This window comes from Choloepus didactylus, chromosome 1, assembly GCF_015220235.1.
Source record: "Choloepus didactylus isolate mChoDid1 chromosome 1, mChoDid1.pri, whole genome shotgun sequence".
Taxonomy (NCBI): Eukaryota; Metazoa; Chordata; class Mammalia; order Pilosa; family Megalonychidae; genus Choloepus; species Choloepus didactylus.
In genome coordinates this window covers 244,653,389-244,797,567 of record NC_051307.1, presented here as the reverse complement: position 1 = coordinate 244,797,567, position 144,179 = coordinate 244,653,389, and the positions used below count along the sequence as shown (strand labels likewise).

The 144,179-nt window shown below is 49.1% G+C and overlaps 1 protein-coding gene across 5 annotated transcripts; it reads right to left on the bottom strand.

Annotated features, from left to right (window-relative positions):
* Positions 1 to 42,964: 42,964 nt before the first annotated feature.
* Positions 42,965 to 132,326, bottom strand: WNT7A (Wnt family member 7A). Of its 5 annotated transcripts, none has more exons than XR_005211604.1 (5): positions 113,487 to 113,803; positions 108,448 to 108,674; positions 85,568 to 85,839; positions 43,872 to 45,289; positions 42,965 to 43,667 (listed from the first exon to the last, which is right to left on the bottom strand). XR_005211604.1 is itself a non-coding variant. In XM_037802712.1 (5 exons), the coding sequence occupies exons 3-5, from the start codon at positions 108,542 to 108,544 to the stop codon at positions 44,810 to 44,812; spliced, it is 849 nt and encodes a 282-aa protein (XP_037658640.1). In that variant the 5' UTR covers positions 108,545 to 108,674; positions 127,738 to 127,847; positions 131,698 to 132,326; the 3' UTR covers positions 42,965 to 44,809. The 5 variants fall into 5 exon arrangements, 2 of the variants coding, with proteins under 2 accessions (XP_037658640.1, XP_037658621.1); XR_005211606.1 differs by having other exon boundaries at positions 44,315 to 45,289; XM_037802712.1 differs by lacking the exon at positions 113,487 to 113,803 and adding exons at positions 127,738 to 127,847; positions 131,698 to 132,326 and having other exon boundaries at positions 42,965 to 45,289.
* Between the last annotated feature and the right edge of the window lie 11,853 nt (positions 132,327 to 144,179).

The following is a 144,179-nucleotide window of genomic DNA, read 5'->3' as shown; positions in this document are numbered from 1 at the left end:
TGAGGGAGGAATCTTGCAGAAAGCAGCTGAGGGACTGAATTAGAAATAACCCAGACTTTGGGGTCAGGCGTATGTGGGGCCTCAGCTTGCTGATCTGTAAAATGGGTGGGGATGGCGAAGGATGCCTTCAAGGGCATGGAGGTGATTAAAGGAGATTGTCACTCACTGAGCACACTACAGGGGCTCGGTCTGTCCCAGTTGGCCAGGATACGCCAGACCCATTTCCCTGGACAATGGGGCCGACCGTTTCTCTCTCCTGTTTGCAGGAAGTAAATGGGAGGGCGGGCGCTGGGTTGGCTGTGGACACCTCAGCGCTGCCGTGCCCTCTCCTGCCCAAGACTGGGAACCACGTTTCCCAGAATCCCCTTCTACATACCATCCCTGTTGCAGCCTGACAATGACATGAGCTCATGCAAGATTTGCAAGGTGGAGGCGAAGTTGAAAGCTCCCTTCTCTAGGGAGGTGGAGACGGTCAGACATGTGACCGATGTGGAGGCTTTGTCACTGGGGGTGGGTTCCTCTGGTGGCTGCTTTGTCCGACGTGATAGCTTTGCAGTCCTCTCCATGGTCTCCCACTCTGCCCTTCTCCAAAAGACCTGGCTTTTACCGCTGCACTTTTCCACCATGTCAGAGCTGGCATAAGTGTTTAGTTTCTGAAATTCTCCACTCCCCACACCCCCTGCACGCTTTCATTCCTTTAGCTGTTTCCACAGCTGTGTAATCGTCAGGCACTATATCACACTATTTACTCCTGCAATGCTTGTAGTGGTTTTGCTTTCCTGACCGAATCCAGACTGATACAGGTTTTGGTATCAAAAGTGTTTCCAGTGGGAACAAAATGACCTTGAGGGTAGTTTTCTATTATCATCAGATTTAGGGGGCTTAATGACCTCATTGACAGTGATACATAGTCCATAATATGCAGTGGAAGAATTGCTACTTAAATTATCACCTGTAATCACCCAAAGTCAGGTACCTAGAGAAGGCAAGGCTTTGGGTGCAGTAGGGATTATAGTAAAAATAAAGAGTATAGGGACTGTGGCATTGGTTGGTTGCTCCTGACTGTGCAGGAGAGCTTGGGGGAGGGTGAGGAAGTGATGAGCTCAGGGCTTTAAATTCCCAGCCCAAGGATCTGGTAAAGGAAAAAGGAAGAATCTCCTATTCTGTAGCTACAGGGTTGAGATCCATGAAAACCCAGCACAGAGTTTGATCTTGTAAATGGATAAAACGCAGTGCAAATTTAAATTAACAGCCCCAGAGGACTTCTTTCATTAAAGTTAGGGTGTTGATCAGGAAAGGGTGGGACCCTGAAATTTGGAGTGGGAAGCTTGCGCAGATTCTAATAAAACTGAAGACCTTGAACCCCTAAATTCTGCCAAGTCCTTCTGTGCTTGGAAGCCTCTTTTTTCCCGAGGAAACCTGAAACCTCTTCTCAAGTAATCATCTTGCAGGGACACGGTGGTCTTCCTCAGAAGCCCCCATCACTACCACCCGCCACCTCTCATTGCTTCTACAGCCCTGAACAGACTCAATTCTTAGCAAGCTCCAGTGTGGGGGGCGGGGGTGGCAAGTACAGAGTCTAGCCTTGTAGAAGATACCATCTACACCAAAAGAATTGCAAGATTTTGACATTGTATGTTGACAGAAACCAGTGGACTGTATATAGGAATGGATACCTAAGGAGGTCAGACCAGGGTGGAAAGAGTGTAATTCTGTATCATGCCACTTTTATTGACAAGGACGCAATGTCAGATATCCGGATTTGATGGGATGGGTTGAGTAGCTGGACGTGGCACTATCAATTTGCTTTGTCGATTGACTGAAACTTGCATTCCAAGGTGGACAATGTGGAGTAGAGCTGAGAGGCTGGGGCTTCCTTGATATAATGTGGAGGAAGAAATCTACAGCTCTAGGGAGGTAGGTATGCTGGAGTGGATTTTACGTGATGAGCTGTGCAACCACCCCCAAGTCAGTTTCCCTGGAAAGATTTGGAGGACATGCCCCAGTGGCTCTGAGAAACACATGGGTGAGGGGACCGCTGGTGTCCTTGAAAAGTTCTCTAAGACCAAGCATGCAGCTAAGCAGAGCTGAGGGAAAAGGGTGATTGGGAATGGGTAGAGGAAGAAGAGATTTATGAACGCAATTAAGACCACATGAACATTGCAGAAATGAAGACTATAGAATTTATGTGTATTTTTTCTTGCTTTCATATGAGTATACTTGTTTGTGTGATGTTAATCCATTATTTTTCTTACCCATCGCCTCTCATTTCCATACTATCAAAATATAAGGTAAAACTATGGACTATAGTTGACAGTAGTATCTTGATATTATTTCATCAACAGTAACAAATGTACTACACCAATACTAGGGATCAATACTAGTGGGGGATACAGGGTATGGGATGTTTTGGGTTTTCTTTTTTCTTTTTTGTTTTTTTTTGGAGGAGTAATGAAAATGTTCTCAAATTACTTGTGGTGACAAATGCACAACTATGTGATGATACTGTGAGCCATTGATTGTATACTTTGGATGGATTGGATGGTGTGTGAAGATATCTCAGTAAAATTGCATTAAAAATATATAAGATATGCTAACAGTAGTGAACCTGCATCTCGGCATTTGTTACAGACATCAAAGTGGGTATGTGGCTCAGAAGAGATGAAGTGACATGTGAGACTTCATGTCTCATTGTGGGGAGAGGGTTAGCATGTCTTCAGTTGGTTGAGAGAGAGCTGCATCAGGTTAGCTACAAGCACTATGCTTTTGTTTGTTTGTTTATTTATTTACTGTTACAATATATGTGTGTTGGTGCATGGGGGTCACCTTTTTTTTAAATTTTTAAAATACAATCTTATTGAGATGTATTTACATACCCTACAGTCATCCACAGTGTACAATCTACTATTCCGAGTACTATCATATAGTTGTGCATTCATCACCAGAATCAACTTCTGAACATCAACAGTAACAAAATAAAATAAAAATAAAAGTAAATAAAAAACAACACCTGAAACATTTCATACCCCCATACCCCCTATTTTTCATTTAGTTTTTGTCCCCATTTTCTACTCATCTGTCCATACTCTGGTCAAAGGGAGTGTGGGCCAAAAGGTTTTCACAATCACATAGTCACACCATGGAAGCTACATAGTTATGCAATAGTCTTCAAGAATCAAGGCTACTGGGTTGCAGCTTGACAGTTTCAAGTATTTCCTTCTAGCTATTCCAATACAGTAAAAACTAAAAGGGGATAACTATATAGCGCATAAGAATACCCTCCAGAATGACCTCTTGACTCCATTTGAAATCTCTCAGCCACTGAAACTTTGTTTTGTTTCATTTCACTTCCCCCTTTCAGTCAAGAAGATTTTCTCAGTCCCACAGTGCCATGTCCAGGCTCTCCCTGGGAGTCGCATCCCATGTTGCCAGGGAGATTTACACCCCCAGGAGTCATATCCCACGTAGGGGGAGGACAGTGAATTCACCTGCTGCATGGGTTCTGTGGGGGAGACTCAGGCACAATTATCAGCAGGCTCAGCCTCTCCTTTGCAGTAACAGGCTTCATAAGGGCAAGCACCAAGATCAAGGGCTCATCCCACCAAACTGTCAGTTCTCAATGCTTAAGCACGATATTTTCATGCTGTTTATTCAGACATTAAATGTGGTTCAAAAGAGACTGTATGAACACCATACAGGAATGCCACCTTGACAAAGGATGGACCGTGCTGGGTTGTGTGTTGTCAGTTTGGCCCCATACCAAGGCTGGGAACCGTGTTTCCCAGAATCCCTTCCTCAATTGGTTCCAGGTCAGAGTTTTCCAATGAGAGGTATTCATGTGAGATTGAGAGGCAGAATGGAGCGTGGCTCAGGTGTGTTGGGATCAGAAACAGTGGACTCTCCATGAGCTCCCGCTTTGTGGTCCCATTTTGGAAAGTCAGACCCACACAGCTTTTCCTGTAAGAGAATGCTGCAAGGAGAAGGGTATTGCTCTGTGGGTGGGGGATCCCAACTTGGGGAGCTGATAAAATGGCAGAGTCCAGGGCTTCACCCCAAAGCTGTTAAATCAGCCAAGATTTCTTGGTGCCAAGAAATCTGCATTTTTAACAAGTCATGACCCTGCCGGCGATTGTGAAGGTAAGGAAGCCTGAGGGAGAACTTGTACCTCATCTCCTGACTGGCAGAGTCTGTGGTTGTCAGGTTCTGAATATAATGAATTGAAGAAAGACTCTAACCATCTAAGAATTTGGATGGTTCTGAAGATTCTTTAAAAATAAAATCAAATAACCCCCAAACTCAACATTCTGCAGTTGCAAAGCTCCCAGCAATGTTATCAAAATGGCAGACTCAGAGCCCTGGGGATCAAGTTGATTTTAGGTGGCACTAGGAAAAAAAATATTTTCTATTTTAAGAGTTATGGCACAGCAAACCATTAACATTTTGTGGCTATTTTTTTTTTTCAACACATATTTTATTGTGAAAGTTAACATATATACAGGCTTTTCTTTCTTATGGTTAGATTAAATCAAACAGGAGGCTAAACAAGGAGTCAATTTAAATAAAAATATAAGTAACAGTAGAGGTGGACAGTGGTAATGACATATAACACTGAAAAAAGACACTGAGAAGGGCACAATATCACTTCTGTGGCATTCTTGCCTAAAACACATACCCTCATTTTAATCATGAGAAAACATCAGACAAATCCCAATTGGAGGCCCATCTACAGAATAGCTGACCAGTATTCTTCCAAAACATCAAACAACACAGCAGACAAAACAAGACTTGAGGACCCATTCCAAATTGATGGAGACCAAGGAGACATGACAACTACATGTAATATGGGATTCTGGATTAGATTCTGGGCCAGAAAAAAGGACATTCTTGGAAGAATTTGCCAAATCAAGCCTGTCTATTGGTTAATGATAATTTATCCATGTTAATTTCCTGATTTCACTAATTGCTCTGTGGTTATGCAAGATGTTAGCATTAGCTGAAGCTGAGTGAAGGCTACTCAGGAAATCTTTATATTATATATGTAAATCTAAAATGATTCCAGAATAGAAAGTTAAGAAAGAAAATATATGGTATCTGAATAAGGAAAAAAAAATAGGTCGATGGGGAGAGGGCTGAAGTATTGTAGGAGGTATGGGGGGGTCTGCTTTAAAGCAGCTGAGCATTCTAGAGTTCGAAAATTCTTTAAAAATTGAAATACTCTTGAAAGAATGAAAAGACAAGATATTTTCTCCCACAGACCAGGAAAGGATATTTGCAAAACACATATTTGATAAAGGACTGGTATCCAAAACTCAACAATAAGAAAACAAGCAGCCCAATTTAAAAATGGACAAAAGATCTGAACAACTTCTTGTCCAAAGAAGACATACACATGGTAAATAAGCATATGAGAAGGTGCTCAACAGCATATGTCATTAGGAATTGCAAATTAAAACAATTGCAAATTAAAACACTGCCTGCCTATTAGAATGGCTGAAATCCAAAATTGACAGCACCAAATGCTGGCAAGGATGTAGAGCAACGGGAACTCCCATTTGTTGCTGGTGGGAATGCAACATGGTCCAGCCATGTTTGAAGACAGCTTGGCAGTTTCTTACTAGGCGAAATGCAAGCCCTTCATATCATCCAGCAATCGCTTTCCTAGGATTTACCCAAATGAGTTGAAAACTTATGTCCACACAGAAACCTGCACATGAATGTTTATAGCAGCTTTATTCGTAATTGCCAAACCTTGGAAGCAACCAAGATGTCCATGAGCTATCCAGCCATGAAAAGCCATGAAGGAAACTTAGATGCGTATTGCTTAGCGGAAGGACCCAGCCTGAAAAGGCTTCATACTATATGATTCCCACTATATGACATTTTGGAAAAGGTAAAACTCTAGAGACAGTGAAGAGATCAGTGGTTGCCAGGGGCAGGGAGGATGGGGTGGAGAAGGATGGATAGGTGTGGCAAAGGGCCTTTTTAGGATTGTGAAACTATTCTGTAGGGTACTTGATGGTGGATACATGACATTATGCATTTATCAAAACCCATACAACTATGCAACACAGAGAGGGATCCTTTAGCTAATAACAATGTATCAATATTGGTTCATCATTATTTATAACAAATGCACCACACAAGATGGTAATCATAGGGGAAACTGTAGGGGCAGGAGAGGGAGTATATGGGAACACTGTATTTCCTTTGCAATTTTTCTGTAAGCCTAAAATTGCTCTAAAAAAACGGTCTGTTAAAAAATTGAAATACTTGGAAGTTCTAAGCATTCCAACCATTTTCATTCTCCCCTCTCCCAAATCAGAACATTCCAGAGTTCTCAACATCTTAAGCAGCCCAAAGGATGTAACTGTTCTGAAGTACGCTAAATGTCAGATATGCTCCCATGCTAAAATATTTTAATGAGGCAATGATTTTCAAACTTGAGGATGCACAGCAGTCACTGGGGAAGGGGCTTTTTTCAAATGCAGATTCCTGAACTCTGCCCCAAGGGCTTCAGTTTTCTTGGGCCTGGGATAGGGCCCTGGAATCTGCATTGTGAACACCCCATCAGTGATTCCGCACCCCAGGAGGCTCCTTGAACCCCTGCTCTAGGGGTCCCAAGTTACCCTCCAGTTCAGCCCAGTAACAGGGACCAGCCAGATGGGGTAGGGGTCGCGTGGGGTGCAGAACATAGAGCATTCTCTGGTGGGTGCTGGACAGCAGCCTGGCAGACTTCCCACCTGTCCTAGGCTTGAGCCCAGCTGCCCCCCAGGGGATGTGGATGTGGGTTGAGAACTTTGGGGACTCTGGAGTTTGGGGCTTCTTTTATCCTTCCCTCACCACCACCCCCTCCCCCTCTGCCAGCCCTGCCCCTCTGCCCTGCAGGAAGCCTGGCTACTCTGGGGCTACTCTGGGGCTGGAGCATGTGGGGGAGGCAGCTTTCTGGGCCCGCCCTGGGGTGTAGTGTCTCTCTAGGATGAAGAAGAAATGCGGCCCGGGGCCCTGGAAGGAGCCAGGGAGAGAGCGCAAGATATTTATGCAGCGCGGCGGCCCAGGCGTGCAGCAACAGGTTGTGGTGGAGACACAAAACGCCATTCACTGTCTCCCAGGGCAGTGACGACTCTCAGGGGAATCCCTTGGCACGGCCGGGGCTGGGGAGAAGCCAGTTCCCAGGAGACAGCTCCGTGCCCATGTGGCATGACAAGTTGGGGTGGGACTTCATCTACCCACACATGCAAACCCACACCCACGATCCTGAAACCTGGGCCCCCACCCTGAATTACTTACTGTTCAGGGCACTGTTCTCAACACCTATCTTGTACTTAGTCATTGAATCCTCACAATAACCTATGCAGTGGGTGTTGTTAGAGATGAGGAAACTGAGGCCCAGTGAAGCCAGGATTCAAACCCGTGCAGTTGTGCTCTGAAATCCATAAGACTAGCTAACTTGCTGGGCTGCTTGCATCTCGCCTTCACAAACTCGGATCACTTGGAGCAGCCCTGTGCTAGAATCTGCTCCCCAGCACCCCATGCTTGCAACTACTGCTCTCCCTGCCCCTGCATGTCACACCCTAGGTGACCCATTCAATCTATACATAGCTCTGACAGTGAGGATGTTCTTTTTTACAGGGAGTTAGTCTCATGGTTCTGACTAGTCTCATGGTTCTGACTGCTACTGTGTTGGGGTCTCCAGCCCATCTCCTCCCCTCTTCTGAGTACAGCCTAGGATGCCCCTGCTTCTCCCCCAGGGTAGGACTCAATTCCTTACAGGAGGAGTCTGCCTTGTATAGAACAGAATTGAACAATCACCTCCCTTATGCTGGGTATAGATCTTGCTTAATATAACCAGAACTGGACACTTCCTCCTTTCTTCTGTGGCTATCCCACTACTGATTCTATTTAGTTCTCAAGTAGGCCTTCAAGTGCATTTCACTTGGCTTAAATATGACTTCCAAGCCTTGAGAACGTTTTGCAGCTTTTCATCCCCATCATACTCAAGGGCATTAGGAGAGCATCTTTTGGGAGTCCTGGCTCTAGCATGCACCCCACAGAAATAACCAACACCTATACCACATTCACGTGTTCACCACTTAACGCAAAGCTGCGTGCTCCACCTGTGTCTCATGAATACCTCACAACAGCCACATAGGGAAACCGAGGCTCCGAGACATGCAGGGATGCCCCTAGGGTACAGGGCCAGAGGGGAGCAGTGCTAATGGCAATGCTAAATCACACTTGGTGACTGTTTGCCGTGTGACAGGTGTTGGGTTGAGTAGACAAGGAAACTGGGGTCCAGGTCTTGGTTAATGTACCCAGATGGTTTAACCTGCCCCAGGCCCACTACCTAAGTTGCACAATCATCATGTGGCAGGTGGCTTGGGGTCCACATTCTTCACCCCTAAGCTGCCCTGCCTCCTGAGGTTGCGAGGCACAAGTTTTGGCTCCAACAGTGACCCTGACAGGTCGGTCCCCTCTCTGAAGTTCACTTCCCTCACCTGTGATGTGGCAATGATAGTACTTCATTGAGGCAAAGCTCAATGTCCACATACCCCCCGGCTGACCTCCCGGCCAAGAGTGAGCAGTCAGGGAGTGAGAGTTTGAAACAAAAGAAAAAGAAAAATTTGAAAAGCCTTTTTGCATTCCCAGAGTTAAACAATCTCTTGGGTTCCCTCCAGTTTGTTTGTTCATTCATTCATTCAACAAATATTTTTCAAGGGCCTGCCAGTCTCAGCATGGCCTGTAGGGCCCCTGTGATCTGGTCCCCGTGCCCTCTCTGACCTTGTCCCCTTCACACACCCCTTGATCATTGAACTCTGGGTACACACCTGCTTCGCTGCCCCTTGGCCTTGCCTGACACCCTCCTGCCCCAGGACATTTGCACTGGCAGTTCCCTCTCCTTGAACACTCTTCTCCTGATCTCCCCTTGGCTCAGTGTCTCATTGCCAAAGACCTCTGGCCACCACGTCTAAAATTTTAACACCCTCTCCCATGCAACATATCCTATCCTCTTCCCGGCTTCAATAATTCTCCTTAACCTTTATCATGTTCTAACACTAAATATATGACTCATGTTGTCCTTATTACTATTTGACTGTCAGCTCCATGAAGGCAGGGATTTTTGTCTGAGATATAGCAGAGTGCCTGGTGCATCATGGGTTCTCAATCCATACTTACAGAATGAACGCATGCTAAGTGCTTGCAGGAGATAAGTGGGAGGGCAATGTTTGATCATGTATCTAGGGCAGACCCCCCATGCTGGTGACTGTCAACCCTGAGAAGTGGCTGTCTCAAAGCTCCTGCAGCCTCCAGGTCCTGGAAGTCACAGAGCCTCTGGCTGAAATCAGCTCAGGGCCTCAGGGGGGCTGCAGCGGGCCTTGGGCCTCTGGCTGGCAAGAGAAGGGCATCAGAATTGGGGGAGGGGCAGAACTCACAAATTCGACATTAATACCTTGTGCCCCAGTTCATAAAAACATCTCATTACAGGGTGCCGGTGTTTAATTGTAGTTTCGATAATGACCTGCAACTGCAAACAAATTATAGGGTAATCAACTCAAACATGCTTATAGCTGCTATAAATGCCATTTAATCTAACATGGAGCTCCCCAGCCAAGGTTTCTGGGTGCTTGGGAGATTGCACAGGGCAGGGGAAGGCCTCCGTTTGGCTTTTAATGCCAAGCCGAAGTGAATAGCATGGAGCTGGGTGGCAGATACCTGCAAAAAATTTTTATCTTCCCCTACCTGTGCCCATGAAGTGTGGCCGCCTCCTAGGTCTCCTAGTGTGAAACTTCAGCAAGAGGGTCTTAGGTCAGACCCAAACTGATCTTGGAAGGTTTGGAACGTGGACGCGAAAGGCCTGTCTCCTGGGGTTGGCTTGGGGCAGGGTGAGAGGCCCAGAGACAGGGCTGTGGGTGAGCTAGCTTCCTCTGTTCCTTGCGAGGAAGGACCAAATGGAGGTTAGAAGCCAGTGGCCCCTGATGTGTTTTATTTTTGTTTTTATTTTTGGCCCACACAGTGTTCTGGAAGAATGAATCTGGAAGCCTTAGCCAGGGCACATGCTCTCTTGTTAGCCACACTCCCCACCGCTCCCTGTTGCATCCCCCTACAGCCTGCTTTGTCTTTCACTCTCACCTTTCTGCCTGCACTCTGTTGGCATTTGGTTGCTGCACCTTTCCTGAAGCAGTGCCGTGTAGTACCATGTAGGAGAGGAGTGTGGTTTCCTAATGGTTGATGTCCCCACTCTGTTCCTTGTGAACTGAGTGGTCTTGGACAAGGAAAGGGATGTCTCCTCTTCTTGTGTGCCGTGTCAAGATTGCACACATATATAAAATGTCCGGCTTGCAGGATTCAGCTAGAACATTCTTCAGCTGCAAGAGCTGGCACACTGCAGTGGCTGGGAGTGTGGGCTCCGGTGCCAGACTGCCCAGATAGACAACCCAGCCCGGCACCCAGGAGCTTCCAGAACTTGCATAGGCTTCTTCGCCTCTCAAAGTCCTGGTTTCTTAAGCTGTAACATGGAAATAAACAGACTTGCCAACCTCAGAAGTTTATCTAATGAGATGATGAATATGAAGAGTTTAGAAAAGAGCCCAGCACATAATAAGCACTCAATAAATGCTAGCTGTTAGCCAGTGAATACTTGTCATGTGCTGGGGAACTGGGGAAAGAGTAGTGAGTGAGAAAGACAGAGTCCCTTCTTACACACATAGACACGTATGAATGTACACCCATGCACACCATACTCTTTCTCCTCAAACACTCCCCCTCGTTGATCTGTCTGGCAAACTCTGACTCATCCTACAAAACCTGGCTGGTTTTTTCCCCTCTGTTCAGTCTCTTCTGCTCATCTCCCTCCTCTGGGGCAATATCCATTTGGTGCTGGCTGCCCTCCTTAGGCAGGCCATTGCTTGTCCCATTCTCCTAGTGGGGTGTTTTGGAGGCTGCATTCTAAGCATGTGCCAGTCAGTTCAGTGTCAGCTGAATTGATCCTATTGAATTAGCAAGCAAGGAGGACCCTCAGAGGACTTCTATGCCAGGGTAGATGCTTTTTAATTAACTTTTTAAAACTTAACTTTTTAAAAAGAAATACATGTTCATACAGAGAAAAACAAAACAAAACAGTGGAGAAGTACATAGTGTCAAAAGTAAAATTTTCCTTTCCAACCTCTGGAAGTTTCTAGAGGTGACCCATGTAAATAATTTCTTGTATTGCATTGCAAACATTTTCTAGGCTTCCACACACAGAATACATTTCCCTACAGATGGATGGCTCTAAACACACTCTTTAGCATCTTTCTCTTTTCATATGCTAATATTTCTTGGACATGCTTCCATTCTAAATTTCACAGCCCTCCCCCATCCGTTTTAGTGACTGCATGGTGTTCCAGTGTGTGGAGGGCTCCTGACTTATTTAGTTGGCTCCCTATTTATGGACATTGGGTTGTTTCTGATTTTTGCTAGTCCAGGGCTTGCTACATGGACACCTTTGTACATCCACCTTAGCACAGGTAGACAGCAGATGGTGAAGTATTTGACGGCAGTGATGTCCCCTGACGGACAGGGCCAGTTCCCTATTGCTGGCCATTTCCCTTGTTTTCAATCCTTTGGCACTTCGCATGTATTTAAGATGCCCTGCGCTCATTCTAAACTGTGCTAGAAACAGCCTCATCTCTGCATTCTCCCCTCCAGAGTTTTGGTGGGAAACGCCCTTGGAGAAAGTGGACATCCAGGGACATCTCTGTCACCCCTTGTCCTGCCCCCTACCCGAGTGACTCTGCTTTGTCCCGTTGACAGGGAGTTCCTCAGCTATAGAACTGGATCGGAAGGCATTCGTGTAGTCACAAACCTCCTCCCCCCACCCCATTTTGGAGCCAGGGAAACTGAGGCCCAGGGAGGGGCACTGCAGGCCCGTGGGGTGTCTGGGAAGTGCAGGTGTGTGCGTGAGGCCCTGCCTAGGTGGGGTGGGGCAGCGGCCGCGACCCCCTCCACTGGGGCGCCCCCTCCCCCCACCCCATGGCCTTCAGCCCCGTCCCTCGGCCTAATCCCGTTTTCTGCCCAGCTGAACAGTAGAGAAGACTTAATTCTCATCCCATTTTAATGCAAAGGAGGTGGCCGGGCCGGGCTTGCTCTGAGCGTGGTGACAGTGGCCGTGAATGGGGACCCCAGTAACGGGGACAAAAATGTGACAGGGCCCTCCATCACAGCATTGTAGGGAAACTGGGACATTATGGTTGCTCCTGGAACCCTCTCGGGCCAGGGCCGGGGGGGGCCTCCTGCCCGGCATGCTAACCAGAAAGAGGCCAGGCCAGCCTGGGGCCGTCTGTCCTTGGCCCGGTCAGTAATTCTATTGTGTGGGGCGGTGGAACCTGAGCAATTCGAAGGGTTCACAGCCGCCTCCCCCCCCCACCTCCCGTCCGTCTGGGAGGCAGGGAGAGGGGCTCTCAGACCCCCACTGCCATGCTGTCTGCTGTGTGACCCCAGGACAAGCACTACCCTCTCTGGGCCTCAGCTGGCAATAATAGCACTGCCAACGGTGACAAAAAGCACATCACGGTGAATGTTTCTGCAAGTGTGTGCTAGGGACATGTGTCCTCTCCGTGAATTCTCACGACAACCCCGGGGGGGGATGCCACTCTGTCCATCTTACAGACACAGCCGCCAAAACCCTAGTGACCAAGGCAGCGACAGGACAGATGTAGTGTTGGAGGTGGGCTGCTGGGCTGTGGAAGGAAAACACTGCAGCAGGGCTGTTTCCCACCGAAAGAGAAGGTGAGCCACCTGAGCCATTTCACACCTCCTGGGAGCCACGTTTACAGAGGTCAAAAGAAACAGGTGGAATTAGTTTTAAGCATGTACTTTATGTAACTCACCCTCTCCCAAATCAGACGGTTTTGGTAGAGAAGCAATATTTTGAACTATCACCCGTGGGCTATTTTACACTCCCTTTTTCATACCAGGTCTTTGCAGTCCAGTGTGTGCTGCACATTCAGTGCATCTCAGTTTGGACTCAATGCTTTTCAAGCGCTCAGTAGCCAAGTGACAGCTGGTGGCTATTGTGCCAAACGGCAGGGCTCTGAAGGGCAGTGGTATTCTGTCCCCCGGAAAGCTGAGGATGGGGGGCAGCTGGGGTGGTGGCGGGTGAGGGGTGAACTAGATGCATAGCTTCTAAGCCAGGGAGGGGTCCCAAAGAGTGGTTCCCTAAAATGAACCCATTTGGCAGACGAGAATACAAAGGCGTGGAGGGACTGGAATAGCTAAGCCAACGGTGACAAAAAGCACATCATGGTGAATGTTTCTGCAAGTGTGTGCTGGGAGCACCTACATTAGCTTCCCTAATGTAGAAGTTTAGTTAGGGGAGCTGACCCCCCCCCCCCCTGCTCCCACCCACCCACACACACTTTCCTCAGTGGTTTCTGAGGCTCCTTTACTTACAAAACAAAATCCCCCTGGGTGATAGCCAGGGAGAGGCAGCTGGGAAAAGCCTGGGGTCAAGTCTCTGGAGAGCCATACAATTTGCAAGTTTTGAAGGGCAAGTTTTGGGGGTTGGATGTGGCCCCTTTCTCTCCCCACCCCCAACACTGTCCTCATCAGACCCCATCGATCGGAGGAGGCTCCCATCCTTGGAACCACAGGCTGTCTTGCTCTGCCAACCCCGGCTCCTCTCCATTTGCAACTGGACAGCTTCCAGGGCCGGAGTTGGGACAGTAGTAATGGACCACAGAGTGAGTTATGGGGCCAGGAGAGGCTATCTCAGAGCTAATGGGGGGCCTGTCCTCATCCCCCACCCACCTACCCCATCTTTGGCCTCATCAAGCCTCCCTCCAGCTCCCCCCACCTCCCAGAGGGAAGGGGCTTGTCCAAAGTCACATCCACAATAAGGGGACTCTATAGACACCTGGGCCCCTCACCTGGTCCTCAGGTGCCTGGGAGACTCCCAGAAGTCAAAGCTGCCCTTCCTGCCTGCTCTGGTGCTGCAGGGTACAGCTCCGAGGCTCCCACCTTCTCTCTCTCTAGCCCTGGGTCGGGTCTGAATGCTTTAGGGTGCTGGCCCCATTGCTTGCCACCTTTATGTGCTGTGCTCTCTTCTCACTGAGTCTCAGTTTCCTCCTCTGTAAAATGGGCAGAATGACTCCTGTGCCTGGCCGGGGGGCGACGGGGACGGGCCTCTCAGTACACGCTTGACCTTGACGTCCAGGAGCCCAGAACTGGGGCCCTGAAAAGTCCTGGACTAGCTGAGAGCAGGACAGTGACACCCCCAGGGGTTTCAGGAGCCCAGAACCTGGAGTCGTCCTGACCACAGAAGCTGCGTGGGCTCTGCTGGCCCCTGAGGGGAGGAGACACTGACCCAGCCAGGGTCTGGGAGAAAGGCCCCTGGGCACTGCATACTGATCCAGGGTCCCAGAGAGGCACTGCAGGCTGTGCCCCAGCCAGGTGAACCATGAGTGCAAACTCTTGGGGCCACTGGCTTCCTCCTAAAGGCATCTTGGGGAAGGGGGTATGTGACTGCTGCCCAGAGAGCTGAAGAGACTGGCCTGGGGCCACAGCACTGGTGAGTCGCCCCAGTGGGATATGACCACAGTCTGCTGTCTCCAAAGCTTGCCATCTTCAACTTCACCCCACTGGAGTCAGAGATGGAGCCACAATTTGCCAGCGACGAGGCGGCGGGATGGGCAGTGAGGATGTGGTAGTTGCACATTCGTTCCTGGAGCATTTATTGAGCACCTACTGTGTATCAGGCCCCAAGCCAGGTGGTGGTGTCGCGCAAGCAAAGCAGCTCCAGTCCCTGTCCCAAGGAGCCCCCGGCCCAGTTGGGGAGACACCCCCCCTATACACACTAAACAGGTTTGATAAACAAACAACCGCATCTTGAAAATATGCAGCTGTGATAAAGGAAATGAAACCAACACAGTGGTGGAAAATCACAGAACTTGAGTGGGGATGATGGGGACATGGGACCTGCTTGGATTTGGTGCTGAAGGAGGAGTCTCTAGAATGGGATTTACATGGAGACTGGGCAGGAGCACCGGGGCAGCCCCACAGCATGGGGGGAGGGCAGCCCTGGTCTGCAGGAGGAAGAGGTTTGCAGGGGTGTCAGGGTCCGGGGAGGGGAGGGGGCAGGAGGTGACCCTGGAGACTTAGTGGGACAGAATCACCAGAGCCTGAGGCCAAAGGGAGGTGTTTGGGATTTTCTTCTGAACGGGAAGGGGGCTTGGATGGTTCTAAGCCGGGTCACGACATCCCTGCTTGCTCCCGTGGAGAATGTTTGTTGGAAAGGAAGCTGGGAAGCTGGGAGACTTTTTAGGAGGCTCCTGCAACCTCCTGGACAAGAGGCGAAGGTGGCTGAGTCCTGGGTGGGGGCAGTGGGGGAGAGGGGAGAAGGAGATGGATTCCAGATCTATTTAGGAGGGTCAAATGCCAGGCTCCACAACTGGACATGGGAGGTGAAGGAAAAAGATGGGTCAGGGACGATGAGGGTTATAGTCTGAGCGGGAAGATCTGGGAGGAGTCAGGAGTTCCGCATTGAACTTGGCACATGGGAGATGCTAGCCAGAACCTCAGCTGGACAAAACGGGCAGGCAGCGGGATGCCTGGGTCTCACTCATCCCAGCGATGACGTCCCCTGGACACAACTATGGATGGATTGGGGACATAGGCCTGTGGCCAGGCTCTGCAGCCTGTCAACCCTTCGAAGCCAAGAGATAAAGGAAGACCCAGCAAAGGAAAGTGAGAAGGAGTGGCCAGTGAGATAGAAGGAAACCGAGGGACAGTGAGTATTTTGAGATGGAGGGAGCTTTCTGTTCAGCTAAATGGAGTAGAGCAAAATGTCAGATCCCACTTTGGGAACCCCCAAAACAGCCACATCAACTCCGAGAAGGGGAGCAGATGACAGAAACATGATTTAGGCGTTTTAGCAACCTATTCAGGGAGAGCCTCCAGTGTAAGGGCAGAAAAGCCAACTTGAACTCAGGTCCCGTTAATCAAGGTCTACACCTAGAATAAAGGAGGGGATGTTTGTGGCTTTCTGCTGCTCAGACTCTCCCTGGTTCCTGGGGCTGGTTGAGAGGAGCCGACCAGGATGGGGAGGAAGAGTCTGGAGATGCTATTCAGTAACGGGGGTCAGGGGACACAGCGGCTCGTCCAGAGGATGTGGTTGCTGAACAGAGGCTCCATGCTGCTGCAAGGCCAGGAGGAGGATATGGGGCTGCGGGCACAGAGGACAGAGCTGGGCTCCAGTGGATGAAGCACAGAGGCAGGCTCCAGTTTGGGGAGAGGGAGAGCTTCCTCCCAGGCAGACGCTGCAGGAATAGGGCAGGCTGGCAAATGAGGGAGCTCCCTGTTCAAGGAGCTGCGTAAGCTGCCTCTATGGAGGGTCTGATGCAGAGGGTCTCAAGGTCAGATGGGGGCTGGGCTCTGGGATCCGCAGGGCCCCTCTTGCTCAGAGATGTGGCCTCCAACTGGGAACAATGTTGTTCCCAGGGAGTAGTAGGAACCACCGCTGATTACAAATTGCTCTGTGATTTTCCCCCATTACCATGGCAAAAGCAGGCCCAGCATCTTAAACAGCAGCAGGATGCAGCTGGGTCTTTTAAAGCCATAGATGATGATTTCCCTACAGGGTTCGCCACCTCCTTTCTCCACTCGGTGGCCCTCTCTTTCCTCCTTGACCCTGTTCACTCATTCGCTCATTTATTCTCACCCACTCCGTACTAAGCATGAGGGATCACACTCGTTTCCTACTCACCTAAATACTGCACCTGCTCTTTGTGACTCATGCCAAGTCTTCTTGCTCATGACTTCTCTGGACCTCAGTTTCCCCATCTGTAGAACAAGAAGGACATGGGCCTGAGGGACCCTATCCATCCCATATGTCCAAATCTAGCTCATCCTTGTGTACCGAGTGCCAATATTTCCTCCTTCAGGAAGTCTATTTGGATTTTTCCAGCTTGAGGTGAACTCTCTTTCATTCATTCATGCATGCGTTCATTCATTAACCTGTGCCATCCGATATGGCTGGTGGCATGTGTTGAAATAATATTTAGGATATATTGCGTTAAATAACATTGTGAAAATTAATCCCATCTGTTTCTTTGTAGCAAATTTTAAATTACCTGTGTGGCTTGGATTCTCTTTCTTTTGGAACCTGCATTAAGCTAACATTTGTGAGTGCAGAGTAGCAATGATACACCAGCTATTGGTAACACAGTTTTTGCCATGACCCATTGCATCCTGGCAAAACCATCAAGGCACATTCTGCCGTTATTCCTAGTTGACAGGTGAGGAAACAGAGGCTCAGAGAAGGTGAGTGACTTGCCCAAGGGCACACAGCTGTATCAAGATTCTGGAAAGTAAAGCAGATGGACATGATGGTTTAAAGCTGCATCTTTAGCAAAGGACACCAGGAGATTTGAAGACACTCCCAGGTTGGTAGCCATGAGCAAGCTGCTGCCCAGGTGTCTGAACTGCCAGGTCATATGCTCAGAGGGGGCCATTATCAATCCTATACTCCCTCGACCATATCACCCCGAAACTCTGCTGCAACTCACTTCGTATCCAGGTTCCAGGTGTAAGTTCTTACTATGCATCCAGTGCCTGCTGGCTATTTTGTCCACAGGTCACATCACAAAATGCCATAACTGGGCATCACACTGGGACAGTTTCATTGCAGCCTTTTAGGACACCCCAATCTGTGAGCATGCTTGGGCCGAAGTCTCTGAGGCCACAGGTCCCCAGGAGGGTGAAGTGCGGCCACCGCCCACCCCAGGATGGAACTGCTACCCAAACCTAGTCTAGATGGCTCCAAAGAGCTTGCTCTTAAACATGCTGGTCATTGCCTACCATGGCAGCTATTTTTCATTTATGCTGCCCCCCTTCACTCTCTCCCCTTCTCTGCCCTGCTTTGCCCCTAGGAGGCTGACCTCTAGCAAATGCATTATTCAGGCTCCCTTCCCTCCCTGCTTCTGATTGGGTTTGGTCAATGGGAGATACCTGCAGATCAAAAGGCAGGGGGAGAAGAGTGGGGGGCCCTGACCCTCCTGTCTCCCTCCTTCCTGGGTTGCCAGGCGGGAGGCCCCTCCCATAGCTCCAGCTCTTGCTGAGTTCTAGTGACCACTCCTTCCTCTTGTCCCTTTTGAGACCTAGGGGTGTGTGCTGGTTTGTATATATTATGTCCCCCAGAAAAAGCCATATTCTTTAATGCAATCTTATGGGGCAGACATATTAGTGTTGATTAGGTTGGAACCTTCTGATTGAGTGTTTCCATGGAGATGTGACCCACCAACTGTGAGTGACACCTTCGATTAGGGTGTGACCTCTTGATTGAATATTTCTGTGTAAATGTTGCCCTGCCAATTCAGGTTGCGTCTTGATTAGTTCACTGGAGTCCTATAAAAAGAGCTCACAAACAGAGGGACCTCCGAGCGACTGAGAGTGACATTTTGAAGATCAGCTGCAGCTAAGAGAGGACAAAATGCCCCAAGAGCAACATTTTGGAGAACGCCATTTTGAAACACTACCTAAAAGCAAGCAGATGCCAGCCACGTGCCTTCCGAGCTGAGAGGTTTTCCGGACGTCAATGGCCATCCTTCAGTGAAGGCACCTGATTGTTAATGCCTTACCTTGGACACTTTATGGCCTTAAGACTGTAAGTTTCTAACCAAATAAACCCCCTTTATAACAGCCAATCCATTTCTGGTATTTTGCTTAATGGCAGCCTTAGCAAACCGGAACAGTGTGGTCATAGCTCTCCATTGTAGCTAGCCCTGGGGTGCTACAGCAGCCCCCTCCAGCCTCCAGCTCCCTTCACCCTGCCCAACAGCTGTAACTTGTGCTTTCGTCAAACACTCTTCCATCACCCCACTGAGTGCTTCTGCCCAGGCCTGGATTTACCCAACCTCTCACCATCCCTGGCGCTACGACTCAGTCGGGGCACCATTTCTCACTCCCGTGGAAGTCCAGCCTTGGCTTCCTGATCCCCATCTCCTTGGCCCCTGCCCCTACTCCTTTTTATCTGATTTGCAGCACTCCCTACCTCCTATTACAGTTCCTGGGCCCCAGGGGTCTTGGCTCCCTTGCTAGATTCTGAGTGACTGCAGGGGTGGGCCCAGTGTTTGATGAGTGAATAAAAGACCCACCCGTGGGGTCCTTGACTAGGGTCAAGAGCTTCCAAGAGACTATGCGGCTAGACCCAGTTCTTCTCTCATCTCCTTTACCCATGACCTGGCACTCAGTTGTCCCAATGCATTTGTGTTCAATGACTGACTAAATGAAGTAAGGCATGATATCCACAAAGTCTGGAAACAAAGATGGGTACATACATGTGCATGTGTGTGTATAATATGTATATGCACATGTATATATATACATACACTCCCATATAAAAATATATTTAATGTTCAAGGACATCTTCAATTTGTAAAAATATGAAAGTGCCCAAGCTCTCTGGATTCAAATACCAGCTTGGCCATACCACAATCACATGGCCTTGGGCAAAATTATTTAGCCTCTCAGTCTCCTCCCCTATAAAATGGGGAAAGTGGCTATTATATATAATAATATTAATGATAATAGTTATAATATAATTATATAAAAGTATAATTAATGATGCAATTAATATATATATGATAATATCTATCAATGAGGTCTTGTGAAGCTCAAACATGTTAACATTTGGAAATACTAGCACACAGTAAAGCTTGTTAAATAAGCGGTTGGGACTTTGCAAGAATTCAGTCAGTGCTGTGATCTAGTGATCACAAAATCCCCACTTGTGCCAATTAGAAATTAAATTCAGTCATGAACTGTGCCAGCTCCTACCAGGCAGTAACAGCTAACTGTTAAATATTTGGGATGATTCTGCAGCAGGTCATTAGACCATTGATAGGTTGAAATTAGCGACAGTGGCAGCATTTACACCACAGAAATGGGCAGACGTTGCCAATTGGGCTTATTTTTTCCCCTCCCCAAAAGCCTGTGAGCCATTCATCATACCTGGAAGTTACCTGCATACTCACCTCCATTCTCCACACGGAGTGTCATTTTCCCACATTCGTGTAGCCGTCTCCTTGTGTTGGCAGTTGGACATGGCCAAGCAGTCCCGGAGAGTGATTCTCATGTCTTTGCGGCCAAGGAAGTCCATGGGTGGGCGCCCCTCTCCGTGCACTGCCCCCCCACCCCGTGGCCTCCCACTGTGGCCTCTCGGATGGGCCATCTCATCGTGCCTGCCGTGGACACGCCGGGGGGACGTCAGCTGGGAAGCAGCCCCCCAGGGCCCTTCCGGGGGCCGCTGCACCCCTTCACCTGTCCAGCCGTGTAACCGGAGCTGCAGGCAGTGGCTCTGTGTCCTGGTGGCCAAATCACACAGGTATCGGCTGACCGCCTGTGTCCCGTTTTCCTTCACACAAGGGGCAGCTAACAATGGCCGACAGTCCTCACAGGGGGCCCAGGTCCCCCCCAGGGAGAGGCCCCGGCCTGCTATCGGGCCACACGATCTCGCCCCTTAAAAGGCTTGCCCTCCCTGCTGACATCTCGCACAAACGGGGCCTTCACTGGCTGCCAGCGACCATCCGCCGCCCTGGGAGTGCGGGCCGGAGCCCTGGGCCCCCGTGCCAGCCTGGCCTCCCTCCCTGTGAACCTGCCTCTCGATACACCTCACCATTCTTCTCCCCTTGGCCTGGATTACACACCCGTGAAAGCCCTTTGTTCCTTGGCCTTGGGCGAAACCGGGCCTGGCACCACCAGGGGCTGCCCACCCTCTGCTAATGTAACCCTCTGCCGGGGACCAGCCCCTCGGGCCCCAACACGCTCTCGGGGGGCCCCAGCTCCAGGACCGGGAATCGGGTTGGGGTGAGGGGCCAGGGGAGTGGGGGGCTGCTCTTGCCCCAGATCACCCTGATTTTGTCTCTCTCTTGCCCCAAGATGCCAGGCTCCTTCCTCTGCTCTAGAAGTTTCTCTGCAGCAGCCCGTGGGAGCCTGGGTTTGTCATCCAGCGCTGCTCCTGCTTTCTGGGTGAGTTGAGGAAGCCCCTGCCTGCCCCTTGCTGAACCTTCCTGTTCAATGTGAGATAATGGCACCTCCCTCTCGGAGCCGATGCGCCCTCCGCCCGCTCTGGGCCCTCGGTAGGTCCCGGCCCTGGTGGCAGCAGAGCTGACGGAGCTGGGACAAGGGCGGGACTGCCACGGACATCACAGACAGGACTGGGGTCGGCTCCAAAAACTGGGGTCAAAACCTTTGCAGATACCCCTGTGGGACAAGAGGGAGGGCAGGCTAAAGAGGCCCAGGTTCAAGGTGGGATTTGGGGTTCTGGAGAGAGAATTCAGCCTAGGCTGGAGCCTGACCCTGAAATAGAGTTCACACCTGGCCGAGGCCCAAGTCCAGATGGAATTTTGTGCTGCTCTGTCCAATACAGTAGCCCCTAGCCACATGGGGCTTTATAAATTTAAATTTAAAATAAAATAATGAAATACAATAAAAAATAATATTACACAATCAAATAGTAAAATAAAATAAAAATATTACACAATAAAATAATAAAATAAAATTAAAAATATTACACAATAAAATAATAAAATAAGATATAAAATAACTAATAATGTAATATAGTATATAATATAAATAAAATATGAAATTAATAAAATATAATAAAATAATAACTGATAATAATTATATAAACTAACATAATAAAAATAAAAATAAAATAATGTAAAATAATACAACATAAAATAATATTAAAATTAAATAAGAATTAAATGAAATAAGAAATGATATCAAATAATAAATTAAAATAATAAAATACTTAGTTCCTCAATCACACTAGCCCATTTCAAGGGCTCAGTAGCCACGTGTGGCCAGTGGCTACCGTCTCAGATAGCACAGCTACAGAATGTTCCCATCGTTGTAGAAAGTTCTCTTGGCCAGCACTGCTCTAGAGCCTGGGGAGTGAACTGGTTCAACACTCATTCGTTGACACCCACGGTGTGCCAGACGCAGGCTGCACCAGCCAGTGAACCTAGCAGTCACGGAGCCCCTGTGCTCCACTGCTTTTTTCTTCCAAAAGCAGTTACTGAGCCTGTGCTGTGTGCTGGTGCTATAGGAAGGGGGTTTACAAAGATGATCTCTTGCCCTCAGCAAGCTTGCAGGCAAGCCGTTGAGTTAAGATCTGGATGCAGATCACAATGTTACAAACCTGGGTGTGATAAGTCTCCTGAGAAGTGTGCGGGCATGGTGCTGGGGGGCCTGGTGGAGGAGAGGTTGCCCCCACCCCAAAAGCAAGGGACACCTCTATTTCTCCATCAGGAAATGGGTAGGCTGAGCTAAGAATGAATTCCAAGCTCTTCAAGTTCTGAGTTAAACACCTGTGATTCCCAATGCCAGGGTTTCGAGTGGGCCCATGACCCAAACTTCTGCTTACATACTTCCAGGAATGAGGAGATCATTACCTGTTTCAGCAAGATGTAGTGTAGCCTAGCTGTGGTAGGCAGAATAACGCCTGCTGCCAAATATGTCCACGTACTAATTCCTGAAACATATGAATGTTACTCCACCTGGTGAAAGGAACTTTGCAGATGTGATGAAGTTAAAGATCTTGACATGGGAGATTATCCAGTGGAGATTACCCAGTGGGCACAATGTGACCACAACAGTCATCGTAAGAGGGATGCAGTTGTCAGAGCCGGAGGAGAAGGTGATGTGCTGGAGGAAGGGGCCACAAGCCAAGGAATACAGGTTGCCAATACAGGGCTGAAAGAAGCAAGGAAGCAAATTTTCACCTCAAAGTCTCTGGAAGGAACCAGCCCTGCTGACACCTGATGTTTGGACTTCTACCTCCAGAACCATAAGAGAGTAAATCTGCATTGTTGTTTTACGCCACTAGGTTAGTGGTCATTTCTTACGTCAGCAAGAGGAAACTAATATACCATTAATACTGGTTAAAATCTTGGCACTGGACTGAACTAGGGGTGAATCCCAACTACTGCATTTTCTAACTGGACCATCTTGGGCATGTGGTTCCTTTTCCCTGTGCCTCGGTTGACCTTATCTGGAAAATGGAGCTCACAATGATACCCTATGATAGGTTATTGAGAGACTGGAGAGAAAGAACGCAAGCAGATTATTCAATTGCTCAGAAAATGATCACTACTTGGCTTCAACATTATTATCTCTTGAAAAGGGGCAGTATATGGTTTATTGAAAGTATAGTGCCAGGAGCCAGACTACTCCTGCCTCTATGATCACTCACTCTCTGTGCCTCAGTTTCTTTATCTGTAAAATTAGGGTACTAATAGGGGATGTTATGAAGATCAAACGAAATAATCTGCACACAGCTCTGAGAATAGTGCCTGGCACCTGGCAAGCATTTAGTAAACACTAATTGTTGCTGGTATGATTTTATTCTCAGAATCCACATGCCTTTCCCCCTTGACTTTAAGCCTGTGGGTCAGAGCTGGGCACGCAGCCAGGGATACTGCACGGCCGTGCCCTGCACAGGGGACGGGCAGGCTGGGGGTGCAGGCTGGGGCTGGGGCTGGCCTGTCCCGGCCCAGCCCTCTGCATCTCCACTCTTCTCTCCCTCCGCTCCCCTTCAAGCTGTCCAAACACAGGCCGGGCGTCCAAGGAGGGCTCCCAAGTAACAGCCCTGGGAAAGGTTGGCCGTCCGCAGCGTGGGGCAGGAGGAAGTGGCCCTTGTTTGCTTTCCCGCAGCCCCGGGAGCTTCCTTCCTTCGGCATGTTTGCTTTGCTTTCTAGCAGCTGCCTGCTGCGGAGGGCTGGCTGCCTGGTGGACGCAAGCCCTGGAGCCCTGGACGCTTCCAGGCCCGGAGAAGCATCCATCCTAGAACAATGGCTCAGTTCTGAGGCTTGGAGCTTAGAATCTATGGTAAGGCTAATCGCTGTTGAGACTAAGGGAAAAACACCCAAAGTCAGCATTGGCACCGGGCAGTGTTCTCCGTGCTCCGTGTGCATCAGTTCATTGAACCCTCCCAAAGACACCATGTGCTCATTCTATTCTATCCCCATTTTACAACCTAGGAAACTGAGGCATGGAGCTGGCAGGTAACACACTCAAAGTCGCATCCAACTAGTAAAGACTTGGATTTGATCCCCAGCAGCCTAATGCCAAAGCCTAATATCTGTCTGGCCTCCCTGGAGCTTTTAACATAGACTCAAAGGCTCAGAATCATAAGATCAGAGCATTTTAAAACAGAATCTTAGAATCTGATTCTCGACATTCTCAACAGTGTCTCAGGATCTTGTAATAAAATCATAGCTCCTTAGATTCTTGGGCTCATTATATCTCATTGTCAGAAGAGAACTTAAATGTTCTACACCCCGTCCTTCTGCTCAGTGCATTCTGTGATGCATTTCCTTGCATACCTCCGGTGGTGGGACTCTCACCACCTCCCCCAGCCTGCTCAACCCACCAGCTCCAATGGTGAGAATTGTTTTGGTACCTTTGGGTCCAGCTCTACAGCCCCCTCCTGTTTCCCACTCTGCTCAGCTGATCTCATCTCTCTCCTTACTTGCCTGCATAAATTAGCACCCCAGCCTCTGAACATCTGGTGACAAAGAGGGGCACTGATTCTAAAAAGCCGTGTGTTTCTTTTGTGGATTTCACAGGCCCCTTCCCAGGGTGGGGGTGGGGTGGGAGGGGAGGTGGGGATGGGGGAAGTTTCATTCTCAAGTCAGTTGTTTAGCTCAGGGTTGCTCTGGTTCTCTGAGGGAGGAACTTGGGAGCATAGCTGTCAAGGAACCTCATGCAGATCTCAGCCGGGATCAGCCCCCGAAAGGTTTGTACAAAAATAAAATCTCCTGGTGGGAACAACTGAAAGGTCACCCAGGGCGTCCGAGCACTTGATGGAGGAAGGGCTCTTGCAGCCTCCTGTTGGGTGGTTGTCTACAGGCCCTTGCATGCCTCCAGCAAAGGAAAGCTCACTACCTCCCAAAGCTCACCGTGGTTTTTCCAGGCTCATCGTACCTTCCTCTCAGGCTCTCACAACCTCTTTTGGGCAGAGTGTCAAAGGGGGGGCGCTCTTTTGATGGCACTTCTGGTGCTTTCCATCCAAAATTTAAAACTCACCACTATTTGACCCATAAATCCCACTTCTGGACACAATCTGACAGCAGTACTCAGACTTAGGCAGAAAGAAAGCTCTAATAACAGTGTGATGCCTTTGAGAAGCAGGATTTTGGAAGAGATAGGGATATTTTCAACTTCTATTTTATTGACTTCTATATGTTTTTAAAATCAAGGAGCATATATTAAAAAACGTAAAGAAAAGTGATGCCCTTCCTGGCAGTGAGGCAGTTCAGGGCGGGCATGAGAAGGAAGGAGGGCCTCCGATGGTCCTGTCCATTGCTTCATTACCTGAGACTCTGGGTCACTCACTTGCCTTCTTTGATTTCCACCTCTGGCTAAAGGAGATGGAAGGGCCCGAACCCTACTGTTTTAGCTAGTAATTCTAGATGCTCTATTAGCTAAACATATTGGTGACTTGACATAATGGAGGTTTGTTTGTTTGTTTGTTTGTTTGTTTGTTTTTGCATTTCAGCAGTCTGGAATGGGTGTTCAATAGGAGGAATTCTGTAGGGTGAGGAGGGATCCAGGCTCCTGCCATCTTGTGGCTCCCTTCTCTTCCATGGGGTGTGGAGGGACCCAGGCTCCTGTCACCTTGTGACTCCTCTCTCTTCTGTGGGATGAGGAGGGATCCAGGCTCCTGCCATGTTGTGGCTCTTCTCTATTCCATGGGGTGAGGAGGGACCCAGGCTCCTGTCACTTTGTGGCTCTTCTCTCTTCCATTGGATGAAGAGGGACCCTGGCTCCTGCTGTCTTATGGCTTCCCTCTCTTCCATGGGGTGAGGAGGGACCCAGGCTCCTGTCACCTTGTGACTCCTCTCTCTTCTGTGGGATGAGGAGGGATCCAGGCTCCTGCCATGTTGTGGCTCTTCTCTCTTCCAAGGGGTAAGGAAGGACCCAGGCTCCTGCCACCTTGTGGCTCCTCTCTCTTCCACAGGTGGTTTCAACGTGCCTGCGGAGGGGAAACAGAGGTGGGGAAGGCCCACCTGCTTCTCTCCTCATAGGTCTGGAAATGGATGCCTATCCACTCCTGCTCATGTTTCATTGGTGAGTCCAGTAATGCGGCCTAAACTAGATGCAAGGGGGCTGGGACCTCCAGTAAATGTCTGGACAGCTCCTTCTCTGCAGCAGCTCTCCTTTCTCTAAGGAAGTGAGCACAAAAACCTATGGTCAGCTCTCAACAATCAGCATCTTTTCTTGCACTGATTAAGCCACCATGAGTTGGAACCAGCCAGTGGAGACTCTGGAAGGAAACGAGATGGAATTTCGTAAACATCAGGTGGGCCTGAATTGAAACTGGTCTAGGAACTGCCCAAGCGCAGGCTCTGGAAAGGCACAAGGGATTGGCTCCAGGCTCCACCAGGGGCTACTCCCTGCTTGCCAAGAAATTGGCACACCTCAGTTTCTTCAGTCTTGAACAAAAACCTGTGTGACCTAGTATTGGTGAGTTCCAGGAAGAAAAATCAAGCTGGGGCAGGGGTTAGAGTGGGCAGCAGGTGACGATGGAGGGATTTTAAGCAGGGAGGCCTCTGTGAGCAGGTGACTTTGGAATAGAGACCTCAAGGAAGGGAAGGAATTATGGATAGATATGAGGTAGCAGAAAATGGGAGTTCCCTAGGGTGGGAATGAGCTTGGCAGGACCCAACCTAGCTGTGCGCAAGCAAAGGAGTTGTGAAGGTGGGAAAGCTTAGAAAAGGTGTTTTGTTTTCTTTCTTTACCAGAGATGTTACAGGTTAACAGGACAATCATGCATGAAATACAGGATTCCCAACCCACCCTACTATTAACACCTTGCATTGGTGTGGAACATTTGTTACAATTGATGAAAGCATATTTTTATAATTGTGCTATTAACTATAGCCCATGGTTTAACTGACGTTGTTTGTGTAGAGTGATGCCATGGATTTTTTAAAGAATTTTAATTCCGTTACCATATATGCAACCTAACATTTCCCCTCCGAATCACATTCAGGTATATATTTCAGTGCTGTTAATTACGCTCACAATGTATGCTGCCTTCACTCCCATCCATTACCAAAACATTTCCATCGTTCCAAATAGGAGCCCTGAACCTTTTAAGCCTTAACTTCCCATTCCCTATCGCCACCCTGTCCCTGGTAACCTATATTCAAGATTCTGACTCTGTACGTCTGCTTATTCTAATTGTTTCGAATCGGTGACATCATACAATATTTGTCCTTTTGCATCTGACTTCGTTCACTCACCATCGTGACCTCAACGTTCACCAGTGTCATCACATGTATCAGAACTTCATTCCTTTCTGTGGCTGAAAGGACACCCATGTGTCCATTGTGTGGACGGCCCACATTTTATTTATCCAGTCATCGGCTGATGGACACATGGGTGGCTTCCATCTTTTTAGAAAAGGTTTTTCGGGTGGTGACCCCACCACCTGAAAATGGGTCAAAGATGTGAACAGTCAATTTAGAGAAGAGGAGACTGAAGAGGCCAAGGAGCACGTGAAGAGAAGGCACACTCCTCAAGTCAGCAGAGACAGACAAATTAAAGTGACCACCATATATTGCGTGACCCTGGTTGGACAGGCAGGAGCTGCGCAGCTGGGTGGGACCCCGCCGTACAGTGTCCCGTGGTGGGAACGCGGGGCTGGGGGAGCCGATCAACAAGGCCAGTTCCCAGTTCTTATCCAAATGCAGTCACGCCTTCCCTGTGACTCATCAGTTCAGCTCCCCGACATTCATCCAAGACAGTTTCACACAGGTCTCTCAGGCAATATGCAATGGGTGTGGATGTTGGGGTGTCATTTGGGGCAGGGGGGCATGGCAGGCTGCCTGGGGGCCCTTCACTCCAGAGTAGACGGATGGGCACAAACTGATCACCTTCCATTTGGCTGAGCACAGAGCAGAGAATTCGACACGATGAAGCCATTAGTGTCCCCATTTCGCTGCTGAAGAGACTGAGGCTCAGAGGTGTCTTCCAGCTCCCCACTAAAGGGACATCTGCCAGGCGAGGGTCTGAGGGGAATGGGGTATGGCAGGATTGGAGGTCCTGGTTCTCCCTCTTAGCAGCCCCCTGACGTCAGGCCAGTCACCCCCAGGCTCCCCGCCTGTGAAATGGGCACACCAAGACCTGCCTTGGAGGCTCTAAGGTTTCTTAGGTCAAGCTCCTGGTGCAACAATTTTTTCCCCTTCTCCCTGCCCCGCCCCAGGATCAGGGGGAAGTCACCCATCACTACCCCACATTTAAAGGAGGAAGGTTGTCTCAGAAAGGAACCTGGTTTTGCAAAAGTTTAAATCCAGGCATGCTGGCTGAGCTGCCCTCCCAGCTCTGTGACCTCGGCCAAACCCAGTCCGTCTTGGGGCCTCCAAGTCCCCCTCTATTAAATGCAGGGGCTGGACAAACTGGCCCAGGGGAGCAGACATTCTCTGCCCCAATCAATGCTATGTGGTCAGGGACCAGGAGCTCTGGGTGCTCTTTATGAAAGCACCAAGCAGCGGAGGTGGGGGACTGGGGGAGCAGGGCAAAGGAGTGTGGTGCTAACGACACATTGACTTAGGTGGGGTATGTTGAGGGGTTCTGAGAGGCCAGAAGCTGTGTCCTGGGGTCCACCCTGACCCCCAGCCCTTTGCCGAGCCAGCAGATCCTCTCCCACATGACAGCCTTAGCAAGGATAGTTAGAGCCTGGCACCCTGCTGCCCTCAGCCTGGGCCCAAACATAACAAATAAGAAAGTCTGGCACTAAGCTTCAAGCTGGAATGGGGGCTGGGTGATCACCTAAGAAATGGAGAGAGATGGAAACCCAGACCCATTGGCTGTGTGGCTCATTTGTTAAGAGTAAATGTGCTGGAGCAGACTGCCTGGGTTCACTTCCCAGCTCTGCTACGTCACAGCTGTGCCCTCTGGGCAAGTTATCTCACCTTGCCCTTCTTCAAGGTAGGGAGCCTGCGATAGCAGCATCTGGTTGCTGGGTTGTGAGGATGAAATGGGACAACACATGTAAAACAATTAGAGCACTGCCTGATGTGTATATGTGGTAAGCACACAACACGCACAAGCCATTGTTCTCATTAACCCTGCGGATCCACCCTCTTGCCCTCCCTCTCCCAGTGCAAAGGGGAACCAGCCAAATGCGAGACAGACTCAGGTTTGTCAGCCCCAAAAAGCTTGCAGCATTGACATCAGCCAGGAGAGGCTAAGTTAGGCTGCGATAACAAAAAGCCCCAAATCCCAGTGGCTTTCTACAGTGAAAGTTTTATTTCTTACTCGCGTTACATGTTGGCTTTTCTCTGTGCCATCGTCGCTCCAGGAGTTAAGCCGACAGAGAAGCTGCTATTGGGAAAGGGAGTGGCTCTTTAAGAATAAGCCAGGAAGTGAGACCCATCACCTCCCCTTCCATGCAGTTGGCTGATGCAAACCACATGGCTAACCCCAGTGGGGCAAGAAGTGCAATCCTGCCATGTGCCTGGAAGATGGAGAGAGAGCGTATTTGCAAGCAGTGCTAATGACTGCCCTGCCTTACACCCTTCTTTATGATAATCATTCTTATTGCTATTATTATTTTTAAAGATGGGCTCAGAGGGATCAGGGAGAGTCAACCCAAGGCCAGAGAGCCATAGGTGGCAGAGTAAAAGTCATTCCTTCATTCAACAAGCGTTTATTGAATAGCTATTACGTGCAGCAGGAAAATTACACAAAACAAAGGAGACAACAAGTTCTGCCCTCAAAATACTTTCATTCTGGTGCTGATGGAGAGACAGACAATAGATGTAGTAAGTGAGTCATATCCTAAGTGATAAGGAGGAAACCACAGAGCAGGGTAAGGGAGATTAGAGCCCTGGAAGGAAGCAGGCAATTTCTGTTTTAACTATGGTGGTCAGGTCCCTTTGAGAAGGTAGAGGGGTGAGCCATGGGGATGTCTGGGGGAACAGCCTTCTAGACAGCTGGAGTGGTGTGTGCAAAGGCCATTCTGTTATTCAATCAACAAACATTTATTAGGGCCTACTCAAGACCAGGGTGGGGATCCTGAGAGCTTGGGACACAGAGTAGCATAAAATAATCCTCAACTTTGAAGAGCTCACAGCCCAATGGGAAAGACAGAAAAGGCCTGGTCATGAATGAATAAACCATTCATTCATTCATGCATTCATTAAGCATTTATTAGCACCCACAGTGTGCCCTGGTGCAGAATCAGACAAGGTCCCTGTCCTTGAGCTCCCAGGCAAAAACAGGCAGCTCCTACCCAATGTCATAAATGGTGGTTGGGGGAACCCAGAGGGGACCCGTGGTTCGAGGAGCTTGGAGACCAGAGTCACAGCTCTGGGCAGAAATGGGGAGGCCTGGGTGGGTGGTGACACTGGGTCTGGAGGGGTGAGAGTTAGGGGTGGGCTCAGCAAGACCTGGAGACCTATGGGATGTGGGGGAGGATAGTGAAAGGGGGGACTAAGACTGACTCTGGGGCTCCCACCTTGGATTACTGGGAGGCTGGAGAAGAGGCTGTGCTCTGAGATCAAGAAGATGGGATGCTGAACAATTTCAGCAGGAAATGATGAGTCTAGACTTGGCCACGTGGGGAGTGAGCTGTCTGCCAGGAAAGTTTACGGCTTAGTAGGAGGGCAGAGGGCTCCCACCTGGGGGGTGCCCTTTCCTGGCTGAGTCAGTCCCTCTCTGAGCCTTATTTTGTCACTTCTACGTAACTTAGGAATACCAAAATTCACATGGAATTGCAAGGGACCAAAATAGCCAAAACAGTCTTGAAAACAGAAGAAGAAAGCAGGAATGTTCCGGTTTGCTAATGCTGCCTTTTCTCAAAACACCAGAAATGGATTGGCTTTTATAAAAGGGGGTTTATTTGGTTATACAGTTAGTCTTAAGGCCATAAAGTGTCCAAGGTAACACATCGACAATCGGGTACCTTCACTGGAGGATGGCCAATGGTGTCCGGAAAACCTCTGTTAGCTGGGAAGGCACGTGGCTGGCATCTGCTTGCTCCCAGGTTGCGTTTCAAAATGGCATTCTCCAAAATGTCTGCATGAGCTTCCAATGGCATCTTCTAAATGTCTGTCTCAGCTACAGCAGTGAGCTCCTTCTGTCTGAGCTTATATAGTGCTCTAGCAAACTAATCAAGGCCCACACTGAATGGGCGGGGCCACACCTCCATGGAAATACTGACCCAGTAGGCTCCAACCTAATCCAAAGGTTCCAACTTAATCAACACTAATACGTCTGCCCTTACAAGAATGCATTAAAGAAAATGGCTTTTTCTGGGGGACATAATGTATACAAACCAGCATAAGGACCCACACCTACTGATTTCAAAACAGACTTTGAAGCAACAGAAATCAACTGTACACTGGCACAAGCATAGAGATATAGACGAGTTGAATAGAATTGAGGGGCCAGAGATAAACCTTTGCATAGTTCTTGGGTGGGGTGAGGGGAACTGGTAACAGGTCATATAAGTGCTGAGTCAGTGGTCCTCATCCTTGCTACTATGAGAATACCAGGGAGCTTTTCAAAATCCCCAGGCCCACGGAAGTCAAAAGAATCCAGAAAAGAAAGGAGAAGATGCATGCATTGTCATGTGACAGAAAAGCCGAGGACCAAGGATCACCAGCAGTCAGCCCTAGAATGCCACAGTCTTGGAGAAAGCATAGCCCTGCTGATGCCTCAGTTTTGGACTTCTCCTAGCCTCCAGATCATGAGCCAATCAATTCCCATTGTTTAAGAAAATTAAAAAAAAAAAAACCCACAAAAAAACTCCAGGTCCATGCTGCACCCCAGCCCAATCAAATCACAATTTCAGGGGGTAGGTCCAGGGATCCACATTTTCAAATCTTTCTTCTTCTTTTTCAAGACTGTTTTGGCTATTCTGGTCCCTTGCAAATCCCTGGGAGATTCCAATGTGTGGCTAAGGCTGGGAACCACATGCCACGTACTCTGCCTGGCACCCTGGAGGAACCTGATGAGTGGGATGGGAGCTGCTTTTTATTCTTAGCTTTGATGCTGTTATTCTTATTTTTTTGTATCATAATTTATACAGTGGCATCCAAGAGGTAACAAGAGAGCAAACTCTGGAGGGAGACCCTGCCTGGTGAGACCCTGCCTTGAGAAAGGGGCCTGATGAATGGATAAGAAGGGAAAGCAGTCCTCATACCCCAGTAAAGTTAGGGGTGTTATTCTTTCTAAAGAAATTTAAATTTTTGCACCAAGTCAGTATCTATTCAATAAAATAAAATTTCAAAACGCATACAAGAAAAAAAGAACACAAAACTTAAAACTCCATCACCTGATGAAAATTTCTGTGTACCCTTCCATGCAAATTCCCTGTAAATATATTCATTACATAGGCATATATTTATATGCATGCATATATAAATACATTCAAGAATTTGTGACTATTATGCTTTTATTTTCCCTAAAAAATAAAAACAAACTCTTAAAAATTCAGCAGAGTTCACCAGACCTGGATTCAAAGCTTTCACCTTCGTGTGAAGAATTAACTTTTCTGTACCTCATTCTCCTTGTCTAAATGCTAAAACCCATGAGATTGTTATTACTTTTGTTTAAACCATTATTTTTAAGATATTTCAGTTATAAGAAAAATAACCTTTCACATTTTCTGAGGTAACCTTTTCCAGTGTTCTCCATTCCTTTGTGTACAGTCAAGTTTCCATCTGCCTGAAGACATTGTTCAGCATTTCTTGGACTGTGGATCTGCCAATGAATTATCCTAGTTTTTGAAGGTCTGAGAAGGTCCTTATTCTGCCTTGGTTTTTGTCATATTTTTGCTGGCTACAGAATAATAAGTTGACATTTTTTCTTCTGGTACTTTAGAGATGTTGCCCCACTATCTTCTCACTTGCATTGTTTCTGATGGGAAATCTGCTGTCATCTTTATAAAGATAAGGATATTCCTCTCTGCATAACATGTCTTTTTTCCTCTGGCTATTTTTAAGATTTTCACTTTTAAGATTTTCATTTTATTACTCATTTGGGCACAATTTGATTATGATGTGCCTTGCTGTGGTTTTCTTTGTGTTTCTTATGCTTGGGGTTTGTTGCATTCTTGGTTCTACAGGTTTATAGTTTCCCCTAAATTTGGAAAGGTTTTGGCCATTATTTTTTCTGTCCCTTTGTTCCTTTTCTCCTTTTGGGACTCCAATTACTTGTATATTAGGATGATTGAAGTTGTCCCAACCTTCACCAATGCAATTTTCATTTATTTAAAAAAAATGTTCTCCATGTGTTTCATGTTGGATAGCTTCTATTACTATGCTTTCAAATTACTAATCTTTTCTTCTGTTATGTCTAATCTGCTATGAATCCCACCCAGTATATTTCTTCATCTCAGACATCACTGTTTTTATCTCTAGAAGTTTGATTTGGATCTTTAAAAAAAAAATCATCCAAGTCTCTCCTTAACTTTCTAAACATACAGCATATGGTTATAACTATTTTAATTGCCTTTTCTGTTAATTCTAACATCTGTGTCAATTCTGGATGGCTTTTGATTGATGGATGTTTCTCCTTCTTAAGGGTGGTATTTTCCTGCCTCTTTGCCTGCCTGGTAATCTTTAATTGTATGCCAGCCATTGTGAATTTTATCTTGCAAAATGCCAGCTATTTTCATATTCCTGCCCATCATCTTGAGTTGTATGCGAAGATGCAGTTAAGTTCCTTGGAAACAGTTTGATCCTTCGGAGCCTTGCTTTTATGATTTGGTAGGTGGGTCTGGAGTGGTGCTCGGTCCAGGGGACGAGATAAGACATTCCTGTCCACTGCCCTGTGAATTGTGAGTTTTTTCAGGCTGGCTGGTGGAAGCAGGCCCTATCCCAACACTGTGTGATGACAGGCTCTCTTCCCTCTGGTCCTTCCAGAGGGGTCTCCCCCAGCCTTGGATAGTTTCCTCACACTCATGCACTGATGTGTACTCAGCTGAACACTAAAGAGGGCCCCTCTGTAGCTTTCCAGGGATCTCTCTCTCTCTCTCTCTCTGCAGCTCTTTCCTCTCCAGTACTCTGCCCCGTGAACCACAGCTTCCTTGGTCTCCCCGAACCCTCAGCTCCATCTCTTTGACTCAGGATGTTCTCTGGGCTCTGCCTTAGCCCCCCCAGCCCCCCACTGCCGCAGCCTGGAAGCACCCTCAACACAGAGATCTGGGCAATCGCAGGGCTGCCTCATTTGTGTCCTGTGCCTTGAGGATCACTGTCCTTTGTTGCTTGAAATCTTGAAAATCGCTACTTCATATATTTTGCTGGTTTTGTTTGTGTCAGGCGGGAGGGTAAGTCCAGTCCCTGTTACTCCATCTCAGCCGGAAGTGGAAGTGCCCTCCTCATCAGAAGTAAATTGGATTCTCTTCCTTCTCCCTCTTCTGCTGATACCTGCTGCTGCATCCCCTGGGTCACACCCTCCCCTGCGCCCTGAGGGAGGTCCACGTGAAGATGGAGCTTAAGGGGTCCAGAGAGCCTTGGACCTAAGGGAACCCAGCAACTGGGGAGGAGGGGGGCAGTTTGCACATGCTGGGCAGCATATGCCGGAACATCTGGAAGCCCATGGAAGCCTCATGGCAGTCGTCTTGGGAAGGATTAGTATCCACCCTACATTTACAGATGAGAACACTGAGTCCAGAGAGGGGAAGCCCCTTCCACTACTGCATGGGGATCAGGGCAGAATTGGAACCCAGGCCTGGCAGACAGATATATTAATAGCTAACATTTGTGCCAGGCGCTGCTCTAACCACTTTATAGAGCTTACGCTGCTTAATCTTCAGTGCAACGCTACGAAGTAGGACTGATGGCCTTGGTTTTGGACAGGCGATGCTGCTGAGTGGTTGAGATGGCCCGAGGGCTCAGGAGCCTAGAGGCCTGGGTTCGAATCCTGCCTCTACCTTCTGAAGTTTGTATGACCTTGGACCTGTCACTTTAATCTCTTTGCTCAGTTTCCCCGTCTGTAACAGTACCTACTTTTGAGAGCTCCTGTGAGGATTCCATGAGGGAATTATGTATCAAGTGCTTAGAATAGGGCCCGGCACACATGAACACTCAGTAGTCTATGAGGAAACTCAGGCCCAGAGAGGTTAAGCAGCTTGCCCAGGATCACACAGCTCACAAGTGTCTGAATACAATCCCTAAGCTCCTGGCGACTCTATTCCCCCATCTGAAATCCAATCCATACTCTCTCCTGAATGCATTTTGCCATGGGTTCCTGCCACCCTTCCCCACCCTTGCAGTAGTTGGTGCTTAACCACACGAATCGATCATCCTCCCAGAGGTTAAAGGAAAAAAATTAAAAAGCAGAGAAGGCAGCAGCCTTCTGGGGCCAGGCTGGCGGGGAAAGTATTTTACTCAAGGAAGTAATTACCTATTAAGTGAAAAATTCCATCGAGATGCTTGCTGATTCACTGCTGCAGCTTCCTTCACGGATGTGTGGTGGGGACAACGGCTGTGGCTGCCTTCCAGCAGCAACGATCAAGTGCGGCATCTTTCAGTCACCTCTCGGCCACCGTCCAGGTGTGCTGGCCGGCAGGTGGAGGCGGGAGGTCGGCTGGAGGCTGCTCTGGGCGGAGGAAGGCATTCCTTCGGAGAGGAGAGCCCCCACTGGAATGCTTGGCCTCTCTAAATCCTAAACGTCATGCCCTGAAGGCCAAGACATTTTTTGGAAGTGGGACAGGAAGCACCCAGTGCCAGTGCTGGGGGTTCAGGGGGTGGTGGTGGGGGGCAGGGAGACACTGAGCCTGAGTCTGACCACTTCCTTCTTGCAGGTGACTCTGGGAAAGCCACTTCAGCTCCTGGAGCCTCCGTTTCCTTGCCTGTAAAATGGGTATCATTTTAACGGGGGAGCCCCAGGACCTGTGGATGTTCAAGAGCCTGCAGCCAAGTAGCAACTCCCAAGTTCCTATCTTGCTAGAGGGCCCTTGCCCCCAGGGAGCATGAGAAGCAAGGCCAGTCACCTTGGCTGCTTAGTGGTGAGTGCTGAGAGGATAGGGGATGGGAAGGCAGAGGCTTTGGGAAAGGGTGAAGGGGATGGAGGCAGGGGGTGAGCAGATTTCAGCATCTCTGGTGACTACCTCTTGAAGTAGGTCTGACTGGCTATGTGGGGGTTGGGGAGACTCCAAGAGAAAGTCCCCACCCCCATCCTCTGTTGCTTGAAATCTTGAGAATTGCTATTTCATATATTTTGTTTGATTTGTTTGTGTCAGGCGGGTCTGTAATGCCCCCCATGGCCGGTGAGAGAGCTACAGCTCAGAGAGGTAGAGGCACTGTCCCCAGGTGCACAGCTGGAAAATGCCAGGCCCCCCGCATCCAAAGCAGCCTTGGCACAGTTAGGGCTGCCAGATTTAGCAAATGAAAATATAGGACACCAGTCAAATTTGAATTTCAGATAAATAATCAATAATTTATTTTTTAGCATAAGTATGTCCCATGCAATATTTGGGATATACTTATACTAAACATTTTGTTGCTGTTACCCTATGCACAGTGAGAGGCTCAGGAGTGCACCGCAGTGGCAGGAGCTGGTTGTGCCTTTGGAGTGGGACTCCTAAGAAAGACTGCTGGGTTCCAGCCATGACTCTGTCGCTTCCTGGTCCGGTGACCTCATCAGGTTGCTGGAATCCCAGCCTCAGTTTCCTAATCTGTCTTAACAGTATCTGCCTCATCAGGCAGGTGTGAGCATGCTGTGAAAAAATCCTTACAAAACTCTTAGAACAGGACCTGGCACACGGTAAGAACTCAATATACATTCCCTATTTTTAGCATTTATTGAATTTGGGTGAGCAGAGGAATTATAATCAATGACCAGCAACATGTCTAAGGCTTTTGGGACTCAGGACACCTTAACAGTAAAAAAAAAAAAAAAGTTTTCAGACCCAAAGGGCAATCATTTCTGTGGATTGTATCTACTGATCTTTACAGGAATAGAAATTAAAGCTGAGGAAAAAATTAATTTGTATGTATCAATTCATTTCAAAATAACAAACCTATTTTTTTTTAAATTTTTAATGAAAAGTAGCTATGTTCTAAAGCTGGTAAAATAAAATTGAGTGCAAAAGTGGCACTGTTTTACCTATCTGCAAATCTCCTTAATGTGTGGTTTCCTAGAGGTCAGCCAGATTCTCACAGCTACTTCTCTAATATTCAGTCTGTTACAGTAACACACTGCATGGCCTCTGGAAAACTCCACTGTCCATGCAGGCGAGGATGAGTGTGGAAAAGGCAGACATCTCAGTATTATTATGAAAATAGCCTTGATCTTTTGAACGCCTGGGCCCCCTTGAAAGAGGTCCCTGGGCCACGCTTGGAAAATCACTGTCTAAGGAATGTTTCAGAGAGAGGCCTCTCAGCCCCTGACACCCATCTGGCGGCCCCCAATGGGGCGCGGGGTGCTGAGTCCAGCTTGGGGTTTGCAGGAGTGCAGTGGATAGTCCCAGCTGCGCCCTGACCTGGTGAGGGTGCTGGGGCTTGGAGGACAGGAGGGCCTGGCCTGATTTCTCCCCACCAGGAAGTGGCCGAGAGCAGGGTTTTCTGGTGGCCTGTGGGAGGCAGGGCCGGAGCCTCGGAGAGATGCTCTCTCAGGCTCAGAGGCTGCCTTTCCTTATGCTCAGGTGTCCCCTTTCTGTCTGGATGTGGCCTTGCAAGGGAGGGGGTGCTGGGGGGTCCCTCCAACCTGCACATCCCCAATGGCCCCTGTCCCCAAACACACACACACACACACACACACACACACACACACACACACACGCACATCCCAGAGGCCCATTGGTTAAAGATCCCAGGTGACCTGGGTGTGTGGCCTGCATCTTCTGGGTGTGACCATGTGCCTTCTGGGGTGGCCGTGTTTTGTGTCCCTGGAACCTCTCGTGGGACCCTCTCTGGGGCTCTGCATGGCTGATGTGTGTGTGTGTTTGTGCTTCCCTTTTGTGCAGCTCTAGTGTCTCCCTCGGCTGTGTGGGTCCCTCTGGGTCTCTGCACTCAGTGTCTGGGGGTGACTGTGTGTGTGTGTGTGTGTGTGTGTGTGTGTACGTGTGCGTATGGCGTGACACTTTCTCTGGGTCAGAGGAGACCTGCCCTCTCAGGGGCTAAGCTGGGGTGGGGGTGGGGGTGTGGCTGCAGAGCTCACGCCTTGTCTCCAGCACATTCTTCCAGGGCCAGGAGTGTTGTCCGGGCAACCAGTGGCCGCCCTGTCAATGGAGCAGATGTGCCTGTGGCTGCATCAAGGGGGCTTGATCTGTCTCCATGCCCCCACCCTGGCCCCTGAGCACGCAGGCAGCTCCCAGGACAAGCCCCCCTCTTGTTCTCCAACTCCTCCACTCCAAACGTCCGCCTGAGCCCGCCACACCCCCCAGCCTGGGCCCAGGCAGAGAGCCTGGTGAGTCTGGGAACGGGCTCCTGGTCTTCATTCATTCTTATCCAGCAGATATTTATTATCCCCAACTGAGTGTTGGCCACTGCAGACCCAATGACGAGAAAGACAGACAAGGCCCGGCGCTCAAGAAACTTCATAAACATATTAATATGTCAAGGTCACACTTCCACGATGCTTGCCATGTGCCATTCACTCTGTTTTGCAGTGTACAAGTATTAACTCATTTAATCGCGGTGATAATCCTATTGCTTTCCACCTTTGTAAAATGGGGAAACATATAGCTCTCAACACATAGCTGCTAAATAGCAGCACTAGATTTGAACCCAGGGTATCTACCTCCAGAATCCATGCTCTTAACTGCTATACTTACTGGACAGCCTCTAATAAATGAGAAATATCATTTCAGATGGTACTAAATACCACAAAGAAACAAAAATAGTGGATGAGGGGTGCTAGGAGCCGGGATGGTAGGGGGTACACACCGAAGTGTTGCCATTAGAGTTGCGTCGAGAAACAAGAAAGATCCAGCCATGCGAACGTCAGCAGGAGCAGCACATGCAAAGGCCCTGAGGTAGGATGGTGCTTGGCAGGTTGAGAGAACAGGAGGGCCACGTGGCCACAGCCCAGTGAGGGAGGGGCTCTGGGCTGTGACAGATGAACGGCTCAATCTCAGTGGCTCCCCACCATGGACATTTGTTTCTTGCCCATGGATGCTCCTGAGCAGCAGGTGGCAGCTCTTCTCTAAGTGGCCATGCCGGGATCCAGGGCCCTTCCTTCTGTGGCTCCATCATCCTCGCCCCGTGGCCCCCTGGGCATCTGTGCCTGAGTCAGTGGAAGGGAAAGGGTATGGGGGTTTTGATGCGCCAGGCTTGGAAGTGGAGCCCATCACCCCCCCCTCCGTGGTCCAGAGCTACATGTCCACTCCCACCCAAGGGAGATGGGAATGTGACTGAGCAGTGTGTGTGCCCAGGAAGGAGAGGATCTGGGTGTGCAAGAAACAAGTCCAGCCCAACCACGCAAATGGCGGGTGGGGCAGCAGACAGAACTGTCAGATCCGGGCATGTTTTGAGGTTGAATCCATGGGACTTGCTGATGGCTGGGGACAGAGGAAGAAAAGACCCAAGGTCAACTCCATGGCTAAGGTAGGGAAGCTGAGGCTCCAATGGCATTTGCCCTTTCACGTCATCAGAGGCTAAAACCCTCTCCTGTTTGGGACAGCAGATGTGAATGTCTTTGCACCAGTCCTGTGCTTGATTCTTTGCAAATTATTCCCCTCCTTGTATCCACATCTTTTGCAATGTAACTTTACCCCTCCTCCAGTCAAGAGGTGAGTTTATTTCTGCACCCCTCAAATCTGAGCTGGCCTTGTGACCTTGCCTGGGTCTGTAGAATGTGGCAGAACTAATGTGGTGCCAGCTGTGAGCCTGGGACCCAAGGAGCCTTGCAGCTTCTGCTTTTGGTATCCTTCCCTGCTGGTGTCAATAAGCTTGAGCTAGCCTGCTGGAGGATGAGAGCAGGTGGAGAGAGCCCAGTCAGTCTAAACAAAGCCATTCTTGACCAGACTATCGCTAGCTGACCCCAAAACAGGTAGGCTAGCTCTGCTGAGATCAGCAGAGCCACCTACCTGAGCAGCTGATCACAGATGCTGAGACCAAATAACTGCCAAACCCATGCATGGATTTGTGAGCAATAACAAATACTTATTGTTTGAAGGCACTTTGGGGTGGTTTGTTACTCAGCATTAGCTAACTGATACAGTTCTCCAAGCTGGAAAAGAGTTCTGGTTATGGCGGCAGGGGTCTGAGTTTGAGTCCTGTGCCTGTCAGTGCCTTGCCGTGTGGCTCTGGGTCCATCCTGTCAGCTCTCTGCCTTCAGCTAGAAGGCTGGATCTGGAGCCTCTAGGGGAGTGTGTAGTTCTGAGTCGAGAAGCTCAGGAGGAGAATAAGACTGCACATGAGTTGTTCCAGACCCCATCCTTCTGGTGGCAGCACAAAAAGGATCCTCAGAGAAGAGGCTGTTAGAACTGAGATGTGAGACCTGAGCAGGTGTTTGTCAGGTAGAGAAATGAAAGATGAGCATTCCAAGTAGAGGAAACAGCAAAGGCATGACATGTACAGGAGAATGTGGAGACCGCAAGTGTTTCAATGCAGAAAACAAATAGGGGGCAATGACCAGAGAGAAGGCATGGAAATTGCTAGAACCTTGTCCAGCATATGGTAATTACTTCATAAATAGCATTGCTGCTACCATGCAGAAGGGACAGGGACAAGTCTGCCAGCCTGGCAAGTGCCAGGTTGTGAAGAGTTAAGTGGTGTGGACCTTATAGGACAATGGGGAGCTATGGATGGTGGTAGGCAGGGTGTGGGTTGGTCCGGCTGGAGCTTGGAGGCTTGGTCGAATGGGCATGAGTGGAGGCAGGGAGACCTGGAAGGAGGCTGTGGCATTCTTCCAGGTGAGATTCAAAGATTGCTGGACATAGGACAGTGATGACAGAGGGGAGGGGCAGTGAGGGAATTTATGGGATGCCACAGGACAGAAGCATCAGAGCTTGGTGGCCTCTTGGATGCACCCAGGAAAGTAGAGGGAGGAGTTGCAGATCATAATCTGATGTCTGGTTTGGGCAGCGTGTGGGGTCCTCACCCTTCCTGGCTGTGGGATGGGATAATTCACCTTCATCTGTAAAGTGGGAACAAGAGGTCTCCTGGGGGCTCAGGAAACATTTCTCAGCTTTCCCTTTAAGATGGCAGAGACGGTTCCACTTTGGGTGGAAACAAACTTCATTCTGGGGTTCTCCTCGCCCTGGCCTGGCTGAGGGGTGCCTGGACTGGGGCCAGGAGCAGAGGGCACAGGATGGGGAGAACTATCCAAATTACTTTTCTGCCTCAGTGGTGTGCTATGTTGGTGAAATACCTGTCCCAGGAGGCAGGGAGGCTGGGCCTGCCCTCAACCAGTCTCTCCATCTCTCATATAAGAGGTTTAGCCCGGGTCAGAGGCTGCACGCTGGTGACACGAAGGCCACGTTTTGCCTGCAGTTATGCTTCATTCCAGCCTCACAGTGTTTGTCAACATACTGAAAAAAGGGGAGATTTTACTTAAAAATCCAGACGTCCAACCTTTCCTTAAAAATCAGAGGATTAGTTTCCAATGAGGCAGTCCCTTCCCATGTGCCAGCAACATCCTACCTGTCTGGCCCTCAGACAGGTTCCTTCTTGGAACCACAAGTAACTTGTTCTGACTAGCAAAAATACAAAAAATGGTAAAAAAAAAAAAAAAAAAGGATTAAAAATAGCATGATTAGTCTACTCTTTGAATATGAGAGAGGCACACATTATCTCACCTCTGGAGTGATATCTCGTGGTGCACCCACATTTTCAACACCCATAGGCCTGGACTTTTTGGTTCTTTCATTCAGCTTCTTAAGCCTTTGGCCTTTTTAATGCTGATTTTGTTGAAACATCACTTTAGGAGTCAGCCACAGGAGGAAGCGTGACTTTGTGAAATGCAGAGGCAAATATTTATTACCGTAAGCTGTGTTTAAAGAAACCCCATCATTATGGGGAGAATAACAATAATGGTGATGATAATAATGATAATAATAATAATAATAACAAGCATTCATCTATTGCTTTGCAACTCAAAATTGCCAAATGGTCATTACTGGGGAGTTGCTTGCAACAGCCTTGTAAGAGAAGTATTCTCTTCCTAGTTTTATAGGTGGAGAATTGGAGGCCTGGAGCACTGCTGAGCTGCAGCAGGGTGTGGAGCTCTGAGTGGGTGGCATAACAGGGAAGGGCAGCCCCAGCACTGGGAGCCGAAGTGTGCCAAGGGGCCAGGGGGAGAGGCTGAAAGCAGCTCTAACCATTCTCCTCATGGGCCTGGCTGCCCTCATGCCCGGCGCATCCCCCAACCTGGGCAGTAAGGGAGGATCTGGTGGTGGGTTTCCGATGTCATGATTATGTAACCTTAAAACATTCATCTGGGGGGGCTGATCAGAATTTCTCCTCTTCCCAGTTGCCAAGGAGGAAAGGAGAAGAGGGGCTGCAGTGTTTGGGAAGCCCCGCTGCTCACAGCAGATTCTCTGGGTTTTCCAAGGCAGAGACAAAGGTGATGTGGGGGACTTTGGGACGCTCCTGTATATTTTCTTCTCACATCCACCTACCCACTCACCCACTCATCCACCCATCCATCCATCCTTCCATCCATCTACTCATCCACCCACTCACCCACCCACCCATCCACTCATCCAACCATCTCCCAACCTATCCATCCATCCACCCACCCACTCACCCATCCATCCATCCATCATCCAACCATCCCCCAACCTATCCATCCACGCATCCATCTATCCATCCACCCATCCATGTATCCATCTACCCACCCAGTCACCCACCCACCTATACATCTACCCTTCCCTTCCTCCTTTCCTCCGTCCATCCATCCATCCATCCATCCATCCATCCATCCATCCATCCATCCTCTTGTTCCTTTATATATCCACTCATCCAGAAACCCAAGGAAAGAAGGAAAAAACAACAGAACAAAGAAGGAAACCAAACCACTTTTATTTGCCCATGCTGTGAACCAGGCCCAGTGCTGACGCTGGGGAGTCAAACTTGGCCTTGATTCTGAGGGACTCCCGATTCAGGGGTGCCATGGGGCTCTGGTCTCAGAGACATCCGAATTTCACCACTGGCTGTGGGGACAGAGTTCAGAGGTGCAATGTCTTGGGTGGCTCGACATAATCACAAAGGGTTCCTGCTATCTGCTGCATGCCACAAGCCCTCACTTGCAAGCCCAGAGCCCCTAGCAGGTGCACAGGCACACAGCAATAAGGAGAAACACACACAGGCACCCAGGACCACGCAGGAGCCCAGGGAAACACACACAGAGACAGATGCACTTGGAAGCACAGGCACACGACTAACCCAGAGGATCCCTGGGTCACAGATACACACACACAGAAATGCAAACAGACACGCGTGAGAACACCCACGCTCCTGTCCCTGCCCAGAGGAGAGCTTTCCAGGCTGAGAGGCCCAGGGGGGTAATGGACCCAAAGCAGAGGGGCATGTGGTCTCCAGGCCACTGCCACCCCTCCCTGCCTGGCCCCCTCTCACCCTACCTGGCCTTCTGCGCTGCATCCGAGGACTGCACCTCCCCTCCTGGGCTGTCCCGCTGAGGACTGGTGTTCCCCGAGCTGGCCTCTGCCAGTGACAACGGGCCCACTTGCCACAGTCTTCACTCCAGCTCACCATCTGGCGAACCTGCGCAAAATGTCTGCACTCAGCAGGCTGAGGTCGGGACTTGATTTCTTTCCCTGTTAAAACCAGTGAGGCCGGACCCCCAGGCTTCCAAGGGCTGCTTTCTCCCACTTGGCAAATCCTAACTCGAGGCCCCCGTTGTGTGAGATTCAAGGAGGGGGGTCCCCGTGGGCCTGCCCCCCACACCCAGGCCTTGCCCCTCCTTACCCCAAAGCGGGTACCAGAATTAAGAAGCAGCACAGGCCACGGAAGGAATCAGGCAGATTTGATATAAATAAAATATTCATATAAAAATAGCCTCTTACAAAATATTCTCTCTTATCCAGTGGCTCACTTTCCCAAAGATGGAAACTGCTGGGAGTTTTATTCTGATCCTCCCTCTCTGTACTCCAACCCGGATTTTTCTAATGGTGAGTCTGAACTGGGGAGGGCTAAAGGGTGGGAAACGTATTCCAGAAAAGGACTCTGAATCTGGACTGGCTTAAATTTCTGGATAAGTAGCAGCAAACAGCAAAAACAAAAATATAAATGTGTGTGTATGTCTGTGTATGTATAAAGGCTGCTTGCTTTTGGACTTAAACATCTATTGCTGCAAAAGGTACTTGCAAAATCAACTACAAGAAATATCTGCGTCAAGAATGATTATGTACAGTTCCACTTGGCTCCTTGTCTTAGCAACAAAATTCATCCCACCAGGAAAGCAAGCAGTCCTCTTTGATTGCAGAAAACGGATCCCGACGAGGTGGAAGAATTCTTTTTAATTAAATAAATTAATATTATTTTTATCAGAATAAATTGTTAAATATTGCTATTTTGAGGCCCAAAGGTCCCGAGTTCCCCCTGCAGAGCTGGAGGAGGGGTGTGGGCAGTTTCTGGGGAAAGGTGGAGCAGCATTGGGTGTGGAATGGAATAGTTGAGGGCTCTGGAGAGGTTTCTCCCAAAGGTGCCTGGGGGAAACCCAGGTGAGGTGCCCTCTACAGCAGATAAGACAAGCTCAGCATTCCTGTAATTCCCCATGAAGGTCTTGGAAGTGTCTTGCCAGGGGGGGTTCCAGCTCGCGGGACTGTCCAGTCCTCCCTGCGGTCTAACTTGCAGCCAGAGGTCACGACCCACCTAGGGCAGCGGGAAGGGGCGTGACCTTGGGTTCACTTGCACGTGTACACCTCAGTACGCTCGCTGCACGTGTTGCATTTGACATAGCAGCACCAGTGGAACTTGCAGTTGCACTGCCAGACGCGGGAGTACTGGTGGGTGTTGTAGCCGCGGCCGCAGCACATGAGGTCACAGCCGCTGGCCTGGGGCGCCGTCTTGTTGCAGGCGCGGCCCTGGGTGCCCACGCTGCCGGTCACCGGGTCCTCCTCGCAGTAGTTGGGGGACTTCTCGATGTACACCAGGTCCGTGTCCATGGGCTTGCGGTAGGACAGCGGCTTCTTGATCTTCAGGAAGGTGGGCCGCTTGTTGCGGCTGGCGCGCACGGGTTCCACGTGCACCGCCTCGTTGTACTTGTCTTTGAGCACATAGCCCAGCTCCCGAAACTGCGGCAGCGTCGTCCAGCATGTCTTGGTGGTGCACGAGCCCGACACGCCGTGGCACTTGCACTCTAGCTTCATGTTCTCCTCCAGGATCTGCAGGGGCGGGCGGGGAAAGGCAAATCACTGCACGCCAAGGCCAAGCACGGCCCCCAGCCCAGCCCGCTCCTGCCCCTGATCCTCGACCCCGCCTAACCAGCGATCTGCTTTATTTTTTTCTTTGTGCTGCAGCAAACTCACACCTAGATTCAAATCCCTCTTCTCTCCTGCCTTTTTTTGCTGGGCCCTCCCCCCTAGAACTTTCTCTTTAGCCTGCACAGATTTAAAATCACTTCGGATCCAACATTAAAAAAAGAACAACCAGGAGAGTTCACTTTAAAATACAAACTTCCAGGTTTTCTTGGCAGACAGAAGGGAACTCTGGCAATATGGGGGGTGCTTATTCAAAATATTCAACAGCTGATACAGTTGGCACTGACCTTTTGGAATAGACTCCGGCCACACAAGCCAGCACGGCCGTCCTGCCATGTTCTGGCCCATTGCAATCCCTGCCGATATTGCTACATGGCAACAATATCTGGAGCTGCACCAGCTTCACAGGTTGGCACCCTCCAATTTGCCACAGTCCCACCACTCCCTATTGCCTCCCTCACCTCAAGCTATGGTTTCTTAGAATTTGTCGGCTTTGATCAATTATGACACCCACCAGGCCCCTGCGAGCTACTGAGCTTGGGAACCCTGGCTCTGATGGAACCTTCCCTCATAGCTCTCCCTGACTTGCCAGTCTGGACAATGTCCTCTGCTCTCTCCTCTGAGTTCCCAACACCCCTTGTGCTTCCATCTTCATAGCAGGAGAGGCGGCGTTATGCAGTGGTTAAAGAGCCCCTGCGGGCTGCACTTCCCCCATATGTAGAATGGGATAATACTGGTACTTACTATATTCATATAATGAAATACTACACAGCAATGAAAAAGAACGAACTCCTAAAACACGCAATGAGAGAAATGGATCTCTAAGATGTAAGGTTGAGTGAAAAAAAGTGGACTAAAAGAGAATATGCTGGATGATTCTGTTTACAGTAAGTTCAAGAACAGTCAAAACTAACGTCAAATAGGTTACTTATCGTGGGGGGTTCCAACTGGAAGAGGGCAAAAGAGGGCCAGCCAAGGAGCTGGAAATGTCTGTTTTGATCTCATTGGTGGTTATCTTCTAAGATTTCTGCACTTGCTTGTAAGCTAAACTCCAAAGAGTTAAAATAACATTACTAAACTTATAAGGGTTTTTGTAAGAGGAGCGAGTGACATAAAGTGATGGGTGAGTGCCTAGCACCCAGGAAGTATCATACAGCCATTAGTTATTATTATAGCATTTAGCATGGTCTGGCTTCCCCCATGAGAACAGGAGGCATGGACCACTCCCTGTCTTGTGTTCCACTGTGACCCCAGTGTCAAGGACATGCCTAGTCCCTAGCAAATGCTTAATAAATCCCTTAAAATGAATGAAGTGCAAACCCGTGAGAATCTGGGGAAGTTTTTTGCTTCCAGAATCTCACCTTGCCTTTCCTTACCTAGAAGACAGGGCCCCTCCTGCCTTGGAGACAGGATTAGAGCAAGTGAGTGTATGGGCACCTGGTGAAGTTCCTCACCCACAGTAGTTGCTCAATAAATGGCAGTTATTTTTATTCATTAATAAAATATTTGAATGCAAATTCTAACCTGCTTCTATCTTAACAAATGGTTATTCTCACTCATACAGAACCCTTCCCACTCGTTCCTGGTCTAGTGGAAGGGTCAGGAGCCCAGGCTCTGGGGCCCAAACTGCCACCAGAGCCAGCTTCACGGGTGTGCAGGGCCTCGTGCCTGGTGTCTAGTGCTCTGCAGTCTCCATCTTGAAATTCTTAGTAATTTTACCTTTGAATCTGTGCTTTGTATGTGCAGCTCGATGGGACGAAGGAGCATGCCCCAGGGACCTGTCGGTTCATGTGTGGTTCCACCACCTGTCATCTCCCTGGGGAAGGTTCTCGGTTTTCCCTCCCCAGGGTCTCCATTCTTAGGCCCTTGGGCTCCCTGTCCTCCCCTCTGCCCGAGACCTCTGGAGTGGCAATGGGGTTGTCAGTGGTGCAGAGACCTGCATTCCACTCTTTCCCTATACCCCTAGTGGGGCCTGTCTGGGGCAGGGGTGGCTGGGGATTGGGGTGCAACCCGCAGCCTTTCAGGGAGGGGTGAGGTAGTGGTGGGCCTGCCCTGGGCAGGTGGCACCAAGCTGACCCATCGTGGATACAGGGGCTTTGCATGGAGGAGGCAACCCATGGGAAGGGGAGACTGACTTCCCTGAGTCGGCTGGGACCCTGCATTGTCATTTTGCACCAGTCGCCACAAATTATGAAGCCAGTCCTGCTGCTACTCACCAGCCCAGGGACCCTTGGCAAATTCTGCACTTCTCTGGGCTTTGGTTTCCCCACCCACAAAACGGGTTTGACAATGGTACTGAGCTCACAGATTGACCACGAGACTGAGCACCCACAAGTAACAGCACTTCTTTCTTGAAGTGCCATAGATCCTTGTTCTTTCATCTTTCTATTTATTCTTTTCACAGGCGCACAATATTCCTTTGAGTTGTTACTGCCAGGGCCACATAATGACTTTTGTGAGGCCTGAGCACGTTTTGCCTTCATGGGCCCCTTCCTCTATTAAAAAAAATATATTAAAAATTCTACTTTAGGATGGTGTTCGTATAAAGATGAGTATAATCCCGGCTGGATTCATTGTTATTGTATTCATTTTTCTTAAATTATTTTCATGAACCCCTAAGAGTATCATGGGGCCCTGGACTCTGTGCCCTCTATGCTGGATGGATGAGTTGGCTCTGGACAGCACATCGTTTGCTTCAACAGCCTTTTCTGGCTGCCTTTGTGGTACTAGACCCTGAATGGTATGAGCTAGTCTGGCCTACCCAGCTGACTACAGGGAAGAGATGAATCTGAGGTCAGGGCCTCAGAGGAAGCACTCCAGGGAAGGAGACATGGAAACTGGGCTTCAAAGGTTGAATAGGAGTTCACCAGACAGAGGAAGGCAGAAGGGACCATGCAAATGCAGGCATGGAGAAAAGAAATGGAAAGACCCACTGTGACAGATCACAAGGGCCTCACAGGCCAAAGATGCTGGTCGTGTATTGTTTTTAAGGACTCTCATCATGATTCAAGAAGTATTTTAAGAATAACACTTGGGAGAATGGATGGAAGGGGAGTGAAAGACCAGGGGGAGGCTGGGAGGAATTATCAAGGCCATGGAAGGGTCTGCAGGAGCCAAGAACCAGAATGTGCTGGTTTGGATGTATCATGCCCCACAAAACACCATTATCTTTGAGGCAATCTTGGGTGGGCAGCCGTATTAGTGTCGATAAGATTGTAATTCTTTGAGTGTTTCCATGGAGATGCGCCCCACCCAACTGTGGGTGATAACTCTGATTAGATAATATCCGTGGAGGTGTGTCCCTGCCCATTCAGCCTGGGCCTTGATTAGTTCACTAGAGCACTATATAAGAGCTCAGACAGAAGGAACAAGCTGCTACAGCCAAGATGGGCACTTTGAAGACTGCACAGGAGCTGAGAGAGGAGCTGCAGCTGAGAGAAACATTTTGAATACAGCCATTGGAAGCTGACACTGACGTTTTGGAGAATGTCATTTTGAAATGCAACCTGGGAGCAAGCAGACGCCAGCCACGTGCCTTCCCAGCTAACACAGGTTTTCCGGCACCACTGGCCATCCTCCAGTGAAGATACCTGATTACTGATGTGTTACCTTGGACACTTTATGGCCTTAAGACTGTAACTGTGTAACCAAATAAACCCCCTTTTATAAAAGCCAATCCGTTTCTGGTGGTTTGCATTTTGGCAGCATTAGCAAACTGGAACACAGAGCATCCACTCTGAGGCCAACTATGAACACGTTGGAAGAGGCAGAAGGAGACGGGACCTGGTTGAACCAGGGGTCTCTGGCTTGGATCAATGGGAGTAGACTGTCATTCTCCAAAATGGAAACCCAGGAAGAGAAGCAGGCTGAGGGAGAGGTCCACATAAAAATACTCTGTACACTTAGCTCTTTTAATGCTCTAGATCAGGGGTCAGCAAAATTATTCTGTAAAGGACCAGATGGTAAATATTTCAGGCTTTATAAGTCATTTAGTCTTTGTCACAGCTACTCAACTCTGCTACTATCATGCAAAAGCTGCCATAGACGATATATGGCTGTGTTTCATGAAGATTTTATTTACATAGACAAGTGGTGGGCCAGATTTGGCCCTTGGGCTGGAGTTTGCTGTTCTCTGCTTTAGAAGATCCCAGCCATAAAAGAAGGCAACATTTTATCAAACTCTGCCACAAAATTCAGGATATTTAGGTCATTTCTTGGGAGTTTTTTGCTTGTTTGTTTGAAATCTTTTTTTTTTTCTTTCATTATTTTTAAACTACATATAATGCAGCAGGAAATATCTTTGGGACTGAAGCTTTTCTTCCTTCCTCATGGCTTCAGCCTGATTTCATCAAAACATTTATTTGGCTCCTACTGTGTACCAGGTACTGGGATGAGGATATACTGGTGAGCACAGCTCCTGGCCCAAACTGTCAGAACATTTTCACCATCCTCACTCAGATTATGAAATTGCTTTTTGTCTGTTATACTGTGAAAGAAGAAAGGAATGAATGAGTACGTAAATGACTGAACATTTATTAATCACCTACGTAGACGCTGGGCTAATGCTTTTATAGGTGACTTTTTATTTTTAACTCCATAGCATTAGGATGATTACAATTCCATTTTACAGGGAAGAAAACTGAGGTTTAGCTAACTCAAAACTGGGCTATAAAACATTCTGAGACGAGGCTCTTAGAGCCAAGCAGTGTGAATTATGGGGTTGGTGCAAAGAAGACAGGGCAGGGATAAGAAGCCAGAAGAGCCACTTACTAGCTATGTGGCCTTGGAGTTGTCACACCCCTCTCTGGTCCTCCATTGCCTGTACCTGTGCCTGTGCTGGGTGTTGGGGACACAGAAATGGCAAGATAAGGTTCCTTTCTCCAAGGATGGATCCATAGAACTGAGAGCTCTACTTCCAGGAGGAGGTGAGCAGGGCTTGGGTCAGCCAAACCATCCGGAAGGGTGAGCCACCATATTTCAACCACAGTCTGTGCAGTCAAATGAGCCAGCGACACTGCAAGCATCCAAAATGTTTAGGGACGCATTCTGGTTAGTCAGGTGCTCTGGTTCAAAGACATGTAGCACAAGAGAGCACCTACTGTGAGCTGTGCTCTTGAATTCAGCAATGCAACTGGTTCATTCAGTTGGTACTTGACAAGCAACCCCTTCAAATGGCGTCTCCCCAGAATTACACAGATATCCCTTTTAGTGGTCCAAGGGGAAATGTTTCCCTAAACGTCCAGTCCTCCTTTTCCTTGGCCTAAGAAATAGGGGTTGGGGGGCAGGGGGGAGCAAAGACTCAGAGGTGCGATGATGTGTTGTGGGCAGGCTAGGGCAGGGCTTCTGAAGTCCTAGGGCCTGGCTGACTGAGATTTTATTTCAGTCAGAGACTTCAACACAGAGGTGCCTGTGGGACGTTCAAAGCGGATTCTGACAATATTAAGTGTTGGTGAGACTGGGGAGCAATGGGAGCTCTCCTGCATGGCTGGTGGGGTTGCAAGATGGGACAGACCTGCTGGAAACCCATTTTTCAGCCCCTGGAAGGTCTTAGTGAGAATGCCACATGAATGCTGGTGCTTATTTGCAAGTCCGTGATGCCAAGTGTCACTGGTGCTGGTGGACAGTGGGCGGTGGGCGGTGGGCGGTGAGCACCCAGGGCTGCAGGCCGGACTCCCAGGTCTCGGGTTGGGGTGCAGCCCCCCCATTCCTGCTACACATGGCCTCCCTCTTCCTCTGTGGCCACGGATGGCACGAGGCTATGGCAGGACCTGTGTGGGCCCCTCATCAGATGACATTCTCCCAGCCAACCCTGCAAACTCTGCATTTTGAGAGAATCAGCGATTGCATTATTACATCCGCATTAAGCTGGGGCATAATCACAGATGTCCCGGCCAGGGCTGGTCATTCCAGCGGGCATCCAGATGGCACCCAGCCCCGCTCTCCAAGGCAGGGCTGGATCAAAGGGATACCTGCAGAGAAAATGTCTGAGGGCCAGTGCAGAATTCTTTGTCCCCGAGACCAGGCTGGCTCTCAGCTTCCAAACTGCCTAAGGGACCCTGGGGTCTGAAGCCTGGATCCTGTTATTCAGAGGTGGCTGCCCTAAGGGTTTGCCAGTGCTCAGAAGACATAACCCCTGTACCTTCCTGGTGCCTAGCAACTTCATCCACAGGGTGCAATCAAACTATTCCACTGCCCAGTAACCCCCCAGGCCTGGCCAATCATCAGTTGGAATGTTCAGGATCCTGGAGACCCTGCTGGGCCAGGGATCAACTCTTCATTGCTGGATGGAGGGGCAGGGGGGCACTCAGATAGTGTGGAGCAGCTCTAAGGAAGGATGTGGATATTTCTGTGTCAGTGATTGCACTGCTGGGTCCCAGCCTCGTATGACGGTTTGGGGTCTGCCTTCTGCCATCATGTGATGCAAAGTTCCACGGTCCAAAGGGAAATCAGAGTAAATAAACCTGTGAGTCTGGGGTCTGGCCTTGGTAGGCCCTTGGAACATGTCAGCTCTTCTGCCACTTACTCTGATAGTGGCCTGAGGTCTGAAAACACCAGGGACTTCAGACAACATGACTGGGGAGTGTGTTCCTGCAAGACTGAAGGCATGGAGTGGCCTGTGGGGGCGGCTGAGAGCCAGGTGCCTCTGCTTCTCACTTCCAGCTTTAGCTAGAGGCCCCACTTGGCTCCTCCAACTGTCACACCTGTCACCCAAAGCGGGGCTTGCTACCTGCCTCACAGGAAGCGCGGGAGACTCACTGGACATGTTTATTGAGCACCTACTATGTGTTGGCCCCGTGCCAGGGTGGGGGACTACAGAGGAGGAAAATGCAGATGAAGAAGCTGCTCTTATAAAGAGAATATTCTACAAGGGATGGGGAGGGGGCAACAGATAATTGATTACCATCATTTCGGAGAGTGAAAAGAGAAAAACAGGACAGGGTAGAGGGCCGGAGAGTAAGAGAGAAGGTGAGGGCAAGGGTACCTGTGGCTGAATAGCCAGAGCCACCCTATCTGAGAAGGTGACATTTGAGCAGAGAGCAGAACCCCATGAGGAAGTTCATTCCTCATGTTTAATTTCCATTTGGGCGTGCTGGGCTGAGGACAGCCATGCAAAGGGCCTGAGGCACTTGCCAAACAGGACTAAGGCCAGTGAGGCTGGAGTGCGTTGAGGAGGGAGGTGGTCACGGGTGCTGATGGGGGAGAGGTGGAGGACAGTCAGATCCCATAAGGCCCCTCATGGATCATGGTAAGGAGGTGGGATTACTTCTTTTAATAAACTTTATTTTTTAGAACATTTTAGGTTTACAGAGAATTTGCAAAGATAGTACAGAGAGTTCCCATATACCCCAGAACAGTGTCCCCAATTTTCTTACATTAGTATGGTAAATTTGTTAGAATTAATGAGCCAATACTGATACACTGTTACTAATGAGGGTTCATACTTGGTTCGGATTTCCTTAGTTTTTACTTGATGTCCTCTTTCTGTTCCAGGATCCCATCTAGGACACCACATTACATCGAGTTGTCAGGCCTCTTTAGGCTGGAAGATGGGGTTTTATTGTAGGTGAAGCCACCGGAAGGTTCCGATAGGCCAGGGGCTGGATCATATTTAGGTTTTTAAAAGATCTCAGAAAGGAAGCTCTGTGTGCACTGAATTATATATTTGAATGTGATTAAAAGAGGACATTTTAGGTTGCATATGTTATTAGAATAAAACTTTTAAGAAAACCAACATGGGCCTGTAAAACCCAAACAATGAACCCTGGCATAAACAAAGGACTATAGCTAATAGTACAATTAGAATAAATTCTTTCATCCACTGTTACAAACGTACCACACTAGTGCAAGGTCTTAATGGGGCGAGGGGTATATGGAAGCTGTGTTTTCTGCATGAGTTTTTGGTAGACCTACAGCTTCTCTAATAGACAAGCCATATTTAGGGACTGTCTCTGGAATTGAGATCTGGCTGTCTCTGCTGCTGACTGGCGGGTGCCCTCTTGGGGCCTCAGTTTCCCCATGTTGAACAGTGGGGTTTGAACTAGATGATGTCCCAGGCTGCTTCTGACTCTCTGAAAATGTTGGCCTTGTATCCCTACTGCTCTGTACCCTAGACAAAGAGTTTTCAGAGCCCAGGCAGCATTTGACTTTGACAACACACTCGGAGAGGTGGACATTTTCATCCCATTTGGCAGGTGAGGAAACTGAGGCTCAGAGAAAGGAAGAGACTTATCCAAGATCACAGCATGTGCTACATCTCTTCCACATGTCTCTCCAGATCCCTCTCCTCCCTTCCCTCTTCTGTCCCATGCCCTGGGAGGCTACACTGTAGGACTGCATCAACAAACTCGCTTGCTCCAGGACTCTGAACTCTCCACTTGGTGGGACTGGTTGGGCCTAGGGTATACTGTGGTGTCATCAGTTTTAGTGCATGCTTGTCACTTCCAGGTGGGTTTGGCCAGTGGCGGGAACTGGTGGGAGATCGGAGATCAGTCCAGAAGGTCCAGATGGAATAGTTATTCCCCCCTGCTCCCTGCTCCTGCTTAGAACATCCTCCTGTATTGTCTTCTCTGAATTCTAGGAACCACAGCCTCCCCTGCCCTTCAGGGCTAAGGAGTAACAACTCCCTACTGCTGCACCGTTCCTTTACCTCTACCTTCCACCTGATTAGCAAGTACTCTTTCTTAACAGCGTTGTTGCAATATAATTCACATACCACACAATTCACCCATTTAAAATGTATAGTTCAGTGGTTTTGGGTGTATTCACAGAAATGTGCAACCATCATCTCAATCAATTCTAGAACATTTTCGTCATCCAAAAAGAAACGCAGTGAGCAGTCACTCCCGGTTCCTCCTTCCCACTAGTCTACTTTCTGTCTTTATGTATTTATTTATTCTAGACACGCATATCAATGGAATCATACAATATCATACAATATGTGGCCTGTGCGTCTGGCTTCTTTTACTGTTTCAAGGTTCATCCATTTTGTAGTGTGTATCACTCCTTTTTCGTGGCTGAATAATATTCCCTTACATGGCTATATCCTATTTTATTCATCCATTTGTCAATTGATGGACACTAATCTCTCTTTTAAACTCTTCTTAATTTCCCAGTTTTGACGGTGCCAGTTGTATTTGGCCGGGACACCAGTGGATATACACAGCTCCCACATGGCGGTGCCAAGAAGGCAGCCCAGTCCCCTTTGGCTCCAAGGTTAGAGTTTTTTTCACCATGTCCTATGGCCTCTTGGGCATGTCCATCTCTTCCATGTGGCTCAGCTCTGCACCTGCTGTTTCCTTACCTGGGAGGCCAAACCTTATCACCACTACGGATGACCCAACAATTCTACCACTGAATGTTTACCCTATAGGGAGGCTCACGCACATGTCAAATAACAGAGGCAGTGGCATTATCTGCGATATCAGAAGGCCAAAAGAATCCAGATATCCATCAGTGGGGACTGGTTATATAAATTATGATACAACTATGAATTGGGATGGCCTGCTGCTATTAAAAAGAATGAGACAGCTCTTTGCTTACCCATAAGGGCAGGGCTGCAAACTACATGGTTAAGACAACAAAGCCGGGTATGCTCTTATTTGCGAGAAAAAGGAAAAAGCTGCCCATGTGTGTTCATAAGAGCACTGAATACCTCTGGAAGAATACATGAGAAATTGATGTGAGTGGCTTGTGTCTGAGGAGGGCACTCTGATGCCAGGGGACCAGATGGACAAAAGCCCCACTTGTCATGGGATTGCCTTTCGTACCTTTTGAATGTTGTACTGAGTCAGAGAAAAAAGTCACCTCCTCCACAAAGCCTTCCCTGATTGCAAGGGCAGTTAGGGGCTCCCTCAGAATTCTCAGAACTGCTTTTACCAGAGCTGTCTTGGGCTTGGCCCTGCAATCACCTATTCATATGTTATCAACCCCCAGCAGGCCAGCAATTCTTTGTGACGGACATAGAGATACACCACCCAGATTTCCCCTTCAAGGAAGGACTTGCTTCTCAGCTACAGGTAGTGGTAAAACCTGAAGTGTAGAGTTTGCCGATTTCATGGCTGATTTTAAGCTACCACAGCTTAATAATGGGTTCAGCAATCGGCTCCATCCAGCACAGCACCACTGCAGAGGCCCTGGAAGGACACAGGTACAAGCAGACACTATCCCTGCCTATGCCAAGCTGGCAGTTCTGAGCTGGAAGTAGCTGCGGACATAATAATCCCCCCAAATATAACTATAAATGGGAGAGCACTGAGAAGGAGAACAGGGAGTAAAGATTGCTTGAATGGGGAGGAGCCCCTTCTATATGCCAGCTCAGGAAATCTCCCTCCAAAAAGTCCAGGTCTGGGCTGAAAGCTGGATTAGAATCAGGCAAACTTAGGGGGAAGAGCATGTCAGGCTGAGGGAACAGCATGTGCAAAGACCCAGTAATGGGATGGAGTGAGAGGAGCTGCAGTTGGAGAAGCAGCGGGGCTGACCACGGGGGTCCAGGAAGGTGTCTGGATTATCTGGAGTCACGGGAAGCCCTGCTCCCCCCAAGGCTTCTTTTTCGCAGAGAAGTGTTAAGATGTGATTGACACCTTTAAAGATCACTGTGGATACAGAATGAAATCAGGTGGGAGAAAGTGGTAGGGGGCAGCTTGGAGACCCCAAGGGAAGCTGACGCCATCACCCAGGCCAGAGACAATGGCCTGAATTACTAGCCATGGAGAAGGGAAGGAGACAGATCTAACGATGGAGCAAACTCAACAAGACTGCATGCGTGGTGAAGGGTCCATAGGGGAGCTGCTGAGCCCTGGGGTTAGGGGGAATCTATTCACCGAGACATGGAACCCAAGAGGGACCAGGCTGGGAAGAGCCTGGCTTGGGGGCATAATGAAGAAATTCCCGTAAGTGGCCAGGAAGGGGGGCATCTGGAGAGAAGTGCCTTTTGGAGCCACTGGAATCTGGTTCCATTTGTCTCGGGCGTCTACAGGGAACAATGCAAGTGGAATCCCAGTCAGGATTCAGTCACTGTGACAGACAAACACGTGGCTGAACCTGGCCACGAACGGGGTAAACACCTGCAATTCTCTCACCTATAAACAAAAACTTGATCGCAAATGCACAGAATGGGAAGACTGAGGAAAACAAAATGTTGGATGACCACAAGTTCAATATGAGCTAAGAGACCAATAGAAAGCCAACAGTCTGAGGTCATATTAACAGAGGGCTAGTGCCCACAAAAATGGAGGGGATGGTCTCGCTTTGCGATTTTCCAAAACTTGCTAACTCGGGGCTACCTCCCAGGAAATGGAGAGAAACACAGCCTGTCTGGAGGATGGGGGCCAGGTTGGGAAGGGGGCTAGAGACCCCAAGCTGAAGGAGTTGGAGCTGTTCAGCCTAGAGAGCCTGGGATCCCTGGTCACTGTCCCCACAGGCTCTGCAGGGCTGTCCTGGAGCAGGTGAAGTGGCAGGGGCTGTGGGTCCAGAGGGCAGAGCTGGGATGGGGAGTCACCAGGCAGCAGAGCCCAGCTCAGGGAGTGGCTGGCCTTTCCCCATTGCGTGGGCTGCCAGGGAAGTAATGAGCTCTCTGTCCTGGGAGGGTGTGCAAGCGTCAGCTGGGGTCTGGAAGGGGAATTCCTGCAATGGGTGGGGTGGGGCTTTGCTCGAGGTGCTTCTCTGTCCCCCAGCCCAGCCCTAAACATGTCTAGAAGTAGCAGGAAGGATTTTCTGCACCGCTGGAGGGAGAAATATCAATCTCTTTCTGACAGATCCCCCAGGAAGTGCCAACAATGTACCAGGTGCTGCCTGGAGCCCAGAATTACCCAGGGCGGGGCTCTCAGGCCTGGGCGGAGCCTCGGGAGAAACTTGGCTCCAGAGAATTCCTTGACTCACACACTCATTAGATACTATCAAAGTCGGCCTCCTGGGCCTGTCCCAGATCCTCGGGCTGCCCGGGGGAGAGACAGGGTGAACTTCCTGGAGGAAAGAAGGGTCCTGAGCAGAGGGAGGTCAGAGAGCAACCTCCAGCTCCCACTCATCTATGCCAAACCGTGCTCCTGTGGCCAGAAGTGTCTCTGTCACCCTCCACAGCATTTTGGGGGAATCTAATTCTTAGAAACCAAAAGCTCTTTTCCCATATTGGATGCCACTGCTCCTTCTCACCCCTCTGACCCTGCGGCCACCCTGAAGTTCTTAATCCTCTGGCACAGCCCCTACTGCCTGCTCACCTCCCAGCAATCGCCCCTGCGATGCCCTCCCCTCCAGGAATGCTGCCCCGTTCGCCTCGACGTGGTCCAGCCAGGCCAGCCCTGCAAGGGCCCCGCAAATGACACCTCATCCTTGAAGCTGTCCTCCAGTAGGCGGTCTCAGTCTGAGCCTTTTATAGCAAGCTTGCCTTGGCTTGCAACCTCCCCAAAGGCTGCCTCCTCAGAGGGGGTTCCCAAGCCCCCGAAACTGAAGGGGGCACACCAGTCACTTCCCCACTTCCCACAGGTAACCTCCCCACCTCCCACCAGTCACTTCCTCCATTTTCCACGTCACCTCTCCCACTTCCCGTAGATCATCCCTCCCATACCCCTCTAATCACCTCTTCACTTCCCAGCGGTCACCCCCCCCCCACTTCCCACTGGTCACCTCTCCCAGTTTCCCTGATCACCTCCTCCAGTCCCTATTGGTCACCTCTCCCACTTCCCTCCAGTCACCTCCCCACTTCCCACTGGTCACCTCTCCCACTTTCCTCCAGTCACCTCCCCACTTTCCACTGGTCACCTCTCCCAGTTCCCACTGATCACCTCCTCCAGTCCCTATTGGTCATCTCTCCTTCTCACTGTTCACCTCTCTCCCTTTCCACTGCTCATCTCCTCCATTTCTCACTGGTCACCTCGCCCATTTCCCTGTTCTGCTTTTTTCAGAGCACTTTTCCTACCTTGAAACCTTTGCTTCTGCATTTGTTTGATTATTCAACATCTCTCTCTTGCACTAGAATGGACTCCATGCAGCAGGGATGGGTCTGTCTTGGTCATGGCTGTGTCCCAGCACCCAGAACAGTGCCTGGCACTCCGTGTACACTCACTCATTGCTGGTTGGGTGCATAGTGAATAATAAGCACTTGTTGGATGAGAGGACAGCAGTTTAATGGTAGAGATGCTTTAGCTTCATTTCTGCTGGGTTCTCGTGACCCGATGTCCTGTTTCTATGTGCTTCTATCCTCTCCCCATCCAGCTTTCAGCAAACCAACCATTGACTGCTGCAGGAGAAGACAGAGGACATTTGGCAGCCCAGCATCCATTCTCTCCTCTCTGGTGAATGATGCCTTGAGTTCCCTCTGGGATACCTGATGACCGCACCCCTACTTATCACCCACTTTCTCAGACCTAAGGAACCTAGGCTACATTAAGTGAGCTCTGATAGCCAGAATGAAGGAGGCTCAGAGGTGGGGCATAATGTCAGGCTTAGCTATCAACACAGTCCCCCACCCCCAGGCCACTGTGATTGGCCTAAGAATAGGTTGATGTCTTAGGGCCAATCAGAGTGAGTCCTGGGGACTCTGTGTGAATAGAAGGCAAGATCTGACGATTGTTTCCCACCTCTGTGGAGCCCTGTAGGGCTGAAAATGGGGCCAACTAAGAAAGCAGAGCCGAGAAAAAGGGTGAAGTAGAAGGGTATGTGCAGCGGGTCCTGAAAGTAGCCTTTGTAGCCTGGATCAACCTGAACCTGAAGCCAATTACTCCTGGACCATTCAGTTCCAGGAACTTAGGAGTTCTTGCTTTTTTGTTGTTGTTGTTAAGCCAGCTTGAGTTGGTCCTCTGTTTCTTATAACTTAAAGTATCCTAACTGGTACAGAGCTCATTTCATCTGTGCAGCGGAGATGCCTTTTGTAAAGCAGATAGCCAATCCCTAATGCACAGGTATTAAACCACATCTGAGGAGCCGAGGACTGGTTTGCTTGCAAGGGCCTTAGTGAGGCCGGGGGCCTCAAGGGAGGAGGTCCAGACCCTGAGTTAGTTGGGCATCTGCTGCTTTCTCTCTGTTGAGCCCCTCAGCTGCTGAAGAGCTGGCTCCTCTGCAGGGAAGGTCAGTCTGGACCATTTGCATCCTGGGTGATCAGTAGTGACCCAGGCAATCAAAATCACGGGGCAGCATGGTATGACGAAGGGCAGCCTGAAGCAGGGGAGGGAGCATCAGGGCCAGGTAGTCCAAGAGCCCTGTTTCATATCCCACCCCTGGCTGCCACATCCCTGCAATGGCAGGAATGGCTGAAGGGAGCAGGGCATGTACCCTGTGTGAATCTCCTTTCCCTCAGACAGACAGCCTGCCTCTGACCATGGAGGCCAAGAACATAAGACACTGCCAGAAGCTCCTGCCCCTTCCCTTCTATCCTGGGATGGTGTGGTGTGTGAGTGTGAATCCTGGAGCTTCTGCAGCCATCTTGTAACCAAAAGGCAAGAGAATTAGTAGCCAAAAAGGCAACAGCAGAGTGGGCCCTCAAAGAGTGGAGATCGTTGTGCCTCTGAAGGAAACTACAACCAGACTTTTATGTTCCAAAAAAATAAAAGCAAACTCCCATCATCAAAGCCACTTCTAGAAAGATATTCTGCCACTTGCAGCCACATGCATCCTAAGCGATTTGTTCCTCATTGCAAAGAAGGGGTAAGTCTTTGCTCAAAGGGAACAGTAGGAGTTCTGACACAGTGGTTCTCACATAATAAATCCCTAACCTGTGTGAGTTTTTCTCATTTCAATGAATGAATGCTGCCAGGGTCTGCCATGTGGCAGCTGTTGGGATGAGCCAGCTGGACGGGCAGGAGCAGAGGGAGAAGGAGGTGGAGTGGAAGGAGCAATCAGTGGGAGGTCCCAGTTCACTGCCACAATGCTGTGTGACTGTTGGAAAGTCCCTTTCCCTCTCTGAGCCTCAGTTTCCCCTACTTGTATAATGAAGGAGACAGAGGGGATCTCTGAGAGAGAAAACAGGGGCACAGAGGGGAAAGGTGTGCAGGGATGTGGGACAGAGCCAGTTGGCTGAAGTCTGCCACGTTCTTCCAGCTGTCCCTGGGGTATGAGTCAATTTCTGGGCTGTGCAGCTGTGGCAGAGACAAGAGGAAGTGACCATTTCCCCGACAGAGGTCATTATAAGCATCGAGAGAGCCCCGCTGAAAAAGTCCAACCCTTCGTCCTCCCTCCTGCCTCCTCACCTACCCAGAAACCCACCCTGTTGTGGACACACACCCCCAGCTCCTGAAGCTCTTTTGGGCTGCAGCACCTGGCCGGATTCTAGGGCACTTTTAAGAAGCACCCAGGTCGTCACCGTCCTTCTCCCATCTGGGTAATCAGCACTTTTTCCCACCCTCAGGTCCCAGCCACTCTCTCCCCAGCAGGAGACCTGGCTCTGGAACCTCCTCCAGAGAAAACCCAAGCCAGGGGACCATTTTGCAAAGGTGGGCACCCACTTAGGGGATGCTCAGAAAGCAGGTGGCACGAGAGCTGGGCTGATGGTTTGGTTCCCACGGAAGCCCTGGCTGGGTCCGACTCGATGGGACAGTCTCCCTCTCCCAAGTCTCCATGGCCCCAGCTGCCTGCATTTCTCATCTCTGACCTCCCTGCACCTGCCAAGGTGAGACACCTGCCCAGGTGATGGACAGGGTGCCTTTACTGTCTGTGCATCACGGGCCCCTCCCTCTGCTGGCCACCTCGTGGGCCTCATCTGTGGTACCCTCGCCACAGCCCAACAAAGTGGGACCCCTGCTGGAGGCAAAGCCAGCTCTGTCCTCTTCGGAGAGCAGGGTGGGCCGGGCAGGGTCTGCTGTCCCTCCGGATCCACTCTCCCCTTTGCTGACCTGGGAGGCTGACCTGGGTCCACCACATCCCAGGCCTCGACCTCCAGGCCTAGGTCAGGTTCAGCCAGTGGGAGACCCCGCGGGAGACTGCAGGGCAGATGGAGAGAGAGGCTGGGGATCCCAGTCTGCATTCCCCTACCTATACCCCTAGTTGCCTCCGGCTCCAGGTACACTACCCCCTCCCTAAAGGGACCCAATGACATGCATCTAGGGGCGGTGGCATCAGGGTTAAATGACCAAAGGTGCGGGTGCCTGGCGAGGGGAAGCTGTTAGGAAACGCAGCTGCCGTGAGTGGGGTGGTTAGAGTTCTGGAAGACGCCTCATGAGATTATTGCATTGGGCTTAGGATCGGAGTGGGGGCAGTTTCCCAGCACAGGGTCCAAGTCTGCTCTTGTGCCCGAGCTGCTCTGTGTTGTGACTTCCTATTCGCACGCTCATTGCTCCCGCCAGACTGTGAGCGCCACGGGGCAGGAGTCCTGTGCCCAACTCTGGGAAAAGCCACCGCCTCTGGGTCAGTGGCTGTTCTAAGTGCTTAACCTGAAGCCACCTCGTTTAATCTGCAGAGCAACCCGACGAGGCAGATTTTGATCATCGTACCCATTTTACAGGAGAGCAAGTGGAGGCACCAAGAGGTCACAGTGCTGGGAGCCGGCACAGGGTCACATGACAAGCCAGCGCTGGAACCCAGGCAGTCTGGCTTGAGAACGAATTGCCCCGTGATCAGCTCCTGGGAGTGCTGGGTGCTGAGAGCTCTTGGTTCAGTTGCTCCCCAAGACATTGCTTTGCACTAGGAGAGCTGCCTCACCCAAGATCCCAGCCCTTCCCCAGGGCCAATGACAATGATGCCGGGGTATAAAGACTCGGTCTCCCAGACAGACAGCTCTAAAGGGCCATCCCAGCTCTGGAGCTTCTCCTGGGATCAGCGGAAGCGTGGGTTGCTGCTGCACTCTCTGCCCAGTCCTGCCTTGTTCACTCTCTTACAGGTGTACCAACCCAGGAGCCCTTTCCTAGGAAACTCCCCACATGCAAATCTCCAGGGAACTTGACCTCAGACGTGGTGGAGTTCAGTGCTCAAGGCCTTGAGTCCCACCTGCTCTGAGAGGCTACAAGTTAGAGCACCACCCCTGAGGCTGGAGTCTCCTGGCCTCAAGCAGCCTCCTCCTCCTGCTCTTTCTTGCTTTCTTCCTCTTCCTCCTCCTCCTCCTCCTCCTCCTGCATGCTGATCCATCATCAGCAGAAAGCTGCATTTCATTCAGCTGCAGCTGTCTTCCTCTGGGCAACTCAGATGAAAGAGGGAAGAAAAAAATAGCTTTTTTGTGTGTATGAGAACAGTTGAGAGTATTTTCTTTTCGGTCGCATTCTTGCAGTCACATTGGACTCTCTGACTTCAAGCAAATATTCCTGTCCGACTTGGAGAGGAGATGGCAGGCGGGAAAGCTGTGTTCTGTAGGACAGGGCCAGTGGAATGCAACTAGGCTGGCCCTGGCTGCCCAGGGCGGTGCAGAGTCCATCCCAGGCCTCAGGAAAAGGATTTCAACCCGAACTGGAGAGAGACCTTTCCTGGTCCAAATTGGGGGCCTTCTGAAATTCAGTGTTTGTCAGGTCACTCCTGCTCAAACACCATCTATGGCTCCCAGTTGTCAAGGGGTTTAAGCGCAGATTTTGTTACCTGGCTCTCGAGGCCCTCCATGAACTGGCCTGGGCCCAGGAACTCGAGTCTCATGGACAAACACCTGCTCAGCCCAGGACTTATCTCTTTCTAGGTTCCTACTACTTCCCACTGATACACCTGTTTGTACATAGTCATATGTACACCCAGACTTCCCCCACTTGCTCACACACACACACACCCTCCCACAGATGTGTCTCACACATGCAGCTCCCTTACATGTTCACACCCCTTCACACACATCATTGCACACTCCTGGATGCACACTGCCATGTGTGCTCACATTCACACACTCTGTCACACTTGCACGCATGACCTTGCATGCTCAGACACAAACCCATACACATATCCCCACCCCACCCCAGCACGTGTATCCTCCCCTGCACCCTCACACACACATATCTCCTCTCCACGTACATACTCCTCCACACCCCCATTTCTCCCCCCCTAACATTCCCCCATACTGTCACACACGTTTCTCTAATATACACATCCCCCTACACCCCTTTGACACAGATGTGCACCCTCCCCCATGCCCTCAACCCCACCACTCACCCCCTACAGAGCACAAGCTCAGACATTCTTGCCCTTGCACAGTCCCATGCACACACCCCATGCTCACACATGTACACACACACACACACACACACACCACACACCCTCAACCATGAAGGGAGCCCAGAGGGTGGAGGCGTGCTGACAGGGGCCCCAGCTGTGCTCGCCCGTAAACTGGGGCTCACCCCACCCCTTCAAAGGACTGCCGTGGGCATTTATAAACCAGATCACCCGTGTTAGGGGCGGGATGGCCAATCTCTGGGAGGGTCAGCGACTTGCTCCCGGGGCAGCCCCTAAGCCCTGCCCTGTCTCTCCCAGGTGTGCTCCAGCTGCCTCGCCCTCGTGAGCGGCACCCACCTGGAGGTTTGCCCTAGAGCCCAAGTGGGAGCAGGGACCGAAAATGGGGCCCTGAATTCAGAGAGGCAGTCAGGTGACCCCAAACTGTGACACGAGGGGCAGGGAAGCTGGTGAACACACACGTTCCTCCCCACTTCGGGGGCATCAGCGGAGTAGCCTTGGCATTCATTCATTCATTCACTCACTCATTAATTCATCTCTCCACCAAATGCCACTTGACTCCTTGCCCTGGGCCAGGCCCTGAGTCCTGGGCAGAAAGAGGCAAGGTCCCTGCCGCCTTGGAGCTTAAAACCCCTTGAGGGGGAGACAGCCGCGAAGCCAACAGTCACCCCGTATGTGGCTGATGCCAACCTCTACCAATGGTGACTCTAATTCCTTACCAATGAGAAATACATATTGAAAAATCTGTGGTGTGAAATAACACGGTGTCTTGAATTTGCCCTGCACGATTCCAGTTGTGGAGGTCTGGGGGTAAGGTTGGGGTGGGGATAAAACAACGTTGATGGCTGTTGGGCAAATGTTGGGGTTGTTGGAGTTGGGAGGTGTGTATGCGGGAGTTCTTTAAACTAGTCTTTCTCCACCTGCCCCTGTTCTGTCCCCCACTATCTCTTTGACCTCATCTCCTATCACTCTCCCCCTTGTTCACTCCACTCCGGTCACAAAATGGGGTTCACGCCGTTCCTCCAACACACCAAGCAGTCTCCTGCCTCAGGACCTTTGCACATGCGGTCCGCTGTCTACCTGTCCTCCTCCCCCAGCTCCCTCAGGTCTTTGCTCAGATCTCACTTTTCAATGACACCTTCCCTGGATGACATTTACGATGACAGCCGCTTGTCCCCAGCACCCTGCCCTGCTTCACGCTGCTCCTTTGCACTTACAGTATCTGGTACCCATTTCATTTGTTTGGCTTATTGTGTCTCCTGATGTAACATAAATTGCACTAGGGCAGGAGCTTGTCTGGCTCGTTTGCTGCTGGGTTCCAGCACCCAGGCCGTGCCCTGCACAGAGCAGGTGTTCAGCAAATCCTCATGGAATGAATGAGTGGGCGCAGCTCACCAAGGAGCCCCACCAGTGAGAGGAGGTGAGGGTGTGAGACTTGAGCTGAGAATGGGGACATCGAGGAGGAGCTGGTAGGTTCAAAGCGAGGAGTGAGGCTGCCAGGCACAGGCAAAGGCCTGGAAAGGAAGAAGCATGGAGCAGACACCACAAGGGGCCAGCATTTCAGGCTGGAGGGCGGGCAGGTTTCTGCCATGATGAGTCTCACTGGGAACAGAGGAGCACGTGTCTGAGTTTGAGAAGCAACTTCTAGAGACACGTGGAGGAACAACTGGAGGCCCCGAGTGGATGCAGGAAGACAGAAGATGGAGGCTTGGACCAGGCGGAACTGGACATGAAGTCTGGGTGGGGAGGGTTGGGGACACACAGAGGCCAGACAGCCTGCTTGTCCATTTTCCAGGGGAAGGCCCTTGTGAAGCTCCTATTGGCAAGTCAATCAGCTACATCATCGAATTGCCCAGCTGATGGGAGCTGAACTAGTGTCCACAGCACCAGCTGAAGTGGCCAGCCCTGGCTGGCCCCGTGGGGACGCACAGGCCACTGCGCCTGGGGCAAGGCTACCCCTTTCTGTCTGGCAGGTTTGTACCAGCATCTGCCCAAACCCTCCTTCTCTCTCAGGCCCCAGAGACCTGGGTTCCTCCAGGGACATGCCTGAACCCTGAAGATGGTGGGCTCTACTCACAGGGCCCCTACACAATCGGACCAGAGACACGTGTTTATGCAAAAACCTGTGCCCGGATGTTCATGGCAGCATTATCCACAATAGCCAAAAGGTGGGAACAGCACGATTGTTCATCAACAGGTAAATGGATAAACAAAATGTCTATCTACCCATACAATGGAATACCACTCAGCCATGAAAAAGGTAGGAAGTGCTGACCCATGCTACAATATGTATGAACCCTGAACCCATGATGCTAAGTGAAATAAATCCCTTGCAAAAGACCAAATACTATATAATTCCATTTATGTGAAATGTCCAGAATAGGCAAAGCCACAGAGGCAGAAAGTAGATTCATGGTTGTCAGAGGCTAAGAGGAGGGGAGAATGGGGAGTGGCTGCTAATGGGGTACAGGACTTCTTTTGGGGTGATGAAAATGTTCTCAAATGGTGGTGAGTGGGTGCATAGCTCTGGGAATATACAAAAATCCTACGAGTTGTGCACTTAAATGGGTTCATTGCACAGCACGTAAATTAAATCTCAATAAAGCTGTTACATAAAAAATTCAGACCAGAGAGTCTGTCAGTCAGTCCAGCACCCCTGGGAGCCCTAGGGCTGCCAGGCACCCCCATTCCTGCAACATCAGCATTTTCGGGGTCTCCTGTGGGTCTGCAGCACCTGGGCTGAATCAGACCCAGCCACGGTCCTCTTGACCTTCAAGGTCAGAGACTGCTGTTCTCCACCAGGCTGCACTGGGGAGAGTGGGAGTGGGGGTGGGAGCTTTAAAAATACTCTGATGCCTGGGGCCAACACCCAGATATTCTGCTTTTATTGGTCGAAGATAAGGCCAGAGCATCTGGTATTTTTAAAAGCTCCTTGGGTAAGAACAGCATGTGGCCATGGGTAGAGAGAACCCTGATGATATCCTCCATCTCCTCAGTCCTTCCGGAACCACTCAACGGAGCCTCCCCCCTGCCAGGGCCTGTGCTGGGCACTGGTGAGATGAGGGTGGTTGGACAAGCTCCCTGCCCTCAAGAAATACCCAGTGGAGTTGGGGAGGCAGGCAGGCCAGTGAGAGTCTTCCCAGAGGGGGATCAGGGCTGAATGGTGGCCAGGGTGAGCAGTCATGGGACCAGTGGGACCAGGAGGGGCAAGCGAACAGCAATCCCTTCAGGCTTCCTGGAGTTGGTGACCTGTAGATCTTGAAGGATGAAGAGGAGTTCGCCATTGGGAAAGCAAGGGGAAGGGCATCACAGGTAGCAGAAGTGCAGGGGCCAAGGCAGGGGGGCTGGAAAGACCAAGGAAGGGTGGGTACAGGAGAGAAGTTTGATGTGGCCCCAGCAATGGCCCTGTGGTAGGAAAGGAAGGCAAGTTGTGTGGTAAAGGGGCCCTGGATGGGCTATCAGACGGCAAGTTCTGGAGGACCAGGACATGTCTCTTCTCCCTCTGGCAGGGAGCCTGAGGGAGGGGTGAGTCGGAGGTGGAAGAGCCCAGGGTCCAGGCCCAGGGGCTTTCTGGGGGGCAAGAGGTAGCCTCATATGAGAACCATTTTTCGTCTCCTGAGGCCTCAGAGCACCCACTGTCTCAAGCCTGCCAAAATCTCCTCTGTGACTCAGCATCAGTTACTTCTGGACCATTGTCAAGCCCATTCCCGCCTCTGGGCCTTTGCACCTGCTGTTCCCTCTGCCTGTGGTTCCGCTCAGCACCACCTCCCTTTCTGAATCCAGGCCTCAGCTCCTGGGTCAGCCCCGCAAAGCAACCCTTGCCGGCCAACCTTCCTGCCCCTGCCACTCCGTTTCATGTCACCCCGTTTCACATCCTCCTGGGCACTCTGGTCAAGAGACAGCACCCTACCTTTTGGAGAACTTGCTTTTGCCTCCCATTCCCAGACAGAATGTCAGCTCCAGAAATGCAGAGCCCTTGTCTCTGTCTCTTGTTCACGTGGCATCTAGAAGAGGCCTGCCTTGTAGGAGAGGCTCGGCTAAGAAGCACCAAATGAACAAACGATTGAATGAATGAATGAATGAATTCACCCTGGCTCATGGACTTAGATGGCCATTTCCTTCATGTGGGGTCTGTGGAAGAGCTGGGGACTTAGTCCCCAGAAGATCAAGGCTGAAGCCCCCAGGGAGGGGCCCTGGGTCAGGGGACACAAGGGAGGAGGCGTGGGGCTTATTGAAGGGTTCAGGAGCCCAGTCACACCTGGCTGAGCACCCTCTGTGCCCTCGGCCACCCCCAGGTGAACTGCCCTGACTCCAGCAAGGCCCTGCCCAGGCCAGCCAGCTACCATCAAAGTCCTTTGCACCTGCCCTCAATCCCCCTCCCAGAATGGGGAGATCCCCAGACACACAAAGGGTGGCTCTGGTCCCTCCTCCATCCCACAGCCTCTTTTGGGCTGGCATCTGGGGCAAAGGAGCTGGTGTCTGGGTTGGGGGGACTGGCCACGACAGGATTCCATGCTGTCCCACCACCAGCCCGCAGGACACACGCTCAGGGCCATCTCCTCTGTGATATCTTTTTTCCTGCCCCTGGCAGAGTTGAGTTTTTTCCAGCTGGGAGACTGGGAAAAACACCGTGGGTTATTTCTATCCCTGGGCAGTTTCCAGCCTAGGGTGGGTGGGGTGGGGGCTGTCTCTCCCCTTGGGTGGAGGAGGGGGTGGGACAGGTGGTTGAGGAATAACCTATTCATTTCCTGGGGTTGGTGCTCTGAAGCTATAAGGCCCTGCCATGGGAGTTGAGACACGGGGCTCAGAGGGACTTGGGTTTTGTCCTGGCCCTGCCACTAGGAATTGATCCCCTCCCCCTAGCCCTGTGCCCATCTTCCATGCTCTGTTAACAACCAGTATGTCAGGGCCTGGAAGGTTCATATGTCACACGGAAGGAACTGGAGCCTCTTGCAGAAGAGGCAGAAGAGGTTTCAAAGCCCTGACCTGGAGTCCCAGCTCTTTTGCCTCCTGGCTGGGTGACCATGGGAACATCACTTAACCTCTCTGGGCCTCGGTCTTCAACAAGAAAAATGGAAACCACAGTGGTGCTGCCATGAAGGTTAAATGGGGCAGAGGATGTAAGGTGCCAGCCACGTGGGAGGGGGGCAGAAAATGAAAGCTGGAGGCGAGGGCCTCCAGAGGACATGGCCAGAATCTCCACATTTTTACCGGACTGTTGGCAGAGGATACAAAGCAGCTTCAAGCTGGATCTCCCTAGCTAGTCCTAAGGGGCAATTCTGAACCCAGAGCCTGCGGGGACAGAGTGGACTTCCCAGAAGGGAGTGAGCTCCATATGGCCAGAGGTATTCAAGCCAGATTTAGATCTGCACTCTCCAAAACCAAAGCCACCAGTCACATGAGCATTTGAAATATAGCTAGCCCAAACTGAGATGTGCTGTATAAGTGTAAAAACAAATACCAGTTTGAATAGTTATTATGGAAAAAAAAAAAAAAGAATGTAAAATATCTCGGTAATTTTAAGCTTGATTAAATATTAAAATGATAATATTTTGGACCTGTTAGGTTAAATAGAATAAATCATTAAATTTGTCACCACTTACCTTTCTAATGTAGTGATTAGAAAAATTTTAATTCCACATGTGGCTCATGTTATATTCGTGATCAGAGCAGTCCCAACACCTAAGAGCTTGTTAGAAAAGCAGATTCTCAGGCTCCATCCCAGACCTGCTAGAGCAGAAGCTGCAGTTTCACAGGCTCCCCAGGTGATTGGTGTGTGTGTGTGTGTGTGTGTGTGTGTGTGCGCGCTTGTGTGTGTGTGTGTGTGTGTGTAAAGTTTGAGAAGCATAACAGAACACTGGTTGGGAACTCTTAAAGCGGATCCCAGCTTCAGGTAGGGAGTTGAGCAAATGGCCTTGAAGTCTAGCCCATATTATGTGAAATATTCAGAGTAATCAATGCCTTTGTCTGTTAGTCACACCCTCGGTCAGCAGGGTCCTTTAAACCCAGTTCTCTTGTACCAGGAAGCAAACACATACTTGAAAGAGAACAGGGCTAGTCTCTCTGGTTTAGAAATGAAACATCTCATGGAATACACAATCAGTTGGCATCCTGTAACTTTCTAAAGGCTGGAGATAATCTCAAAAAACAACTGAAAAATAAATCTATGTGTTTAAAAAAAACAACAAAACACAAAAACTTAGCCAACTCCCTCCAAATTCCTCCTCCTTTTTCTCTGAAAACTTGGCCAACAGGCATTAAATGGCACTAAATATAGAAATGGTGAGCAAGTAAATCACTCAGAGGTGCCACTTGTAGCCCAGAGCCTGTTTTACGGTTGAGTTGTAAACCATTGAGAACCAGGAGCTGTAATTAAAATGCTGACAGCCTCCCAACAGTGAACAGGCCAGGAGGACGCAGGGCTGGAAACTCATGGAAAGGGGAGGAAGGTGCCTTTCCAGAGGCAAAGCAGCCCAGGTCCAATGTCCCCCACTGGTTCTCCAAGCTCTCACAGGACCCACACGGTGATACGTCCCTTTCTCCACTCCACTCTTGCCCAAGCACACAGTCTGTGACCCCATCTTCTATCTCTCCCCCCTCACTCAGTGTAAGAGCCTCTTTGCCTCAGGGCTCATACTTGCTGTTCCCTCTGTCTCAAATGCTATTCCCCAGATGGCCCACTTCCTTGTTTCCTTTGGGTCTCTGTTCAGAGATCTTCTCAGAGGGGCCTCTCCTGACCACTCAATATAAAAATGCCCCTTCCCGTCATCTCTGCCCTCTCACCCTGCTTTATTTTTCCATCAGAGCATTTCTCATAATCCCTGACAATAGAGTTTCTCTATTTTTGATTATTTGTGTGTCATCTGCCTTCCTTCTGGAATGTCAGCTCCAGAAGGGCAAGTGCCATGTCTAATCCCAGGGCCTAAAGCAGTAACAGACACATAAAATGGGTGCTTAATCAATATTTGTTGAATGAATGAATACATGGATTTCGACCTTTTCTTTCAGCTGGTCTGGTGATCTCGCTGGGAAAATGTCCAAGTTGCCAGCAGTGAGCTCAGCTTTTCACCCGTCCATCTGATCCAAGCAACCATCCTTCCAAATAACTATCCACTCATCCATCTGTTGATCCACCTATTCGTCCATCCATCCATCCATCTGTCCATCCATCTGTCCATCCATCCATCCATCCACCCATCATCTATATACCCATCAACCCATTCATCCAAACATTCTTCTAAATCACTAACTATCCAGTCATCCATCCAACCATTCACCCATTCTTCTAACCACACATCCATATAATCATCTATCCATTCAAACATCCTTCTAAATAACTAACCATTCATCCAGCCAATCATCCATCCATCTATCTATTCATCCACCCATACAATTCAAAATATCTATTGATCCATCCAACCATCCACCCATCCATCCATCCATCCATCCATCTACCCATCTATGTATCTATTCACCCATTCATCCAAACATTCTTCTAAATAACTAACTATCCAGTCATCCACCCAACCATTCACCCATTCATCTAACCACCCATCCATATAATCATCCATCCTTCCAACCATCTGTCTGTCCATTCATCCAGCCAATCATCATCCAACCATCATCCATCCATCTGTCTGTCTGTCTACACATCCATCCATTCATTCATGATCTATCCATCCACCCATTAACCCAAACATTCATCTAAATAACTAAATATCCAGTCATCCATCCAACCATTCACCTATTCATCTAACCACCCGGCCATGTAACCATCCAGCCAACCATCCTTCCAAATATCTATCCATTCATCTATCCACCCATCCATCCATCCACCCACCCATTAATCCATTATCCATCTACCTGTCCATCCATCCAATCAACTATGTATCCATCCAACCACTTACCGATCCACTCAGTCATCCACCCATACAAACCAACTCCCAAAAGGTTAGACCTCCTATTCTGGGGTCTCACAGCCTCATCTCCATTCCCCTCTGTCAAACTCAGTTCATGTTATCAGGTTTACATGCAGTAATTCACCCTTCTCCCTCTGTTATTAGAATGTAAGTCCTTCAAAAGCAGGAACTGTCTTATTTATCTCTGCTATCCAGTGCCTAAGGCACGGCTAACACATAGTAGGTGTCAGTGAATGAATGTATTTTTTCTTTTCCCTTATTTACTTGTTCTGCCTTTCCTACTAGATTGTGAGCTCACTGACAGCAGGGACCATTCTTAGTCATCTGTAGTTTTCTAAAATCTTGCACATTTCCTGACACAAGGGGGCATGTTGTAAACATTTAATGAATAAATGAATGAGTGAGTGAACAACTGCACAAAAGAGAAGAATGGCAAGAGTGTGGACTCTGGAACATGACTGCCTGAACTCATATCCTGGCTCTCCACTTATTAGCTGTGTCACCTTAGGTGAGTCACTGAATCTCTGTGTCCTGATTTGTAAAAAAAGGAGGTAATAATAACATCTATGTCTCTAGCTTCCTAGGAGAATCTGACTAATAGTTACTGGAGTGGGATAGGGACTACATATGTGTTTAGAAAGAAAATCTCTACTTACTGCTGGCCTGTTGGAACAAATACTGAAGGCACAGACTCTTGAGTTCAAAACAGGGGCAGGAAGCTTCTGCCTGACCCTGTGCTGTTCCCACAGGAGGCCTCCTACACCAAACACTACCTGGATCATTTGGCAAACTACCATGTAGTTACCCATAAGTGGCACTGTTCCGGGTAAGAGATGGTAATAGCTTGGACCTCTGAATTAGGGATGCTGGTTATTAGAAGGTGGCAGATTCTGGATGACTTTTACAGGTGGAACCGAACATATTGGAAGTGGAGTGTGAAAGAAAGGGAAGAGTCAAGTACAATGTCAAGGGGCCCCGACACCAGGAAGAATGGAGCTGCTATTGACCGAGCTGGAGTGGAGCTGAGAAGGGACACAGGGCTGTCTCCAGAGGTGGGGACATCTGGACACTCAGACCCTCAGAGAGAGGAGGCTCTGTGTGGTAACGCAATGATATGTTCCTCCCAAATTTTGATGATCTCCTGGGCATCTCCTTTTTCCCCAAGTCCCTCTAGCATGTGATATGGGTTGGTTTGTGAGGAAAAAATCGAGTTTTAGAGCTTGAAAGGTCCTTAGGAATAGAAGGTGGCTTTGAAATTAGTGCCACTATTACTACTAAATGATACTCATATAGCAGCTACAGTTGTCCAAAGAGCAATCTACAAGACAGCACTGTACTACAGCACTTTATGAGCATCTTCACCTCATTTAATATGCACAACAGCTCCGAGAAGTACAAACTGCCATCACCTTTTTGCTAGTAAGGAAACTGAGGCTCAGAAAGGAGAGACTGCCCAAGGTCACTTGACAAATGAGTTGCAAAGTCAGGGTCTTTTACTGCAGCTCTTTTGGACTCTGCAGCATGGAACAAAAGCCCAAGGTTTCCTAGTGAGCCAAGAACATGGTGTGACCAGGAGCCCCCCAACCTGCCTCCCAGATAGGGAAGACATGTCCCTACAGAGCTGCCCACCCCCAGCGACCGAGCAGCAGCCAGCCAGACCGTCGGATGCCTCATCTGCAAAATGGGCACAATTACCATGCACTTGGAGGGAGAGCTAGGAGACTTGGGCCAAGAAAAAGTATTTTGAAAAAGATTTGCAAATTATAAAGTGTTTTGCAAATGCTGTTGGCAGAATCATTCTTCTGTCTAAATGCTGCCCATATTCCCAAGTCCAAAATATATCTACCATCTGTTGAGGACTAATGAAAAGCCGCGCAGAGGATGGGTGGGTCGCGGGAGGCAGGAGGGCTGGGGATGCATCCCACCTCGGAGACTAACTACCTGGGCACCCTCCAGCATGCCATAGCACCACTCGGTGCCTTGTTGTCCTCATCTGTAAAATGGCAACATCCATAAATCCTTCCCCATGAGATCACTGATGGAGAGGGCACAGAACGGAACCTGGACATGGTCAGCATTTCGTAAACGGTCTGTCAGGCCTCGGCAAGGGGCACCCAGTGCCATCCAGCCTCCAGCAGCTGAGGGCTGGCCTCACACTGCCCATGTCCAGCCAGCCTGGGGCACCTGCCCCTCTCCCCGTGTCCTGCAGAGGCCCTGAGGTCAGGTGAGCCCTCTCCCTGCCGCTTAGGAGCCTGGGATGCTGCTCAAGCCACTGCCTGGGCCCGAACTGCCCATTCGTGCGACGGAAGACAAGATCCCCCAAGGTTGCTGGGAAAATTAGGTGGATTAATCCATGCAGCACGCTTAGAACCCAGCCTGGGATGGAACAAGGGCCCACTCCTGGGAGCTGTCCTTATTATTATCTGCGTTTTAAATGCACGCTGGAAAGTGATGATTTAAGGAAGTCCCTCTGTAAGGCAAGGGATGTAATCACACCCAGATTTAGCCTCATAGGATGCTCAAGTGTTCAGGATTAGGGAAAGTGAAGGTTGCCAACCGCTGGGACCAGCTCCTCCACATCACCTGCTTCCCCCCCACCCCCCACCATTCGCTCCCTCCCCCAGCACCATTTCTGCCCCCTTCCATCCTCCAGCTCTCCCTCCGTCACTTGCCCCCCACCCTCCCCTCATCCTGGCAGATTTGATAACACCCAGGAGTGCCCGTCCCCCTCCTGCAGACAAAGGCGGCAATTGTCCCAGGTGGGCGCCTTTTGACTTGGTCTCACTGTGGTGTAACTGAGCCCCTCTCTCCCCCCTCCCGGGCTTCACCTCACTGGGAGCCTCTCAGGGGCTTGCCATGCTGCCCCCCCCCACTCAGGTCGGTTTCAGATGATCCCCCTGCCAAAGGGCCGGTAGCACCCTGGGAATTCCTTCCAAGAGAAGTCAAACGGCCAGGATTCAAGACCCCCCTCGGGCTGGCCAGGGGCCAGGGAGGTGAAAGGGTTGGCTCCCGACGCTGCCAAGACTGGCCCGGCCCGGGTCCCTTCATCGTCGTCATCATCATCAGCGTAATGAACATCTGAGCTCTCCATGGCTCTAAGCCAGAGCTGCCTGACAGAACTTTCTGCAGTGGTGGATCTGTCTCCAGTGGTAGCCACAAGCCACGTGTGGCTGTTGAGCGCTTGGCATGTGGACTAAGGAACTAAATTTTTCACCTTATTAATTTTTAATTAATTTAAAGTCAAATAGGCACAGGTGGCTCATGGCTATCCTCTTGGGCAGCACAGCTATGACACATTTCAAATTCGCTAAATCATTGAACGCTCACGGTACACTGCGGAATTATTCCTTTGTTTTACAGATGGAGAAACTGAGGCACAGAGAGACAAAGTAACAAGCCTGAGGTCACAGAGCTAGGAGGCAGCAATACTGCAAGCTAGCCTCACTCCCCACCCCAGCCTCAGTACTACACCTGTGTATACAGAAGGTCAAGTGCAACGCACTTCCAACCCTGTGGCTCGTCAATTCTGGCTGTGGGTTCACATCACCCTACATCCCTGAGAGCATCTGCAGGTTATCAGCCACAGGGCTGGGCTCTGGAAGCCACCAAGGTGAATCTCATGTAAGGATGAGGAGGAGCCGACTGGCTGGGAGGAGAGGGTGTGGCTCCCCCAGACTGCCATGCTTCGGGCTGAGTAAGCCCAGAAACTTCTTTCAAGCAAGAGGTGCCCCAGGTCTTTGCACCAGGTATAGACACCGCCCGGGCATGTCCCTGTCTGGGCATCTCCACGTCCAGTCTCCGCTGAACTCCAATGGCAGCCCAGGCCACCTCACCCACTGGGGAGGGACTCATGCAGAATCCTCTCCACACAACCAAGTTTTCCTCCCAGCCCTGACATGTCCTCTCCCAGGCCCCTGGATGATCCTAGGGCCGCAGTGACCCGAGCGGATGAGGACACACTATGCCTGAATAACCCACAATCCCTGAATGATGAGATACTGGAATTTTCGGCTGAGGACTACAGAGTCTGCAAGTTCCCCAAATTGGGGGAGTCCTAGAATCTGAGGATGGCATTTTAGAACCAAAGTATGTCAGGAATGGGAGGGGGGTGGGGATAAAAGTACCCGAGTCCAAGAAACCCTGGAGCTGGTGACACGGTTTGGTGGTTAAGACCTGAGTCTTGAGCCAGACTGCTTGGGTTCAGATCACAGGGGACAGCTGTGTGCCCTTGGGCAAGTTTCTTAACCTCTCTGTGCCTCCATTTTCCCTTTTGTAATGAGAAATGCCAACCTCATAGGGGCTGTTGTGCGGATTAAATTAGTACATGTTATTTCAAGTGCTAATTTTAAAATTGTGCCCATATTCTCCCAGCAAATGCGTATCTGCCCTCTACCTAGACCACTTCCTCTGACAAGGGCCTTATCTTGCTTAGTTGCTGCTCCTGTCTGGTAGCAAGTTCTTTCTCACCATAGCTGAAATTTGCCTCTTCTCCATATTCCATCATTCTGTGGGTTCCAGTCCTGCCTGCCACTCCCCACCTCCCCCCAAAACCCCAAAGCCCTTCAGGGACTGTGGGACGGTGACAGCTCCCTGAAGCTGCCCCCACCCCCCTCCAGCTCCTACCAGGCCAGGGTCTCCAGCAGCCACTGCTGGATCTGTCCCAGGCTGCCCCTGTCCCTCTTAGGGTGGGAGGGGATGAGATAGTCTTAGCAGCCTGGAGCAATGTGGAATGCCAGGGACGGACCCCACCAAGCCGGCGACCCATAGACGTTTCCCTTCTCTGCGGGAAAGGGATGCTCCTGCCCCACCCCTGCACTCCGTCCCTTATCTCATCCACTCCCTTCCTTGGCACCATGCAGGACCAGTGCTATCAGGGGTGGCATCACTGACGTGACCTAACTAGGCCCTGCCCTTGCTGTGTCATCGAAGAAAACCGGAAAAAACTTCAGGCCTCATGACCCATTCCCCTCTGACCATACCTCATCAGCTACCACTCTGGTCCTGCTCTGGCCCTGTCCTCTGGGCCTGCACACCCGGGCCTGGTTGTCCCAGTGCACTGCCCCTTGAGGGACCTCCCAGCCCGACCTCAGGCCCAGCCCCACGCACCTCGGCAGGTACACGGAGCTGTCTGTGCAGGGAGCTGGGGCCTGGGTGCGAATCCTGACTCCTTCACTGTCTCTGGGTTTCAGTGTCCCAGCAATCAAATGGGGAGAGCCTCCAGCTCCAAAATGATCCTATGGTTCTCCCCTGCAAGGTCCCGAGGTCGCTATCCTCAATAGGGCAGTGGGGGCTGGGCAGGGCTATAGTCAAAAAATGAACTTTGATCTAAACCTTGCACCTTGTACAAAAGTTCATTCCAAATGGCTCAGGGACTTAAATGTAAAATGTAAAACTATACAGCTTTTAGCAGAAGCCTAGGGGAAAATCTTCAAAAGCGAGGGCTGGATGAAGTTCTTGGACAACACCAAAAACACAGCCCATAAAAGAAAAAACACACAAATTGGACCCCACTCAAATTATCAACTTTTGTTGTGCAAAAGACCCTATGCGGAGGGTGAAGAGAAAAGCTACAAACCAGGAAAAGATATTTGTAGACCACGTGCCTGACAAAAGACGAGCATCTAGAATATATAAATAAATCTCAAAATTCAACAGTAAGCAAAGCAAACAATCCAATTAGAAAACAGGCAAAAGACATGAACAAATATTTCATTGAAGATGATGCACAGATGGCAAATAAGCTCAAGAAAAGAGGCTCAACATCATTAGCCATTAGGGAAATGCAAATTGAAACTGCAACAAGGTATAACAGACACTTAGCAGAATGGCTAAGATAAAAAACAGTGACCGTGGAAATGCCAAGGAAATGGGTTGCTCAAATGCTGCGGGTGGGAATGCAAAGCGGTGCAGCCCCTCTGGAAAATAGTTGGGTTACTTAGAAAACCAGAACGACACTACCATTCAATCCAGCAGTTACACTCCTGGGCAATGAAAATACAGGTTCACACAAAAACCTGTCTGCAAATGTTCACAGCAGTTTTATTTGCTGTTGCCCCAAACTGGAAACAAATATCCTTCAGCTGGTGAAACTGTGGTATATCTACATCATGGAATATTCCTCAGCCATCAAAAGGAACAAACTATAAATACACAGAGCAACTTGGATGAACTGTGAAAGAATTATGCTGAGTGGGGAAAAAGCTAATCCCAAAAGGTTATCTACTGCCTACTTCTATTTATGTAACATTCTGAAATGAATAAAATTGTAGAAATGGAGAACAGATTTGTGGTTGCCAGGGATCTGGAGGGGATAAGGAAGGGACTGAAGTAGACTTGGCTCTAAAAGGATAGCAGAGAGATCCTTGTGGTGATGAAAATATTCTGTATTCAGTCTGCATCGATGTCAATATCCTGGATGTGACATTGTCCATGGTTTTGCAAAATGTTACCATTGGGGAAAAACTGGGCAAAAGGTACACTGGATCTTTCTGTATTAATTCTTGCAAGTGCATGTGAATCTATCATGATCTCAAAGTATCTATTATGTCTAAATACAATTATCTCAAAATAAAGTTTCATTTAAAAAAAATACCAGAAGCCCAGTTAAATTTGACTTTGAGATAAATAACAACTTTTTTTTTTTTTTTTTTTTTTTTTTTTTTTTTAGTATAAGGTCCCCTGCCATTCAAATTTAACCAGTTGTCCTGAATTTGATCAGACAGATCTGCTCCTGGGCAATTATTTCAGGAAATTGCAGAAGTCACTTGTCATTTCATTCATTCTTTCAATAAACATTTCCTGAGCACAGGGGATGCAGCAGTGAACGGGCACTGCCCCTCCCCTCATGGTGCTGACATTCTAGTGTGCGGCTACAGGCAATAAGCACGTAAAGAGCTACGTGAATAAGATCATTTCACATGCAGTAAGCGTTATGTAGAAAATACAGCCCAGGGGTGCGACAGAGAGAGATGCTGGGGTGGGCGGATAGGAGGTGGGTGGGGGGCACTGGGCAGGGTTGTCAGGAAAGGCTTCCCTGCGGTGATATCTGAGTAGAAGCCTGAAGGAACGAAGATGGTTGTATCAAGATTTGAAGGAAGACTATTTCAGACGGTGGGGGCAGTGTGTGCAAAGGCCCTGAGGCAGGAACAAGTTTGGAGGAAACTGAGCCCCCAGGGTGGGGGGTGGGGGGATGAGATCTGCTCAAGGCCATCCCTGGACCAAGTCCCCCCGAGTCTCAGCTGCAGGTCTTTTCACCTGGGAAATGTGAGAACTGACATCAGGGCATGTGGCTGGGGCAGGCAGGGAGGGCATCTTAGCCTGGGGGTGGAGGGTGGGCTCCTTCCAGCGTGGCCTGGTTGGCGGGCTTCAGGCCAGGCAGGGTCTGGTTTCTTGGCTCTTGACGTGCCACCGTTGGCCACTCTATCCGGTCAAATATGCAAGTGGCTCTCAGGACAGCGGGAGAAGAGCATAGCTGAGCAAGCTTTATCTTGGCCCCACCCCAGCCGCCAGGGACTGTGTCCCCCCTCCCCGCCCAGTGTCCCCTGACTCACAGGCCTCCCTGCGGCCAGGGCAGGGGTGGGAATCCAGCTCCCCGGAGCACCCAGACCAGCCAGGGCAGGGCAGGAAAGGACAAGACCGACAGCCCTCTGTGAGCAAGAGGCTGGGGCTGGGGCTGGGGCTGGGAGGTGACTTCTCACTTGGGTAGAATTCCATCCCCCTGAGCTCACCTCCCTCGGAGCGAGCAGCACATTCCAACAGGGGCCAGCCCCGGCCCAGCTGTGCCCCCATCTCCAGAGCCGCCTCCCTCTCGGGCTCAGTCACCACGCTCCCAGGAAGGGATTGCCAAGGGCCCCCTCCCTCCCCCAAGGCCGGCGCACCTCACTCTCTGGGTGCTGCACGGTCAAGTGCAATGTTATCACAGGAGAGAATGGAGGCTGGGAGAGCCCAGTCCTTGTTTGGGGTTCCAGAGATAGGAAATAGCAGAGGCTGGTTCGAAGCACCTGCTGGACTTCTCTACATGTTCCCAGGGGACGTCTTATACAAATGCACTCAGGGTGGCACCCCCTCCTGGGCTCTCCCCCACCTCTCTGGGCACTCCTCCACTCCCCCTTGCCCTCCTGCCTCATTGCTGATTTCCCCCAGGGCTATGTCTCCTGCTTCTCACTTTAAAATCCTTTCGCTAGGCCATCCTACCAAACCAGGGCTTCCAGTACCACCTCCTGCCAGTGCTGCTTGGGGTGTGTGTGTGGGGGGGGGGGGAAGATCTCTGTCCCAGACTTCTCCCCAGAATTCAGACTCAGGCACCAGTGACCTCCAGAGCATCCCCACCTGCCACCCAGAGAATCTTCCACTCCCCCCGAAAACTGACTGTCCCCTGCATGGGTTCCCGACCTCAGTAAGGGGTGGCACCCACCCATTCACTCCAAATGCAGCCCCTCACTGGGTCTTGTTCATTGCACTTCCTAAACAGTTGTCCCTCCTGCTCACCCTGAAGACCCTGCTTGGTTTCAGAACCTGCTGCCCCTGTGGCCCCTTCACTCCATTCTCCACTCTGTACCAGAGAGGACTGGGCATCTGATCACGTCAGTGCCCCACCAAAGCCTCTTCCAGGCACCTACAGCACAAGGGGGAAGCCCCACCCCTTGGCCTGGCATTCAAGGCTATAGCTCTCTCTGCAGCCTCATCATCCATCACTCCTCACTCTCTCTACTCCCGCCCCTGGGCACATGGAGTCCCTGGAAACCCCCACACTCTGCTTTTTAAGGACTTCATGCCTTTATACATGCTATTACTTCTGACTGAACTGCCCTTCTCCTTCTCCCTTGCCTTGTGTACCTGGAGAACTCCTACTTATCCTTCAAAACCCAGCTAAGGTTGTTACTGCAAAGGCTAAACCTACTTATAATTGTGCCTAAGAGTCACCCCCAGAGAACCTCTTTTGTTGCTCAGATGTGGCCTCTCTCTCTAAGCCAACTTGGCAGGTGGACTCACTGCCCTACCCCCTACATGCAACATGACTTCCAGGGATGTAAATCTCCCTGGCAACATGGGACATGACTCCCGGGGATGAGCCTGGATCTGGCATCATAGGATTCAGAAAGCCATCTAGACCAAAAGAGGGAAGAGAAATGAAACAAAATAAAATTTCAGTGGCTGAGAGATTTCAAGTGGAGTTGAGAGGTCATTCTGGAAATTATCCTTACGTGTTATATAGATATCCCTTTTTAGTTTTTAATGTATTGGAATAGCTAGAAGGAAATACCTGAAACGGTTGAACTGCAACCTACTAGCCTTGATTCTTGAAGACAATTGTATAACTGCATAGCTTATGTGGTGTGACTGTGTAACTGTGAAAACCTTGTGGCTCACACTTCCTTTATCCAGTATATGAACAGATGAGTAGAAAAATGGGACTAAAAAGTAAATGAATAATGGGGGAATGGCATGTTGTGCTGGTTTTAATCTATTATGTCCCCCCCCAAAAGCCATGTCCTTTAATGCAATCTTGTGGGCGCAGACTTGTTATTCATTTGATTAGGGTGGAGCATTTTGATTAGGTTGTTTGCACAGAGATGTGACCCACCCAACTGTAGATGAGACCATTTGATTAGATCATTTCCATAGAAGTGTAACCCCGCCCATTCAGGTTGGGTCTTAATTAGTTCACTGGAGTCCTTTAAGAGAGCTCACGGAGAGGAGAAGCTCAGAGCAGCTGAGAGAGACATTTTGGAGAGAAGCTAAGAGTTGACACAGATGCTTTGGAGGTGCAGACGGAAGGACTTTCAGAGATGCTAAGCTAAGAGATGAAGGCCAGAGCTTGCCCCAGAGAAGCTAAGAGAGGACCCCCAGATGCTTAGAGAGAAACACCCCAGGAGAACCAAAAAGAGAGCTTAGAGAAACTAAGAGAGAAAGCAGTCCAGAGACATTTTGGAGAAAGCCATTTTGAAATGCAACCCAGGAGCAAAGGACCAGCAGACGCCAGCCACGTGCCTTCCCAGCTGACAGAGGTGTTCCGGATGCCATTGGCCTTTCTTCAGGGAAGGTATCCTCTGGTTGATGCCTTAGTTTGGACACTTTTATGGCCATAGGACTGTAAATTTGTAACCTAATAAATCCCCTTTATAAAAGCCAATCCATTTTTGCTTAACAGTAGCAAACTGGAACAGATGTTTTGGGTATTCTTTTTTACTTTAATATTTATTCTTATTTTCATTTTTTTGAGAGTAATGAGGATGTTCAGAGATTGATTGTGGTGGTGAATGCACAACTATATGATGGTACTGTGAACAACTGATTGTACACTTTGGATGATTGTATGGTATGTAAATATATCTCAATAAAATTGCATTTAAAACAAACAAACAAGCAACAAAACGCCCTGCTAAGGAGTCCCTTCTTCTTCCCCTTAGAGATCTCCAGACTTCTCTGGGAAGAAATCACTCCCTCCTCTGAACACCTCCAGTGTCACATTTCCAAATTGCATGTGCTAGGACTCTACAATCCCAATCATGATTTCAAATGTAAAAATAGAATGGCCCTAAAATTCCAATAAGGAGAAGGTATAATTCTAAAGTCACTTCCCTCAAAAGGTGCCTGTCCTGTGATTTGACCCTGCAGACTGCACAACTGCATGAGATAATAAGGGGAAAGCACAAGCCAGCTGTAGCAGTGGCCGTCCCTCCTGGGCCCCCATGACCCCAAGCCCACCACCTGGGGTCTGGCTCTGCCTTGGCTCAGACCCAAGCTGGAGACCCTAGAGGACCTTTACCTGCCCTGACCTGCCAGGTGAGTTGGTGGCAAGCCCTGCAGAAGGGGAATGGGTTCCTGCCACTGCCCCTCGTGACGCACACCCCCTCCCCAGCTCCCCTCGCCTCCCTCTTTCCTCTCAATCCAGCTGCCAACAAGCCCCAGAGCTGGTGGTCAAGTTGAGTCTTGCCACCCCACAGCAGGAGGGAGGGAGTTGGTGATAAACACATCTGTGATCCTTTCCAAGATGCTCAACCCAGGAGCAGCTGAGGGTCAGCCCCTTTTCTCCGGGTAGCTGAGGCCCGGGAGGGGCATTCTGGGGTTGGGATCCCATGCGTTAGAATGAATGGCACACCCTGGGCTCCTGGGGGATTGTCACATGAGCCCCGATCTGGCCCCGACCTGCACCTGGGGATCCAGAACAAATCAAGGGTCATAATCCGGTTTGACAGATGGGGAAACTGAGGCCCCGTGAGGGGATGAAATCCACAGTCAGCTAGTGGCTATCCTTGCTCCGGTGCACTTGGATACGTGTCTGGGTCTTTGAGGGACAGGGAGTGAGGGGGTCTGGCTATTCCAGGACTAAGCTGGGAGACCACCTTCCTGCGTGCTCTGGCTGAGCTGTGTGGCCCCCTCACTGAGTCGCTGAAAGCCAGTCGTGACTCTCTCCAGGATCTGACTGGTGCTCGCTAAGGCCTTTCCCCTGCCTACAACTGGGGAGCTCCAAATTCCACCTCCCATCTCAAGAAAATACATACTCCCTATTTGAACTACTCTTCCAGGAAGTCACCTCCAAGGGTCCTCCACAATCAGAGTGGAGTAGGGCAGGCGGGGAGGGTATACCTTCAGCTGAGTGGGCCGTGCTCACTCTGAAAAATCAGATCAGCCCCAACCTGCCTGCTGCCTGGTCAACTCCGTCCCCAACCCTGTTCCTGACTCACATCTGAGGCCTCACTCTGCCTCCCAGGGGCCTGTTTTTATGACATCTACCCTTCCCCTGCTCCATAACTATCAGTGGCTCCCCAGTGACCACAAGGTCCTCATCCATTCCCTCCATATGTATTCATAAAGTGCCTACTGTGTGCCAGGCTCTGGGGTGCAGCTGGGAGTGAGACCCACAAGGTCTCTGCCCTTGTCAAGCCTATAGTCTAGGAGCAAGGAGGCCATGGAACAAGGTAGTATTGGAGAAAAGTCTAGAGAGGAAATGAAGAATGACTTCTCTGTGGAGGGGACATCTGATCTGACACTTGAATGGTAAGGAGAAGGCAGCTACATGAAGACCTAGGGAAGAATGCAAGGTTCTAGCTAACTCCTCAGCCCAGGCCTGCCCGCTCTTACCCCTTCACGGACACAAAGACCAGCCAGTCTCACCCCTGAACTAGCCCCTTCCTCCCCCCACCTCTGGGCCACTGCCTACTACCTCACAGAACTGATCTGGATTGACTTCGCCTCTCTTCTCTGCCTAGCCAAACATTGCTCATCTTTTGAAGCCCACCTCCTCCAGGAAGCCCTCCGAGATTGGTCTGATGAATGTTGACAGCCCCACGCTCCAGCATCGCCCACAGATGACTTGCAACCAGGCTGAGCGGTAACCACAAGCCCTCACACTTGATGGAGCTGTGTAGCTTAGAAAACCCTCTCCCACCTGGTATCAAAGGGAACTTTACCTACCCCAGGCCAGGCATTCTCTCCTTTCATTCTCCCAGTAGCCCAACAAGGTAGCTACCGATGAGTAAACTGAGGCTGGGAGAAGGGAGCCATGTGTCTTCCTTCCTTCCTTCCCCCTGGCTCCTGGGATCTGGGACCTCTGTGCCAAGGGAGATCTGACCCCAGAAGCAAAAGGAGGGATGAATGGCTGAGAGCCCCAGAGGGCTGTGTTGCCCCCCTGGGCAGGAGCTCCTAGCCAAGGCACTGGAGAAAGCAGGGTTAAGCAGGGCCTTGAAATTGACCCCTGGACGTGACACCCAGGGGCAGGCCAGGTGAGCTGTTCAGCCTGCGTGACTCACCATGACCCCAGAGACGACTCTGACACACAGGATGTGGCTGGAAGCAGGAGAAGGGGATAGGGGAAGAGGGGAAGGAGTTCCAAGGCTGGCTTGGCTTCTCATCAGCTGTGGGGATCCTCAGCAGAATTCTATAACAGCTCTGGGCCTCAATTCCTTCAGCCAGATGCCGGGGAAAATAATGACACCCTTCTCACAGGGGCAATGTAAGGTGGCTCACCGGAACGTTCTACCAGAATAAGACTTGCCACTTCCACTATCAGTCAAGTACTTAGCCAGGAGACGAGTTGTGCTCGAGTCCCCTAGGGTCATCTTCTTTATTTTTTTCCTTACTTTTTTTTTTTTTTAATGAATTACTAGTAGTTGCCAACATTTAAAAAAATGAGGTAATTGCACATAAAAATTGAGGTGAAAATCAGAGGGCCTGGCCACCCTAGGCCTGCAACCCCGCATGACCACAGCAGGCTGGAGCCAAGTCGGGGTGCCCCCTCGGATGGGGCCTGTGTTCCTCGGTTTGTCATAGCCCTGAGCATGGGGCTTCCCCACTCTCAGTCCTGCCCAGGTTCCATGGGCATCCCCCCATTGCCCCTGGGGATGCCCACACACGTCCTGTCACTGCAGCAGGCTCCCACCTTGGGTGGGCCCCCAGCCTTCCCACCATGGCTTACTGATGCTTCTCTGCAGACCCTTTGCAGGCACTTCTGGAAACCATGCCCAACCTCAGGCTGCAGTCCAGGACAGAGCCTGAACTGGGCAGCACTCACCCGGGTCAAGCTGCCTTGGCTTACATATTTCCTGGAATGGGGAACTCGTTCCTTAACTGGCAACTTGATCCATTTTTCAAAGGCTGTGGCTGGAACTCACAACAGCAGGACCCCATGGCCCTGTAATCTGGGCCTGCAGACCCATCTGCTCCCCATCATGGGACAGAGTCTCCAGCCCCCTTCCCATCCCAGCCACCTCCACTAGAAATATCATGGAAGATCCCTGACTCTTTTCTAAGCCAAGCCCAGAATCCAGAAGGATTTGAGACAGTAAAAAGGGAACAGTCACCTCCTACATGGGGAGCTCCAGATCTTGGTTAAGATGACCCAAGAGCAAGTTGTCTGTTCAGGCAGTTATTCCACACTGACGACTCCTACCAAACTCACCCTTCACCCCTCCCTCAAACTGATTCTTCTACAGCTGATTTTGTGGACCCAAGACTAAGAGGACACATCTTCCCCTATTCCCACCTTCCTGGATCACCTCCAATGTGTTGCAACCCCGATTCAGTGATTCACCCTCCCCCGTCACCTTCAAGCTGCACGCTGTACCTAAATCCCAACCAGCAGCACATTGACAACACGGTCAAGCAGAATGCAGCCGAGAGCAGAGCCCTGTGGCACATCACCAGATACTCAACACCGGTTGTTGTTCATTAAGCTGCCCAGCTCCCCAACCCCGCTGCCTACCTTTCGGCCTGCCTCGTTATTGTGTAAGTTCATGAGAGTCCGAGCATTCTGTTTAATCTCCCGGGCATCCACAAAGACCTTGGCAAAGCCGATGCCGTAGCGGATGTCGGCAGAGCAGCCGCCCCACTTCCAGCCCTCGTCCCGGTGGTACTGGCCCTGCTTCTCCTTGTCGCAGCCACAGTCGCTCAGATTGCCCTGGGTGCAGGCGGCTGTGATGGCATGGGCCACGCCGGCAGCGATGATGGCGTAAGTGAAGGCTGCCTCCCGGCTCCCTGCGAGGAGGAGAAAAGAGCGGAGAGGCTGGGGTCAGGAGCCAGGGCAGCTGGGGGCAGCTGGGGCCTGGATACAGGAGGAGGCTGATCTTGCTGCCCTGGATCCACAAAGATCAACTGAGAGCCCATTCCTTATCCCATCAAATGGCTCTCTCAGGAGAACCACAGTGTCTGAGTACCCACCCATGATGCAGACATTCAATCTGCAATCGCTGAATAGGCCCGGGGAGTCGACTTGGCGGTAGAGATGGAAGGCACATGGGAAGTTCAGAAGAGGGAGATCCCCACCAGCCAAGGATCACCCACTCCCCACTCCCAACCCCATCCGACCTGACCATGAGAACCATACATATGCACGGTGCTCATGTATTCTGCAAACAAACCACAAAGCAGCATTTCTTGAGCATCTGCTATGTGTACAGGTTCTGGAGCCAGAGGGCTTGGGTTTAAATTCCATCACATTGATCCCTGGCTCTGTGACTTTCTGCCATTGACAATCCCCTCCCCTGCCTCATTCTCCTCAGCTGTAAAGTGGAGATACGGCCATTGTACTTTTCTCCTGGCAATTACAGGAGAATGATAAAGGTTCATCTGTGGAAAGCTCTGGGCCGCTGTGCCTGGACCACAGCGCCCGCTGAATGCACAGCAGATATTCCTGTAGCCACTTTTGACTGCTCTGGATCACCTGTTGTTTACTTTTATTCTTATTTTTTTTTCAGGGTTCCTGCCTTTCTTTCTGATTTTTTTTTTAATTAGAGGAGCTGTGAGATTGCAGAAAAATCATGCATTAAATACAGAGTTCCCATACACCACCCTATTATTAACACCTCACATTCATGTGCACTTGCTATCTGAGATATCCGTCCCCTCCATTTCTCCATGGCCCCTTCCCTGTGAACATCTCCAGAGGAGGCAGGGACATGATCTTCATCACATCTGGGTCCCTGGGCCTCAGCCTGATCCTGAACACAGAAGAATGGGAGAGGGGACCCACAGTCAGCTGAGGAACAGAGGCAGGTTCAGCAACAGGGAGGGCTGATTTCAGGCTGAAGGAACGCTTGGCTACCAGGGAGACTCAATGGGGAGACTTTGGGAGATGACCCCCTGGGAGACTGGAAGCTGCATGTAAGCATTTACAAGGGCCCCACACTGGGAGGGGTGGGGTTCTGCAATTGGAGAGCAGCTGGGCTGCAGGAGAGAGACCCCTCAGTGGGAATCACTGAGGCCTGAGTGCCTCTGTAAACCTCAGTTTCCCCACTTGCAAAATGAATCTGAGAGCAGCATCTGCTTGAAAGGATGATTAGACCAAAACAATTTACAGAGAGCGCTTTGTGTCGGGTGAGCCCTGATGAGCACTTAGCTCTGTGTGTTATGGGTTGAACTGTGTCTCCCCAAAAGATATGCTGAAATCCTACTCCCCGGGACCCCAAAATGTGAGCTTATTTGGGAATAGGGTCATTACAGATGGAATTAGGCAAGTTAAAATGAGTCTTACTGGAGTAGGATGTGCCTTTAATCCAATACGATGGGTGGCCTTATAAGAAGGGGGAAAGAGACAGGGGGGACACCAGGTGAAGGTGGAGGGAAGAAAGGTCATGTGGAGTGGGGGGCAGAGACTGGAGTTATGCTGCCACAAGCCAAGGAATCCCTGGGGCAATCAGAAGCCAGAAAAGAGGCCCAGAATGGAATCTTCCCTAGAAATGGCTCTGCCAACACCTTGATTTCAGATTTCCAGCCTCCAGAGCTGTGGGAGAATAAATGTCTGTTGTTTTAAACCACCTGGTTCATGGTACTTTGTCAGGAGAGCCCTAGAAAACTAAGACACTCCTACAGCTGGGGTAGGGTGGAGTGTTGCAAAAGGCTTCCTGGAGGAAGAGGCACCTGAACCCTGAGCAGGCAGGTGAGGCGGAGCTGACCAGGTAAAGGAAGGGCTGGAAGGGTTTCAGGTGTTGGGATGGAGATGGCTTAAGCAATGGATGAAGAAAGTGGATGAGCCTAGGTTGCTCTGACACACACTCAGGTAGATCCCTTTCCCTGCCCGCCCTTTCATCTACCCCATGGCTTCCCTAACCCATGCTGCTAAGACAGAAACAACCTGCTTCCCACCCCCCATCACTGCTCTTGCACACTCGGGACGTGGAGGTCCACCCACTTGCTGGACTAAACGGCTCCATGGGGCCAGGGCCAGCTTTGCCATAGCCATTCCATGTTTCTGGAGAGGAGAGAGAATGCCATTGTTAACAGAAGGGCTGGGCTCTCGCACCAGGTGCCCAGGTTCAAATCCCAGCTCTGCCACTTACTGAATGAGACTTGGCAAGTTCCTTCTCCTCCTGGCTGAGCCTCAGTTTCCCAGTTTGTGCAACGTGGATAACACCATTGCCTCCCTCTCAAGAAACAGTTAAAGGACAGGGTACATGCAGAACACACAGCACAGTGCCTGGCTCAACATATGTCCCCATAGTTGGGATGCGGGGGCAGGGGCGGAGTTTCTGCTTTCTCCCTGGAACCGCATCTCAACACCCTGGGACTTCTTCCTGGGTTACTGACTCTCCACGTCTATGATGCTGTTGGTTTTAGAAACCATGTACGTGTTAACACGTGCCCCCCAAAGGGTGCAAAGCAGGCATCGACAGGGAACACAAGCACAGACAGGCTCAACTTTCCATCTGGCAATGTGGCAGGCTGGACACCCAGCGACACCTTTTTATTTTTTTATTTTTTTTTTAATGACTGCAGAGGCTCCATCCCATGCAATCCCTGGGGGAAGACAGCTTCTCTTTCCTAGCAACGCCCACAAAAGCCCCAGGAGTGGTTCTCACGTGACTTGGGTCACATGCCCTTCCTGAGCCAATCACTGTCATGCAGGAGAGTCATGATTCTGATTGGCCAAGTCTGTGTCATGTGCCCATCCCTAGGGCTAGTCTCCAGACTTATCCAAACCACAGAGACTGACACTTGCGGGCAGGGCTTTCCCTTTTGGGTCCCAGAAGAAGGGAGGGTAAATGGGGTGATTCCACCCCATAGACTATCATTTTACCATTACCCTGTTGCCTCGGTTCTTTTTTTTATTTTTAGATAATTTTTTTTTTTTTATTAGAGAAGTTATGGGTTAACAGAACAATCATGCATCCAATACAGGGTTCCCATATACCACCTATTATTAACATCTTGGGTTGCTGTGGTATATTTGTTACAATTGATTAAAGCACTGTTTTATAATTGTGCTATTAACTATAGCCCCTAGTTTAAATTAGGATTCACTGTTTGTGTTGTGCAGATCCATGGGTTTTTAAAAATTTTTATTCTAGTACCATATATACAACCTAACATTTCCCCTTTTCACCACATTCGATTATGGAATTCAGTGCTGTTAACTACATGCATAATGTTGTACTACCCTCACCTCCATCCATTACCAGAATTTTCCCATCATCCCAAATAGAAACTCTGTGACTGTTAAGCCTTACCTCCTTATTCCAACAACACTCTTATACCACCAAGAAATGGTGTATAAAATTGACCAATGGTTGCCTGGGCTCAGAAGAAGACAATGGATCCCGTAGGGGCCATAGATTGAAGATGGAACTGACCTCCAGGTGGTAGGTAAGGGTGGAATGTGGGTCTGCAAATAAGGGAGCTTTTGAACGAAGGCTGTGAAGGGAGAGGAGAACAGGGCTTGAGCCCCAGTGAGACAGGACATTGGAAAAGAGATATACAACCCCAGGGAGAGGCTAGAGCAACAAAGCTAGACAACAAGCCAAAACAGGAGGTGGGGAGGGAGTAAGGAATGGAGGTAAAACCAGGATTCCCCTGACAACTAAGAGCTGCATTCCTGCCTTTGCACAGATTTGGGGCTCACCCCTGCACATGCTCTAGATGCTCCCAAGCCAAGGGAGAAGACTGATCCCAGGCCCATGATGATTCTGGGGACTCTTAGAGGAGCACTGGACATATGCTCACACTCCCAGAGTATCAAACACACAAGAACAAGAAGACAATACACCAGGGGATTGAGCAACCAGCAAGGTTAGACCATCAAAAATATCAGAGAAAAGAGCAATTGGATTGAGAGTATAAAGAAAACAGGGTGGAGGGCTGGGGAGAAATCCCTGTCCCACTACTCTTCTAGCTATGTGGCCTGGGGTGAGTCACCTAACCTCTCTGTGCTCCAGTTCCCCCACTATAAAACAGGGATGATAAACTTCCACACTTTGGTAGGTTGGTTGAGAAGACTAAAAAAGCACTTAGTCCAGAGCCTGGCCCAAGGAAGTGGCCCCCAATTCTAGATGTATTATAGTTTTTATTGATGGCAAGAGTGACAGTTCCTTACAAAAGGGCTGTGAGGTAGAGTTTATTTTCATTTAGAGTTGAAGAAACTGAGGCCAAGAGAAAGGTCTGGCTTGCCCAGGCTGCCCAACAGGTGGACAGCTGAGCTGAGCCTGTGGATACCCCCTACACACCAAGAACCATCCCTTGTGATTAAATGACCCTAAGGTCCAGGAGGCTCCTGCAGGAGGGGAGACTGAGTGCCCTTTATCAGGCAGAAAAACCAGTATACAAGTTAAGGAGGATGCCAGAAGACTTGCCCTTGCCCCATGCTCCCTCCTGGGGGTGGGCAGGGGGCTGCCAGCACAACACTCCTTGCAGTAACTTTGTGCACCCTGCTTCACCACTAAGCGGGTGGCCATCCCAGGGTCTCTCTGAGCCCCTTGGGCAGAGCTTGTGGATAAAGATGAAGAGTTACAGACCACAAAAGGGGACATCAAGACCATGGGGTCTCTGCCCATACACACGTCCCTACGGTGGGGGAAGGGTGTCTCCCCCGGGACACATTTAACTCCTCCCTCCCCCATGTTCAAGGTGGACCCCAAATCAAAGGGACACCTCACCATGTGCCCATGGCCTTCCCCCTCCCCACCAAGCTAGCCCCTCACCCACCGACCTAGAGAAGGGAAGGCTGTGGCCAAGGAGCCAAGAAACAATGAAGGGTCACCAGGCCCTGGTTGCTAAAGTCCAACTCTTTGGGATGTCCAAAGGGTCCCTGTTAACCCTGGTGATGTTGGCCTTGATTTTGGCCTTGCCCATCAACATTAGACTGGGACTGCTCTAGTTCCACCATACCACCACTGACCACCAAGGAAAATGCCCTGGGCGTCAGGCTGGCCATGACCAACAGCCAACAAGTTAAACTTTTCAGGACTCAGGTGTCTTTTCTGTGAAATGGGCATAATAATAGCACCTGTGCATCATGGGTGATCGAGTGAACTGAATCACACAATGCCGGGAAGGTGCTGAGCATGGCACCTGGCATGTAGTAAGTGTAAATTTATTAACAATAATTATTGTGGTTCCATGATGACCTGAAGGACGAGACAGCCTCACATAGAAGTGGGTGCGTGGGGCTGATCCGGTGTCTGTCTGTCCAGCCAAGCTGTGAGTTCGTGTCCATTTGCTTCCCACTGTCTCCCACTGTGAGGAATGAATGAGACAGACCTGAATTCCAATTCCAACCCTGCCAGGAGCTGGAGGAACTTGGGCAAATCACTTAACCTCTCTGAGCCTCCATTTCCTCCTCTGTGAATGAACACCTATCCTGGAGGAAGAAGTAGATATCACCTGCACACAGTAAGTGCCTAAGTAAATGGTAGCAAGTATGAGAATTCTTCTAGTTGATGAAATTATAGGCACCATTGGAAGGGACTGAGAGAAACGTCCCCCTGCTTTGTTTTTCTCCATAGTCCTTATCATGACCTGCCATTTTGAATACATATTTTATGCCCCCCTTTCCCCACAGCTAACTCCCCCACAGCTAACTGTCCCCCTAGAATAAAATTTCCTTGACGATAAGCAATTTATCTTATTCTTTGCTAAGTCTGCAGGGCCCAACACATAACAAGTATTCAGTAAATACCTCTTGAGTGAATAAATGAATGAAAGAAGGAACATTCCAGAACTCCAACATGAAACTCCAAACAGTGACCAGCAGCCATCTGACTTTTATTTAACACTTACTTTGGCCAGGCTCCACACGAAGAGCTTTAAATAAGTGCACTCATCTATTCCTTAGGGAAACGATCCCTCAAGGGAAGTACTATTAGCATCCCCATTTCGCAGATGAGGAAACTGAGGTCTCAGAGATTCACCCAGAAGGTGTGGAGCCTGTGGTGAACTCCAGCCCCTGAAGACATGGGGTCAAAGATTTCTCTGAAGCCCCCTGAGGGTCATCTCCTTGGCCCACTCAGCAAGACTTCCTCTGGGGTATCAGCACCAAATTAGCAGAGGCTTGGGGTTTTTTGGGGGGGCAGAGTTGGGGGAACAGGGAAGAAACATTTGTTGAACACCTACTATGTGCCAGACCCACTCTTGGTTTCTCTGAGTAGTTTTTCACGGTAATAGCCCTGTAGGGTAGGTCCAAATTCTCCCAATTTTACAGGTGAGGAAACCGAGGCTGGGAGAAGTAACGTGACTGGCTTGGGGTCACTCACCCAGAAACCAGCCAGGACTGGAATTTAAGGCCCAAGTTTGGCAGTGACCAAACCCACCCCACCTCTTTCCTGGTCCATCACTGCATCTGAAATCCTACCATTAGAGAGATTCCTCTGGTTTAGGGCTTTGACCCTTGCCAAAATGCATTTATTTCTGGCAACAGATGCCATTCAGTTGTTGTCACTTAAAACTTATCAATAAAGAATTTGTCATCTCGTATCTATGGTCAATTGATTTTTGACAAGGCTGCCGAGTCCACTAAACTTCAAAACAAATGGTGCTGGGAGAACTGGATATCCATATCCAAAAGAATGAAAAAGGACCCCTATCTTACACTGTATGCAAAAATTAACTCCAAATGGATCAAAGACCTAAATATAAGAGCCAGGACCATAAAACTCCTAGAAGAAAATGTTGGGAAGCATCTTCAAGATCTTGGGATAGGCTATGGTTTCTTAGATTTGCACCCAAAGCACAAGCAATGAAAGAAAAGATAGATAAATAAGACCGCCTCAAAACTGAAAAATTTTGTGCTTCAAAGGACTTTGTCAAGAAAGCGAAAAGACAGTCCACTCAACGGGAGAAAATATTTGGAAACCACATATCCAATGAGGTCTTAATATCCAGAATATATAAAGAAATCCTACAACTCATCAATAAAAAGACAACCCAATTTAAAAAATGGGCAAAAGACTTGAATATTCATTTTTCCAAAGAGCAAATACAAATGGCTAAAAAGCACATGAAAATATGCTCAATATCACTAGCTTTTAGGGAAATGCAAATCAAAACCACAGTGAGATCTCATCCCACAGCTGCTAGAATGGTCACTATTTAAAAAAACCAGAAACTACAAGTGTTTGAGATGAAGTGGAGAAACAGGAATACTCATTTACTGCTGGTGGGGATGTAGAATGGTGCAGCCACTGTGGAAGACAGTTTGGCGGTTCCTCAGGATGCAAAGTATAGAATTGCCAAATGACCTGGCAATCCCGCTACTAAGTATATAGCCAGAAGAACTGAAAGCAGGGACGTGAACAGACATTTGCGCACCATGTTCATAGTGGCCTTATTCACAACTGCCAAAAGATGAAAATAACTCAAGTGTCCTTCAGCTGATAAATGGATAGACAAAATGTGGTATATACATATGATGGGATATCATTCAGCTGTAAGAAGGACCAAAATTAAATTCAGATTCTGTGACAACATGGATGAACTTTGAAGATATTATATTGAGTGAAGTAAGCCTGACACAAAAGGACAAATATTGTATGATCTCACAGATATGAACTAATTATAATAAGCCAAACTCATAGAATCTAGAAAATAAGATACCAGGGGATATATCGGGGGCAGAGAATGGGAGCTGATTCTTAATCTTCACAGAATTTCTATTTAGGTTGATTGTAAAGGTTTGGAAATGGATGATGGTGATTTTAGCATATTATTGTGAGTGTAATTAACAGTGCTGAATCATACATGTGAATGTGGTTGAAAGGGGAAGTTTGGGGTCATGTGTGTTATTAGAATGAAAGTTAGAAGATGAAACAAGGCACTATATTACACAGTGAACCCTGTTATGGACGATGACTGTGGTTAATAATACAAATACAAGAATATTCTTTCATGAACTAGAACAAATGTATGTCACTATTACAACGTGGTAATAATAGGGTGGTATATAGAGAAAAATACACCTAATGCAAACTATGGTCTATAGTTAACATTAATGTTTTAATATTCTTTCATCAACTCTAACAAAGGTACCAGAGCAACGCAAATGTCAACAACAGCGGGGTATAAAGGGTATGGGATTTTTCTTTTTGAGGCAATGAAAATGTTCTAAAATTGATTGTGGTGAGGAAAGCACAACTCTGCAATTATACAGAGAGCTACTGACTGTACACTTTGGATGGATTGTATGGAGTGTGAATGTATCTCAACAAAACTGCTTAAATAAAAGAATTTGTCAGACACCCTCACATCGGGTGACTTGCTAAGTTGAGAACAGGATTTGATGGCAGAAAGAAAGTAAAAACAGATCCCAGAATCTTAAAATCTCAGATTCTCAGGGCGAGAGGCTATGAAACACCATCCCATCCATGCTTCCTTCACCCAACTGTGATCAATAAGAACTCCTTATTTTATCAGTGGGTAAACTGAGGCTCAGAGAGGTGAGGTGTCTTGCCCAAGCAGAGTAAGGATACAAACCCAGAGGTCATACACTGCTTCCAGCCACCCTCCACAGGGGACTCTACTGGAGCCTAAGGGTGCTTTCGTGTTGCTGAGTGGCCTGTCTCAGCTGCCTGGGGTTGCCCCTGCAACTGGGTCATGGCCTGAGTGCCATTTCATTTGTCTCTGCAGAGGAGGTTCAAAGACATTTGCAATTGGTATGTCCACGTAGCTACAATAACCACAGCAGCGACTTACAAAACGCTTACTCTTTGCCAGGCTCCATTTCAATTGCTCACTTATCAACTCATTTAATCCTTGACATGGCCCTAGAGATACAGACTGTCATGCTGTCCATTTTACAGATGTGGAGAGTGAGGCCCCAGAGCGGTGGTGTAACTGGTCACGGCAGGTTGAATTACATTCCCCAGGGGAAAAACAAAACATGTTTTCATCTCAATCCCATTCCTGTGGGTGTGAACCATGATAAACAGAACTTTCTGAGGCTATTATTTTTAGTGAAGGTGTGGCCAACTCAATCAGGATGGGTCTGAATCCTGAGACAAAAGGCCTTATAAAGAGAAAGCCACGGTGGGGGAGCTGGCATGCAGGAGAAAGGACATCGCCCGTGTGCTGGGGGAGTCAAGGAACCCCAAGGATTGCCAGCTGGCCAGAATGGACCCCAGGAGGAAGGAAGTCTCCTCTCTTCCGAAACCACAAGCCAGTAAATGCCCGTTGTTTAAGCCAACTCGCTGTGTGGTACTTGTCACAGCAGCCGGAAGGCCAAGTGACGTTCCCAAGGATTCAGTCCCGGTTGGTGCAGCTCTGGAGTGTGCCCTTTGAAGCCCCACTCTCCTGCATGATACCTGCTCCAGGCTGAGTGATGCCCAGCCCAACCTCTGTCCCCACGAGGGATAGTTGAACGGACACCGGGCTTGGCCGTCACTGACATGTACCCTCCGAGGACAGACCTGCCTGGAAAGATCCACCTCTCCCTCCTACCCCTGAGCAGAGGGAGAACTATCGTCAACTCTGCCCTCCCCTTACCCTCTTTGACCAAGCCATGTGCCCCATTCCTTTGCTCAACAGATATTTCTTGAGCACCTACTATGTGCCAGGCACTATGCTAGGGGCTGGGGAAACTGAGATGGGGGTGTTTAGGCATGGCCTGGCCTTCCTGGGGGAGACAGACAGCAAGATCATTCCCGTCAGTGTCAAGCGAGGACACTGAAGAACTGAAAACCAGGAACAGGGGGCAGCTGAGATGTGGGAGGAGGCCTATCTGATTAGGCGGGTGTGCCAGTTTGGATGTTTTATGTTCCCCAAAATTCCATGTTCTTTGATGCAATCTTGTGAGGCCAGTTGGATTAGTGTTGATTAGGTTGGAACCTTTGGATTAGGTTGTTTCCATGGAGATGTGACCCACTCAACTGTAGGTGATAACTCTGATTAAATAATTTCCATGGAGGCATAGCCACACCCATTCAGTGAGGGCCTTGATTAGTTTATTAGAGTCCTATACAAGAAGCTCAGACAGAAGGAGCTCGCTGTTGCAATTTAGAGACAGTATGAAGACGACGTCAAAAGCAGACTTTTGCTCCAGAGAAGCTAAGAGAGGACAAACGCCCCAAGAGCAACATTTTGAAGAATGCACAGGAACTGAGAAGAGAAGATGGAACACAACTCAGGATCAGCAGATGCCAGCCACATGCCTTCCCAGCTAACAGAAGTTTTCTGGACACCATTGGCCATCCTCCAGTGGAGGTACCCGATTGTTGATGCCTTACCTTGGACCCTTTATGGCTTTAAGACCATAACTGTGTAACCAAATAAACCCCCTTTATAAAGCCAACCATTTCTGGTATTTTGCAAAAAGGCAGCATTAGCAAACCAGAACAGTGAGTGATGAGAAGGAACTGGGCATGAGGCTCTCTGAGGGGGAGACAGAGGGCTCTGGGCAGAGGGACGGCTTGTGTGGTGGCCCTGAGATGCACCAACCAGGTGGCAGGAACAGGTGAATCAGGGATGGGGGACATAGGAGGAGGGGAGGCTGGAGAGGTGGGCAGCAGCTGGGTCCAGCCCAGTCCATACCATCCAGCCCAGAATCAGAGAATGACTCCCAGAGCCACAGCCATAAGCCAAGGGTCCCTTGGCGTTTCCTGAACACAACCACGATAGGTTCATGGTGGCCGGGAGACTTGCCCAAAGTCACCAGTGACTGAGTGAGATCAGAAGGATTAGAAGCAGGGTCTCCTGCCTCCCAGGGTGGCGTCCCCTGCCCTAAATCCCACATCCTGCTTAATTCTAAATGCACCCACATCTCCAGGTGACTTTTCCATCTGGAAGCCCAGGGACCCGCCCTCTTGGAACTTTCCAGGTGGGCTTCAGCCCAGAATGCTGATAAGGGAGAGTTTGTCAGTCCCTCCTCTCTGCCACGTATTCAGCTGAGTGACCTTAAGCCAGGAGCTCACCTCCCTGAGCTCAGTTTCCCCACCTGTAAAATGGAAACCATCAGGCTGACCCTGCCAAGTTGGCATGAAGAGTAAATGAAACCCATGTGTAAAAACTCTGGGCACCTAGAAGATGGAGAAATGGTACACGCCGTCACTGAGATGAAAATGGGGACCTGGGCTGATGTCCCCGGTGCATTCCAGTGATGTAACAATCCCGGCAGTTACAGAGGAAATACACTGATATCCCAGCCTGCCCGAAAGATTCCATTCCACCGCCCTGTGCAGCCGCCCTAAATGGTTTGCACCGGAATATTATCTGGGTGTATTTACGGTATCTTACTGGAAACCACAAAGTGCATTGTATGTTTTTTTTCTTTGGCTATTTAAAGCCAATGGGTCACCGAGTGAGCAATCCGCAGTGACACCGGCTGAAATATATGATGATTTGGAAAATATGCAGATGGAAAAAGGTTGCTCTTGCCAGCCCCATGGTGTGGCAGTCCATGGCCCCTTTGGGCTCAAAATGCCACCTCTGTAGTCTCTGTCCCCAGGAACTCAGGAGCCTCTCGATGAATAATTGGAGGATTCAGGGGCATAGGGAGCACGTTCCTGAGAATGGCAAAGGTCAGACAGAGGCCCACAGGGATGAAAGTGGAGGAGGGGCCTGTGCAGACACCCCCAGCCTCCACCTTCTTCCCCAGCCTCAGCTCCCTTTGAGGGTCTCTTCCCACCTGAGCAAGGCCACACAGCACCCTCAGCCTCTCCTGCCCCTTTCTGCCTCCATGCCTTTGCACCTGCTCTAACTCAGCCTGGAAAGTCCCTTCCTCTCCCCACCTGCCTAGGTGCACATCCTGGCTCTACCAAGGTGAGTTCACTGACCTCTCCTGGCCTCAGGTATCTTCACTGGTAAGATGGGAGCCAGAAAATACCTGCCTCCTAGGGATGCTGGGAGGATAAATAAACTAATACATGTGAAAGGCTCAGTCCACGCCTGGTAAGGAATCAATAAGTGGTAGCTCTTATTAGACATAAGATTGTCCATCAATAAATGGCTGGCTCAAATGTCCCCTCTCTGAGCATTCTTCCTTATGTCCCCTCCCTCTGCTTGTGCCATCAGCACTTTATCCATCTTTAGTCTGCTCTGATCATGTTCAATTTATCAGTCTCTCCCCGCTGGGTCTGGGGACCTGGATTAGTCATCTGTGAAGCCTCAACAGTTGAATGAATGAATGAATGAATGAATGTGCGTGTGAACATGTGTAAGTTTGCGGATGTGTCTGTCTGTCTACCCTCTGAAAACTGGAAGGTGAACATTATAACAAAGGACTCATCGCAAAGAAAGCATCAGGAGAGCTAAAACCCAGGATGAACTGAGGCTTGCAGGGGGGAAAAAAATGCAAACGAGACAAAAAGTCCTTTGTTAGCTGCGTTCTAAGCAAGAATAGGGAAAGAATAGGTCTTTTGCTTGGGCAAGATGGCACATTGTTAAGAAATGACAGAGAGAAAGTGGAGCTGGTCCGCCCCTTGCTTCTGTCTCTCACTGGCAAGGTCTTCAAATCCATCCGTGCAAGCATTCTTTCATTCGACAGACATGAGCTCCACTCACACTGCTCAAGATGGGTAAAAAGATGGAGTCATTTTTGTGAGGCATATGGGTTCCCAGAACTGGGGCTCCAGGCCTAGGGGATGGAGAAAACTGCTGAGTGACTGCTCAAAAGGAGAAGTGGTGGCAAATGGGCATTAGCAGAAGCTGGAAAATGCACAAGAATTACCCAGTTTGTAGTTGGAGGAGGGAAGACTGCAGAAGCTGAGTCCTCGGTCATTTGTGCCAATCCCCAGAGAAATTTTGGCAGGGGGATACAAAACAGGAGGTGGTGAGCATTTGGAAAAGAATGCAGCCATCCCCAGCAGTACAAGTCGGGAAATCATCATTTCCTTTTTGATGATAATGCCAGAGACAGAGCAAATTTCTATGTGGGCAAAGAATTTGATCTTCCCAGATGCCCTCTCTCCCCTGAATTAATCTCTCAGACAACTCTCCCCGGCCCAGCTGAACCCCTGAGGCAGGTATACAAACCCCTGCAGGAAGGGTCCCCACTTCTTTCTCCAGCCTCTTCTCTGCTCTCCCCACCTCACACCATGGAATTTCGCTGGCTAAACTCCTCTGAATTGCGAGCTCTCCTGACTGGGTCACATGGTCTTTGGACTAGCTGATCAGCCTCTATGGACCCTCCAAAATTTATTTAGGATGACCCCCGCAGGCCCACAGCCCATCAGCTTGTATTCCATTGCCAAAAACCCAGAGAACATTTCAGGCACCCACTTCACTGTCTATCCCTGAGGGCAGAGCCCATGGCAGGTTCATTTGTGGTTCACCAGCATTTACTACCCAGAAGATTCTAGTGAATGTCCTTGGGGCAGATAAATGAATAAATGAGTGGACATACAGAGGAGTCTTATGTCTTGAGTGCTTAATATCCATGAATTCAACCAATGCACCTACGGAAAAATAAAATATTGTATACTTATAGTTTGGACATGTATCCTTGGTTATATACAGAACATTACTGTATGCACATGATACATGTACATGGACATTTTACTGTAATTGCTGTAAAGAAAACCAGTTATTCTGAGTTTTATGGCTGATTTAAGGGACTTCCAAGGGTAATGATGAGAATAGATTTCTACTGTACATGTTGATGTAAGAGGCTAAGATGTGCCTCTCCTGTACCCTTGGGGAAAGTTGTCGAAATTGGGGATGGACGAATATATTACTGGTGCATTCCCAGCTGGCCCCAAAACCGCATTAAAGAGGAAAGCTAATCTGTGAGATGTCTCCAGGGCAGCATTTCCCAGCATGTCTGCCTCTGAAGATCAGCCCTGCAGGATGGCCATGACTTCAAGGTCAGAGAAGAGTGGGACTCTCTAGCCTGGCCAAGCTGCTTTCTTTTCTGCAGGACTTATCAGAGCCTTTAATAAGCTGGTGGGTACTGTGATTCTTTGGGAGCAGAGAGTATTTAGATTTTACAGGTTGATTGCCCCTGCAACCTTCCTTTTTTACCCAAAGCTGCCAGCAGTGGTGGTGGTAGGAGCTGGTGAAGGAGTGGGGACCGGTTTTCTGCTGGAGAAAACTCTGGAGTCATGCTCTAGGGGGTCTTCCCCTAGTTCTTAACCTAGTCAACATCTTTCTCCCATTTGAAACTGAGGCAAAGGAGCAGGGAGAGCTGATAAAAGAGCTGACAGAATCAACGTTCAAAAACGCAGTGAAAAGAGGGAAGGTCAGGCTAAAATGGATTGAAACAAAAATGTGCAGGAGAGAATGTTCAGTGTTGTATTTGGGATCAGAAAGAAGCATTCACCCATGACGGCAACAGAAAAAAGAGAGTACTTTCTGGGTGAGAAGGCTCAGGACAACTATTAATCTGCGGGGCAAGGGGGAGATGGCCTGCCTGGAGGTAATTTATTCCTTCAGGTGTTTACTGAGCACCTACTGTGTTCCAGGCGCTGTGCTAGGTGCCCGGGGGGTCCAGCAGAGGAGATAATTGACAGATTTGGGCTCCACAGAGGCTCGTGGTGGCGGGGAGGACTGATGTTAGCACATTTCTCCATACATAACCACTTCCCAAAGTGGTTAAGTGCTGCAAAGATGACCATGCAGGTTACATGAGGGGAGGCTGTGTCAGACATGTGATCCACGCAGGCTTCCTGAAGGAGGTGGCATTTGAGCAGAGACCTCATGCATAACATTGGCACTGGCAGGTGGCCTGCTGTCACTCAGCTGCTTGCCCCCACCCCACACCATCTGCTCCACCCCCTGTGCCAGACATGAGCTGGGACCAGTGGGTGCCCCTACAGCCATTAAATCTCCCAGGGTGGCTGCGTGCCCTCCATGTGCAAGCACGGTTTAGTGGTTTTCCATCCTCTCTCACAGCTTCCATCTGGCTAAGGGACAGACAATAGTAACCACACAGCTATGATTTTTCAAGTACTTCCTGTGTGCCAGGCACTATGCGGAGGGTTTTACATGGAAAAAGCCATCTAGTCCTGCCCCAGCCCCTTATGAGGCAGATACTGTTCTCATTCTCATTTGGCCAAGGGCCCAAAGCTAGCAAACGGTGACGCTGGGAAAAGAACCCAGCAGGTAGCTTCTGGGCTAAACCGTTTACACAGTGCTACACAAATGAGCAAATAAATAAGCAGATGATAGGTCCTGGAGGTGTAAAGTGCTAGAAGGAAAATAAGGCAGGGTGAGGAGTGGTTAGGGATGGGCAGTCTACACCAGATAGGGGGAAATGAAGACTTATCCTAGGAGGTGACATTATAGCAGCAGATGGAAGGACGCAGAAAGTGAGTCAAGCTGCTACCTGGGGAACAGCATTCCAGGCAGGGGGAACAGAGAGGGCAAAGGCCCAGAAGTGGGAAGGACTTAGGCATGTTTGTGGGCAGGAAGGAGACCTGTGGTGCTGGAGGTGAGGAAAGAGGTCAGAGAGGTGGGGTTTGGGATGCAGGTCCTGGTGGGCCTCCCCGGAGCAGGGGACAAGTCTACATCAAATTGGGGGGGGGGCGGCGCATAACCAGAGTGACACTGTGAAAATACTAAGTTGGATAACTGTATGGACTCAAGGGTCTGAGAGAGGAGGCAGGGGTACATTAGGGGGCTGGTGTAGTTATTCAGGTGACAACTCTCCAAAGATGGAGGTTTGAACCAGGAGGTAGTGATGGAGGTGGGTGAGAGTGGACTAAGTCGAGGACATACTTTGGAGGCAGAGTTAAACAGTGAACTTCGATTACTAACTTGGATCAGGGGCTTCTACGGCACCAAGAATTAAAACCAGGGCATGTGTCCCAGTGCCTTGAAACATTCATTTCAGATGGACCCCCTGGAAAGCAGGAAGGTACATACTCCAATGGACATCACCCATCTTCATTAAGCAGGCCCCACCAGGTGTTTCACATCCCTTATCTCACCTGGAAAGGGGGGCTATGTGATTCCCCCATTTTGCAGATAGGCAGACCAAGGCCAGAAAGGTGAAGGACCTTCCTCGGTCACCAGCAAGGTAGAGGTGGGAGGGAAAACCAGCCACAAGACTCTGATTCTTGTGCTTGCTTGGCTGCCCCACAGCCAGCCACAAGACGTGGCAGACTCAACACGCTCAAATCTGGTGGCTTACACAAACAGAAAGAATCCCTCCAGCCACAGGGAGCTCACTCCCCGTCTCAGCCCTGCCACAAAACAGCCACATACTTTTGGGCAGGCCTCTGCCTCATTCCAAGGCTATATTCCAAGAGTTAGATGGAGATGGACAGACTTCCTGTTGAGTTTAGGTATAACGAAATAAGGTGATGTCAGTTCCTGGCCCATAATGGTCTCCATCAGTGAAGAAATGAGTGACAACGATGGAAGAGAGGAAGCTCTTCCCGAGACCCACCCTCCCGCAGGCACTGCCTGAGCCAGCTGTCTCTCCCCTTTACCATGATCCCATTGCAACCACGGGTGGCCAGGCTTGAGGGGAAAACGCACAACCCAACAGAAAAGGTCAAAAAGCATGAACAGGCAACTCACAGGAGAGTAAACATAAGCCGTCAATCAACATAGGAAGAGAACATCTCATCACTTCTCGGCAAGATGCAAATCCAGACCATAGTAACACTGTATTTTATGCCCTTTCACAAGGTAAGAAATGAAGATGTCTGGAGAATATCAAGTGCTGGAGAGCTGGGGATCAACACTGCTACTGGCAGGAGTGGAATTTGGCACAGGCACTTGGGAAATTCGGTTAGCATTCCACACCTAGACCAACAATTCCATCCCTATGGCTATTCCCAAGAGACATGCCACCCCCAGATGGGCCAGAGATGTGCCCCAGAAGGTTCATATTGACACTGCTAAAGTCAGCAAGTGCTCAGAAACAACCCTGACATCTCACCACCAAAAGAATGGACGTATAGATCATGGTCTATTTACCACCACTAATGCAAATGAACAATACCCACAAGAAACAACATAGATGGATTTTATTGATATTGAGTACAAAGAGTAAATTCCAAAGGATTGCCTCTAGCATGATGGCTTTTCTTTATAAAATTCAATACAACTAGAAGTAAATAATATACTTTGGGAGAATGTAGCCATGTGATAAATTAAATATAAAAGAGCAAGGGAATGGGATGGCCAAGATTCAGCAAAGAGAAACCTTGGCTTGGGAAGCTGAGGCACAAGGGAAGCTAGCTAGTGCGTTGGGTGGTGGATTTGAGGTGGCGTCATTGTATCATTTAAGAAAAAGGTAATGAAAATGTTCTAAAATTGATCATGGTGATGAATGCCCAACTATGTAATGATACTATGAGCCATCATTGATTGTAAACTGTGGATGGATTGTATGGTGTGTCAATATATCAAAAAAAAAAAAAAATGCATAAAAAAAAGACAAAAACAGAAAAAGAAAAAAAAATAGGAAAGGAAAAGCCGGGAGTGGGGTGATGGCCTTCTCAAGGCCACCCACCCACCCAAGAGCAACACTGGGCCTGGGCAGCAGTTGATGTAGCTGATGATGCCACACACCACACCCAAATAATGCCTGGCTTTTCAAGACCCTTGATGATTGGTCCCACCATAATACCTGCTGCTGCCCCCTCGTCCTGACACTGCATACGCTGTTTGCCACCCCATTAGCTTTCACCCTTCCATGTCTTTGCCCCTGCCCCTAGGATCCCATTCACTGATGGGTGAAATTCTTTCCACCCTTCAGAACCCTGATCAAGGGCCATCTCCATGATCCAGCCCACTCCTCCCCATCTGGGAGTCATATGGTCTCAACTCCTAGAATGCCCCCCACTCCACATGCCTGGCCATAAAGCAGTGATCACACCATGCTCTGGTTGCTTGTTGGCTGTCCCTCTCCTCTGATGGTCTGGGTAGGCTCCCAGGCCTGGCCAATAAAGGCCCGATTGTTCTCAGACACTGTGATTGGTTTGGGATGGATACATGACCTATGAGTCAACCCCTATTCGCTGATCCAATTGGGGTGAACTTTAGGACTTTTGCAGGTGCTGCCAGAGAAAGGCTAAGGCTCCTTCCCTGCTGGACTTGAACCTGGAAGATGGTGATCCTGGAGCTGCAGTGGACATCTTGCTACCCCAAGAGGAGGCCTGGGGGTTGCTGGGAGCCAACACTAACTCTGGTCCAGGCCATGCCGAAGGCCAGCACTATCCTCTGGCTTTCCAGTTACTCAGGGATGCATAAATACCTCTCCTCGCCTATGGTGGCCTAAGTTGGGTTTTGGTTTCTAGCATCCAAGGGGGCATCACCTGGTACATGCCCGTGGCCTTCTCCTCAGGTCTACACGGTTGGGAACTGGAGTAGACGATGGCAGTGGGTGAAGGCTGCGTCTTGAGGCCTAAGCACAGGACGAAGAACCCATGCCAGGGGCCAACTGCCCGCCCTGATATCCTCCTGAGGCACGGATCACTAACTGTGTGCATGTCCGTCCACTCTGAATAAAAAATGCTACACTCCAGCTTCCCTTGCAGCCAGGTGTGGACATGTGAGTAAGTTCCGGTCAATGAGCTGCCAGGAAGACTCTTTACGGGCAGCGCGCGTCTGTTGCCACTCCTCCACTGTCCTGCTCTCCAGAGTATGGACTGGATGGTCAGAGCGCCAAGAGTTGTGACCACAGCCCAGATCCCTAGCCTGAAAAGCCAGCCCATCAGCTGCTCCCTGCTGGCAAGAGGCCACCCTGTGGGGGTGAGGTAGCCCCTGATGGCGACCTAAAGCAGGATTCCTGCTTACCTATGGGGAAACCAAGACTCAGAGGGGAGTGACTTCCTCTGGAAGTCATTTCTGACCTTGACCTTGACCTAATCTTTCTCCAATCCCGTGCCACCACCTGAGAGGCCCCAAACTCCTCCCTAAAGGCCTTCAAGTCATCAGTCTCCCTCCAACTTGGCAGCTCACTTCCAAAATACCTCTCGGGTCCCAGCCACCATCACCTCTTTCCTGGATGGCCATACCAGACCCCTACTCCCACCCTTACCCCTCCACAGATGATTCTCTTCCCAGCAGCCTACACAATGCTGCTCACTCTGAAGTCAGATTGTCTCTCCCTTGCCACTCCCCTCCAATGGCTCTCCATTCATATGGAATAAAATCCAAAACCCCTTATCTTGGCCTGACAGATGCTGTCCCATCTAGCTCCTGGCTCCCTCTGGGACCTCTGACCCCTCCACTGCCCCCTCCCTCCCTGGGCTCCAGCCACAAAGGCCACCTCACTGTTCCTCAACCCACCACAGGGCTTTGCACCTGCTGCTCCATTGGCCTGGCATGCTTACCCCCAGACACACCCATGGCTCACCTCCTGCATGTCTCCAGAGGCCCTCTTTGGGCACACATATCCAAACAGCCATCTCCAGCCACCATGGACCCTCAATAAAGATTTGGCGAATGCACAAATGAATCCATGAGCACCATAATGAATGAATGGATTTTGCACCTACCCTTGAATCCATCTTCCAGAATGTCTATTAGGTTGAGTCACACGAGTGGCCATTTATGTCAGTCAAAAAAATCACTGAATATCAGCAATTTCATATGGTTCACCCTACACTTTTGCAAAGTCATTAGCACGCTCGAAATCCTTCAATGGCACCCCACCACCTAGCAACTCAATCTCGTCAGAGGACCCCACACACCATCCCATCTCCTGCTCCCATGCCTGCCATTTTCACCTGCCCAAGCCAGCTAGAATGCCTCTTGCCACTGGCCTCTGCATCTCCTCTGTGTATACTGACATATATGGCCTCCTCGGCCTGCAGTGGCTCTCTCCATTCTACAGCTGGAAGGGTGGCAGTGGGGAGCTTGGGCTCTGTGCTGGTTTGCATATATTATGTCCCCCAGAAAAAGCCATGTTCTTTGATGCAATCTTGTGGGAGCAGATATATTAGTGTTGATTAGATTGGAATCCTTTGATTGAGTGTTTCCACGGAGATGTGACTCAATCAGCTGTGAGTGAAATGATTGATTGGATAATTTCCATGGAGGTGTTACCCTGCCCATTCAGGGTGGGTGTTAATTGGATCACTGGAGTCTATGAAGGAATTCGGAGCCAGAAGGACCTCAGAGCAACTGAGAGTGACATTTTGGAGGAGCTGCAGCTAAGAGAGGATAAAACACCCCAAGAGCAACATTTTGGAGAACGCCATTTTGAAACGCTACCTGGGAGCAAGTGGATGCCAGCCACGAGCCTTCCCAGCTAACAGAGGTTTTCTGGACGCCATTGGCCATCCTCCAGTGAAGGTACCCGATTTTTGATGCCTTACCTTGGACACTTTATGGCCTTAAGACTGTAACTGTGTAACCAGATAAACCCCCTTTATAAAAGCCAATCCATTTCTGGTATTTTGCATAATGGCAGTATTAGCAAACCAGAACAGGCTCCATCACCTTGCTACAGCCCATAAGCACTATTAAAATGTCGGCCAATGGACTGGCTATTCAAGTTGAGTTGGAATGAGCCCAGGGCAGGGGGACCCTGCCACTTACTTTTGCTGACCTCGGACAAGTCCCTTCTGAGCCTCAGTTTCCTCAACTGTAACATTGCCTATGTTAGCAAAGCCATAAGTTTAAAAGAATGCCAGAGCCCAACTTGGGCCCTGAGAGCGAGGATATCAGCAGCAGATGTGAGAAAAGCCCAGGTGAGGGGCAGGGGGTGCTCTCAAGGCTGGGATTTCAGAGAGCCAACATGGAGCCACAGGGCTGATATTACCCTGCCATGGATGGTCCCATCCCCTCTTGTGCCTCGGTTTCCACCAGAAAAGTGAGTCCTGAGGCTGGAAAGAGGGGGAGGAAGGGCGGGCAGTGGGAGATACAATTCTTCTCAAACAGGATCTTGGAAAGGGCCCATGGGACCGGGGATCCTATCTAGCGTTTCCCTCAGGCATGAGTGAGAAGTCAACAGTGGAATATGGTGACAGAACAAGACCTGCGACGGGACTTGGAGATGACTCTGGTCTTCCTTCCAAGGAAGAGGGGGAAGAAAATTTTCAGTGGCAAGTGTGACAGTCTGCCCTCATGGAGCTGACACACCAAATGGGTTAAGAATGATTCAGAGGGTGCTAAGTGTTCGGCTGATGGGATAGAGCTTTGTGGCAAGAGGGAACTTCAGCTGGGATGACCAGGGAAGGTCTCTCTAAGGCCAGGAGGGAGTGTTTCACGCAAAGAACAGGGGGTACAGGGCTGCAGAAAGAATTTATGGCAGGAAGAATGCTTGGTGCTGAGGCTCCATGGCAGGGCAGAGTGTGGTGTGTTTGGGAAACAGGACAAGGCTGAGTGAGCACGTGGAGCAGGGGGAAGATGAGTGCATGGGGGCAGGGGTCAGCAGCAGCCTGATAAGCAGGTGGGATTTTATTCCGATACCCTGGGAAGCCACTGGAGGGTTCTAAGCTGGGTAACGACATGATCTGATTTCCATTTAAAAAGGATTATCCTGCCAGCTGGGTGCAGAAGACTGGGTGGCCTCTGAGAACAGAGGTGTCAGTGCCACGATCTGAGCAGGACAGCAAAGACAAAGAAGTGGCTAGCTGGATTTGGGATGGACCTTTTTGAGATAGCGCGCATTGAACTTGCTGATATTGGGGTGCAGGGAGAGAGGGAACTCAGGGATACCCTTGGATCAGTTAAGCAGGCAGGGCAAATGGGCTTCCCCAAAGAGACCCGAGGCTGGCCTGACTTTCAGGGAAGTTTGCAACCCGGAAGCTAAGCCTACAGCATTCTGGGCCCTTTGGGTCAGAGGCGCGTAAGTGAGAAGACACACTGTGTGGCCTTCCCACACTGGCCAGAGAACTAATTCCACGCTGACCAGCATCTCTGTTTACACCCCCTTTTCCACCCAGGCTTTTCTCATGATTGCTTCTGAAGCCAAACTTGTGGCCCCAAATTCTGTATGTGTGTGTTTGTGCATGCACATGCTATTCCTATGAAACAGGGGTTGCAAAGTCAAAAACCCACAGGGGCCAGGCAGGTCACGTACCTGTATCATGTGGCCAAGTATAAGGAGTGGTAGGGACAGTGGCATCATTGAACTACATAGACTCTACCCAGAAGCTGCATACTTGGCTCTAGCCCATTACAACTACACAGACACAGGAGTAAGCAATGGTGAGGTCTTCCAAACTTTCAAAAGAAAGCAGAAATCCCTATTTTTAGGTGAAACAGCTAATTTTAAATTGTGGACTTTGATTTAAAAAAAAAAAATCAGCACTGAATCAACTAGCTAGCATTTGGGCCACTAGCTGCTGGTTTGAAACTCTCCTGATAAAGTTGAGCCTGTATGGATTCAAATCAGAGACCTGACCCAAACTCAAGTCGTGGCACTGCTGGATGCCATGTGGAGAGGCATTCTAGCATGGGGCAGGTGAGGGGTCCCGGTGGTCACTGGAGGGTATTCTGGTCTCCCCGTAGCCTCTAAGACCCTACTTGGGGTGTTTGGGCACATACCCACTTTGAGCTCCTTCCCGAAGACGGTCCGCTCCCCCAGCGCCGAGCAGTTCCAGCGGCCATTGCGGAACTGAAACTGACACTCGTCGAGGCCCATTTGCGAGCCTTCTCCTATGACAATGATGGCGTCCGGCCGGCTCTGGCAGATCGCCCGCTGTCTGGGCGCCAGGCCTGGGATCTTGTTACAGATGATGCTCGCGCCCAGAGCCACCACCGAGGAGAAGCCACTGGAGCAGGGGACACAGAAAGATGGAGCATTAGGAAAGCAAGGTGGGCGAGTAATCTGGAAGCCATGCCTGGGTGCCCTCTGTCACCCCCACCGCCATGGAGCCTCTTAGTACTCCCCGCTGGGCTCTCCCAACTTTTTTGACCCCGCCTCCCCAACCCTCGTTATGTTCATTTGTAATTTCCACTCAGGCGCAGGTGTCGATGTGTATATTCAATATCAGTGAAGCTCAATTTCCTTTTGAGGTACAAAATAGAAAGATGATGTATGCCCCAAATATAATGTTCAGCAAGAAAAGCAAGTTGCCTCTGTGTAAGATTCAGTTTAGATGTTTAAAAACCCATGAAATGAAACCTTACGTTGTTTAGGAATCATCTGTAAGTGGTGAAACTGTCAAGGAAAGCAAGGAATGGAAACTACAAAGTTTCACACAGCAGTTGCCACTGAAGAGGAGGGAGGTGGATAAGATCAGGGAAGGGCACTGAACTACAGGCAAAGCTGAATTTCTGAAGCTGGGGGGTGGGTGCTCAGGTGTTCAGCTTTTTAAGAAACTGTTCATACATTTTATATACATATACACTCTTGCATGTGATATGTTTTACTGCAAAAACAAACAACAAACAAAAAACCTTCGAAAAATAATTGTGAATAGATTTCTAGTATTTTCTTCCTGTGTGCCCAGGGAGCCTCATACACTGCTCCAGAGCACACGATGGAGTCAATGGCCTGGAGGATGGAGATGTCTGTGATGACGAGAGTTCCTATCGTCATCAACTCATTCATTGAACGGATATATATTGAATACCTATCACAGGTGGGAATGTGCACCTGACAGGCAAGGCCCTGCACTAAAGAAGTTTATCCTCTATCAAGGGAGACAGCACACATGCAAATGAATAAAACAGACTATTTCAGACAGTGATATGTGCTGTGCTCGCAACGGGGAGGGATGGGTAATGATGGGTGAGGAAGGGGCCACCTGAGCTCGGGTGATCCAGGAGGGCTTCCCAGAGGAGGTGACATGGGAGCAGAGACTGAAATGGCCAAAAGCAATCAGCCATCGGAAGACCTGGGGAAGAGTATTCCGGGCTGAGGGGACAGCAAAAGCAGAGCCTTGAGAGGTGACCAAGCTGGGGATCTCCATGGAACAGAAAGAACCCAGTGAAGCTGATACAAAATCAGGACTAGGGAGGTGGGATCATTACAGATGAAATTAGGCAAGTTAAAATGAGGTCCTACTGGAACGGATGGGTTCTTAATCCAATATGATGAGCGGCCTTATAAAGAAGAGGAAATTTGGACCCAGATAAAGAGGAGAACACCGTGTCACAACTGAGGTAGAGAAAAGCACAGATTGCTGGCAAACCACTACCAGAAATCAAGAGAGAGGCACGGAACAGATTTTTCTCTAAAAGATGTCAGAGAGAGCGGGACCCTGCCGACACCTGGGTTTCAGACATCTGACCTCCAGAACTGCGAGACGATAAATTTCTGTTGTTTGAAGGCACCCAGTTTGTAGGACTTTTGTTACTGGAGCCCTAGGAAACCAAGACAGGCTTCCTTTTTTGCATACTCCTTTAAATGCCTTAAAGAGTACGTTTAAAGAGATGACTTCACCCCCAACTCCTCACTTTGGTGGTACTAGTAAGAGCTTCCATTTATCGAGGGCTCAGTCCCTCATGCTTTATTTATATCCCGGGGCTCAGCTCTGGGACTTTGTCCTGGAATTTGCATTTCTTAAAGTGAGACTTCCTATAACAAGAACATTGAGAGAGGAGGTGTACTGTGGCCCTGCTCCTCTCCTAGTGCATCCCTGTCCACTCCTGCCCTCTCTCTGTCACTCTGCTTCAGCCACGCCAACCCATCTGCTCCTGCAACCCACCAGCCTCCTTCCTGCCTTGGGCCCTTTGTTTGGGGACCCTCTCCCCCATCCCCCGAAGCCCTCTCACCTCCTGATCTTTGCAAGCTTGACTACTTGCCATCATTCATGCAACCTCAAGGGTCCCCTCCCTGGCCACCCCAGCTAAGGGACCCCCCACCCCCACCCCACTCCATCCCAAAGCTTTCCTTCACTATATCCTGTTTTGCTTACTGGACAATTTTAATTCAATGCTTTTCTGAATTTTTTTCATGGATGTGTGTACTTGTTTATCGCCTCTCTTCCGCATTAGAATATGAGCCCTTTGAAGGCAGGGAGGCTGTCTGCCGGTTCCTGAATGAATGGATGGTGGAGCTTCAAAATTGTTGCTCAGGGATGAGTACCTATTATTCAGCAAATGCTCCCTGAAATGCACAGAATGAATTAGGGAACTTTGGCGGCACTCCCACCATATGCAAGGCAGTGCCGTAGATGCTTCCACAAACAACCTTCCCAAACAGCACTGCTGGGTAGGAATCAGGTGGAGACTGGAAGGAGCCGTTGGCTAGCAGGTGAGCGACAGGAAGCAGGAGCTTGGCTCTACCGAATTCATCTCAGCTCTAAAACAGGGTCCAACTCTCGAGAAAGGGTGGCACAGGAAGACTTAGTCTCGGTGGAGATGTTTTTGCCACGAGTCAGAAGGAACTTCTGACTACCTAGCAAACCCCAGGGAGATTTCTACACTAGTAGAGAGGGTGGTGGTATATTGGGGCCAGGGATCCCCAGAACAATAGTCTAGCAGCTCTGTAGATAGGAGGGCAGGTGCTAATGACCTGGGTTGCCTGAGAGGTCAACTTTGGGTAAGTTGCACCCATTCTCTGAATTCCAGTTTTCCCATTGCTAAAATGAGGACAATGCTAATTAATCCCCACTTCAAAGGGTTGCTGTGAAAATTAAATGAATGAAGACATGGAAAGCACTCAGAAGGTGCCAGGCACACAGCAGGCAAAGCAATCCATTTGTTGTAGCCGTAATTATTATTATTGGATCTGATTGTTACAAGGCGCTAGTGTCATCTGAGCGACCCAGATAAAATAAGAATACCGCAGATGGCCGGCCAGGAGTCCAAGGCGAACCGGTCACATCGAGGGAGGACCCCCTCACACCCATTGTACAGATGGATAATCTGAGGACCAGAGAACAGCCTGGCCCAAAGTCACCCTACAGCTGTCCTCTCCCTCCCCGGCCTCCTCCCTGCCCCAAGGGCGGCAGGCCACTGAGCCGGAAGGCCGGCGCCCTCCTTGGGTTCCCCTCCCTCCGGGGCAGCTGGGTCCCCACCGGCCAATGAGGCCGCGGCGCCGGCTCGAGGTTCGGCCGGCGGGCGGGGCGGCCAGGGGAGGTTATTTTCTGCTGTTTTCCCTTTCTCTCTCCCCTCCCGGGTCCCTCCGCCCCGTTTCTAATTAAAAGAGAGATAAAGCCGCACGCGGCCAGCGCCAATCTGCCCGACCCGCTTCCTGGATGCTCGATGCGCGCAGGGCGGCGGGGCGCGGGCCAAGATGAAGATTAAAGCAGAGGGAGGAAAAGGAGAGAAAAGCCACCCAGACGCGGGCGAATCAATAACACTTAAAACACACCAGCAGGCAGGCGGGGCAGGAGGCCCGCAGCCGCCTCTCCGCCCGCGGTCGTTTCCCAGCCCGCGGTCGGGACTGGCGGCAGCCTCGGCAGCTTTGAGCGCACCTGCTTCCCGCCGCGACCGGTCAACTTGCAGAATCTCAGTCCAAGGGACCCGTGGTGGGGAACTGTGTCGGGGGAGGGGTGTGACAATACACAAAGGACCTGTGTCTCCACCCCCCCCACCCCCCACCCCCGCCGCCCCCCTCCGTAAGGGGGGGGGTCCTGGGGGGCTCCCTGCTGGGAGGAAGCAGGTTGCCTGAAACCTGCCAAGGTGGCCTTTTAAGCTCCAGAAACTCTATCAACCCCTAAATCACTCCCGCAACCCTCAGAGCTTCACACGCATTATCTCCGTAATACAAAGGGTGACTGGCCGTGCAAAAGCAGCTCCAAGACGCGATTTGAGCCACCCCCTCCCACCTCCAACCAGAGCGCTTCCCCCGGGCCCCACCTCCGTAGAAATGCCGGGGTGAAGCGGGGAGGGGTGCTTCGCGGGCGCGCCGGCGGCCTCGGGTGCCCAGTTCCAGGGGGCGGGGTGTCCCGCTTCTCTCTAGTGCTGGCTCAGCGAGCTTGTTTCCCTGGGTCTCTCGGGCCACCTCTTGTCCTACCTTTGTGTGCGTTCATTGCGGGTGGGAGATGCTGCCCCCTTGGGGTGTCGGCCTGGGAAGGGCCTCTGGGTATCTGAGGGTCCCTGGAAATCGGGTGGTGTCAGGGCTCTGCGCGGCGGGGAGTCTCTGCCAGTGAACGTCCCTCCCTCTAGGTGCCTACCTGTTCCCTGTTTGTAAGGACCTGCCCCACTTGCCACCTGGGGACTGCCCTGTCTATAGGGGCCGCTGCGCCCGCGCCGCCTTGGAAGGAGTTTCTCTCGGGCTTTGGGGACTGGCGTCCCTGGGAGCGGCTGTGGTGGTGGCTCAGTTTCCCTGCTAGATCAGCCGGGTCTGGAGGGTCCCTAGGAGAAGCTGACCCTTTGCAGCGGCTGGCCCTTTCCAGAGTCTTCCAGACTGGAGCGTCCCCGGGACCGGCTGTTTCTGGTTCTGGGGCTTCCAGGCTCGGACGTCCTAGGGCCGACCTGTCCCCCAATGTCTCCCGGGTTGTGCGCGCCTCTGGGGCGCCCGCCTGCGGGGAGGCTTTGTGCGCCCTCAGCACCCGCACCGCGCCCACCCAGACTCTGAAAGGTTAGGGAAGCTGGTGGCCCGGCGGCTGCTCCCGGACGGTTCACCCCCCCTCCTCGGGCCGCTCCAACTTTGCCGGGACACGCGCGGAGGGGGCGCGAACGGCCCTTACCCGATCCGGAGGTAGACCATGCCCAGGCTGAGAAAAAGGTGGCCCAGGCACCGCCGCGCTTTCTGGTTCATAGTCCGCGTTGGCCGGCGGGGCCGCGGGCAGGGCTGTGCAGATCCCGCGGGCCGGCCCCGGCGGGACAATCAACATAGCCCGCCCGGGAGGCGCGGGCCGAGGCGTCCCCGGGGCCGTCTGTCGGTGTGCCCGTCCGCGCGCTGGGCGTCTGAGCCTCGCCGGGAGCGCGGGAGCCACAGAGCAGGAGGAGGGAGGGAGGAGCGAGCGCAGCGCGAGGCGACGCAGGGCTGCGAGCGAACGAGCGAGCGGCCCGTGCAAGTGTGCGAGGCTCAGGGAGTGCGGGGGCGCTGCTGCCACCCGCCCCCGCCCGCCCTTCCCTCCCTCCTTTCCCCGGTTCTTCCCCTCCCCCCTCTGCCGCCCGCCTCCCCGGAGCGCCCGCCCCGCGCCCCCGGGACGGGGCCGCCTGCCCCGGGCGCGCGCTCGTATCTTGCCCCGCGCGCTCCCGTCGCGCCCCTTCCTTGCTCTGGGGCGCGGGTGGGAGGAGGGACACCATGCGGGAAAGGACGTGGGAGCCCGCTTCCCTAGACCTCGCCTGTAACTCTTGGGCTGCGGGGCGAGCAGGCTCCCGGGAGCTGCCCTCGGGTGGGGGGGATTCGGGCTCCGCCGAGAATGCGCGCCCCAACCTGCCGCGGCTCCCTGGCCGAGAGCTCGAAGCCGAGAGTGTGGTGTAGGGGTGTGTGAGTGTGGTAGGGCGTACGTCTCCCCCCACCCAACCCGCGCTGGTTTCCACACGACCCCGCCTCGGGCTTCCGAGCCCAGCTTCGCAAGGAAGGGACTAGGGTGCGCATTGGGCGCCCCCTTCTGCGGACTGGCTCAGCAGACGCCCGTCACCTCCAACCCCATCCGCACTCCCGTGTCGTCGATGGGGAGGGCGGCAGGTGTGTGCCCAGGTAGGGCAGCCAACTCTGGCTGTCGGAGTCGGGCTAAGGCCCGGCCGCCTCGCGTTGAACCGAGACATGGGTCTCCCCAGTCGCCGGAGTCGCCCCGCGCTCCTGGCCGCTCAGCGCGCTCGCGTCGACACCTGGCGGGCGCGGCGGGTGGTGCAGCTCGGCCTGTCTCCGTACTGGGGTGCTCTGAGCGTACCCGTTCACCCAGGCGCCGATCCTTTCCTATAATATACAACCCAAACCAATGAGCTAGGGGCTATTGGACTCAAGTTAAAGCCGGAGAGATTGAGGCTCAGGGATGTAAAAGAGTTTATCCAAGTCACTGGCAAGTGAGCGACAGAGCCAGATGAAAACAAGGTCTGCCCGATTGTAGTTGGCTCCCCCACCCCTTCCCCCAGGCCACCAACACTTCAGGATTGTCGTTCTAAAGTTCTCTCTTCCAAATGCACCCATGCACATATACACACACATACTTCTTCCCTTAAAGAAACCATTCATGCATTCATTCACATTCATGAATTTCTGTGCCAGGTTCTGTTGATAGGCACCATGGAAAAACAAGGAACCAAAGAAGCTCCTTCTCTCTTGGAGCAGGAGAAGGAGACAGTCCATAAGTAAACAAATAAATAATTTCAGATACCACCTGGAGATGTGACGATAATAACCCAGGTGATGAGACAGAGAACATTGCCTGTCAGAGGCTTTATTTTAGATCTGCAGGGCCTTATGGAGGAGGTGGCATTCAAGCTGAGACCTAAAGGAGAAAGGAATTGGGAGCTCAACGTTCCAGGAAAGGAGACCAGCAGGGTCAAAGCTCCAAGGTGGGCATGAGTTCTGCCCCAGCTCCCCTTCAGACATCCCAGCCCAGCTTTGCCTGGAGGACGCTGTTGGGTTGTGCTCTGGAAAGATAAAGAAGGCCAATGGGGGCAAAGGGAGGAAATGGGGGGGGGGGGCACATCATGCAGGGCCTTGCGAGCACATTAGGGAGCTTAGATTTTGCTTTAAGTGCACAGGAAGACATTGGAGGGCATGAAGAAGGGATGACACGTCTGACTTTTATGTTTGAAAGCTCCCTTTGGCTGCTGTATGGAGACTCAGCTGGATGGACAGGCAGGGCTGGACAAAGTGGAGCCAGGGAGACCAGAGAGGAGGAGACTGCTTGGGTCCAGGCCTGAGAGGCTGGTGGTTTGAATCAGGGTGGAAGTTTTAAATCCCGGCCCCAACATTCTTTGACCCTCCTTCCATCAAGAGGTGGGTTCCGTGTGCCCCCCCTGCTTGAATCTGAGTGGGCTTGTGCCTGCTTCGACCAATCAAGTCTGGCAGAAGTGAATCCATGTCCAAGGCTATGGAATATATAAAAAGAATTGTGGCTTCTGCCTCATTTGCTGGAAGACATGCTGGAGCCCTGAGCCACCATGGATTGGGGCTGCCGTGCTGTAAAGAAGCCGAAGCATGTGTTGAGGCCACGTGGAGGTGGATCTGGTTTACAGTCCCAGTGGAGTTCAGCATTGGAGTCACCCCAGCCCAGGCTGCAGGCATGTAAGTGAAGGAGCTTCCGGATGAGCCCAGTCCCGGGAATCCCAGCCGTCGAGTCTTTCCAGCCGAGGCATCATGGAAAGTGGCTGGTGTAGTTATCTCCAGCATGGCCTGTCCAGATGCCTGAGCTGTCCCTTAACTTGTGAGCATAATAAGATGGTTGTTCTATGTCACTAAATATGGGGGTCGCTTGTTACACAGCAGTGGTAACTGGATCAATTGGTGGAGGTGGGGCACAGAGAGGAGTAGAAGATACAGAGCATAAGGCAGAAGCAGTGCTGATAGGACTTGCTAAGAGGGGTGCACTGGAGGCAAGGAGGGGGCCAAGATGGAGAAAGAGGAAGGAACGATGACTCCTATGCTAGTTGGAGTACTTTGGGTGGATGGGGTGCCTCCATCTGGGGAGAATTGGAGGAACCAAGGGTTTGTTTGGGAGGGAAAAACCCAAGGTCTTATTTGAACACATTCTTTCCTCTTGTGTATCTCCCCCTCTTTGTCTAACCCACAGATGCAATGAGCACCGAGTCCTGAGCCATCTATCTACCTCCTAAGCATCTCTCAAACATGTTCCTTCTCTATACTCATCACTGCTATCTTAGACCAAAGATTCATTCGTGTCACAAATGCTGGGGGACCCATATGGCCGGTTGTTGGGCAGGTACAGGGGATACAGCAGGGGATTAAATAAGCCCAGTCTCTGCCCTCCTGGAATTCATCTGCAAATTAATTTAATTATTAAACACAAATTAGCACTTATTATGTGCCAGGAATGGTCACAATTGGCATATTAACTCCTTTGATCCTCTAACAACACTATGAGGTAGGTGCACGTGGCAGAGCTGGGATTTGAACTGAGAAAGGACTGGCTTGAGTGTCTGCTCTTAACCCCTCAATTATGCCACCCATCTAATGAGAAGAAAGGCATGGGCTACTGCGATAGAAAAGAAGGGAGGGGGTACACAGAGGATTGTGGGATCGCAGAGGAGGGCTCCTAATCCAGACTGGGAGAGTCAGGGAAGGCTTCCTGGAGGAGGTATTTCTAAAGTGGGATCCTGAAGGAATGAGTTGGTGTTAACCAAGTAGAGTTTTGAAGCAAGAGAGAGCAGGGTTCATGATGGTCCAAGGAGTGTTAAATGAAATGGGGGGTGGGGGCAAGTCGCAGAGAAGAGGCTCAATGGGGAGTCTGAGGATACATTTAGGGCATATTAATAAGTTTGGGCTTCATCTTAAAGGAAAGCAGGGGTGTCATATGATCCTGTTTCTATTTCAGAAGGTTCATGGCAGCAGCTGTGGGGAATCGATAGAAGGGAGCTGGAGCTCTCAACAATTATCCAGGGGAGGAAAGGCCCAGGCTGAACAGGGGTGGTGGCAGATGGCAAGGAGAGAAGGTGGTGAACTTGAAGGCTATTCAGTGTGGCTGGGGAAGACCACACAGAGATGGGGTGCGGGAAAAGAACAGGTCTGATGGAGGGGATTCTGTTTGGAATGTGCTGAGTTTGATGTGTCTGTAGGTCACGTCCAGGAGGCAGCTGACTATGTGTTCCCAGCACTCAGGAGGGAGACATTTGGGCTGTAGAGAATGACTGGGGACTGCACAACTGAAGTGTAAACTTGTCATGCAAACCATGGCATGGAAGGGAGGACTTGGGGGGCTGAGAAGGGCAAATGGGAAGGTCCAGTGTAGAGCCCCAAGAACTCAGCATGATTTACAGAACCAGCTGGGGGAAAAGGAACAGCTAATGTCAATGAAAAGCAGTAGTTAGAGAGGCAGGAAGCTAATCAAAGAGTGAGGAGGAGAGAGGGGTTTGCAGTGTCAGACTTCACAGAAGGCAAGGAAGACAGGGACTGGAAAGGGTCTACATTCATCACCCCAGCATCTAAAGATCTTCACAGTCTAGCCCCAAATTACCTTTTTTCCAAACCCCTGTGCCAATATTACAACAAATTAGTGGGTTGCCACTAGCATTCAAAAAAAAAAAAAAAAAAAGACAGAAAGAAAGAAAAAGAAATAGACTAGAATACAACCAAGGGTATTGAATACAAGGGTTTCAATTACGTGTATGTGTGCATGCGCATGTTTATTGGATCATTATTGTATATATTGTGGGTAGCAATTTATTTTTAAGTTGAGAGACCACTACTTCACCCTGCCATATGCCTGGAATGCCTTTATCCCACTTTGCCATCTGGCAAAAACTCCTACTCATCCCTCAAAGCCCACCCAAATATCAACTAATTTTAAAAGCCTCCCTTGATCACCTTTGCTTCTGTCCTAGGTACTTGATCTCTTTCTTTCATTAATTCATCATACATCCATTGAGAATTCAAGTGTACCAGGTCCTGTGCATGGTACAGAGAAATGGCAGTAAACACAATAGATGTGATCCCCTTTGAAGATAGCACTTTTGATGCAATTCTGCCTTTGCATTCCCATGGTCCCTGAGCTGATCTTGGCAGAGACCTTCTCACCCTGAATGATGATGAGCTCATGACCCTCCTTTGTTAGAACCTAAGGCCCTTGCACTTAGGACCCTGTCTCTTACATCTCTGTATCTCCAGATCCCAGTAGAGGGCTTTTTTTTTTATTATTATTCATTTTATTGAGATATATTCACATACCACACAGTCATACAAAACAAATCGTACATTTGATTGTTCACAGTACCATTACATAGTTGTACATTCACTACCAAAATCAATCCCTGACACCCTCATTACCACACAAAAATAACCAGAATAATAATTAAAGTGAAAAGGAGCAACTAAAGTAAAAAAGAACACTGGGCGCCCTTGTCTGTTTGTTTGTTTCCTTCCCCCACCTTTCCACCCAGGAGAGGGCTTTTATCAACTGAGAACCACAGCTTGGTAAAAAGTCTATGGAGTTTGGGGTCAAATAAACCTGGGTTCAAATCCAGGCTACTTTCTCATCTAAAAAATGGGGCTAAAATTTCGAAGTCATTTAATCCTCCACTCAACTGCGAGCTCCCCCAAGGAGGTAGCTGTGTCTGATTCATTCCAAGACAGGAAAACAGGTGCGAATAAATGTTTAGTGATTCAATGGAACCCATCGCGGAAAGTTCTTTGGCAGAGTCATGTTAACCCAGAATTTTCCTCACTATTTGGCTCCCTGTGCCTGAATCAAGGTGCTGTTCCACTTTCAGCCGAGGCAAACATACCTGGGGCAGGTGCAGAGTCAGCCAGGGGCTTTGACGCCCCCTGCTGGAGACAGGAGTGACTGTTTTGATTCCAGGAGAACACAATAAGAATTCTAACTAACACACGTTTAGCCCTACTATGTAATCAAACACGGCTGTAAACGGGGGCTCTTCTGGGTTCAAATACTGACTCCTCTATTTCTTATCTTTGACCTCAGAAAAGTCACTAAAATTTCTCTGTGCCTCAGTTCCTTCATCTGCAAACTGGGAATAATAGTAATTTTTCCTTTCTAGGGTTGTTGTGAGGTTTGAGATGCTACATGTAAAGTGCTTAGAACAAGGCCTGGGATATAGTGAATGCCATGTATGCATTTGTAAAGTTAGGTTATATGGGAGGCCATGCCACCGCTTGGTGCCTCCATGGATCAGGAAAGGACATTTGTGTTTAATGCAGTCTCCTTTGACGGGTCGCCCCACGGATGGGATTGTAGAGTCTTCCCCCTTTTCTTTACTTCTTTTGTTTTTTTTCACAACACAAGCCATGGAAAAAGCTTTTATTATAAAGTATTTGGAACAGCTGAGAGCAACTGGGAAGAGGGGACATCCCAGTGAGCCGTGTCCCCAGGGAACCTGCTATCTGGACTGGCTTGTTGGAAATGGGTGAGCTTTTTCAACACAATGGAATACAGAGAGTATGGGGCATGGGGCAGAAGGGCTTGCATGGCTGCCAAGAGAATGAGTGTCTCATCTCAGCTTTGTCATTACTCGGTGTGGCTTTGAGAAAGTCTCTAGCATGTCACCTCCTCGGAGAGGCCTTTCCTGGCCACACAAGCTAAAAGGGCGTTGCTTCAAGCACCTCCCATCACTTCACCCCATTCTGTTCCTTTCATAGCACTGACCACTGCCAGAAATCATTGCCTTTATTGTCTGTCTCCCTCACTGGAAAGGGACCTCCAGGAGGTCAGGGACCAACTAGGACCATCACGTCCCCAGGACCCAGCCTTACGCTGGGCACATAGATTTTGTCAAATGAATGGATGAAGGAAATAAAAACTTTTGTATGGGGATGAGTGCTCAGACAGAAGTTGAATAAGGAGAGGTGGCAGACGGTGCCATGGTGGGAACGTCAGCTAGATGGGGCAGAGAAGACCTCTCTGAATTGGAGACATTTGTGCGGAGGACTGAATAATCAGAAACACCCGTTAGAATTCCGTTCTGCTCCCCGAGAAGCCATTGCTGCCCAGCTCTGCCAGCCTGGGACACTCGCCTCCCACAGCCTTCCCGTGCTGGCCCTGTCACCCTGCATTGCCTTTACCTGGGGGATTATCTGCTTCCCTCACCTGAACTGAGCACCTCCAGAGGGCCCTGAGTAAGCAGCCTGTGGAGAGTGGGAGAGTCATGCAGAAGAGGAGTTGGGGAAAAGTTTGCAGCTGTCATTGGGGAGTTGACTGTGAAGGCATGTGGACTTCATTCATTCAGGAAGCCACCCAAGGGGTCTGAGCAGGGGAGTCACACAATCCCATGTGGCTGTCCATGATCCAAGCCCCTTCATGAAAGACACCACCTGGGGAGCCTCCCATGGTGTGTGAGGCTGGTGGCAGGTGGTGCGGCCACCTCCTCCTCTTGCTTGGGCAGTGCCAGACTCTGAGTCTTCTCTGCCAGCACGTGAGCAGGTGGTACAAGCAGATGGAACTTGCAGACCACGTTCCCAGAGCAGAGCAGCAACAGCAACAGAGACCACCCATCTGGTAAAAATAAGGAAAGGCCCCTCCTTCTGCGCTACAATAAAATGCACTATTTATTGAGCATCTGCTATGTGCCAGGCTCCCTGATGGACCTTTGTCATTTCTTCACTGCCTGGAACACTCTTCCTCCAGATAGCCATCCAGGTTGACCCTCATGCCACCAAGGCAGAATGTCCCCTCCCACGCCACTGCCCCCAGGGAGGTGGTCCCTGAGCACCCTGCCCCTTTACGCCACTTTCTAGACTACCTCTTCCCCTGGCTTTATTTATCTTCCTAGCACTTATTGTCACATGCCCCCCCCCCCCTCACACACACATCTCTATACTATATGGTTATTTATTGACTTATTTTTGTCTGTCTTCCCTGTTGCACTGTCAACTCTGTGAGATAGGGGTATGTTCTAGTTTGCTAATGCTGCTTGTTATGCAAAACACCAGAAAAGGATTGTTTTTTATAAAGGGGGTTTATTTGGTTACAAAGTTACAGTCTTAAGGCCATAAAGTGTCCAAGGTAAGGCATCAACACAGGGTACCTTTACTGGAGGATGGCCAATGGTGTCCGAAAACCTCTGGAAGGCACATGTCTGGCATCTGCTCTGGAGTTCTGGTTTCAAAATGGCTTTCTCCCAGGACGTTCCTCTATAGACTTCAGCTTCTCTCCAAAATATCACTCTCAGTTGCTCTTGGGGCATTTGTCCTCTCTTAGCTTCTCCAGAGCAATAGTCTGCTTTCAAAGGCTGTCTTCAAAATGTCTCTGTTAACTGCAGCTCCTCTCTCAGCTCCTGTGCATTCTTCAAAGTGTCCCTCTTGGCTATAGCAAGCTCACTCCTTCTGTCTGAGCTTATATAGGGTTCCAGTAAACTAATCAAGGCCCATGATGAATGGGTGGGGCCACACCTCCATGGAAATTATCCAGAGTTATCACCCACACTTGGGTGGGGCACATCTCCATGGAAACAACCTAATCCAAACATTCCAACTTAATCCCCACTAATATGTCTGCCCCACAACATTGCATCAAAGAATATAGCTTTTTCTGGGGGACATCATACATTCAAACCAGCACAGGGTATTTATCACTCTTCACTGCTCCATGTCCTAGAATGAGACCTGACACGTAGTCGGCCCTCACTGGGTAACTGTTGGATAAATGCATAAATGAATGAATCTCATTTATGCCTCACAATAATTCCGTTTTCCAGAAGAGGGAACTGGGATGTTGGGAGGTTAAGTCTCTTGCCCAACATCTAGGCAACTGTCTGGCACATAGGGGGAGCTTCATATAAGTTGACTATCACTATTCCTTGCTTGTCTTCCCCCACACCTCCCCAACCCTGCCGAGAACGGTGGGCTCCACACCCATTTCATCGATGTGAGGTGCTCTCCCAGGCCACCCACTGCAGCACACGAGGTTGGCATCACGCCAGGCTGGTGGCTTGGTGATTAACTCCTGAATGGCAGAAGCTGGAACATGGGCACTGGGGCTGGAGAAGCAGCATCTCATTCCTCCTGGCTGGGCAGACAACCCTGAAAGGCCTGTTTGGGGCCAGAGATTGTGGAGCAGGAAGGGGGTGGAAAGAGACAGCCTATTCTTCAGATGGGGAGACTGAATCCCAAACGGGGGACAAGAGGCTCCCAGGACACATGGCCAACTAGGGGCATAGTCAGATCTCAAACCAGAGCACCCAAGACGGCACTGCTGAGGGCTTTGGGGCAACAGAGCCAGCCTTGAGTCCTGGCTCAGCCACTTGCTGTGTGTTCTTAAGGAACTATTAACCTCCCTGAGCCTCAGTTTCCACATCTGTAAATTAGAGAAAATAATGCTTCCTCGTGGGTAAGGGCTCCACACAGCCATACCTGTAAAGCATTTAGCAGAGTGTCTGGCATGTATCATGCATGTAACACATGATAGCTATTTTATGATTTTGATTATTAATGTTGATAATGATGTAGATCACAACCTAGCACTTTAGGGTCAGAAAGAATTTTAAAAGATCACCTGGGCCAGTGTTTCTCAAACATTCTTTGTGCATCAGGCTTACCTGTTTGTACAGGCTGGGGTGAAATCTCGACACATCCCAGAGTGATATGGGCAGAGAGTAAAAGCATATTTGCAGGACCCCCAAGGAACTGGGGAGAAATGAGTAAATGCTGCACTTCCTTAACTGGACTATTGCTGATTTTCCCATTATTTCCCATTTATTATCCCATAATTGATGTAAATACAGAGGTCCCAATTCATGCAAGCCAGATTCCCGGAGGAGCTGAGCATCGATCAGTTCCCTGCTTAAAACCAGCTCCTCAAGCTAGAGCTTGGCAGCTATGAATGTCAGTATTATCATATACGGCACTGTTGAAAGAGCTGAAAAAGAGTTCAGACTTCAATTAGAGATCTGAATGAAGTAGATATGGTTAGGATGAAGGCAAATCAGGCCCAAGGGTAAAGAACAACACTGACTGGGTTTTAAAACTACAACTTTTGTGCAAGACCAACGGAGGAGTTTATTGGGTGCAGGATCTATATTTTCTTTAGCACACTAGATAATTTAACTTGTATAATCAGTTTGTTTGAACACCATAGGCGCATGGAGCTGTGAAAGGAAGTGGGATTTGGTGAGTTTCTATAGGCTGGGGTGAAATCCCGATACTTCCCAGAGTGATATGGGCAGAGAGTAAAAGTGTATATGCAGGACCCACAAGGAACTGGGGAGAAATGAGTAAATGCTGGACTTCCCACCTGGACTATTGCTGATTTTCCCGCAAACGTTGAGGACTGCCAATCTGGTAGGCTGAGCCCTCGATCTGGGGGCTTTCCCCTGGGAAGCTAGTTGCTGCAATGGAGAGGCTAAGCCCACTTATGATTGTGCCTAGGAGCCTCCCCTCCCCCCAGTGAGCCTCTTTGTTGCTCAGATGTGGCCTCTCTCTCTCTAAGCCCATTCGGCAGGTGAACTCACTGCCCTCCCCACTATGTGGGACCTGACTCTCAAGGGTGTAAATCCCCCTGGCAATGCAGGAAATGACTCCTGGGGATGAGCCTGGACCCAGTACTGTGGCATGGAGAGGATCTTCTTGAACAAAAGGAGGAAGAGAGATGAAGCAAAGTAGGGTCCCAGTGGCTGAGAGATTTCAAATGGAATCGAGAGGTTGCTCTGGAGGGTATTCTTATGTGCTATATAGATATCACTTTTTAGCCTTTAGTGTGTTAGAATGGCTAGAGGGAAATACCTGAAGCTGTCGAACTGCAACCCAGTGACCCTGATTCTTGAAGATGATTGCATAACTATGTAGCTTGCACAGTGTAACTGTGTGATTGTGAAAATCTTATGGCTCACATTCCCTTTATCCAGTGTATGGACAGATGAGTGGAAAAATGGGGACAAAACTTAGATGAAGAATAGTGTGGGTTGGAGGGGATGGAAAGATTCAGGTGTTCTTTTTTGCTTTTATTTTTATTTTGGAGTAAGGAAAAGGTTCAAAAATTGATTCTGGTGATGAACGCACAAATGTTAGATGGTGCTGTGAATAATTGATTGTACACTGTAGATGATGTAGGGTGTGTGAATATATCTCAATAAAACTGTATTTTAAAAAGTAAATGAACAATGGGAGGAGGAGGGGAATGGATGTTTCTTATTTTAATTTTTATTTCATTTTTTGGAGTAATGAAAATGTTCAAAGATGGATTGTGGTGATGAATGCACAACTATACGAGGATACTGTGAACAACTGACTGCAGTTTGAATGATTGTATGTTATGTGACTATATCTCAATAAAATTGCATTTAAAAAAAACACCCAGCTCCTCAGGGGCTGGCCAGGTCTGGCTTTGTGGGAGCATGGGCCTTGGGGGATCCCTGCTGTGGCCCAATCCTTACCCAGTGCTCACAGCTCCTCTGTGCTGTCCTCCCCGCTGATTGATTTCACTGCTCTAGCTTGTGTTTATGGTTGTGAGGTTGCCAACTCAAACCGCTTTCATGATTTGGAGCTAATGAGAAGAAAGCAGAGGTTGGCGATAATGTGTAAATAATGCATCAAAGCACTTGCGCTGTGTGAAGGTAGGGTTAAGAGGAGTTGGACTAGAGAAAGTGGTAGAACTGAGTCATCCCATTACACATGGGAATACCTCGTGCCAAACTGAAAGGGCAGGCTGCAAACTGCCGTTTGGCTTCAGCAAATCAACATTCTCTGCCATATTCTCGATGCCCTTCATTTAAAATTCACAGGTTTTGTAGTGTTGACAGCAGTTGCCGTTTGCATTTAGTCTGGAACTTGCTGGCTTTTGAATTGCATAAGAGCCTTGGTTTTATGATAGTGCATTTAAGCAACGGTATAGTAAAAATCAGTTAAACCAACATTTTGTGCATAGAGAGTAGCACACAAGAAACTTTGTCCTTTAAAGGGGTTGACATGTCTCACAAGTTTGAGAAATCTTCTCCTTGTTGATTGAGAAGTACCCCTGCACCTTCATGGTTTGTGAGCCCATGGTCATAAGGTGAGTGGGATTTTCTACTGGACTTAGGGTTAAGATAGCTATAAGCCATTTTACACAAAGTAACTAAAGAATGAGTGTGTGTGTGTATGTGTGTGTGTGTATACTTTGGAATTTGGTGGCAGCAACTGAGAGCAGTGGTTCTCATACTCTCACGAGCATCAGAATCTTCTGCAGGGCTTGTTAACACACAGCCACCCGTTTCTGATACAGGCCATCTGGGGAAGGGCCTGAGAACTTGCATTTCTAATGAGTTCCCAGGTGATGCTGATGATCCGGGACCACAGCTAGAGAACAAGATGATGTTCTGCAGTAATACTTTTTATCCCAAATAATAGTGCCAGGCATAGACCTGTGGGCTGGGAAGCAGGAGTCAGATCAAGTCAACTTCAGCCTGACTTACTCTGGAATCTTGGGGATGTAAGCCCTCTGCCCCTTTGCTCTTTCTGGGCCTCTTTTTCCCCTTCGAACATTGAAGAATTTGGACAAGTCTAGTACCTCACTTAGAAGCAAATGTAAGATGTGGGGCTTGACTTGCCATTGGTTGTTGTTCCTGAAACTTCATGTACATCCAGGTTACATCTGGAAGGTGAGGGCAAGAGCAGTCTTAGCTCCCTGCTTATGGGAGGCAAGCTGGCAGCAATTGAAAAGGAGACACCCCCATTTCCCATCCCATCTTTGCTCCTCACTAGCCCTGATACCTTGAAAAAATGACTTCTCCCTGAGATTCTGTTTTCTTGACTTAAAGAGGAGGTGCTTGTCTTCACGTTGGAGGGTCTCTGAGAAGTCACTTCTGGAAAGCTCCTGGAACAGTGGGCAGTTCTTAGATACCACCGAGTGCTCCTAGCCACACTTTGCCCCACTGATAACTGGCCAGTTGGCCCCGCAGGCTCCTGGTCACCTTGGGAGGAGGGCGTTTATCACAGTTCCACCCCCCCAAGGTCTTCCTCAGGATAATCTCCGTTCCGGGTGATTCATCTGACGCACCCGGCCCTTCCTCTCGGGCCTGAAATATCTCCCTCCCCTCTCCGTTCCTGGGTCAGGCCTCTGACCCTGGCCATGTGACTTCCTCCGCGGACTGGCCCTGGGCCCCTGCCTGCCGGCCAGCCCTCTAGTCCCCAACTGGGGACTCATTTTAGACCTGACATATCGGGCAGAGCTCAGCCAGGGAGGAGGACGCCCAGAGCTTGTTGTGCTGGGGGAACAGTGCATTCCCACGTCCGGCCCCTGCCCGGGCCCAGCCACCCCTCCGCCTTCACCGGGCTGGGCTTCCGCTGCACATCCTGGCACGGCTGGGCCCGTTTATCACACGGTCACCACCTGATGCCCTGTTTCTCGTGCACGCACATTTCCAGGGAGGCTTTCTGGGGCTGGGTGTGGCCGAGGGGTTGGCTGGTCTGCCCCTTGACTTTACAGAGGCTGCCCTATTCTGGAGCCAAGGACAGCTCTCTAGAAACAGTGGGCCGGCTGCGTGAAAGGGCAAGTGAGTCCACTTCTCTGGGCCTCGGTTTCCCCGATTTCCAGGAAAAAAGTGCCCCCATCTCCACTTGGGGTGAGGGTTAAACAAGGTAATACATGAATATTGATGCCTGCTCTCCACCTGTGACCAATTAAATCAGAATCTCCGAGGGAAGGACTCAGCCACTGGATTTTACGAAAGTTCTCTGGCTGATTCTAATGTGACCCCAGGGTTGGTGTGCTGCTTTGAAACTGTTACGTACCCCATAAAAGGTCATGTTCTCTTATTCCATCCCTGTCGGGGCAAACCTATTGTTGGATGGGGACTTTTGATTAGATTGTTTCCATTCAAGGTGGGTTTTACTCCCCTTGCTGGAGTCCTCTATGAGAGGATAAAAGACAGATGAAACTCAGAGAGCTCAAAGAAGCTGAGAGAGAAATGCCCAGAGACACTTGGAGACAGTCGTTGAAACCAGAAGCCAGGAGTGAAGGACCAGGAGACATCGCCAGGTGCCTTCCCACGTGACAGAGGTGTTCCAGATGCCAGCCCTCTTTCTTCAGAGAAGGCATTGTCCTGTTGATGCCTTAACTGAGACATTTTCATGGCCTTAGAACTGTAAATTTGTAACTTAATAAAAACTCCATTGAAAAAGCCAACCCATTTCTGGTATATTGCATTCCAGCAGCTTTAGCAAACTGAACCACCGGTATGGAAGAGTTGTTAAGAGCTGAAGCTTTGGAGTAGAACTAACATGGTTTGGATTTTGGCTCTGTTATACAATGTGGAGCCTCGAAAAGATTTGTACCCTTTCAGAATTTTCATTTACTTATGTGTGTGATGAGGATAATAGTACTTACTTTCCAGAGTTTTTATGAGAAGTAAATGAAGTAATAGATATTAGGTGAGTACCTTCTAAATAGGCCACGTGGGGACAGGCCTTGTCCATTCCCTTCATCGCTGTACACACAGCAGCTAGCAAACACTGCACCTGGCCCGTCACCGGCACTCCAAACTCATATCTGTAAATTAATAAGTACAGATGTTATCATTTTTGTGGTCTAAAAAGCAATGAAGTTATATCAGTTATGAAATAAATCTTCTTGATATCTTTAGAGCACTCTGGAATCACAGAGAAAACAACAAGTTTGGATTTCTGGATGTACCCATCACAGCTACTTCTTACCCATTGCCCCTCACCTCTCCTTCCTTATTAGCAGAACCCCTAGTAATTCACCTAAAAAACTACATTTCCCAGCTTCCTTTGCAGCTAAGGGTGGCCATGACTACCTTCTGGCCAATGAGACAGAGGTGAGTTTTTAGCCCCATGTGTTTCACTTTTTTCATCTTATGCTTCCCCGGCAGCCATCTTGAGAAGGATGGCAGAATGGGAACCAAGAAGGATTCCTTAGACCTGCTGCCTTGTTCAGCTGTCACAGCAGCCCCAGTGTGCCCACCCCTGGGCCTCACCCCCAATTCCCCTCTCTAAGTGAAAGGAAAATACACCTCTCATTTTTGTAGGTCACTGGTTTCAGGATTTTTGTTTCTAGCAATAGGACATGATTCTTAACAGATGCATTGGGCTTCCCCAGTGCCCTGCTTTCTCTCCCTAGACTTCAGACTCTGGACAAATCTAGGCTGAGAGGGCCAGCAGCTTGTCAATGATTTCCAATTCAGACCTTTGGGGCTGACTGCAGGTACCACAGGGAGCCTGCCCATCCCCTAATCTGACCCCTAGAAGTACAGTTAGCCCCGAGTCAGTCTAGGCGCCTCTGGGCCCCCGAGAAGGTTCCGGAAGGACTACTTTCTTCCCAGGTACCAACCTCCAAGTTCAAAGGCTCACTGACCCCATGGCTTTCCTGAGCACTGTCTCTGGAGTCAAGCAAATATTGTTCAGAATCTTGGCTCCTGCACTAATTTGCCTTGTAACCCTGGGAAAGTGACTTGACCTCTTTGAGCAAGCCTCAATATTCCCACCTGTATAGTGGGGCTAGGCCACCCAAGAGATACATCTAGACAAGGAACTCAGATGAGGAAAGGCCAAGATCATTGGACCAATGCTTCCAAATAAACACAGAACTAGGACTGAACATCCAAGAGAAGTGAGATGGCAGAATAAATGCAATATTATAGACCTTGGCATTATAAAAACAATAGCCCAACAGCAAAATGTTGGGGGTGGGAGGCATGGAACTTAATTTTCTCATCTTTCGTAATAAAGAAAAAATAAATGCTAAGATTTTGGTATGTAATTTAAGAAAAAAAGATGATCCTCAACTTCTTAATGTGCTTCATAATCTTGGGGGCTCTTTTGTAGGAAGAAACAAATATATAAGAAACAAATGTGGCAACAAATATGTAAAGTTAGCAATTACTTCTGTTTCACTTCAATTTCTTTTTCTTTTAATTCAAGTATAAATAAGCACCAGATATTTTATTTTTTAAAGTAGCACATAGAGTTGATCCATTTTAATAAAATTCTTTCTCCTTCCTTCCTTTGTCCTTCCTTCTTCCCTCCCTCCCTTCTTTCCTTCTTCCTTTCCCTCCTTTTCTTCCATACACTATGCTGAAAGAGATTTGTGAAATGATACTGCCTAATATTAATTCTGGGTATTTTGGGGTACTAGGATTTGCAATGATTTCCTCTCAAATAGCAGTATTTTGCTGTATTGTTTGAATTATTTATAATTAGCATTTAGCATTTTTATAAAGATAAAATAATACACACACACACCAAATTAACAGTCTCTAGTTTTGTAGTGTTCTTGTGAGCACTGAATTTGAGGAAGCAGCTGGTATAGTGCAGCAGGAAGAATTCTAAGATGGTCCCCCAGATTCTGCCCTGTGCTGTTTGCTGTTGTACCAGTTTGTGTATATTATGTCCCCCAGAAAAAGCCATGCTCTTGATGCAATCTTGTGGCAGACATATTAGTGTTGATTAGGTTGGAACCTACTGGTTCAGTGTTTCCATGGAGATGTGACTCAATTAACTGTGGGAGAGACCTTTCATTGGATTACTTCTATGGAAGTGTTGCCCCACCCATTCAGGGTGGGTCTTTATTGGATCACTGAAATACTTTAAAAAGAGCCACACAGACCCAGACACAGAGCAGCTGTGAGTGACATTTTGGAGAGCAACTGATAATGACATTTTGGAAGAGCTGCAGCTAAGAGAGGACAAAATGCCCCAAGAGCAACATTTGGAGAATGTCTTTTTGAAACACAACCTGGAAGGAAGTGGATGCCGGCCACTTGCCTTCCCAGCTAAAAGAGGTTTTCTGGATGCCAGTGGCCTTTCTCCAGTGAAGGTACCTTTTGTTTATGGCCTTAAGACTGTAACTTTGTAACCAAATAAACCCCCTTTATAAAAGCCAATCTATTTCTGGTGTTTTGCTTAACAGCAGCATTAGCAAACCAGAACAACTGTGTATAAACCCCTCCTCTTGAACGAGAGTGGGGCCTGAAATATGATAGGACAGTTGCTTCCTTGATTAGGTTACCTTACATGACAAATGTGATGGGACAGTCACTCCTGTGATTATGTTAAATGGGACTCTGCCATAGCAGACTGGAATGAGAATCTCCTGCTGGCCTTGAAGAAGCAAACCACCATGTTGTAAATTGCCTTTGGAGGGGGGCACATGGCAAGGACCTGCATTCAGCCTACAGGCACTGAGCATGGTGCCAGCTGACACCCAGCAAGAAACAGGAACTTCAGTTCTATGATGGCAAGGAACTGAATTCTGCCAACAACCAGTGAGCATGGAAGAGGACCCCGAGCCTCAGATGAGATCGCAGCCTGGGCCAACAACTTAGTTTTAGCCTGGCGAGACCCGAGCAGAAGACTCATTTAACCTGTGCCTGACTCCTGACCCACGGAAACCATGAGATAATAAACTGACTGCGTGTTGTTTTAAGCTCCTAAATTTGTGGTGACTTGTCCCGCAGCAATAGAAAATTAATACACATAGGAACTGGGATTAGCTCCAATTAGCATTTAACACTTGCTATAAGCCAAGCTACTTCTTTCTTTCATTACTTCTTCATCACACCCATATCCTCACCAGGGCCTGAGGGGTTTCAATTTTATTCTGTGGGCACTAGGGAGCCACTACAGCTCTGGACGACTGACCTTCAGAGCTCACTGACTTTCTAGGATTTTTTCCTGCCCAGTTTCCACTCCTCCTCAGAGGATAAACTTTTACAGTTCAGACCCCAGAGGCCCTTTCATACCTCCAGGCCTTTGTACCTGCTGTTCCTTCCACTTGGAATGCTGTTCCCTTCTCCCTTTGGCAAATTCCTACTCCTCCTTCGAGACCTGGTTCAATGTGAAGACTTTCCCAACACCTACACCCAGCCAATCAAACCCTCTCTCTTGGGACTCAGAATCCCAGCAGTGACAAGCCAGACAGCAGATGGGGTTAAAGTGCATTCATTATGGCAGCAAGGTCTAAGGGTGACTGGTCAGAGGTTTGAGGGGTAGAAACCAGCTCCCACTTTTCCAGACCTTTTCTTCAGGTTTCCCTTATCCCATGATCACCCCAGTAGCCTTCCAACAAACTGTTTTCGTTTTAAAATAGCCAAGTCAGTGTCTGCAGCTTGCAACTCAGATACCTAACTCTCCCCAGCCTTGGGTTCCAGGCTTGTAAAGGTTTGTGGAATCACTCTTAGTTACAGAGAGGGTCACTAAACGATAAAGATCACTCTAAATGCTGTTTGTAATTCATTACTAACTATACTAATGTTGCCGCTGGAAAGGACTTTCCAAGCCCCAAACTACTGAAGCATGGGGCAGGGGACGGACACCTGCGTAGCCACATCCTGAGATGTCTGGGACTGGAGGGCAGAGTGAGCACAGAGCTCCCTGCTTACCGAGGGAAAATGGGCTCAGAGAGGCTCGAAGCCACACAGCTAGCGAAAAGCAGAGAGCCAGGTCTTTTGCAAACAGGTGCTCATCTCATCCTGTGTATGCTCCGTGGGCAAGGCCGGTGCTCTCGCAGTCTTGCTCTCCTTTGCGTCCGTCCACACTGCCTGGCACGCACAGGGCGCTCAAAACGTGTTGACTGGCTCGCTAATCCTCACACCCTCCCCGGAGGCAGCCGTATAACCAGCAGCTTCACTTTGCAAGTGGAGAGACCGAGACTCGGGAAGATGCAAGGGCTGCCCCGGGGTCATCCCGTTGGGTGCGGTGGGGCCTGGACGCGAAGTCAAGTCCGGGATACTCTGGAACCCAGGTTCACCTCTCAGCCCCCACGGCCTCCGCGATGACGTGAAACCAGGGGAGCCCCCTTGTGGGGTCGGTCACTTCGTACGGAGCTCCCCGCGTGCAACCAAACTCAGCGCCGGGTCGGTGAGGGGGCTGGCAGGTGGACAGGTGGGCCTCGCAGGAACGGGAGCGAGGAGCCGGGCAGGCCCAGGGGAGCCGAGCTGCGTCGGACGCAAGCCGGAATGGGACGAATTGGGCCCAGCCGCACCGAGCAAGTAGCAAAGTGGTGGAGCTAGTGTGAGGAAACAGGCGGAGACCGGCGGAGCAGGTCGGACGGAGCCGAGCGGAGCCGAGCGGAGCCGAGCGGAGCCGAGCGGAGCCGAGCGGGAGGGCGGAGTGAGTCGCACGGAGTCGAGCGGGGCCGAGTGGACCGAGCGTGTGAACGAACGAGACGAACAGAGCCGAGCGAGCGGGAGGGCGAAGTGAGTCGGGAGGAGCCGAGCGGAGTCGAACAGAACCGAGCGGGGCCGAGCGGGTGGCCGGAGTGAGTCGGGTGGAGCCGAGCGGGGCCGAGTAAGACCGAGCGTGAGAGCCTAGCGAGTGGGGCGGAGCGGATCGCGGGAACCCAGGGAAGCCTGGCGGGTCAAGTCGTGTGGTGGCGATGGGAATGAAGCGCGATTGCTCTGAAAATCCTGTCGCTTGTTCCTGGAGGCGCCAGACCATTTCTACGCTCTGTAAGTGGCCAAAGCACCATCGAGGCCGCCCTGAGTGACCCCCGGTTCGGGATCCCGCCTTTTCAGGCCCCACGGGGAAGCAGGGCGCTTGGCTTCCCTAGGCCCGCGGTGTAAGCTCGGACGAGGACCTTTCCTACAGGGAGGGGCCTCAGTTTCCCCACTTGTGAAATTGGGGGCTGTGGAGGGAGGCAGAAGACGCAGGTGTGCACAGCCGTTCTCAAGCCTCCCACTCATGGAATGGTGCAGACTTTATACTTTTGTATGGGGTTGGAAGTCACCCCTCCACTTGGGGTCCACCGAGCCCAGTTAATCTGGGAGAGTTTCTGGGCAGTGTCACTTTAGAGGCTTTGCTTTTGGGGAACAGTGACGATTGTTCTCCCTAATGTTAGTTCACAGCATTTCCCCGAGACCTCATGTGAGAGATACTGTAACACACAGTGAAGTCTGGCCGGGAACCCAAAGCCCAGTTTCCTTTCATGAAACAGGCAGGGGTTGGGGGGATCCCTGGGGCCTGGGCCAAAGAATCATAAATGGGAGAGAGAGGGCCTTTTGGCCTCTGTAAGATAAGGAAAATGATCCCTGCCTGTCAGGATGATGTAAAGCCAAGAGCTAATTTAGTAATTCTCAAGAAGGGACTTTGGGGATGGATGGGGTAGGGCATCTATATTTTAACAATATTATCACCTACTCTTAAATACCCCTCTTTTACTGTTTCTAAAAATGGAAGCTACTATGTAGGAGGCATTGTTCTAGGCAGTGGGGATTTAGAACAAACCAGCCAATAATCTCTCCTTACATTCTACTATGAAGTGGCTATTCCAGTGATCTGGACCCAAAATTCAGGCAGTTAAGCGTAAAGCATGGACACATCTGATCCCATAGATACCTGATCCGTTTTCACTGTCCACGTCTGTATGCTTACTGCATGAACTGGTCTAAAACATACATCTGATCATGTCGCTGAGCTGCTAAAATCCCTTCATGACCTGCCCCCCACCTGCTTCTCCAGTTACATCTCCCCACTCTTCCCCCCATTTTTCAGGAACACCTGAGTTCTCCAGAATAGGTCTTCTCCCGCACACCTCTGCTCCATGTATGTTTTCTTGTTTAGAAGTTCTTACTTCAATGTAGACACAAGATGGCGATAGAACTGTACTGAAAGCTTTCTCATATGGCATTGAGTGTTGGCTTAGTTACTGGAACTTTTAGAAAACCCTTTAGCACTTGTTTCTGAAGCATCCTACATATTTTTAGTATCACTCTCGATGAATTTTATGTATGTAATTTATTTTGCAGCTGTAAAAAAGGAAGGAGGATAGAATTATGAAACTTATCTACCCACACATCCTTTAAAGGACTCTGTGTTCACTCATAGCCTCATCCTTGTTTCCGAGATGTTTTAGGGAACTTAACCAGGGTTGGGGACATTCCCTTCTCTTTGCCAGCTTTTTTCATAAGTCTGTGAGCCAAGAAATGGAATTCAATCAGAAGGATCTCTCCCCCAAAATCCCATTTATTTTCTACCCAAGCTAGTAAAAACAGATAATACCTGTGAAATTTCTTTCACAGGTCCCTCCCATTTTAGGAGGGGCCACAAAATGAAATTCATCCAAACACAAAATTGTGACCTGGGGTTGGGGGTACCTGGAATCCTTTCTTAGATGAGTTTTCCCCAAAGACAGTCTATTGGGGAGCAGAAAATATTAGAACCTGAAAAATGGTCATTCTCTTCCCTCACCTTTAAAATTTCTATTTGTGTCTGTGTTGGATAATACACACAATAAATCTGTTTTACACATCAATTCTGTCTTTTTCCAGATGAAGAAAAGATAGTCACTTGGCAAATGACCAAGAGGCTTGTTGGGTTTTCCCAGGAACTTATGGCCCAAAAGGGAGTCACTGGAACCTGGAGGGTCCCCTTGAGAAATGTCTCTTGCAAGGTTTTGCCTTCCTCTACCTCTGAGATTTAGTGTCTTGATCTATAAAATTGTTCTCATAATCCTTGCCTCTTGGAATTGGTGTGAGACTTTAGCAAGATCCTTTATGTAAAAAAGGCTTTGAAAACTGATGCCTGGGGCTGAATAAACAGGGCTGCTGTTAGACCTCATGGCACCTCTGGGCACAATCTGGGTACTTGGCTTAATGAGTTGAGCTTGATTGGAATTCAGTCCCACTTTCCCCCTTGACCAGGCGCCCAAGGGCACAGTCTGCAGAATGGCGATGACAACCATGAAGATCAAGTCCAATTTCATATGAAGGGCCCTGCCCTGCCTGCCTCGTCCATGCACACATCGGTGTGTTCCTACCAAACCAAAGCCATCAGAGCTTTGATAGCAAAAGGTCACTTCACCCCTTTCTGCCCTTTCACATATAGGCTCCCCTGTCTTGCATGCCCCTTCTCTTATCTCTAAGTGCTCATGGTGAACTCCTACTCAACCTTTAAACCCCAGCTTCAGCTATTCTTCTTTAAGTCTCCCTGATTTGGTTACCTCGCTCTTTGTGCCCCTCATCCCCATCAGGGTGATGATCTGTTCTGTTCTGCCTTTTCTGCTAGCCTTGGACAAAAATGGAGAAACTGAGACCCATCGAGAGGACCATCCATATCCCAGATAAGACCATCTTCAGGATGTGAACTTGTTAATGCTACACAGTTTCTGGTGAAGAGTGTTCACTCTGGGAAGAAATTGCCAGACTCTGGAGGTGCTCAAGGTCAGAGAGCATGATTCTCCTGCTGCCTGGTTCACGTCCCCTGGGGTCTGACAGACTTGGTTGGTGCTGGTAAAAATCTGTGGACTGACTGACTTAATATGTCTCATAGTTCCCTTCTTACCCCAGTCTTGAACCAAGGCCATAGAGAGGACAGAAGCATGGAGGTGAGTGTGGGAGGAACAGCAGGTAGATAGAGAGGGTGTCCTAGCAGCAGGAGGAGTGGAATGCAGGGTCTGGCTTTTAAGTTTAATTGGTATCTACACCTGAAAAACATGAATTCCTTATCCTTGTAAAAAGGCAAAACATTGCAGATAAGGCTGGGGTTCACTCTGTTGGACATACCCAATCCGAACAACTTCACAGGGGTATCTGCTGTTCTTAGTGATCAGTCTCTACAGAGACTGAAACAAAAACAAAAATTTCAGTTTCTCAACAAAAAAAAGTTTGTTTTTCACTCATGGCATAGTGTGATATGGTTGGGAGGTGCCTCTGGGAAGCACTCCCAAAACAATATCTTGGGGTCTAGACTTCAACTCGTTGTCCCCTGCTTCCAGCCTTCAAGAGGAAGATTGTGTGGAACATTTTAAGGGCCAGGCTGGAGGTAGCACATGTTACTTCCTTCCATATTCCAACAGCCCAGAACTCAGTCATATGGTCTGTAGGTACCTGTAGAGGATGCTGGGAGATGTAGTCTTCTTGTGTGACAGGAAGAAGAAACAGGATTCGTGAGCATCTAGGAGATCTCTGCCACAATAGACATATGTATCGATGGTTATGTATTATATTACATGACAGCCTGATGAGATATCTGCAAAAGATTTTGAATATACATTATTTTGGCTCTAGAGTAGGCAGGGCTTGCTGATGGATTGGATCTGAGGGGTGTGGCAGATTGAGTTACGTACCCCAGAAAAAAAACACGTCCTTAATCTTAACCCCATTCCTGCAGGTGTGAACCCATTGTAAATAGAACCTTTTGAAGATACTGTTTTTGGTTACAGTGTGGCCAATTGAATCAGGAGGGGTCTTAATCCTTTTACTGGAGGATTAATCCTTTTACATGAGGAGGAGCCAGAAGCCAGAATTCAGCTATAATCTGGAAGAGAAAGGAGAGGACTTTGCCATGTAATGGTAAAGCCAAGGAACCCAAAGAATGCCAGTTCTCTAGAATACTACCAACCCCAGGAGGAAGAAAGCCTTCCAGCCTGTGAAACGGTGGGCCAGTAAATTCCTGTTGTTAGGTCAACCCATTGTGTGTTATTTGTCCTAGAAGCAAGGAAACTAAGACAAGGGGTAAGGTACCAAATAAACCACAGATGACTCCTGAGTTTTTGACTCATGCAACATAGGCGGGTTAGTGATACCACATAATGAGGAGAGGAGAGGAGAGGAGACGTGAGGCAGGAACAGTATTGTTTGGGAGAAGGACTCTGTTTTTACATTGTAAAATTTGAGATACCTATTAGATATACATGTAGAGAGGTCTGCAGGTCAGAGGAGAGGATAGGGAAGTAGAGACACATTTGGGAGTCATGGGCACGTGGCTAATATTTAATGCCATGAGACTGAGGACATCAGTCAGGGAGGTGGGGTGAATAGATAAGCATGGCTAGCCTCACCCTGACTCCTGGGGCACACCAACATGTAGAGATGGCACAGATGAGAAGTCTCCAAGGGATACAGAGAGCAGGCATCCATTTGGGTCAATGGAAAACCATGTAATGACATGGATATCAGAGATGATTTCAAGAAGAAAGGTGGGGCTTCCTTGTGCCAAAGACCACCGAGAAATGTACAAGAGAAAGACCAAGAAGTGACCATTAGATTTGGCACTATGGAGGTTACTGATGACCTCGATGATACCAACGTCTTTCAGGTGGTTGGGAACAGAAGCCAGTTGACTGAGTTGAAGGGAGAATGGGAGTTGAGGAAATGGAGGCAACAACTCTAGTTAGGAAAGTCTCGTGCTTTCCTAAGTTAATGTTTATATGATTAAGGAAAATGAGATGAAAGGATACCCACCCCAGGGTATTTACATTGGCAATCTCGGGTAAGTGGGATTGGAAGGGGTGACTGCCAATTATTAATTTATCCTTTGTGCTTATTTGTATTATTGTGCCATGTATCAAAATGAGCTTTTATTATTTTGGGACTGTAAAATAACTCATATAGGAAATTTGGAAAGAAAAAAATAAGTGTTCCAGGAATGCTTTATCACCAGCACAGGAAGTCATTGGAATCTTATAGGTACATATATATGTGTAGGCCCTTTCTCTATAAATCATAGAGAACTAGATTCTTCTGGATCCTTGAAATCTAGAGAGGATGCTTTTGAGAAAGAAAAAAAAAGCGTCCCTGACCTCCAAAACTGATCCAACGTTCATAGCTAGACCTCAGTATTATTACAGGCTGATCTGATGCTTACAGACAGGCCATGCTATTGTTAGATATAAGCAATCTCACAGAGTACCAATCTCAGACGAGATTTCTCTAAGGCAATAATAAAAGGAGACAAACAAGGCCACTTTATACTTTTGTCTAAGCAAGGACAAAAACAAGATCACTGTTCCATCTATAAAATACCAAACATTACTCCCCTCCTACCCCATCTTGGCTAAAATGAGAGACTGCTACTTCTTTACCCCATCGGAGAATTGCCTTCACCTTCTGGCAACATCCAATGTAGCGTGAACCCCTGTTTCCTTATGCCCTCTCCCAGATCACCCAACAAAGCCCGAATCTTATAATAGGTTCTTTCTAACACTCTGCTGGGACAACTCCCATGCCCCCACCCCTGCCCCAGGTTACCCGAGGTGTGCATTTCCCCTTGCTTCAGCAAGTAATAAATCCAACTTGTCTAACATCAGGTGGGTTTGTGGTAGTCTTTGGCTGAAGGACGGTGACATCTCCAAAACACAACTCCATGACCTGCAGAAGTCTCATGATTTCCTAAGATTTTAGTGACTTCTTGGGGCCTTCCTCCCTAAATCAGCAGGCTTCTGTGTTTGGCTAACCTAGCTCCTGGCTGCCCTGCACCAACCCAGACATGCATCTAACACTCCATCAGCTTCCTCACCAGTGTTTGTATTAGTTGGGATTCCTGATGGCAAGTGAAAGAACAAAAGTGACATCTCATCCTACTGCCATTGTGAGTAAGCAGGACATCATGTGCTGAAGCCAGGGGAAAAACACTGTACTCTAAAGCAAATGGAAAGAAAAAACACACCCCTCTCTCTAGTACTAGTCCCAAAGCACATGAAAACTTATACCTTTTAGTTTAAGTTACTGGCTGCCTAATAATAAAAACGAGTCTTCCTGATTTTTTTGCAATGCTAATGTGTGATAACCCATATAGATAGGGAAATCACGTGGGAAAACTGCTGTTTTCCACCCTCAACAGACTGTTAGAACTTGCCTTTTGTGTTCGGTGAGTCAGAGCTAAAGTCTGGCCTCCCTTGCAAATTCTGCAGGTGAAAACTTTTTTCTTTTTTAATGATGCTCTGAGTCTCCCTTATTCACAAACAACACAAGCTAACTTTGGCTCAAGCTGAAGAGAATTTGTTAGAAGGCCACTGCGGACCTGCCTGGAACATGGGCAGGGACAATGGGAAGATCAGCTCCTTGACATCAATAGTCCCAAATTAGGGCTTGCCTTGTAAGCATGCTCCAGTATGCCCCTACTTCCCCTCACATCCTGGTATCACTTGCTTGGGATTAAAAAAAAAATTATTGAGGTAAAGTTATATACACCAAAATTCACCCTTTTTGGTGTACAATTTAATTAATTCCCACAAATGCATATAGTTGGGTAACCATAATTAAAACATAGGACATGGGCCTCCCCTCCTCAAAATTTCTGTGTGCCCCTTTATAATCAACCCCTCTTTCTACGCCCAGCACTGGCAATCACTGACTTTTCTATCCCTAGAGTTTTGCCTTTTCCAGAATGTCTTATTCATGGAATCACAGAGGATCTAGTCTGAGTCTGCATTCTTTTGGTGCATGGTACATTTGACATTCATCCATTGTTTGCATGTCTCAGTAATTTGTTTCTTTTTATTGATGAGTAGTATTCCATTGTATAGATGCGCCTTGGTTTATGTATTCACCAGTTGAAGGACCTTTGGGTTGTTTCTGGTTGTTGGCGACTATGATAAAGCTGCTATAAATCCTTGCATACGGAGTTGTGTGTGTCTGTATGTGTGTACATTATGCTTTCATTTCTTCTTGGGTAAATATCTATAATTGGTAGGTAGGATTCCTAAATCTTTTGGTCAGTGTATATGTATATGTTTGTTTGTTTTTTTGACTACTGATGAACATTTACTCATGTGTTTGCTGCCCATTCATCTTTTCAAATAGTTTTTATTAGAATTGTTATAGGTTTACAGAAGAAAATAATGCAGAGAATAGAGAGTTCACAAATACCCTTCTCCCCCTTTATTAACACTTTGCATTAGTATGATACCTTTGTTAAAATTGATGAAATAATATATTTGTATTATTAGCTATAGTCCGTAATTTACATTAGGCCTCAATGTTTGTGTTGTACAGTCCTATGGGTTTTAAAAGTTTTTATACCAGTAACATATATGCAACCTAAAATTTCCCCTTTTATAATTCAGTGGTGTAAATTACATTCACAATGTTGTGCTACCATCACCACCATTCATTATCAAAACTTTTCCATCACCCCACCGGAAATTCTATACCAGTGTGCCAGTTTGAGTGTATTGTGTCCCCAAAATGTCATTATCTTTGATGTAATCTTGTGTGGGCAGACGTATTAGTGTTGATTAGATTGTAATTCTTTGAGTGTTTCCATGGAGATGCGCCCCACCCAACTGTGGTTGAGAACTCTGGTTGGATAATTTCCATGGAGGTGTGGCCCCGCCCATTCAGCATGGACCTTGATTAGTTTTCTAGAGCACTGTATAAGCTCAGACAGAAGGAGCAAGCTTGCTACAGCTCAGAGGGACACTGAAGAACACACAGGAGCTGAGAGAGGAGCTGCAGCTTACAGAGACATTTTGGAGATGGCCTTTGAAAGCAGACTTTTGCTCTGGAGAAGCTAAGAGAGGACAAATACCCCAAGAACAACTAAGAGTGACATTTTTGAGGAACTGCAGCATAGAAAGGAATATTCTGGGAGAAAGCCATTTTGAAACCAGAACTTAGGAGCAGACGCCAGCCATGTGCCTTCCCAGCTTACAGAGGTTTTCAGGATGTCATTGGCCATCCTCAAGTGAAGGTACCCGATTGTTGATAACTTAACTTGGACACTTTATGGCCTTAAGACAGTAACTGTGTAACCAAATAAACTCCCTTTTATAAAAGCCGATTCATTTCTGGTATTTTGTGTTCGAGCAGCATTAGCAAACTGAAACAACCAGTTAAGCATTAACTCCCCATTCCCTACCCCTACCCTGGCTCCTGGTAACCTGTGTTCTAGTTTCTGACTCTATGAATTTGTTTATTATAATTAATTCATAACAGTGAGATCATTCAATATTTGTCATTTTGTATCTGGCTTACTTCAGTCACACTAATGTCCTCAAGGTTCATCCATGTATTGCATGTATCAGGACTTCATTCCTTTTTATGGCTGAATAGTATTCCATCTTATGTATATACTACATTTTGTTTATCCATTCATAATTGAGGGACACTTGGATTGCTTCCATCTTTTGGCTATTCTCAATAACACCACTGTGAGCATTGCTGTGCACATATCTGTTCTTTTCCTTTTATTTTTTGAGTTAATTTTTGTATATGGTGTGAGGTAGGAGGCCATCTTCATTCTTTTGCATATAGATATCCAGTTTTCCCAGCATCATTTGTTGAAGAGAATATTCTTTTCATATTTAGTGGACTTGGCACCCTTATCAAAAATCAACTGGCCATAGATGTGAGGGTCTGTTTCTGAACTCTCAATTTGTATAAATACTCTCAATTGGTATATGTCTGTCTTTGTGCCAGTATCAAGCTGTTTTGACCACTGTAGCTTTGTAATAAGTTTGAAAATTGAGGAGAGTGAGTCCTCCAACTTTGTTCTTCTTTTTCAAGATGATTTTGGCTATTTCTGCAAAGAAGGCTGTTGGAATTTTCATTGGGATTGTAATCTGTAAATTCCTTTGGGAAGAACTGACAGCTTAATGATAGTCTTCCAATCCATGAAAATGGAATGTCCTTCCATTTATTTAGTTCTTTTTAAATTTGTTTTGGCAGTGTTTTTTAGTTTTCCAAGTATTAAGTTCTTTACATCCTTGCTAAAATTTATTCCTAGATATTAGTTACTGTTATAAATGGAAGTTTTAAAAGTTTCCTCTTCAGATTGTTGATGACGAGTGTATAGATACACTACTGATTTTTGCATGTTGATCTTGCACTCCACCACATTCTTAATTCTTTTATTACCTCTACTAGCTTTGTTTTGGATTTTCCAGGATTTTCTCTATGTATAGAATCAAGTTGTCTGCAAACAGGGAAAGTTTTATTCCCTCCTTTCCAATTTGGATGTCTTTTATTTCTTTTCTTGCCTAATTGCTCTGTTAAGGTCTTCCAGTACAATGTTGAAAAGAAGTAGTAGCTCTGTGATGGTTTGGATGTCCCCCAAAACATCATTATCTTTGATGCAGTCTTGTAGGAGCCGATATATTAGTGTTGATTAGATTGGAATTCTTTGAGTGTTTCCATGGGGATGCGACTCAACCAAACGTGAGTGAAACATTTGATTGGATATTTCCATGGAGGTGTTACCCCGCCCATTCAGGGTGGGTGTTAATTGGACCACTAGAGTCATATAAAGGAGTTCACAGACAGAGGGACTCAGAACAACTGAGAGCGACATTTTGGAGATAGCTGCAGCTAAGAGAGGACAAAACGCCCAAGGGCAACATTTGAAGAATGCCATTTTGAAATGCAACCTGGGAGCAAGCAGACCCCAGCCTCATGCCTTCTGAGCTAACAGAGGTTTTCCGGACGCCATTGGCCGTCCTTCAGTGAAGGTACCCTTTGTTGATGCGTTACCTTGGATATTTTATGGCCTTAAGACTGTAACTGTGTAACCAAATAAATCCCCTTTATAAAAGCCAATCCATTTCTGGTGTTTTGCAAAAGGGCAGCATTAGCAAACCAGAACAAGCTCTTTGATCCATTTGGAGTTATTTTTTTATGTGTTTTGAGTCCCAGTACATTCTTTTGCATACGGATGTGCAGTTTTTCAGGCACCATTTGTGGAATAGACTGTTTTCCTCCCATTGACTGGTTTTGGCACCCTTGTCTGAAATCAGTTGGCCATAGATGTATGGATTTACTTATGGACTCTCAACTATATTCCATTATCCTTATGTAAGTACCATACTATTTTGGTGTCTTTAGTAAGTTTTGAAATTGGGAAGTGTAAGCCTCCAATTTTGTTCTTTTCAAGATTGTTTTACCTATTTGGTGTTGGGTTCCTTGAATTTGCGTAGGAATTTTAGAGTGGGTTTTTTTCATTTCTGAAAAAAAAAGGCAATTGGAATGTTCATAGGGATTGCATTGAATCTGTAGATCTATTTGGGGAGTATTGCCATCTTAACAATATTAAATCTTCCAATCCATGAAGACAGGAGGTCTTTCCATTTACTTAGGGCTTTTTAAGTTTCTTTCAGCATTAGTATTCAGTGTACAGTCTTGCACCTGTTTAGCTAAATATATTCCTAAGTATTTTATTCTTTTTGATGCTGTTGTAAATGGAAGTGTTTTCTTATTTTATTTTCGGATTGTTTATGGCTAATGTACAGAAACGCCACTGATTTTTCTGTTTCTCTTGTGTTCTGCAACTTTAATGAATTCATTTATTAGCATTAATAGTTTTTGTGTGGATTCTTTAGGGTATTCTATCTATAAAATCATGTCATCCGTAAATAGAAATAGTTTTACTTCTTTCTTTCCAGTGTGGATACCCTTTTTTTTTCTTGCCTAATTGCGCTGACTAAAATTTCCAGTGCAGTGTTGAAGAGAAGTAGTAAGAACAGACATCCTTGCTTTTTCCTGCTCTTAGGGGGAAAGCTTTCATTCTTTCAGGATTATATACGATCTTAGCTGGATCTTTCATCTATCCCTTTTGTCAGGTTGAGGTATTTCCTTTCTGCTCCAAGTTTGTTGAGTGTTTTTTATTATGAAATGGTGTTGGATTTTGTCAAATGATTTTCTTTTTTTTTTCTGGAGAGGATCATGTGTTTTTCCCTTTATTCTATTAATATGATGTATTACATTGATTGATAGTCATACATTGAACCACCTTGGCACTCTTAGGATACTTCCCACTTGGTTGTGGTGTGTTATCCTTTTAATATGTTGCTGGATACGATTTAATATTTTGAGGATTTTTGCTTCTATGTCATAAAAGACATTGGTCTATATTTTTTCTCTTATTATGTCTTTGTCTGACTTTGATATGACTTAATGCTAGCCTCATAGAATGCATTAAGAAGTGTTCTCTCATCTTCTAGTGTTTGGAAGAGATTAAGGAGGATTGGTGTTAATTCTTTAAATATATGGTAGTATTCACAGTGAAGCCATTTAATAATGGACTTTGCTTGGAACTTTGATTACTGACTCAATCTCTTTACTTGTTATAGGAGTATTCAGATTTTCTAATTCTTCTTGAGTCAGTTTCTGGTGTTTGTGTACCTCTAAGAATGTGTCCATTTCATCTAGCT

Bases quoted from the DNA above. Each gene is read 5' to 3' on its own strand.
- WNT7A (XM_037802693.1), bottom strand. From the start codon at position 113,557: ATGAACCAGAAAGCGCGGCGGTGCCTGGGCCACCTTTTTCTCAGCCTG. The intron at 85,840-108,447 runs GTATGTGCCCAA...TCCTCCTCGCAG, and splicing joins CGGGAAGGAGCTCAAAGTGG to GGAGCCGGGAGGCAGCCTTC. The intron at 45,290-85,567 runs GTAGGCAGCGGG...CCGCCCCTGCAG, and splicing joins ATAACGAGGCAGGCCGAAAG to ATCCTGGAGGAGAACATGAA.